This window comes from Lytechinus variegatus, chromosome 6 (genome assembly GCF_018143015.1).
Source record: "Lytechinus variegatus isolate NC3 chromosome 6, Lvar_3.0, whole genome shotgun sequence".
NCBI classification, from domain to species: domain Eukaryota; kingdom Metazoa; phylum Echinodermata; class Echinoidea; order Temnopleuroida; family Toxopneustidae; genus Lytechinus; species Lytechinus variegatus.
Window position 1 is genome coordinate 22892074 of NC_054745.1, and position 144179 is coordinate 23036252.

The 144179-nt window shown below is 36.1% G+C and overlaps 2 protein-coding genes and 1 long non-coding RNA gene across 4 annotated transcripts in view; 1 reads left to right on the plus strand and 2 right to left on the minus strand.

Moving 5' to 3' along the window:
• LOC121416563 overlaps positions 1-50 on the minus strand; it is a 20258-nt gene extending 20208 nt beyond the window's left edge. The window contains exon 1 of the long non-coding RNA XR_005970200.1: positions 1-50. This exon is cut by the window's left edge and continues 33 nt beyond it. This is a non-coding gene — a long non-coding RNA (uncharacterized LOC121416563).
• Positions 51-55946: 55896 nt separating this feature from the next.
• LOC121417231 (uromodulin-like) lies at positions 55947-89735 on the minus strand. Of its 2 annotated transcripts, XM_041610859.1 has the most exons (10): positions 89566-89735; positions 87612-87751; positions 83657-83956; positions 82420-82695; positions 78005-78100; positions 77023-77198; positions 67145-67539; positions 64784-64889; positions 59461-59638; positions 55947-56632 (listed from the first exon to the last, which is right to left on the minus strand). In XM_041610859.1, the coding sequence occupies exons 1-10, from the start codon at positions 89697-89699 to the stop codon at positions 56478-56480; spliced, it is 1956 nt and encodes a 651-aa protein (XP_041466793.1). In that variant the 5' UTR covers positions 89700-89735; the 3' UTR covers positions 55947-56477. The 2 variants fall into 2 exon arrangements, with proteins under 2 accessions (XP_041466793.1, XP_041466794.1); XM_041610860.1 differs by lacking the exon at positions 83657-83956 and having other exon boundaries at positions 64775-64889.
• Positions 89736-92120: 2385 nt separating this feature from the next.
• On the plus strand, positions 92121-96821 carry LOC121416564. Its single transcript, XM_041610058.1, has 3 exons — positions 92121-92402; positions 95916-96103; positions 96526-96821. The coding sequence occupies exons 1-3, from the start codon at positions 92122-92124 to the stop codon at positions 96711-96713; spliced, it is 657 nt and encodes a 218-aa protein (XP_041465992.1). The 5' UTR covers position 92121; the 3' UTR covers positions 96714-96821.
• The last annotated feature ends 47358 nt before the right edge of the window (positions 96822-144179 follow it).

Below are 144179 nucleotides of genomic sequence, written 5' to 3' on the forward strand. Positions count from 1 at the left end.
ATTAAAGAAATTTAACAACTACTACGGACAAGCGACAAGCTTCCCTTGACTGGACAAAAGGCAATACGCCCTCAATCGGTAAATCAAAATCTAAATAAAAATCGATTTACAAGATGAAACAAAAAACAGTATCAAAACAGAGTAGAAATTACAAAAACTTCATCCTGTACACGACAAAATACATCATTTAAAATTGAAATAAAACTTTTATTTTGGACGAGAGGACGTTACATTTTGGGTGATTACCCTTTTTTGTCAATTTTTCTAATTCCCGGTCTCCCATATACCTTAGGAGCGAGATTTCCACCCTTGAGGCTAGAGAAGGTATGACATTCTTTCTCATGTTTTTTTTTTTTGAAAGTTTCTTGTCAATTCCATGAAGCCGACTCCAAATTTAAATGATGCCACTAGCCTAACGTCAAATATTTTTCCGAAAATTGGCAAAATCCAGCAATGTGCGGCAAATTGTGGAGCGTTGTGGCCCAGTGGATTAGTCTTCGGACTTTGAAACAGAGGGTCGTGGGTTCGAATCCCAGCCATGGCGTAATTTCCTTCAGCAAGAAACTGATCCACGATGTGCTGCACTCGACCCAGGTGAGGTAAATGGGAACCGGTAGGAAGTAATTCCTTAAGAAGCTGTGTGCGCTATGAACGCCTAGCTTAGCCGGGTAATATAGGAGCGCCTTGAGCACCTAACAAAGTGGAAATGTGCGCAATATAAATATCCTATATTATTATTATTATAAATTATGCGAATCCCAACAAATTAAATTGCACGCGCATTGGCTATAAAGAGCCTAGATTTGCTACCCAATAGTGAAATGATATCTGAACACACGATTTTTACAAAAAAATGATTTACTTGATATTCAAATTGGCTGCATTAGACCACTGTATACTCTGTTATGTACAATACATGGATGAATGGGCAAAAAGATAATTTTCGCAAGAGTGAGAACTAAAATACTAAAATTGTATTTGTGATCTATAAGTAAAGTATGCTTACTGTCTGGGAGCATGGTTGCTAACGAAATATATAATTATGTCATGTAGGTGATAAATGCTTTAGTTTTATATTCCACATGGCTGCCAGTCGTCCCTATTATGTTTATAAACAATTTTTAGAGGGGCATGTATTGACAAAATTCGATTTTGCTTGACTAAAAAATGCCCTAAATTGTGACGTAAGAGTGAAATACCCTGTCTTGTAACATGATTTTCAACGATATATATATATATATATATATATATATATATATATATATATATATATATATATATATATATATATATGTGTGTGTGTGTGTGTGTGTGTGTGAAGAGTAGAGTAGAATCAAGGATGAAGCAAAGTATACACTATGTTGTAAAGCTTTCGGCCCTGGCCTTCTTCAGTTTTTATTTGCTAAACAAAACAAATAAAGCAAATCATAGAATAAGCAACAGAACAAACAAAATGTAAATAATAGCAAATTGAATCAAAACCAAAACAAAAGAATAAGAGAAATCAAATGGTAATACACGGAATAACAAACTAAGGATCATACTCGACAGAAATGAAAAGTAAAGTGAAAAGTACCTGACATGGGTCATAGCAAATTCTCCTGAACTAGGGTGGTGTTGTGTACCGTGCGTGTGTTATTTACAAAGTAAAACGTATTAAAGGCGAAGAGGGCGTACTCAGAAAAATGTGTGTATTTGAGCAGAACTAATGAGCAATAAAGGTTGGAAAGGAGTGACTTTCCGTGCGACATATAGGATATAAGGTAAAAAAATACTCTCTATTCATATTTAATTATATTTACAAAATGGCGTAGAAATACATGTATGAACTACATGGACGGCAAAAAACAAAATGTATGTACTCATTCCAAGTATATAAAAAAACAAAAATACAATTAAGGTTCCGACCAGATGAATGAAAGACAAACATCGGAAGAAGATGAAGAGCAAGAGGAAGTGGGAAAAGAAGAAGGAGAAGTATGATCCTTAGTTTGTTATTCCGTGTATTACCATTTGATTTCTCTTATTCTTTTGTTTTGGTTTTGATTCAATTTGCTATTATTTACATTTTGTTTGTTCTGTTGCTTATTCTATGATTTGCTTTATTTGTTTTGTTTAGCAAATAAAAACTGAAGAAGGCCAGGGCCGAAAGCTTTACAACATAGTGTATACTTTGCTTCATCCTTGATTCTACTCTACTCTTCACACATATATTATAAACAATGATCAAAGCGATTGGTACATATATCCACGCCCCTCTCATTATATATATATATATATATATATATATATATATATATATATATATATATATATATATATATATATATACATATATATATATATATGTATTTCGCCATATAGGTGATAAATCTGTGTATTGAAATGGAAATTAACCGCCATTGGCCCTAACTGTATAATCATGATACTGTTAGGGCCTTGATAGATTGACTACACAATTAAAATGAATCCTACAACACACAGTGACACAACGGAATCTATGCAGTATAGTGAAGTATTATAACAGGTCATTGCGTTTCATAAAGGGCTTTTTCACACGTGAATCTTGCATCATCACTGTATTGACGATTGCAATTCGTCTTTAAAATCATCGAACCTTTCACACGCTCACTCGAAAACTGTAATTTTAGTGAAACTAACTGGAATTCACCTCTGGAGTAGAATTTGAATTCGTGATTGTGATTAGCATCGTGATTCTAATCACGTTCTGGTTTGGTTTCACACATGCTAAAAAAAAAATCGGCGTTAGGCCTTATTCTCATTGAAATCATCATAAAAATTACGAATTTATTTTGCCGTGTGAAAGGGTGGTAAATCTCATCTCATTTTATTTCCTCTTCAAAATCAAATGCCTAAACAGAGTTCATGCCTGCACCTTTGATTTTTTTTCTTTGATTTTTTTTCCTGTTTCATTGGTTCTTTTTTAGAAATGAGAGTTGCAAAAGATTCAATAGCGTTTAAGATGAGGTGACATAGAAGAAATATAATTTATGGCCTTTGCACACGTGAATCTTGAGTCATCATTGTATTGATGATTGCAATTCGTCTTTAGAATCATCGGACCTTTCACACGCTCACCGAAAACTGTGATTTGTATTGGAATTCCCGAGCGAAGGCGGTATGTGTGCTTGGTGACTTGCCAATCAAAACACTGCATCGCAAATAAAAACTACGATGAGTGCATGGCAAAAGGTCACGTAAGCTCCGCCTCCAACAAGATGCTTTGGAGGTCAAGCCTTTCACACGCAAATTCGTACCGTAATTTGTGTGAAACTTCACCGGCCGCCCTGTAATTCACACGCTAAAAACAATCGTAATTTGAATGATGATTCCAGTGAAAATTGGGCTAACGACGAGTTTCTAGCAGAATTTCTTTAACACGTGTGAAACCAAGCAAGAATCACGAACGCAAATCACAATCACGAATGAAAAATATCTACTCCGGAGGTGAATTCCATTTAGTTTCACTCAAATTACGTTACGAATTTTTTGTGCGAAATGTCCGATGATTGTAAAGACGAATTGCAATCGTCATGAAATTATGATTCCAGATTCACGTGTAAAAAAGGCCCTGGAATTCACCTCTGGAGTAAAATTTGAATTCGTGATAGTGATTAGCGTTTGTGATTCTCATCTTGTTCTTGTTTGGCTTCACACGTGCTAAAAAAAAATCGCCATTATAATAGGCTTTTTTTTTTAATGAAATCATCATTCAAATTACGATTTTTCATTTAACCGTGTGGAAGGGCGATTATTATTGCATAAATAAAGTTGATTTACTCTTCATGAATTAAAATCCTCACACGATTGTTGTAACTCCCGACTCATGAAGGAAAAATCCTATAATCCACCAAAAATTATAAGTTTTTCTCATTGGGTCTTTATCACATCAATTGTAGATTCCTTGCCATTTCAGTGCTTATCACGTGAGCGGAAAAACATAAACCAATGGCTTCAAGACAGAAAATATTTTCTTCTATAAAAAACAGCACAAGGCACTGGACCTTCTACAACTCCCTAAGCAATTTTAAGACCCCAATCCCAATCCATAACTTCTGACTGCCCTGCCTCGACAACGGCAGGGTGAAAAAAAATCATTCCTCTAATGAAGACGGTCCAAGGGTTTATTTATTCGAAATGTTGAAGCAAAGAATGGCATTAGACTAAATGAGGGTAGACCATATAATGTGTGGACGAATTGGCAATAGACGCATTGGCAGTTTACCACTCCTGTTGAGGTAAAAGCAGGAATATGTTGGGAAGGATTATTTTTTCGCCAAGTTTCGGCCTGCTCCGACTAGGGTAGAAGCGTGGTAGACCCCAACCACCCTGACGCATCGCTATCGATTTGCAGTCTGGTGGAAAAGGTCTCCCCTTTCCCATTCCTATAATTTCTCCTTTCTGACCCCCCCCCTCCCCCTCCTTCGTTTATCCTGACGCTACATTTACTTCCCTTCTCCTTTTCTTTCCCTTCACTCTTCAACATTTTTTTCCTTCTTTCCATTCTTTCTCTCTTCTCCTTTCTCTCTCTCTCCTCTCTCCCTCTTCTTTCCCCTCTCCTTTTCCATTTTCTCCCTTCTCCTTTTCTTGTTTTATGTGTATTTCCTCTCTCCTTTTCCCTTCATTTTTCGCTTTTTACTTTTCATCTTCCCTTCTTTCTCTTTGTCTTCCCTTCCCTTTTCTCTCCTCACCTTCCACTTCTCATTTTCTCTTTCTCCCCTTCCTTAATTCCCCTCCTTCCCTTCTCTTTTTCATTCCCTTCTTTTTTCTCCTTCACCACCCCATCTTCTTTTTTCCTTTCTTCTTTCTTCCTCTCTCCCTTCCCCTTCTCTCCCTTCTCGTTTTCTCTCTTTACTTCTTTTCTAGCCTCTCTCCCTCTCATTCCCTATTTTTTTCCTCTCTCTTCTCTTTTTCTCGTTATTCCTTCCACTTTTCATTCTGTTTTCCCCCTTCTCCTTTTCTTTCCCCTACCCAATTCTTTTATTTTCCTCCACGTTTTCCCTCTCTCTTCCCCTTCCCTCTACTTCTTTCTTTTTGTTTCTCCTCGTTCCCTACCTTATATTTTCCTTCTGACCGTCCGTCCGTCTGTCTCTCTCTCTTTCTTTTATTTAGGGATGGGGGATGCATTACCATGGGAACCTTACCAGGATAAGATTTCAGTGAGTGTCTTTTAAGACGGAGCACTGAGGCTACCACTCGTGGTTGTATCGGCTCATCTCCTCCCCCCCCCCCCCCCCCCCTCTTAAAACGGTTACACTTCGTAATTCCGAAACACGTAAATTGCCTATACGTCGATGTTCGTTAATCTGGAAATGGAAAAAGGTTCGTTAATCCGAACATTTTTGGCGTTCCTCCGAAGATTCGTTATTCCGAAGGTTTGATAATCCGAAAACAAAATAAGGTTTGATGTTCCAAAGGTTCGTTTATTCGAAAACGAAATAAGGTTCGTTAGTCTGAAAACGAGATAAGCATGATAAGGTTCGTTAATCATTTCGTATTCGGACTAACGAACGTTTGGAATTACGAACCTCATTTCTTTTTCGGATTAACGAACCTTCGGAATTACGAACCTCACCTAGTTTTCGGACTAACGAACCTTCGGAATTACGAACCTCATTTCGTTTTCGGACTAACAAACCCTCGGAATTACGAACCATCGGAAATACGAACCTTCGGAATTTGATTTATTTGTTTCCACATTCCAATAACAAAAGCATATAGAAGTGTAATCGTTTTTTCTTAGCAGAACATAACAATAACCAAATGAAGTAATTAATAACTAATAATCTAATTGAAGTATATTTATACCTGATAAATTTCTTTTTTATCATTATTATTAAAACAAATAGCAGGAAAAAAATCATATACATAATGACATAATACATTTTAAATCTGGGAGACCTTCATCTTAAGCTTAGAGCTTGAAATTAATAAAGGCGTTAAAAGAAAAGGAGAGGGAGAAAGGGGAATTACGAATATATGCACTCAAACATGCAGGGGCTTGAAAAAATTGTAGGACTAAATTTCTTTGAAAAATTGTGGTTTGTGGTGATAAGGAAATAGACCGACATTACCTTACCTTACCGCTGTTCCTTCTCTTTCAAGAGGGTGAATGTCATGGTTTTCCATCTGTCACTATCCAGTGCTGTCTTGCAGCATTTGTTATCGTTCTGGCTGTCATCTCTTCAATATTTCCAAGCCAGCTTTTTCTTTTACGTCCCCTCTTTTGCCTTCAATTTTTCCCTCCATGATTTTTCTTTGACAAATATTCATGTCCTATATTATGGCCATAATATGAGATTTTACTTTCTTTTGTTGATATCAATAGTTCTATCCGTGTGAGATACGTTTCAGGACATCGTCGATTGATGAATTTCCTTTCCTTCCCTGATATCCGCACATTCTGCGATAGAACCACATTTCGAAGGCCTCTATTTTCTTTTCCATGCATGAGTTTAATGTCCATGTCTCACTGCCGTACATGAAGACGGACCACACATATTTGATGAGTCGTAATCGTGTGTTACTGCTCATATTCCGGTTGATGAGAAGGGATGAGAAATTTGCTAAGCTTTGAGAAAGTGTTCTTTGCAAGGCAGATCATTCTTCTAATTTCTTGTTCACATTTTTTATCCTCTGTTATTTGCTGACCTATAGGTATGTAAAACTGTTGACTCGTTCCACCATCGTTCCCTGGGGGTATTAAAATGTTATTGAGGGAAAGAAATTTGTAAAGTCTAACATGTCTAATGTGAACTATTTTTTCTAACAATTTGAAGAAAAAGGGCAATAATGCAATTGGTCTGTAGTTAGTGATGTCATGTTTGTCGCCCTTTTTGTAAATTGGAATGACCTCAGCTGTTTTTAGTTTGTCGGGAACAATACCATGAGAAAGTGATTCATTGAAGATGTGACAGAGAGGATTGATAATAGTGTGAATGCATTCCTTGACAACACGAGCTGCTATTGAATCAGAGCCCGGAGCAACTGACGATTTTATGGAAGAAAGAACATATTTCAGTATTCGACGTTGGATTAAAAAATAGTGATTTGGGTACATTGTTACATAAATAATCACAAAATGCGATGAAGAAGTTTGAATTTTTTCTTGAGTTAACTTTCCAATATTGATAAAATAGCTATTGAATACCTCAGCAATGGTTGATTTCTTCCAGAACTTTTCCTGATTGAAATACATATAAGATGGAGAGGTGTTTTTTTCTTTTACACAATAATTTGTTTATCCTCGACCAGGTTTTTTTCATATCACCCCTCACTTTATTAAATATTTTTTCGTAGTAAATCCTTTTGCTTCGTCGAATAACACATGTTAATAAATTCTTGTGTTCAACGTATTTTGATCGAGTCCAAGAGTCACCATTTTTTATAAACCGATAGTATAATCTTTGTTTTTTTCTTGATGGATTTCAAAATGCCATGTGTAATCCATGGTTTGTCGTTTCTTTTCTGTTTAGTTTTTACAAGGGGAAAAGATTCATTATACATTGAGCTGAACCTTTGAATAAATAAGTTATATGACATGTTAATATCTTCTTTGCTATAAATAAAATTCCAATCAGTTAAACTTAACTTTTGTTTAAATTTTGAAATATTTTCTCTTGTAATTTTCCGGATTTTGCTACTGATTGTATGGAAAGGCAAAGATATATTGTTACTCAAGCAAAATATAGGAAAATGGTCCGAGAGATCCGAATAAATAATACCGCAAGTATTGTTCTTGTGGATACAATTAGTGAATACATTATCTATTAGGGTAGGCGAATGACTTGTTACCCGAGTTGGTTTATTCATACAAGGAAATAATCCATGGGTAAACATTATATTTAGAAATTCATTTGTTTTGCGATCTATATCATGATTGACTAAATTTATATCAAAATCTCCAACTATGTATAAATCAGTATTGGAGGGATTTATATCTAATAACAGATCCGTAAGTGTTGCATTTAATGCGTTAATATCTGTATTTGGTACCCTATAGATACAACCAACCAATATTGGTTTAGATATATCTTTTAACTGTATTTCAATAAAGATATTATCACAATGATCACTACTGAGGGATAAATTAGAGCATAGATGAAAATCAACATCATCTCTTATATACAAGGCTACTCCACCGCCTTTTTTGTTAAGTCTGTCAACGTGAATGAGTGAATATCCATCAATATTAAACAAATGAACTGAGATGTTATTTCGAAACCATGTTTCGGGAATTCCAATAACAGTGAATTTGTAATTCAATGAACTAAGGAGCAGTTGCATATACTCATTCATTCATTCATTTATTCAATTTTTCCAACAAAATTAAGAAGCAATAATTACAATAAATAAAATATAACATCAGAAAATACAAATGATAAATATACAAGTAAACCAAATATATAGAATATGCACCTGATACAGAGGATAATATATCAAAAATGTTGGAAAAACGGAGTGGTCCACTGAAAAGTAAGGCTTGTAAAGTGTGGACCACTCAAGACGAAAAAAAGTACAACACAAATAACTATATATCTATACAAAATAGATAATGAAATAAAGATATAAATAATAATTATAATAAAGGAAATTAGAATTAAAAGATGAGCAGAGACAAAAGACAAAACAAACGTGAAGACACACACAAAAAACAAAACAACAAAACACAAAAGACAAGAGTAAAAATAAACAAACATTGCTGCACAATCTGCGAAAAACGAAGGAGGGATAAATGGAGAAAGAGAAAGTCAAAGATAGGAGAGGGGGAGGGGGGTAGAAGTGTAGTCAATCTGACACCAACACCGAGGGCAAAAATAAATTATAGAGGAAAAGAAATCAATGTGAAGTTTTGTAAGATTGTAACAACATAAATTTTAATTTTCTTTTGAATGAATTAAGAGAAGGGGAAAACTGGATATCAGGGTGAAGAGAGTTCCAAAATTTTGGACCCCTATATATAAATGTATTTTGGGCGAACAGTGTTCTGAGCATGAGCAAATGAAGGTCGTCGCGACCTCTAGTAGGGTAATTGTGAGAGGAGCTGTTTTTTAAGAACATGTCATGATAAATAAAAGGAAGCATATTATTATTGTATTGGTACATGAATTGGCCAAGCTGGAGTAGGTAAAGATCACTGATCTTCAAAATTTTGTTTTCGAAAAAAATAGGATCAGTGTGGGAACGTACGTGAGAAGAAAAAACAATACGAAGTGCTTTCTTTTGCAGCAATAAAATCCTGTTAAGTAAAGTTTGATGTGTGTTTCCCCATATAAGCAGACCGTAGTGAAGATATGGTAATACTAAAGAAGAGTAGAGTGTGAGTAAGGAAGTTGATGGGAGGAACATTCTTAATTTATTCATAACACCAATATACGAGACATTTTTTGCAAATACTGTCAATATGACACTTCCAAGAAAGCTTGGAAGTGTCATATAATCATAATTCCGAATAAGACTTCTTGAGTTTATATGTAATATGGAAAAAATTATCTGGAGTAGCCTTGTATATTCGTGCGAAATCATCAGAAAATAGATAATTGAACGATTCACTAGTTACATTGTCATCACTAGAGAGTGAATCCATAATTACCGGAGAATTGTTGAAATCAGTATATTTGATATTTAGATTGAAAGGGTTAACAGACAAGGAGTGGTATCTATCCTCATCGATACATCTATCTAAATGAAAGAAGGTGAGAATACATAATAAAAATGAGTCATCATCTACGTAATGGTTGAAAGGAAATATATGCGAGTTGCATTGAACACAGTATGCGTTGTCTTCAAGAGACTGGATTTTAAAACAGTTGTGGCAGATGAATTTGTCGCCCCTCATGAGAGGGAGAAAAAAGGAAAAAAGTGGAAGGGCTGTTGCAAGAGAGTACAAAGTTACAAACTACAAAAAAGTACAAGCAATCCGAATTAGAGTCTGGTATAAAACAACTGTCTTGGGAGGAAAATCCACTCTACCAAAACCACAACTTAATTAGCATGCGATTTCAAGCCTGAGTATATTCAGTGTAATAAGAGCCCTGTCATATGAAGTAAGTAGGCAATCCATTCTTTTGGTACAATCCCATTCAAGGGGGTAGGTAAGGTTTAGTCTATGATAAGAAAAATGCATTCAGATAATAGTTATAATGACAGGTTACCAAGTAAGTTACAACGACGCCGGGGAAAAACGGTTCAACCACTTTTTTTTATAATGTAAGATGTAATAGATTGAGTAATCAAAAAAAGTTTGTAAATGAATGACAATAGTGCTCCAGTGACACAAGTCTGCAATTGTGATAAACTGACAGGAAAATGTATGTTTGGCATGCAATCATTGGTATGTGGTTTATATCATGTATATAGAGCTCTTATAATGTGTGATGTAATAGCTAAAAGGCAACAATATGCAACATGCTTTTTACAATGTAGCCTTGCATAAAAATGACAGTGCATGCATACATGCATGTGTGTACATCAGTTAACCACTATTTGACTTGACTATGTCAAAAGATTTATGAAAAATATCATGTTAGAGAGAAATCACTGTAAGATTTAGAAAGTGTATTTTTTCTTTGAAATATTTAACATGACGTCAGAGGCGCTAATTGAGTTCTCGCATTATTTATCTGGGTCGATAGAGGGCGTTGGAAATTTGCCTTGCCAAGATCGACAAAGATTTAATGTTCAGCCCGTCGTGACTTTACAGTAGAATTCAAGAAAATCGGTACAAGTCCAATGTTGTAAGTAAAATGACCTTAATATTTCCTTAATGTAATGCTTAACTGAATATATGAGACCAAAATTAAATCTAGACGATAATTAATTTGTTGTTAATTTAGCTCATAACTTTGGTGAAAGTGTTTGGAGTTTACGTATAGAATACCCGTGTGATAAACGTATATTGACATTGTACATTGATAGGTAATTGGACATGCACATGAAGAGTGTTGCGTAATAGTATAGACCAATTTCACGGCCGGTTTATGTATTTGGCCCTCTATCGGCGACGCCATTGCTGCGGTGTGCAAGTGCGCTGACCGCGACTGGCTCTGTGTACAAATTCAATGAAAGATTACAGATAAGCTCTGATATTGTGTCATTAACTTCATCATAAATCAATAAAATGACGCATGGACACCTGGGTAGACGATGTAAGACAATGGCCATATCTGACTTATGAAGGTATGATGAATTTTTGCACTTTGGCTACTTTTTCCCCTTAGTTTTGTCAGTAAAAGTGAGTTGATGATGACCAAGAATCGCTGTTGGTTTTCATCAGGGAGCTCACTTCTTGTTGCTAGTAAATTGTGTTAGAGTAGTGGGAGAGTGAACGAGACATAGAGTGAGAGAGAGAGAGAGAGAGGATGAGAGTATGTGTGAGAGGAGGGGGATAGGGAGAGGGAATAGTGAGAAGGGGGGGGGGGTAGTGAGAGAGAGAGAGAGGGACTGATATTTCCATCTAAGCATGATCAAATAAATCCCCCCTCCCTCCCCCCACAAAAAAACCACCACCACCACATTTTATGCAGGCCTATAAGTATCCAAAAGGAGGGAGGAAGGCAAGAGAATAAAACAGAGAGGAAGGAGAAAGGAGGAAGGGGAAGAGAGGGCCAGGGCCCTGATTCATAAAAAGTTGTTATGATAGCAACTCCTGCTGGAATGTTAACTACCATGGTAACAGTGAGAATGCCCATTTCATAAAAAGTTATGATAGTAACTCTTGCTGGAATGGCAACTATTATTATAAAAGCCAATCAGGAAGCAGAATTCTCACTTTTGCCATGGTAGTTACCATTCCAGCAGGAGTTGCTATCATAATAACTTATGCAGGGAGTACGGCTTCACACACAAACAGGCTTCATGAGTCCAAGGCGAGTGAATTTCACATTCACTTTGCTTCCAATCCTGAAGCTTTCTCCAATTGTTGTGGCAATTGAACACAGCACAGCTGCGACCTGAACTTCTCCGATTAATGCTCATTGTGAATCTTACAAGAAATCTGCTCAATTGGTCAAAAAAAAAAATCGAACGAATGTACCAAATACCCTATTGACTTGTGTACTATAAAAGTTGATTCGCCCACCGCAGCATGGCGACCAGTCTGCTGCCCTCTCACGTTGTGAAATTGGTCTATAATAAGCTTGAGTTTTTGTAAAACTCCCAGAAAAATTAGTTTGGGCCAAAACGCTTATTTTCAGTCTCTGTCGAATAATAACGGCAATCAAACAAACTGATCATGCTGTTCATATCTGATTTTTTACCGAATATATTTTTGGAGATAAAAGACAATTATCGAAAAGTTTATACAAGATGAGAAAATAGTTCTCTGCAGAATTTCAATAAACCAAGCAGATCGCATTCTACACACCTATTTTGTCGAATTGATAATAGAAAATGATCGGATTTTCGGACAAAATGATTTGAAAAACCAAGCTTTTTTGTCTGAATAAACCGAGATCGATCTGGCGTTGCTCAATCATGTTATTGACTGTGGGCAAATTGATTTGATTTGATTTGATTTATTTATTTCCGTTTCACAATAGTATAATGAACATAGCAATAATACAATAAACATAACAAAACAAGGTCGAAAATACTACGAAATATAATATGTATACATAAATTGAATTTTCTGAGGATTTTATTTCTGATTTCCGTATCGAACATTAAACTATAATCTATCATTATCATCGTTATGATTATTACTATCATTATTGGGAATGTCTAGTAACTGCAGTAGTGGACCGTGACCCGGAGGAGACAAAGCATTGGGGGGGGGGGCACTGCATTGTTTGTGAACAATGCCGTGCCCCCGGCCCCCCCAATGCTTTGTCTCCTCGGGGTCACGGTCGGCCACTGAGTAACTGCATTTTAAGTTACCCCCCGATAGTTATTGGTGAAGCCCTCCCCGATGTTATCTGAGAAAAGAAATGATTGCAATTGAAGAAAATAAAAATGAATGAATCAACTTGACCAAAATGCAACAACATGTTGAATATATTAATCTCATCAATCAGGGGCCCGTTGCAGAAAGAGTTGCAATCAATCGCAACTCTAAAAATCATGCGCAACTTGATTTTCAACCAATCAACAGCGCGCATTTTGGATTGGCGACTGATTTTTTTGACTTGCGTTTAATCGCAACTCTAAAAATCATGCGAAACTTGATTTTCAACCAATCGACAGCGCGCATTTTGGAATTGCGATTGATTTTTTTGACTTACGTTTAAACGCAACTCTAAAAATCACGCGCAACTTGATATTCAACTAATCAACAGCGCGATATTGGATTTGTGATTGATTTTTTGACTTGCGTTTAAACGCAACTCTTTCTGCAACGGACCCCTGGACGTATAATTATGTGTCCTAGCATGATACGGTGATTCATATATTTCCGAATGATTATCTCTGGTGCTTAGAATGCTGAAAGTGATTACAATTCTCAATGTAATACAGGTTCATATACACATATGCCCGTATTCTGAAGTCGGGTGTAACTTATGGACAGCCAATTGTCACATAATCACTAACAGTAAAGATATCATACTTCCGCTCATTCGGTTCTCAAATCATTTACTAATTGTGTAGGAAGTATAAATAAATGATTGTCTTCATCATCGATGAATCAGGAAATAGCACAGTAAACATAAGAAACATACAATTTGATGAAAATTTGATACTTTTGGCCTTCCATACTTAAACCACAACCTGAGTTTAAGTTAAACCCGATTTCAGAATACGGACCATAGTATTCAGGGCCTTTTCACACGTGAATCTTGAATCATCATTGTAATGATGATTGCTATTGTAATCGTGACTGTGATTAGCATTCGTGATTCTGATCACGTTCTAGTTTTTTAGCCTTATCTCTCTTTTTTTTACTGCAATCATCATTCAAATTACGATTATCTTACCGCGTGAAAGGGCTGAAAGAGAAGATCGCGGGTTTGAAATGACACGTGTAACAGAAACCAAGCCAAAAGTTAAACCCGGGTGAACAAGGGCCTTTTCACACGTGAATCTTGAATCATCATTGTAACGATGATTGCTATTGTAATCTTGACTGTGATTAGCGTTCGTGCTTCCTACATTTTAAGCATTATTTATGTCAGGAATCATCATTCAAATTACCATTTACCGTGTAAAAAAGCGGCAAGTGACTGAAGCCGCTCGGTTTTGCGTTCACATGGGTTTGCTAGCTCTCTTCCTCGACCGAGAGTCTTGTTTTGGCCACTACTTGACTAAGAATATAGTGAAAAAATAATCTACCCGTCATTTTAACAGAGAATCTGTTTCTTTGTCAATGATCAGATACGCATTGGCAATCATGATTATCGCTATTGTCTGAAAACCTGTATGTTGTCGTTTAGATGCACATAACCAGGAAACGGTGGCTATATAATATCATTGCATCTAAGAAAGGTTCTGTTAAGGTGAATTTTGGCAAATTGTGCCGTATCTATGTTACGACACAGATTGCTAATTTACCCAAATGTGCAGTTGCCAAAAAGAGCCGTAACTAAGATACGACACATTTTAGTAAATGCACATTTTGGTAAATTTCCCCAGAAACGTGTTAGGAAGGATTGTATGAACGCGAGCGCAATATTCTACAGACAAAAACATCCCATAATTAACAAAGGATTGATAGTCTAGGTGGCGTGACGCAAATTTTACATTACTATGGACAGCAAAGGGAAAGACCTTATGGGATATTTCATGCCAACATACAAAGAATTGTAAAAAAAAAAAGACATTAACATTAATAAATACTTACAAAATCGACAAATCTCTGCACTTTCCGAAAGATTGCACAATTTAAGAGCTAAATCATTATGAAAGATGTATAATTATGAATTTATATATTTTGTATGATATGCGTGTTCGTGTGTGAATCGTAGATAACCAATGTTAATATTACTTCGAGTTTTGATTATTTCTGCTCACTGATACCCGTTAGGCGTGTAAACGGACTATATTAATACCTCATAAAGAGCTGGACAAGCCAAGTTTAAATCTGACTTTATTTTGTTGCTCCTAAAACCTGTAGCCAAATGGAAATGCCTGTATTGGAACAATATGCTGTTTATAACCGCAAATAACAAGAGGAACGTAGGATTAGAAAAAGTTACGCTATGCGTCGGTTAAATAGAGCGTCGTGGCCCATTGGATAAGTCTCCGGACTTTGAAACAGAGGGTTCAAATCCCAGCCATAGCGTAATTTCTTTAGAATTCATCCACAGCGTGCTGCACTCGACCCAGGTGAGGTAAATGGGTACCGGCAGGAAATAGTTCCTTAAAAAGCTGTGTGCACCTGAATAGGTAGCCTAGCTTAGCTGCGTAAAACCAATAGTAGGGCCAACAGGGAGAACCGTTTTCGGAACTGAAGTTGCTACCCTCGGTAAATATACCGCTATCAATATCATTATCATTAAATCTTTATTTTCCATTATATTTTCCCTCATGGTTATCGCCATCAAGCAGGTGTATTCGGTGGCCCAACATGTGGAACAATACCAGACATCGCCTGCCCTCAAAGCATTTCCGAGCATACCGGGGAATTAGTGCAGCCTGTTCCCAAGTATCTAACTCGTGATCATCCTGAATACGAAGTCAGAACACCTCTGGCGATGAGAGATAAAGTCAACCTATACTGCGCACATCCGGGTAAGATATAAAACCCTAGGAACGAATCAGCTTGTATGAAAATGGAAATGGAAAATCAAAGAATATGATCAACTAAAGTATGTTAATAATATTGGATAAGAATGAGAAAGTCCTGAGCATTCGAAGGTCGAAATTATCATGGAGATCCCCCTATTGCATGTATTGGCAATGCGACCAGGATTTTTGTAGTTGCAGAACTACAAATCGCCCATTTTTACACTGAAAATATACCCCAAACATACATTTTTGCCTATTTTAATGATAGCAAAAACTCCTTTGTCCATTACTGTGTTTTAATCGAACTTTTATAAAATGCCCTTCACTAAAAAAAACTATGGACAGACTTAACAAATATGCGATTGAAAAGAAATCGAGGAGTTATTTTCTTCTAATTATGACATCATTATCGTTGGTCGTACAGCAAATGGGAGCAAACCCACATCATAAGCGCTCTCAATACCTGAGTACTCATAATCTATTTTGCTAAAAATTTCTTAAACATTCATTGATTTATTTAATTTGAATTTTCTGCTTTCACATAAGCTACTTTGTCTCCAGAGTTTATTTTATCTTTTTTAACATAAATCCACGCACACGCCCCAACTCCCTCCGTTGGTAGCACTTCCTATTCCATGGGAAAACTCCATAAAAGAATCAACCCTTTTGTACATCCGACCCCATTTTTCTCGATTCTTACTTCACTTAATAGATTGACTAAGACATGATCATTATTTTGAGAGCATTGCAGACTCTCATAAAAACCAGAAATCTGAGAGAGAATATTTTAATAAAGGTCCCGAATGCATGGGGTCGGACGTGCATATTATTTTTTATGAAATTGCGCAATGGCGCAACGCATAATCATCCCCAATTCGAAAAATACCAAATTTTTCGCCTGGTTTCACTTTCAAGCACATTCTCAGAAAATTATGACCACTTTTTACATGAAAATGGGTAAAAATTAACCAGAATTCAATCTTTGTTTGCGTTCCAATTACACTCTTATAAAATCACACCTTTTTGTGATCTTAAGATCACATACAAAAACACATTTTAATTTCAAAGTAGAATTATGTTATCTGCTTAAAATCATTAATCCATTGGACACTGAATGATTTTGCTATAATACTTGTTTTTCATAGACTTCAGACAGCACGATATTTCCAACGGATTAATACATGAAGAAAACAACTAACAAAATATATCGGGCGTCAAATAACCGAAAAGTGCAGTGAACTGTCCCAATTTCAAAATATCAAAGATATTTTTTGTTTTGCTTTACAAATAACAATTCAGTAGTCATGATAATACTTTCCTTGCGTTGGAAAGTTATCTCCATGATGTGCAGCGGCATGACATCATAAGAAAAGCCGATGCACTTTATGATATAAAACATTCATACAAGAAAAGTTTAAAATAGACGTGCATTACCATCATCAAAGTACTACAGTAGCTCAAAGCGGGTTTTCCCTTCCTATTTAAAAAAATATTTTGTTCTTTTTTTGTTCTAAGTGATACAAATTAACTTTTAAGGTGTTCCAACCAATGATGCGGAAGGATTATGCACTGTAAAAACTGTGGTGTTAAAACTGACACCATGAGGATCACACCCTGAGGTGTTAAAATTAGAGCCTACAGATTGAACACAACACCAAAGAGTGTAAATGTAACAACCAAAGGTGTTGTAATAACACCTATAGGTGTAAAACTAACACCACCAATTTAACACCGGTGTAAAATAACTGGTGTGGTCCTCTATGTACGCCGGTTAACACCACAGTTTTTTGCTGTGTGTTCTCGCCCTTTTAAATGTTCATTATGTACTTTTTATGTTTATTTACTTTTACATGTAATCCATATAATCTCATACATTATGGATGTTTGTGACCTTGTGAACATGCATGGATGAATATAAATTAATAGACCAGGGGGGTGTTTCACAAAGATTTAAGTATGACTTAGAGTCGCACTTAAATACCGAGTTGCGTACGGTATGAAAGGCTTGACCGCATTGGTCAGATCGTGTCATGAGGACGCGCACTAATGCGTATCTATCAATAAGATCGCGCGTTGCATATCATGTACGCGTCGGCATTTAAGTGCGACTTAAGTCATGCTTAAATCTTTGTGAACTCCCCCAGGAATCATAAACTGAAATATACATGTATGTAGTAAAACACCTGTTAAATGCAAAAAAAAATCATAACAAACCACTAATTAAGCTTCACTGTGTGCACATGTATCCGTAAACATGATAGAAACCGGGATCCGACCGTACTTTCCAGCAAAGTTGTCCAATTCCTGGGGCAAAAGCCTCGAAAAATATTATACTGGTTTGAATTACGAGAGACATTGGTCAGTTTTCAAGGATTTCACATTTTCGCGTTAAAAAATACATCTTTAAAAAATATCGAGTGCATCGTCGAGAAATAGGACCCTTAAAAAATCTCGTTCATATTATGTTCGCGAACATGTTTATAAGATATAAACGTCCCTGGGAAAGATTTTTTGACGAGGGATGCTGATGTAAACTTAAAAAGAAGGAAAGAAAGACAAAAACAAGTTTCGCTAAAATATTATAGTCATTTTGGTTACATTTTCCATGTTAATGTTAACACGCCCCCGGCACCCCCCCTTCCAAGGACCATGTTTTTTTAACGTGAGAAGGGTAACGCATGATTCGAATTAGAAATTAAAAATTTAAAAATTCATGTAGGATATATTTATTTGAAAGATAACAAAGTGTCTTTCGTTGAATCTTGACAAACCATATGTCTGCGTATGTATGTGTGTGTGTGGATTTTTGTATGTATTTTCTTATTTACTCTCTAGATTATCATTGTATATATTCTTGCTGTAATGTTCTGTATAAGGGGCCCCTCTCACAAGCTCTGCTTCAATGTGGTCCCAAACCTATCATGTATTCTCATTTCTTGTTAAAGTATGTAATGTGTCACTTGTTTTGATTGGCTTAAATAAACTTGAACTTGATCTTGAATACTACATAACTCCATATATACACAATTTTACCGATTACCATGATTCTAATTCTTACAACATGAAACATAGAAAACATGGTCAAGAGGAAGTGCTAGCACCCACCCTCAAGCACACCCACATCTCACGAGCACACGGGGTGATTTCAAGCACATACATTCGTCATTCCGAAGCTTCGTATTTCCGAAAGTTCTTAAGTCCAAAAACGAAATTTGGTTCGTAATTCCGAGGGTTTGTTACTCCGAAAATGTATTGATTAACGAATCTTATTTCGTTTTCGGAGTAACGAACCTAATTTCGTTTTCGGATTAACGAACCTTCGGAACAACGAACCTTATTTCTTTTTCGGACTAACGAACCTTATTGTGTTTTCGGATTAATGAACCTTCGGTACAACGAACCTTTTCTTTTTCGGACTAACCAACCTTCGGAACATCGAACCTTATTTTGTTTTCGGATTATCGATCCTTCGGAATAACGCCACAAATGTTCGGATTAACGAACCCTTTTACGTTTTCGGATTAACGAACATCGAGAAATAGGCAATTTACGTGTTTCGGAATTACGAACCTTCAGAATTACGAAGTGTAACCGATTTCAAGTCTGGTGTTGGAGTTGATGTTGGTGTTGAAATTTCGATTGCTTCCCCTAGCTCCAAAATCTATTGAGTTTGTAAAACTGATCCAGATCACATTTATGACATCTCAACAACCAGCACCAGTGAGTGACTTTTCAAGACCATCTTCATTTTATGTTTGGTGTTATACTCATGTAAAAATTGAGCTAACACCAACACCAAAAGATCAACACTGATCTTAAAATCACCCAATATCCCACACACGTATGATCACACTCACATATATCCATCCCTCACACCTACACAAACAAACATAACACAACACTGTATTATTTAAGTATTTATTTCTTATATTTCCTCACCTTCAAACAAATTTAGACAATACTTTCCAGGCTGTCTTTCTACACCCTACTATCTTCCCGCCAGTTTTTTGTATTTTTCTTTTGTTTTGACCTTTATAGCGTGTCCTTACAGCAAGGCAAGTTTTACTTGATATAAGAATGGTTACACTCTAAAAATGAATGGCTTTATTTAGCAGTAAAGGACTTTACGACACCGTTATCATTACCTTCCTACATCTTGTTTAGTAGAAACTAGTTTAATGTGTAATACGAACGGTCGAAGCCATTCGGGGAACGATGTAATTCTAATTCGATTTATAAATCCACCTCGCTATTTTTAAAGTTCTCTTTTATTTGCCTCGTTAAACTGATTTTAGCGTGAGGACACAACTGTTCTTCAACATTTTCATTTATTCCGCCGCGCGAAATGTTTTGACCACGCCACTCACAGAGTTTATACTTTTATATCTCGCGCATCTTTTGAGACCAAATTGACGACACCCGGGTACGCGGTTCCGAAATTACGCAAAATTTCGTAAGTGCATGTCAGACCAAAGATTGTTCCGAAACATGATTTTGTGTACAAAGTCAATGCAAATTGAGTTTTCTCATCTTATTCATACAGGTATTATTATTTTTACTTTAAACAGCTGAAATCAATTGATTTTAGCATAATTATGCTTCAAAAAGGTTGTGCAATAAATCTGGTGAAAAACAAAGAAAAACAAAAGTTTGAAAAACATAGAAATACATAAGAAATTCATAAAACAATAAAATACATGAGAAATTGATTTCCAAAGCGAAGTTTTTTTCAATTGCGATTGTTGAGAATGCTACAAAGAATATTTTTACCAAAAAATACCATTTTAGGAGCTTTATTTAGTGAATTAGAGCAAAAAGTATGATTTATGCATAAATTAGCATAATTAATTCATGTAAAATAAAATTTCATTATTTTGGAAAATTTTACCATACAGCCTAGTAGATTAAATTGCACACTACCAGCGTTACAGTTTTTGCGGCACTCGCGAGATGGGCGGCCGGGGGTTTTCGGCTGTTCTGTCTACAAGCAACTTTACCCGGTGATGTATTCATTGTATTGTTGTTCTTGGGGTGGCTGGGCACAAACCCTGCTTACTATTTTAATTACAGTACTGCAAAAACTCTGGTGTCGATTTAACACCAGTCCGGAATATAAATATGTCCACACCACAGAAGTATTAAACAACATCAGTGACGTTTTGGTCTAACACCTGATAGGTTTTTGTACAACACCAATTAGTATTAAAACATCATCTGTTTGATTCCAAACTGGTGTTGTTGCAATAACTTCTGTAGTGTGGACATATATAGATTCCGGTCTGGTGTTAAATCAACACCGGAGTTTTTGCAGTGTATGTCAATACTGGTTATATTTCTAATATACAGATAGTGCACTGCAAAAACTCCGGTGTTGATTTAACACCAGCCTGGAATCTATACACACCAGTGAAGTATGAAGCAACACCAGTTTGGAATCAAACCGATGCTGTTTTAATACTACTTGGTGTTGTATAAAGACCTATCTGGGGCCCGTAACACAAACTTAGCAAAGATCGTAGAACATTTTTCTACGATTGATTACATTTAAAAAAATGTACAATCAATCGTAAACATCAAGCGTACGATCAATCGCTATAACCTTTGTGTCACGAGACCTGGTGTTAGACCAAAACGAAACCAGTGTTGGTTAACACTTCTCTGGTGTGGACATAATACATGTAAATAGATTCAGGTCTGGTGTTAAATAAACGCCAGAGTTTTTGCAGCTTGTGAGGCTACACACAGTGTTGGTAAATTGGCTAGTTCTCACTCCTTTCTTTACGTTCTCTTGTTTTTGAAAGCATGTCACTCCAACCCTTGCCTTAACGGAGGAACGTGTACGGAGGAACGATTTGGATATAGCTGCTTTTGTGTCGGAGAATACGCTGGGACACATTGCGAAAATCCGGGTAGGTTTATTGCAGAGATGCCTTTTGCATCATTTCGTAGTTTTTGTTCATTAACTTCTTCGTCGTTTTCTTTTTCCTCTCGTCTTCCTCCTTCTCCCATGGGCCGTGGAGTTATAGAAAAGCGCCGGTTTTATATATATATAGCGTTAAATATGCTTGAAACATAAGTAAGCAGCGGCCCCATTATTATGTCATTAGGTATGATTCCACGAATTCCTTTTTTTAACAGTTCCAGATGACCGAAAAATGTCCATTCAGAAGCGAGTAGGAATTGAAGCATCCGATGATATAACAATTGCCAAAGCGAAATCAATCTCGATTTCCTGAAAAAATGTACTTAATATTCGAATCACATGGCCAGTTTTTGATCTGCTCACCTGTCATTTAACATAATAAACTTGATGAAATACAATGTATCAAGGTCGTTGATTGGTTTTATTCATATCTTTATGAAATTTTTCCCTTTTTATTCATGTCTACACCTACTGCAATTTGTTAATTTGTATTTTTTTCTCAGTAAATGTATAATCAAATGCCTGCTAAATAACGCAGAATAAGTAAAATGTCTATCAAAAATGGTAAACAAGAACTGCAGTACATGTATTTAACATACATATATCAATAATATCAAAGCAATAGCTTTGATCCAGCTGTGGCATGGCGGTTTGTCATTGTTCAAAACCCACCTCCACCCTACAAAGGAAATTATATTTGGTATAGTGTCGAAAATCAGTCTGTCTGACGGTCAATCGGATCGGGGTCGCCCAAGCTAAACCGTCTCTTTGGTCTAGTGGTTAAGGAACCGGCGTTCAAAGCTGGGGGCCCCGGTTCGATTCCCGGCAGAAACATTTTTTTTCGGCATTACCAACTTTTCCAAAGGGTAGATAGCTCTGGGGAACCTTGATTTAAGCTACGCCTACCATTGTTCTCTTCATCCATTTCTTTCACACAATATTTAAATAAAAGAGTTGCCAAAGCTGTTGTACATGTATAATATCACATACATTATACATACATACATATACATACATTATATATACAGTGCGTCCCCTAAAATACTATACACTTTTAAAATGGCTGCCAAATAAAAAATATAGCACTTTGGGGAAAAACACGAATATGGAAGCCAAATAAGTCAACTTTCAAATGACACCAACAAGTTGGAAAATTATATATGCTTGAGCGAGCACTGCCCACTGAAATAAAGGGTATGAAAATTAGGGTGGGCTGGAATTAGCCTTCCAATTCATGTCAGTTTTTGAGAGGCAAATCCTTTGGAACTTGCAAAGTTAAGGGCGTTGTGATAAAGATAATAATCAACCATGACCAGTTTTGGTTGTTTAACCATTTTAATTAATTAGTAAATTGAACTTTAATGCATGAGTTAACACAAATTACACTTTTTGGGCAGCATTTCAACTTTATCATTTGGATATCTTTTTTGGGCAACATTTCAACATGTGGACCTCAGCAATGTGTTAATGGGAGTCAGGAGTATAGGAGGTGAGATAGGACTTAAGTGGGAGAAGTAGCTTGATGGAATAAGGGTCAACAGAACATTCAGCCTCCGCCCCCTTCCTCTTTCCCGCCCTCCCCTCCTGTTGAGAGACTGATGGATATTGTCATGTACGCGTGAAGTCCAGAGCAGAATGTTGATTTAATGATAAATTATAAATTGGGGCATCAACTTTTTCCTATCATTTAATCAACAATTTATCAGTAAATCAACTTATTCATTGTGTATTGTGATCAATCAAACATTCATTTTTTTTTTCAATAAATTATTTCATTAATTATCATAATCAGTTAACTTCTTGGTAATCATTCAATGAAAAAAATTGACCATCAGCCACCGGTCACTTGGCAGTTAAGTTTTGAATAGCCTATAATCTAGGAAGTGAGACAGAGAGAAGGGGGGAGGGGAAGGGTACACATGACTTAAAATTTGTAAAAGGACAAAAAGAAGAGGAATGCCCTTTTAACAAAGTCTTAGCATATCTCGCCCTTTTGCTTGGAACAGGTACCATCACATTACTCTGACTCTCACGTACACACTTCTGAAGTCAACATGATGAATATGCTACACTAAAATTACAGTTTTTGTTCACTCATGCATTAGATTTAAATTTAGTAACTCATAAAATTTGCCTAAGAAACCCAAACTTATCTCATTCATTAATTTAGCTTAACACCCTTAGCTTTGATTTGAAAGTTCCAAAGGACTAACCGCTAATAAAAACTGTAAGGCTAATTCCTTCCCGGCTTAGCCGAGTTTAGTCTTTTAGGAGGAGAGAAGTGGAAAGGGGAGGGGTTGCTAAATGCTCTGTTGACCTTCAATCCATCAACGTTCTTCCCCTATCTAAGCCATATTAACCCCCCTTCTCCTGACTCTCATGAACACATTGCTGAGATCCACATGGTAAAGTCAAAATGTTGCACTAAAAATTGCAATTCATGATCACCCATGCATTAAATTTCAATTCAATAACGCATGAAAATTTCACAAACAACCAAAGTAATCACAACTGATCATTAATTCCCCAATTAACCCTAAATTTTGCATGTACCAAAAAAAACTGACATAAATTGGAAGGCTAATTCCGGCCACCCTAATTTTCATACCCTTTGTTTCAGTGGGCAGTGCTCGCTCAAGCATTAATAGCTTTCCAACTTTTTGGTGTCATTTAAAAGCTGACTTTATTGGCTTTCCATATGTAGAAATTTTTCCCCCCAAAGTGATATGTTGTTTATTTGGCAGCAATTTCAAAAGTGTGTATATATATATATATTTTTTTTTTTTGGGGGGGGCGCACTGTGTATATATACCTACCAATGGAAAGCTGAGAATCTTCTCTTTCATCCAAACTAAGTTTGATTATTCATTATTCATGCATGAGTGGGCAACTACATTTTGAACAAAGGATACCAAAAAGTCTTTTGGCCGGGTATATGAATTTCAAAAGGAATATCACATTCCTAAAAAGTTAAAAATATCTGCTCTTTTATTTGATACCTTATTCACAGAAAATGGTCAGGAAATAAAAAAGTTTTTTTCCCTCGAAAAAATGCTTGTATTTCCATAATTTCATTAAATAAACGTGTTTTCACACGTTTCCCATCACAGAAGCTATCGCATGGTTAACAAAAGACTGAATTAATGACATTGAATTTTAATGAAATTTCAAGGCTCAAAATCATCAATACCAAGGCCTAGGTTTGAAAGTTGAGGGCCAAGGCTTTGAAAAAGTAGGCCTTAAGGCTGAGTATTACAACACTGCAAGTAGACGCAGGGAAATCACAAAATGCGCTGTCCACTGAAATCAATTAATGACCAATATATATATATAACTATATATATATATATATATACAACGTTTAGGTTGTGGGAATAAAACTAATCGGAAAACCCCAGGAATTAGTCATGCTGAAACGTAGGTCATATTGGATTCTCAAACCAAAGACACTTGCACCAAATACGAGCATTCGCTTGCAGTAAACACGGAAGCTCAAGCAAAGATGATTTTCTGCGTCATTCTTTGATTTGACTAGCTACCAGCACAGAGTGCGATTATCTAATTTCAAGAGCGTCTGAAAAGATAAACTATCTCTCACGATAAAAAGGGCTGTACGGATATATTCTCCCTGTTCGCAAATTGGTAAGGCTTAAAGGCCACCGCACACCTAACGACTATTCGCGATCCGATTTTGGAACAGATCGCAATTTGCTCATTTTCTGAAAATATGAATGGAACATAACATTTTATTTGAGGTTGAAGTTAATTGAAAAAATACTAACACAACCATTTAAAAAAATGCAAGCCTTTATTTTGGAGTAAAGGCCAAATTAGTTTCAAATTGTAGCCAATCGTATGACTGATATGACGTCATTACGACTAGATATTGAATCCGCTTTTATTCTAAAGAAGGATGATAGCATAGTCACTTATATGAACATAGGTATTTGTACGATGATTTAGAACATTACACGGTAAAGATGTTCCATGTTTCAATATTAGCATGAAATTTTTACTACGTTTTATTCCAAATTTGATTCGCAGACCAATCGTAAGGTGTGCGGTCGCCGTAAAGTGTCTTTTTTTCTATTGATAGTATGCCCTGAAGGGTGGCTGTACGCGACGACAAAGTGTTTCCAGGTACGTTATACAGCAGACACACAATCTTACGACAGCGTTCGTGACATCTGTGCTTCTCTCCCGCTTGTCACCTGGGGTAATGGGAAGACGGCCGGTCCTTCCATGATTAGCATTGAGAGCATCGAAGAGTTCGACAAAATAAGACCTCTCCTGGACGGGTATTTCCTCTGGAATAACTGCAAAAGAGAGAATGGAGAGTGGAAATGCTACAGAAATCGACAAGGGGCCCAAAGTTTCTACCGAAGTAAGCTTTTACTATACTGATAATAATGAGGATACTTATATAGTATTGACTAGCCTTGAGGGGAACATAAAATATGTCGCCCGCAACAGAATCATATTGGCCCGAGTCTTTAGACGAGGGCAAATTATTGTTCTTTTAAGGGCGACATATTTGACGTTTCCCGAAAGAAGAGCCAGTCAATATTATCATTATTACCTAAAGCTGTACAATGTGTAATTCAAGCTACTATTCGGAACAATTTATATGCCTGTTTGCTTATCACTACTTCTGATTTCAGGTTATTCACGACTATAACGAAGTAACCTTTAACAAGCAATTGTAACGTAATTGTTACCTCGCAGTCGCGCATCATGCATGGCGCGCACATACACTCAACGCGTAGAATTCTTGCGCTTGGGTTACGTTTTTGTTTGTGTATGCACTGGCCTCGCCGCGCATTGTCTACAATGCGTTGTATATTCATGAACTGGTTCCAGCCAGGTGGGTGTTTTGTATAGCTGTTAGTAAGTTATAGTCCGGCAGCCCAGGAGGTTTATTCAACCGAAAGCCGGACAAGCAAATGACCCCATAGTTGGATGGCATGGACCTTGAAGTTTACAAAAATGCATTGCTGCCGGGTTCTATGCGTGGTCTTCCCTCCGAAATGACGTAATATATGACGTCCCTACAAAATGGCCCTATTTCACCATTTTGCAGACATTCTACACATAGCATGAAGTAAAGGGAGAATATCTCAGCCAAATCATGCGTGTTTTGTATGAAACTTTCAAAATATATTGTTCAAGTAGTGCACAAGAGATATGCAAAATTTCACGAACACAAATTATTGTTTACATATGGAAATTACGTAATGAAATTTGCATATCATTAGTTTTGGAGATTTCTTGCATAAAAAATTGTCGAAAATCGATTCAGAAATTTATTTTCTTTTTTAGTGTACTTTATTTGATATTTTTCCTCTCAAGCATAATATCATTGTCTTTATCTATATCTCTACTTTAAGAAAATATATGTCCGTAATTGGAAATGACATTATAGACTGTGATTTCAGCCCCCTTTCCAATATGGTGCGCACGTAGAAATCGTGCGTTTTTTACCTATTTTCACCATCTAGCTGAGGTGGGCGACCGATATGCCTACTTTATTAGTGCTTCTTGCATTTTGCATGATATTTAATCTTCCAAACAACATATTTTCATCTTCATTTTGACTCTGGTGATACATCAATGATTTCAGCACAGATTGATTGCCCGTTTGGCAGTCTATAGGCTACATTTTCAGCCTGGTTTTCAACAACGAACCTATACCATGTAAGACTGCATCGTTGTAGTCGAGTCGGATAAGAGGTTCCTGTGTACCATCAAAATATTTTTCACTCAATTTTTCACTCAGCGTTTTGGTATTTTTCTAAAGTGTCTCGTTAATGAATCTTGATGTTCCCTTCCCAAAATCGTGTCCAACGGGGTTCAAAATTGATATCTTTGGCGGCCCTCTTGGACTTCTTTAAAATGAAAATCAATTATTTTTTTATATTTTATTGCACAGAGTCTGACAATGGGACAATCTCTTAATCAATACGCATTTCTCTATGATTGGGATAGTAGAAATCAATTTAATTCGTTTTCTGATGATATATTTTGAAATAAAATTTATCCCGAAATGGGCATGATTTTGGTCAAAAATTTGCATGTGCATTGATATCTATCTGTTCAATCATTAACATCAACAACTATTTCAAAGTATCAGCATTCGACACGAAAGAGGATATAATATACCGATAATACTGTAACGCTTCATGACAGTATGTATGTCTTTATTTGCTTAGTTAAAGGGCAAATACCATTATTACCCATTTATTGGAAAATATGCCACTTTGGAGCCCATATTAAGGCAAAAAACGTTTCTGATATGGAATAATCAAAGCCACTTTCATTCTTTTTAAACTACATGGGGATACGAAGGGTACAGTTTCCTCTATCTGCTACTAGCATACTGAAGCATACCCCCTTCAGGGAGCGTCGAAACCACCCACCCTTTTTCATATTTTATCTATTTGTGGGAAAATATGCTTTTTCACGCCCCCATTGAGGCAAAAAGTGTTGCTGCTATGTAGTACGGCCACTTTCATTGTTTTTAAACTATGTGGAGACAAGATTAGAGTTTCCTCTATCTGCTACAAAAAAGGTGTGCTGGTACAGCAAAGCCTACCCCCTCTGAGAACTGCTGAAGTTACCCGATTATTTACGTATTTTGCCCATTATTGGGAAAATATGCTATTTTCGAGCCCCCATTGGGGCAAAAAGTGCTTCTGCTATTTAGTAAAACCACGTTTATTATTTTCAAACTATATGGAGACGAAACAGTAGAGTTTCCTCTATCTGCTACATATAAAGAGGTGTTGGCATATTGGAACATACCCCCTTAGGGGGTCTCCGAAATCACTTACCCTTTTTCCATATTTTACCTATTTATGGGAAAATATGCTATTTTCGAGCCCCCATTGAGGCAAAAGTGTTTCTGCTATGTAGTAAGGCCACCTTTACTAGTTTCAAACTATATGGAGACGAAAGAGTAGACTTTCCTCTATCTGCTACAAATAAAGTAGTGCTGGTACAGTAAAGCCTATCACCTTTGGGAACTGCCAAAGTTACCCGCCCCTTTTACGTAATTTGCAAATTCATGGGAAAATGTGCTATTTTCGAGCCCCATTGAGGCAAAAGGTTTTTCTGCTATGTAGTAAAACTACACTTATTGCTTTTAAACTATATGGAGACGAAAGAGTAGAGTTTCCTCTATCTGCTACATATAAAGTGGTGTTGGCATATTGGAACATACCCACTTTGGGGGTCACCAAAATCACCTACCCTATTTCATATTTTAATTATTTATGGGAAAATATGCTATTTTCGAGCCCCCATTGAGGCAAAAGATGTTTCTGCTATGTAGTAAAACTACTCTTACTGCTTTTAAACTATACGGAGACGAAAGAGTAGAGCTTCCTTTATCTGCTACATATACAGAGGTGTTGGCATATTGGAACCTACCCCCTTTGGGGGTCACCAAAATCACCTACCCTATTTCATATTTTAATTATTTATGGGAAAATATGCTATTTTCGAGCCCCCATTGAGGCAAAAGGTGTTTCTGCTATGTGGTAAAACTACTCTTATTGCTTTTAAACTATATGGAGACAAAAAAGTATAGTTTCCTCTATCTGCTACATATAAGGAGGTGTTGGCATATTGGAACATACCCCCCTTGGGGATCGCCAAATTCACCTACCCTATTTCATATTTTAACTATTTATGGGAAAATATGCTATTTTCAAGCCCCCATTGAGGCAAAAGGTGTTTCTGCTATGCGGTAAAACTACTCTTATTGCTTTTAAACTATATGGAGACGAAAAAGTAGAGTTTCCTCTATATGTTACATATAAAGAGGTGTTGGCATATTGGAACATACCCCCTTGGGGGGTCGCCAAATTCACCTACCCTATTTCATATTTTAACTATTTATGGGAAAATATGCTATTTTCGAGCCCCCATTGAGGCAAAATGTGTTTCTGCTACGTAGTAAAACTACTCTTATTGCTTTAAGCTATATGGAGACGAAAGAGTAGAGTTTCCTCTATCTGCTACATACAAAGAGATGTTGGTATATTGGAACATACCCCCCTTGGGGGTCGCCAAATTCACCTAACCTTTTCCATATTTACCTATTTATGGGAAAATATGCTATTTTCGAGCCCCCATTGAGGCAAAAGGTGCTTCTGCTATATAGTAAAACTACTGTTATTGCTTTTAAACTATACGGAGACAAAAAAGTAGACTTTCCTCTATCTGCTACATATAAAGAAGTGCTGGTACAGTAAAGCCTATCCCCTTTGGGAACTGCCAAAGTTACCCTCCCCTTTTACGTAATTTGCAAGATCATGGGAAAATGTGCTATTTTCGAGCCCCCATTGAGGCAAAAGGTGTTTCTGCTATGTAGTAAAACTACTCTTATTGCTTTTAAACTATATGGAGACGAAAAAGTAGAGTTTCCTCTATCTGCTACATATAAAGAGGTGTTGGCATATTGGAACATACCCCCCTTATGGGGTCACCGAAATCACCTACCCTTTTCCATACTTTACCTGATTATGGGAAAATGTGCTATTTTCGAGCCCCCATTCAGGCTAAAAGCTTTTCTGCTATATGGTGAAGCCAGTTTCATTCTTTTGAAACTACATGGAATTAAAGGAGTAGACTTTCTTCAATCTGCTGCTAATAAGTGGTTGCAAAGCAAAGTCTATCCCCTCCTGGGGTTCCGAAAGTCACCCACCCCTTTTCCATATTTTTTTCCAATATGGGGAAAATCTGCCAATCTTGGAGCCTCTGAAGAAGGTAGCAGTCGATGTGCCAGCACTTTTTTTTTACATGTAGCTGATAGAAAAAATGCCTCTTTTTTTTATTTCCAAGTAGTTTCCAAAATCAAAGCTAGCTTTACTATATAGCAGAAATGCCCTTTTGTCTGAATGGGGGCTCAAATATTGCATTTTTTTTCAATAAAGAATGAAAATAGACATATGTAACTGATAAAGAAGATCCTACTTTGTCATCTTTATGTGGTTACAAAACAAAAACAAGGGCTTTACCGCAAGGCAGAAACACTGTTTGCCTCAAAATGACTAATTTTCCGAGAAACTGGCAAGATACAAAAAAAAAGATTGGGTGACTTTGGCAGAACCCTGAGGGGTAGGCTTTGCTATGCCCCAATTTCTTTATATGTAGCTGATAGAGAAAAGTGATTTAAAGGGAAAAAAATACAAACTCAAAACAAAATTTTACCAGATTGGGGGCTCCGAAAAGCACGATATCATAAAGTCAAGCTATGGATAATGGTATGGTACTGTATGTAACATTTTACTGGTTCTTGTGGGACTATGCTTTAAGGTGCCCGAGAGTAATTGCATGCAAAATGAAAATGCAGAGCAGTGCTTCGAACTTCTATCTTTTTCAAGAGATTTAATTATCATAAAAATTGTTTTGTGTAGAAAATGCCTTTTACCTTCATACGCAGTCATGATACAAGTAATACATACCTTTCTATCGATCGCTAAGTACGTTATTTTCTGCATGTTAGGCACATCAACAAAGGCGATCGGATGCAAGATGAAACAGGTAGATGTCCGAATGCACATGAACATTTTGGTTCAAAATTTTTGATGAATTCTTTTTTTTAATATATTAACCGGACTATTTAGAAAACAATTTCAACCGATTTCTACTATCCAAATCCTAGTGAAATGCGTATTGATTTAAATTTTCCCATTGTCAGACTTTGTGCAATAAAACATGAAAATAATTGATTTTCATTAAAAAAAGTCCAAGAGGGCCGCCAAAGATATCAATATTGAACTCCGTTGGACACGATTTTGGGAAGGGAAAATCAAAATTCATTAACTAGATACTTTAGGCAAATACAAAAACATTCAGTGAAAAATATTTTGATGGTACATAGAAACCCCCTTATCCGACTCGGCTACAACGATGCAGTCATACATGGTATAGGTTCGTTGTTGAAAACTAGGCTGAAAACGTAGACTATAGACTGCCCAGTGGGCAAACAATTTTTGCTGAAATCATTGATTGATCACCAGAGACATAATGAAGAGGAAAATATGTTGTTTGGAAGTTTTAATATCATGCAAAAATGCAGGAAACATCAATAAAGTAGGCATATCGTTCGCACATCTCAGCCATATGGTGAAAATAGGCCAAAAACGCAGGATTTCTACGTGTGCACCATATTGGAAAGGGGGCTGAAATCCCAGTCTATAATGTCTTTTTCAATTACTGTTATATATTTTCTTAAAGTATAGATATAGATGAAGACAATGATATTATGCTTGAGAGAAAAAATATCAAATAAAGTACACTAAAAAAGAAAATAAATTTCTGAATCGATTTTTGACCTATTTTTATGCGAGAAATCTCCAAAACTAATGATATGCAAATTTAATTACGTAATTTGCATATGTAAACAATATTTTCTGTTGGTGAAATTTTGGATATATCTTGTGCACTACTTGAACAATATATTTTGAAAGTTTCATACAAAACACGCATGATTTGGCTGAGATATTCTCCCTTGACTTCATGCTATGTGTATAATGTCTGCAAAATGGTGAAATAGGGCCATTTTGTAGTGACGTCATATATTACGTCATTTCGGAGGGAAGACCACGCATAGAACCCGGCAGCAATGCATTTTTGTAAACTTCAAGGTCCATGCCATCCAACTATGGGGTCATTTGCTTGTCCGGCTTTCGGTTGAATAAACCTCCTGGGCTGCCGGACTATTAAGAGCGACTTTAATAACGACTGGTGATCCCTTCTTGCGGTAAGTTGTATATTGAATTGGCGATGGTTTAGCGCGTAAAAAAGGATCACCAGTCGTTCTTAAAGTCGCTCTTAATTTACGAACAGCTTTATGAAACGGCCCCCAGATTTCTGAAATACTAAAACTAGAGATCAAAATCGGCTCCTACTGCGCAAGCGCTTTAGCAGAAATATGGCCAATATTGCCCTCTGTTTTGTACGTACAGGATTCCTATGGGCACAGCCCTGGGAGGGCAACATGGCAAATGTTCCTCTCGTTGGTCTCGGATTGAAAATAGGGAGCGAAATATGACTTATTTATTTGCTAAAATGCCTTGTATAGGTAATAAAATTTACTACTACTACTACTACTACTACTACTAGTAGTAGTTCTATTACTTCTACTGCTACTACCCTTCTACTACAACTGCTACTTCTATTACTACTACCCTTCTTCTACTACTACCACTACTACTAATACTAATACCACTACTACTACTACTACCCTTCTACTACTACTACTACTATACTACTAATACCACTGCTACTACTACTACTACTACTACTACTACTACTACTACTACTACTACTACTACTAGTAGTAGTTCTATTACTTCTACTGCTACTACTGCTTCTACTACTACTACTACTACTACTACTACTACTACCCTTCTACTACAACTGCTACTTCTATTACTACTACCCTTCTACTACTACCACTACTACTAATACTAATACTAATACCACTACTACTACTACCCTTCTACTACTACTACTACTATACTACTACTACTACTACTACTACTACTACTACTACTACTACTAGTAGTAGTAGTAGTTCTATTACTTCTACTGCTACTACTGCTTCTACTACTACTACTACTACTACTACTACTACTACTACTACTACTACCCTTCTACTACAACTGCTACTTCTATTACTACTACCCTTCTACTACTACCACTACTACTAATACTAATACTAATACCACTACTACTACTACCCTTCTACTACTACTACTATACTACTACTAATACTAATACCACCACTACTACTACCCTTCTACTTCTACTACTACTACTACTACTACTACTACTACTACTACTACTATACTACTACTACTACTACTACTACTACTACTACTACTACTACTACTACTACTTCTAGTAGTTCTATTACTTCTACTACTACTACTACTACTACTACTACTACTACCCTTCTACTACAACTGTTACTACTATTACTACTACCCTTCTACTACTACTACTACTACTACTACTACTACTACTACTACTACTACTACTACTAATACTAATACCACTACTACTACTACCCTTCTACTATTACTACTACTACTATACTACTACTACTACTTCTACTACCACTACTACTACTACTACTACTACTTCTACTACTGTCACTACTTCTACTACTACTACTACTACTTCTACTACTACTACTAACACTACTACTCCCCTTCTACTACTACTACTACCACTACTACTACTCCTATTACCACTACTACTACTACTACAACTACTACTACTACTACTACTACTACTACTACTACCACTACAATTACTACTACTACTACTATTAATAATAATAATAATGATAATTTACTAGAAATAATAACAATATTAAAAATAATTAATAGAATTAATATTGTGGCATTTACTGAGGATGACAAATAATAAATTTCAAAGAGTATTATTGGGAAGATATTATTTTCTATCCTATTAACTGTGAGCGAATCCCTTGAGAGCGGGATTGTGTTCTATGATTTGGGAGTCGAATATGTTCTACCACCTAGGATAGGTGTTGATCTAACAGAATGATTTTCCAACAGTATTTTCTTTTTGATCCGTGAAGGCTGTACCATGCTTCGGCTATGCATGATGTCATCGGTACAAGTTAGGTGTCAATACACAGATAAGGGGTTGGTCCATTGTAATATGGTAAATGGAAATTGAAACGTACATACTTTCATATAAGTCTATATGGTGCGTTTTCGGCCTTAAAGACAACCAAAATATATCACTGGGAAAGGCTCAGCTGATTGGTTTGTAGACATAAGTAAAACGTTATTTTTTCCACAATCACGAAATTTACTTTTTTTTGGTAATCTGTCGCTCGCTTTACTGCAAGTTTCGACAGACCTTAGCCATAGCTGTCGTAGCTGGCGCTGCGTATTGCCGATGCAGCACAGCGGAGTAACCTCCCTCCATAAAGCAATTTATCGTCAATGTTGAAGACAGGCTTAATCACGACGGAAATTTAAAGAAGAGAACTAACCTATCCGTCACTGGCATCGTAAGGGTCCTGCATTTCATCCTGACCACCACTTATATGTTTGATGGTGCTATATATCGACAATGTTGGCGCTGCTATGGGTAGTGTCACCGATTGTGGCTTACATCGTTATGGATTTTCTACATCAGGAAGCCGTCGCCACTGCTCCAGATGCCCAGGAGGGCCACTTACATTGACGAGTGGGTACCATGCGCGACCCCCAAAACACCTAAAAAGGCTGTCTCTTTCAAGATAGGGCGTTGCGTACGTAACGTAATAAGAATGTCAAAATCACTAAAATAATGAAAAAAGTATCTATTTCGCTAGGAAAAGTTATACGTGTTTAGGGCAAAATTAGCGTGAGTATAAACTATTAAGACTATTTTTTTTTTTATAAATGACGTACTTTTTGCCCCTACAGTCAAGACTACGTGTTTATCAGTACGAATTGTGGGAGGTGGGGGCAAACCAAATGATGTACTAAAGAGAAAAACCGACGACCGAATTAGTCCGTGACATAACAATTAAGATATCTCTGTCCTTGTTTAGGGGTCAAATTCAGGGAATACTTGCAAAGAGAATCGTTTTGATTTCGTTAAGCATGCTAAGGGTAGGTTTCACACACCAATACTTGTTAAGGGGTGCATTTTCAGAATATGGAAAGTAGTTGTTTTGGGTGCTTTTCGAGACCCTATGGTCGCGCATGGTATCCACTCGTCAATGAAAGTGCCCCTCCACCGGTCCAGATGACATCAAACCTCTACTCGGGAAGCGTTATGTAGTATGGATAGATTACATCTCAACCAAGTTAGACGACAACGGCAAAATTCACACACGAAGTCGAACAGGAAAATCCATCCCATTCTTAGAAACTAGAATTCACCGAATGGTACTACCAAACTCGTCGGTTAAAACCACGGAAATTATAACAATGAACATAGTCTTTGAAAGTACATTTATGTGGTCTCTTGCAGACTGGGGCTCGAACCAACCTGAAAATCTTCCTGACGAGGATTGTGTTCTCATCGACATATCACAAGGCATGATGCATGACTACCCCTGTAGTGAGCCAGCAGCCGCTGTGTGTCAAATCATCGTATAGTGGATAAAGGAGCTACAGTCCTATCCATGCAGGCACGCCGGACACCTGGAAGCTTTCGGGAAGTGACGCAAAGCAAATTAGAAAAACGTAGTAAATGTATTGAAAATATATATAAGTTACAATCAACAGTTGGGAGGTCATTGTCGAAAATTGGTGAGTGTTGTCGTTAGTTTCGGACAACGAACGTAGAGGGCAGCAACACTTTGCAGGTTTGATGTGTGTTGCTGCCCTCTACGTTCGTTGGTTTCGGAGCTAATGAAAAATAACAAAATGTCGTTTATCCAGAGTCCAGGTTGAAACTGCCGTTTTGAGTCACCAATGTTCGATAAAGACCTCTTGGTTGCTCTTTGTACTGGAATTGTATATATAAAATTTATTTCTTGCTTGTCATATTTTGAGGAGCCCACAACAAGCGTTGCTATTTAGTGGGATCCTCCATTTTTACAAATCATAAAACAAAAATCCTTTACACATGATTATTTTGTATGTAAATTTCTTATAAGATGTCTTTTTCAAGTTGATTTTATGACCTTGTTATATATTTTTTTTATGATGTTCACTTGTAATGATTGAATTTATTTGATTTGTATTTTGTTGAAAATGAAATAATTCAGGAGTATCTTGTTCGGAGGAAGATCTTGGTAACTCCGTCCAGACGGGCACTACTCTGGCCTCTGTTTTTCGACTGGGATTCATCCAACCCTTCCTCCGACCATAAACCGTCTACGTTTGGGTCTTGATAAGACAACTATGATTTGAAATTTTAATTAATTCACAATAGAATTTTACTCCGACATGGATTCCACGTCTTATCGAGGGGGTACTGTTAAAGGGTTGCTCCTGGCTGAACAAAACATATATAAATAAATTAACAAAGTGTAATCTAAACATTTGATCAAAATCTGACTAGAGATAACGAAGATATCGAATTCTAAAGTTTAACCATATATTGTAAAACAGTTAAAGGGATGGTCCGGGCAGAAAGTATTTATATTTAAATAAATAGAGTAGAAATCCACTAAGCGAAATACCGAAAATTTCATCAAAATTGGATAACAAATACAAAGTTATTGAATTTTAGATTTTAGCAATATTTTGTGAAAACAGTCGTCATGAATATTCATTAGGTGGGCTGATGATGTCACATCTCCACTTGTTCTTTTGTATTTTATTATATGAAAATAGGTTCATTCATTTTTTTTCTTCCAGAACTAGACAAATTTGAATGACATCTGATTTAGTGCATTAGATATTTATTGCTGCAACTTATTTCATTAAAAGGGAGACATACTATTCACACAAGTATGAAATAATGAAAAAAAATATTTGATGTAATAATATAACGTGGTAATAAACGGAAACTGGAGATGTGACATCATCAGTCCACCTAATGTATAATAATAATAGCCAATTTTGATAAAGCGCTTTTCCCAGAATGACCCAAAGCGCGTTACAGCATATTATTACCCCGGTCATTTGAGTCATTTCAATCCCGCACGAAAAGTGCACAATTTCCACTCCCTGGGGAGCATTCCTTGCATTCATCGCAGCCTCTTATAGCGCTGGCAAATTCAAACATACACTATTTTTCGCATCCTACTGGGTACCCATTTAACACCTGGGTCGAGAGTGGCAAAGTGTGGATTAACGCCTTGTCAAAGGCCGCTAGACCGAGATGGGATTCAAGCGAGAGTCAGAACCACTACACCACTGCTCTTCCACCGATTGAGAACAACACATCAGTTGTATCAGTATTTAGAGAGGGCCGTTTCTCAAATTTTACATATAAGCATTGGTAGGGACATAACAACACATAAACTTTGAATTTTTAAGCTCTGAAATGAAAGAAAAATGCGTTGAATTGACATCACACAGTTAAAACCGATGTAAAATGTAAGGGATGTTCCTCTGTATAATTCTCTGTATGGTGCAGTTTTTACTACCATACTGAACTGTACAACTGTATGTCTCTCTACACGAGGTCGTGAAGAGCAAATAAATTTGTCAATTTTAATTTTTAGTGTTACTCCACAGTATCCCTTGAAATAATTCGAATGGGAATCTCATACAAAGTGGCTGTAAATTATATATCAAAATAATTAATGTTTCAATAATTCTAATGTACGATGACCATGATTACTTAATTTCTGAATATGCTCATAAGTTAAGAATAACATGCTAAAAGTCCTCATAATTTAATTTTTTTATTTTATTTATTACTTATCTATTTATTCATTTTATTTTATTTTTTATTTTTGGAGGGGGGGGGGGTTCCGTAATCCAAGATGGCGTTCAAAATGGACGCCATTCACAGAAAATGGACATAACAACTCATTTTTCGCACTAGACATCAGATTTTGGTAATTATTTCATGGTTTCAAGGGGTAAAAAGATACAGGTTTGAGTGAACATATGCAGACCAGGGTACCTGAAAATTCAAGGTGGCGTCCAAAATGGCTGCCAAAGTCTACAAAACCTCACAGTTTATATATTAGATACTGTCTGTTTGATAGTTTTAATGGCAGAGTAATGCACAGGGACAAGTGGGGGGGGGGGGGTCAGTGGTCAAGTATGTCCGAAAATCCGAAATGGCTTCTGAAAATTGAGTCTAAAATGCTGTTTTACCTACAAATGTACGTAGTTTATTTAATATTTGCATGGGAGATAAGATTTCGGTGTCCAAGCCATGAGTTGAAGGGCCAAAAAGAACATTTGGACAAGTTAAGAGGACAGTCAGTGGACTACTAGGAGTATATCCATAAATCCAAGATGGCTTCCATAAAATGGAATCTAAATTTATTGCTGGCACTTAGAAAATACATACTTTATTTAATATCTGCCTGTGAGGTATGATTTTGGATTTTAACCCATGATCTAAAGAGCCATATGATGCAATGGGACAACTTACAGGGACAGTCAGTGGTCCAGTATGTCCCAAAATCCAAGATTACTTTAAAAAAATGGAGTCTAAAATGGATACATTTTTTTTCTAAAACAACAATAATAAGATAATATTTGGCCGTCTAGCTTAACTCTAATCACTGAAAAATGATCATTCACCTCTGAGAAATTGATATTGTTTCTGCACTATGGTTCGAAATGTCAGATATATATTAAGAACAAGAAGCAAGCATGTTCAGTTTTTCATTATATGTGCAATTTGGTTCTAAAATTGAGCAAAAATGCCTACTGTAACCTACTCTCAAATCCACAAGATTACATTTTCTCCGAATGTATTTAAGCGTAGACACCACTGTGGACATTTTATGAATTTTGATCATTTTTAAATGATTGGAGTCATTTTCACGCCATTTTTTAAAACCGTTTTGGATTTCTAGGCAAAATGGAATATTTTGATTTTTTAACAGACTCAAAATATAAGTCATAATTATATCTCAAGCAGGTTTTAAATGAACTATGTCCATTTATAAGTCTCAGTAGTTAACAATCCAATTTTTGGAAATTATCTTGGATTTCGGAACATACTGGACCACTTGCTGCCCTTGTAACTTGTCCCAAATTATCATTCGACCCTTTAAACCATGGTTTGGACACCAAAAGCATATTTTACAAACTGTCGATCTTTTAATATCAATAACCAATTACTTAGACCCCATTTTGGAAGCCATCATGCAGTTTTGGCATTATTGACCACTGACTTTCCTTTTAACTACTCCAAATGTATTATTTGACCATACTAACCCTGATTTAGTCACCGAAATCTTATCTCCCATGCAAAACTTAATGTCAATTTGTATGTAACAGCTGCCATTTTAGACTCCGTTTTAGAAACCGTCTTCGATTTTTGGACATACTGAACTTCTGATTATCCTTTTTATTTGTGCTAATACATTAGCACATTACATTATTCGACCCTTTAAGCCATTGTTTAGACTCCAAAATTATATCTTCCAGGTCAATTTCTTAATGAAGTATGTCAATTTTGAGTAAAATCACTCAATTTTGACTCCATTTTTTTTATTATTACACCTGACCACTGAATGTCCTTTTAACACGTACAAACGTATTATTTACCTTTCAAACTATGGTTTAGACACCAAAATCATACATCTCAGGCAGATATCAAATTAAATATGTCAATTTGTAAGTAAAAACAGCCATTTTAGACTTCTTCTTGGAAGCCATCCTGGATTTTTTGACATAGTTGAACACCGACTGTCCTGGTACCTTGTCCCAATTTATTCTCTACTTGACCATTAAAACCATTGAATAGAAGCAACATTAAAGACATTAAAGTAAGTAATAGGTTATTAGTGGATTTGTAGGCTTTGGCAGCCATTTTGGTCACCATCTTGCATTTTTAGGTACCCTGGTCTGCTTATTTCCACTCTAACTTGCCTCACTAGATCTTTTTACCCCTTAAAACCGTGAAATATGCACCGAAATTTGATGTTTTCTGTGAATAGTGAGTTATGTTTATTTTCTGTGAATTGTGGCTATTTTGGACTTGGAATACGGAACCCCCCCCCCAAGAGGATTTATGAGGACTTTTAGTATGTTATTCTAGAATTTTCCTGGACCTATCCTGAAAAAAAATCAGCTTGTTAACAGAAATTTTATTCCATTCCATAATTTTTTTTCTGCAGAAATTTTGCCCATTTCCTTGGTAAATAAAAATAATCACACTGACTTATCAAGAGAATGATGAATGTATGCATATACATCACAGCTGGAATATATTTTGAACACGATTGTATTAAGATGTTGACGTTGCTGGCCGTCCATAGTTATGGTTGATCAGATCAATCGTAACTCTTTGTAAGACGGGGCCTAGATATGTGGGAAGACGGTGTACTTAGAGGACAAGTCCACCCCAACGGAAATTGATTTTATCAAAAAGAGAAAAATCCAACAATCATAACACTGAAAATTTCATCAGAATTGGATGTAAAATAAGAAAGTTATGACGTTTTAAAGTTTCGCTTTATTTCACAAAACAGTTATATGGACATCCTAGTTGGTATGCAAATGAGGGAACTGATGACGTCATCCACTCACTCTTTCTTTTGTATTTTATTATATGAAATATTCTAATTTTCTCCCCATTGTCAAGTGAAACAGTGATTAATTCCTCCTTATACATGTGGAATTACAGTCAAGTCGGTCCCTATGGTCATATCTGTAAAAAATGAAATGTGGTATAATTCAAACAATGAAAAACAAGAGAAATAGTGAGTGATGGACATCATTGACTGACTCATTTGAATGTCACTGAGTTGTACATATCAAATAAGCGAAAATGCCATATTTTTTTTATCTTACGTCCGATTTTGATGAAATTTTCAGCGTTGTGCTAGTTTGATTTTTCTCTGTTTAATAATAATTAGACTTGTTTATATAGCGCTTAATACTTACTTTGTCAGAAGTCTCTAAGCGCTCTACAGTATATGCAGCATAATTATCCTGGCTTTAGCAGTGCAGCTGTTACGCGCGCTGCGTTACAAGGAATAAATTCCTGTCAGGTACCCATTTACCTCACCTGGGTTGAGTGCAGCATATTGTTGATCAATTTCTAGTTGAAATTCAAATCAACATTTTGCTGAGGTGGACTAGACCTTTAAAAGTATGGAAAATGCTCCAAAGCGTCCACATCCAAGCACTTCTATCTGTCAGACGTTCGTGAAGCAAGTCGTAACAATAACGAATAGATATGCACCGACAAAACTCTGGTGTTGATTTAACACCAGCCATGAATCTATATATGTCCACACCAGAGAAGAATTAAACAACACCAGTTTCCTTTTGGTCTAACACCAGATAGGTGTTTACACCAAGTAGTATCAAAACAGCATCGGTTGATTCCAAACTAGCGTTGTTTCAATACTTGTCTGGTGTGAACATGTATACTTGTAGATTCCGGGCTGGTGTTAAATCAACACCGGAGGTGTTGCAGTGTGCATGGGATTCTCATCTTCCATCCTTTGCTGAAAGATTTGAAACGCAACAAATACATCTTTAAGAGAGACTTTCCCTATTTTGTTATATGCATTTTATATTGAGTGTAATTGGTATTCTATACTGTTTAACGCTGAATTTCATTTTTTCTACATGTGTCAAACATCGGTCACATTTGCTCTACGGCGCGCTGCGGCGGCAGTACGGCGAGTCGAAAACAGCCGTTTTAATAATTTTTATTCAAACCACCTATATGTATCTGGTACAAAAATGTTAAAACGGCTGTTTTCGACTCGCAGTACGGCCGCCGCAGAGCAAACGTGACCGAGGTACTAGCAATTAGTTCATTTGTAGTAACATGAATTCACTGTAGCTAGCAAATGTTATTGCACAAATTGTATTTTTTTATGTCTTACAATTATTTAAATATTTTTGTTTCAAATATGAAATTAATCGTGGGGAAGCTAAATTGTAAATTTGATTCTTTCCTGTCTAACGTTGTAGCTTAAAGTCTAGTTAGTGTGATGTATTTTTTATGCTTAATTCCAGTTACACATGGTGTATTTGCATTTACAAAATATAATGTCCATGGTCGATAACGTATGTTAATGGTCTATTGCTTTGTCTTCGTACTCTTTTCCCTTTCGGACAATAGCCAGTTGTTAGAAGGTCTGATTTCTCCTCTTTGTTCATAAGCCAATTATTTCAGGCCATTGTAGGGGTATCACTTATGCTGAATTCAGGTAGCCCTTTAGAGATTGATGTGTACTTGGTGTGCTGTTGCACTTCTTTTGTTAAAGGGGTGGTCCAGGCTGAAAGTATTTTTAGCTTAATAAATAGAGTAGAATTCACTAAGCAAAATGCCGAAGATTTCGTCAAAATCGGACAACAAATAGCAAAGTTATTGAATTTCAAAGTTTAGTAATATTTTGTAAAATCAGTCGTCATGAATATTCGTTAGGTGGGCTGATGATGTCACGTCTCCACTTGTTCTTTTGTATTTTATTATATGAAATTAGGTTTATTCAAATTTTTGACAACTAATTTAGTGCATGAGATATTTATTGCTGAAACTTATTTCATTATAAGGGAGACATTTTATTCACGCAAGTATGAAATAATGAAAAATATATGATTTTATGCAATAACGTAAGAAAACGGAAAGTGGAGATGTGAGATCATCAGCTCGCCTAATGAATATTCATGACGACTGTTTTCACAAAATGTTGCTAAACTTTAAACTTCAATAACTTTATTATTTGTTATCCGATTTGAAAAAAAATTTCAGCGTTTTGCTCAGTAAGTTCTACTCTGTGTATTAAGTTATAAATATTTTCAGACTGGACCACCCCTTTAATAGCTAGGTAGAGTTTCCAGTTCAAATTGGCAACTGTGTAAGTAAATTATGACAAGGGACAAGAACAACTTTCACATTGGCCATGTACTTTATTATACGAATTTGTGGTTTTCTCCTAAGTACCCATTCCCCTGGGGCAGCAATCTAAAATATAACCGAGGTAGTATATTGGTTTGTGTCCTCATGAAAGAAAAATACAATTTCAAGTAAAACGTTTGAAAAAAAAAACAGACATTTTATCTATTGAAGTACATGAAAGAGTAGCCCTCGCCTTATCACCATGACCAAACTTGAAATATCGAATTAGTCGGTAACACTACTAACCCGCTTGTTTTTGGCATTAGATAAAGGCAGTTTATAAAAACGAATTTAAAATTTGGGAAATTTTTCTTTAAAGAAAACATGTGGCTATAACGGTCAGAAAATAATGATAAAAAACTAAGAAGTTACCGAACATGCTAAATCCTTTATTCTCATTTGATATTTATCTATTTGCTTATTTTGTAAAATTATTTTTCTTGCTTCATTGTGAAGGTTGGAGAGATGTAAAAATGTTAAACATTATTATACGAATATAGGAATACAATAACAGTTTAATGATAAAGAGTATAACAATATTTGAAAAATACCAGGCCTATTTTGAAAACATTACTGAGGACTATTATAAATTCTACTAGCTAGGATGTTCTAAGTGTAATATACATTTTTTGTTTGTTTGCTCATTCACATTTTCACGCCGTAAGTACAGGCTTTGCATCCAAAGGCATTGAAATAATTATTAACATCAAGAAAAATTCTACAAATTCAAATCATCAGTTCGATCAGTTAAGATAGAACTTACAGCTTCAGCTTGGCCTTCCCCCACTTTTCAATTTTTAGTTAATTTTTAATGAACTTCGTTTAATATAAATTGAGAGCGTTGGATTTTTCTTGATGAAGATAATGAAAATTGTTGGATTGGTGTCTGTTGAGATGCTAAACGAAAAAAAAATTCACGGTAAGAAATTTACTAAAATAATTAAATAATATTGACTGGCCTTGAGGGAGATACCAAATATATTTCCCAAACTAGTCTCATATTGCCCCGAGTCGAAGACGAGGGCAATATGGGTTTAGTGATGGAAATATTTTTGGTATCTCCCGAAAGTAACGCCAGTCAGTATTATTATTATTACCTGTTACCTCTTTCTGGTACATTAAACTAACATTAATAGATTATATAACTAAATTGTTATATTGGTCAAGCCTCTAGTGTCAATTTTACACTTTACCATTATGACGTACTTACAAGCGCTCGGATCCAGCGTTGTCTTTATTATGACGTATATTGTTGGTGCGCGGATCCTTATGAAGCGCATTTCTTTATACGCATCCACAAATGCGCTGGGGATTGATGAGCTCGGAATACGGATATTATGGACCGCTAATTATTGTACGTAGGTGCAGTAGGAAAATTACTCTTTTCGGGGAGGAGGGGTGTACGAATATTATGGTCACTCGTCATTCAGCTGATCGCTGACCGAGCCATTGTGACGTAGTTTATGTTGAGTTAATCAGTTAGACAGACAAAATACGCGTTTATAATATAAATATATATTATCATGTCTCCAAAATGCCTCATTCAGGAAATAAATCAAAATAGAGATTATAGCCTATAAATGAACAGCAAATAGAATCAGAAGATTGTCATATTGAGTTTAGTGTACCTGTATTAAGGACTAAATTGGATAGTCGAGAGGATTTTTTTTTAAATTTTAAACTGTAGAGTATGTCATGATAAAGCAATAAATAAGTATCGACTTCATAACTTTGAAAATGTATAACAAGTTCTTGATATATTCTTGAAGTGTATGGTTTTATAAAGTTCCATAACATTATGAACTTTATTGCCAATGTTTATTATCATAGCCATCTTAGCATTGTTTATATACATTAGTAGGCCCTATTATTTCTATTGCCTAAGTATTTACTTACACTTTTTTAACCACTTGAAATATTTTCCCTGTCCTCGATTAATTTTAATGCAAACTTATGTATACTCTAACATTCATTCACTTTTGTATTTCCCGCGTTATGCCTGACGAATAAAATAGGTAAATTCTATTCACCACACGCAGACTTTTATATTTTCCTTTTTATAGTCTCATATATTCCCGAATGTTGAATTCGTTTACTCCATTCAGACCTTATTATTACCTCAATAAATAACATTTTAAGCATGATTTGCAAAGTTCTTATATCAAGTAATATTTGATAACAATTCAAAATATTAAAATAATATAAATCTTGAAACTTTTCAGTAACTTTAACATTTATTCTCGGACAAGGGTCTCTTTCGTTGAAGTATAGATTAAATGACATCTTGTTCTACACTGTAAAAACTGTGGTGTTAAAACTGACACCAATTGGTGTTAATAGAGGACCACACCTTGAGGTGTTAAAATAACACCCTAGAGATTGAACATAACACCAAAGAGTGTAAATGTAGTAACTATAGGTGTTGTAATAACACATATAGGCGTAAAACTAACACCACCAATTTAACACCGGTGTAAAATAACTGGTGTGGTCCTCTATGTACACCGGATAACACCCCAGTTTTTGCTGTGTACACAAGGAAAATAATAGAACCCCCTTCTTCCCTCCGATGAAAATGTTTAGTTTTGTAAATTACTGTTTTAGTCAAAACAAAAGAATAAAAGTGATCATAAACATGTTCCAGCATTTGTTGGAGGATTCATCAAGTGGGATAAACAAAACCACCCTAGCAAATGTGAACAAGTTGAATGGAATGAACAATTACAAAGAATGCAAGCTTTACAACAAAATTTGGATCAATCGCATGTAACATGTAACTCTGGCATTTCGACTAAACGTAAAAACTTGATGTTTTTAGTTTTACTAAATTTTCCCTGGTAGTAATGTGCATAGACATATATACGTTTTGCGTATTTATCCTCATTTTATCTCTTCGCATAACAATATGTTTGCCGATTGGCAAGGAATTGAGTTCACAAATTTACAAGCGTGAGTGCATGGTCTGGTATACATCGGGCCTTATGTTTCCGTGATCATTTCGTGATGCTTCTTGGTTTTAAATCTTATGTCTTTGGAAATATACGCATTGTAGAGTGATCTGAATGAAGTCGCACTTTGTCGGTTAATCCGATTTCATTCAATGACAGTTCAAATCAAAACTTTTTACCTGTTATTGCGCAATTACCGGATGTTCATGCACAATTTTTTATGATGTAATTTGTAAACACATCTCCTATCATGTTGACGCCTGAGTGAGTCCAACCCTCTGAGCTTGAGAAACTGATTTATCAGTGCGTATCTAAACAAATAAAATAGCACAAGTTTCTGACTAGACGCACTCATATTTATTTATAATCGTAATTTCCGGAGATGCTACCTTGGATGTCATATCAATATATTTACATTTATTAATATTCATCCTGAAGTTTGAGTAATTCTTTTATATCGGAATTCTACGGTTGTGCTGGTTGAATGCAGTTAGTCAATATTGTACACCTGGATTATCCACGTTCGGCGTTTTCGCCTAACTTAACTACCTTTTTCTTTTCTTTTTTTTATACTTTGTTTCAGGGAGCCACTTCATAAGGCTGTCCGTGGGCTGCCTGCGGCTGCGCGCGCGACTGGTGGCACTATCTTCACGTTTTTTTTTTGTTTTTTTTTTATATTCCCACCGGGTAACTCTACGGATATACCCCTCATTATTTATTATTTATTCATTTATACCCCTCATAATTGCTGATTTTCTCAACAAAGGGTTGCCAGTCGTGCGTATATAGGCCGTTCGTAGCTCCGGCTACCCTTCTGAAACACCCAGCTGTTTGCATTCAGAATCATATTGTTTTCTTGAATAAGTATCTTGAAGTAATGTATTTTTTCTGTATCGACCCGGCTTACGCAACCTCACACCGTCAGTTCGAGTAACGGAATCGTGTTATTTATATTGTTTTAAAAAGTATGGTTTGCAAATGAAAAAAATCGGCTCGATATTACTCTTACTGTTTTTATATTAAATTCGTGGCAAAACATGCTGATCTTGCTTTAAGCATCTAACATTGGTAATCAATAATTTCTTGGTCGAAGTTCACATGACTTCTACTACTGTTAATCTTCTCGTGTACTACGTTTATTCAAGCGTAAGTGAAACATATGTTTTACGAGGCTCCGATGCACCATGTGTCTTTGCCGACATGCAAATATCTTTTAAGTATTTTAAACAAATATTTTCCAGCATAGAAGGCCTATTTTACGATTTTGGATAATATGATATTTCCACATATGAAACAAGATGACTTCACTATTATAGATAATAAATAAATAAATATATAAAAAAGTGCAGTCAATCTATATATGTATCGTGTTTAAAAGAACTAAATAATTTGATACAACATTTCATGCAATGAAGCATGTCTTTCGTCAACATGGCGGTGCATACGGCTATTGGTCCCTCGTCCTCGTTTTCTCTCTTCGCTTGAATTGACCGTGTATCTCTTTTGATTGTAACGTGACTCCATTCATGCGCAGTGTCTTTTCTGTACATTTTAAATTTGTTTCCAAGACTTTTCCAATCGATTATCTTCGGTATTTATTTTTTTATATATAAAATTTACAGTATAGAGACCCCGATATCTGTAGTCTCGGTCCGCTTGATGGTTGATCTCTTTTGCTTTCTTCCGATCATTTAGGCTTATATCTTGTATTTGGTTACTAGTATACGGTTTTCTTATTTGTACTTATGTATCCTCACTTGATTTAATTATGTCATATTTTACAGGAGAGACGGATACAGGATGAAGATTTGTTGTCTATATTATTTTCTTGTTTTGTTCACTTACGTTTTGCTTCCTTTCTTTCTTGCTTTTTTTCACAATTTTTTGTTTGTTTGTTTTTTCTTGTTTTTTTTTGTTTTGTTTGTTTTTTTTTTTGTTTTTTTTTGTAAACTATTTAAAGGTAGTTAAGTATATGGCATAGTGTATTCGATTCGTTAGGTACTATTGTTTAATTCCTCCCATTTTAATGACCGACTTGACTAAGTTTCCATTTAGTTTCTTGAACAATGATGACTTGTTGTCTCTCTCGGCGCAACGTGGCACTTCTCAAACATTAGATAATCATGAAAATTCCAAATACGATACATACATACGAAATTTTATGAATAACAATACCGCTAATCTTAATTACAATTTCGATTCCAATGATCAATGCGGGCAGCTCGTTACATCACAGTATTTCACAGAACAACATTTCAAATCATTCGTTACGTCACATAAAGCGGAGGACAACCCCTTTCTTCTCCATATAAACATTCGCAGTGCAAGCAGAAATTTTGATAAACTTAAGTTATTTCTAGATAACAACCAGTTTCCGCAATCGTCATTCATTGGTTTAACTGAAACGTGGTTCTCGGACAATCCATGTTCCCTTTTTTCACTCCCCAATTCTAATTTGATTGTTAATAATAGAACAAGAAGACCAGGGGGTGGTGTCGCACTTTACATACCGCAACAATACGATTTTACTCCTATAGCTAACATGACAATATCTAACGATATTTTAGAAACACTTTTTGTTGAAATCATAAATCCGATGGGTAAAAACTTTATGCTAGGTGTATTTTATAGACCTCCACATTCAAATGCAAATGCTTTTTTAGAAAAACTGAATGAAATTCTACTAAATCCTCTTTTGAAAAATAAAGATTGTTTTTTTATGGGTGACTTCAATATCAACTTAGTAAATTGCAACTCTAATAGCACCTCGCAAGAGTTTCTTGAAATGTTTCTATCGCATTCCTTTTTGCCCCTTATAACTAAGCCGACAAGAGTGGCGAATAACTCGGCCACTATAATTGACAACATTTTCAGTAATACAATTCGACAAAATCATAAAGCTGGTATCATTCTTAGTGATATCTCCGACCACTTTCCAATTTTTGCCAAATTATCTACTAATAAAAGTCTCCATAAAGAAACATTTAATCCTTCATTCCGAAAGATAACTGACGACAACATAACCAATTTGATTAATGATTTAAACATAACAGACTGGTCTACTGTATATGACTCCTCGGACGCTGACGATGCATACAACTGTTTTATTACCTTACTAACATCTTCTCTAGATACACATGTTCCCTTTACAACTAACAGAAGATCAAATTATAAAAAGATCCCTATCCACCCTTGGATTACTAAATCACTCTTAAGATCCATCAACCGCAAGAACAATTTATATTACAAATACATAACTAAACCAAGTGATACATCTCGCCACAAGTACACTTCATATAAAAACACTCTTACATCTTTACTTCGTATTGCGAAAAAAGAATATTACACTTCTCAACTCGATCTATACAAAAATGATATGAAGAACACATGGAAAATCATCAATGGGGCATTAAGCAATAAAAAGAGGAGTTCTACAATTACAAAAATAAAATCAAACAATACAATCACTGATGACAATAACATAATAGCAAGAGAGTTTAATTCATATTTTTCACAAGTTGGCAACAAATTAGCAAGCAAAATTCCTCAAACTAACAAATCTTACAATAATTTTCTCGACAACCCAAACCCAAACTCCATATTTTTTAATCCCACAAGTTCAAGAGAAATTATAAATATTGTTAACAGTCTGCAGTCCAAAAAGTGCCCGGGATTTGACGGTATTTCCAACTTCCTACTTAAGAAAATTATTTTGGCTATCGTCGATCCTTTGGTGCATGTTTTTAATATTTCTTTGAACACAGGAAGGGTACCCAATCTTATGAAAATCGCAAAAGTAGTCCCTCTTTTTAAAAAAGGAGATAATCAGCTCGTCTCCAACTACCGTCCCATATCATTGCTCACCTCGTTATCAAAAATTCTTGAAAAACTTGTCCATACACGAACCAGTACGTTCTTTAAAATAAACAATATCTTTTCGGACTTTCAGTTTGGGTTTCGCGAAAATCACAGCACCTCGCATGCAATTTTATCTTTCATTAACAAAATCACTACTTCCACTGATAAAGGTTGTCATACTGTCGGTATTTTCTTGGACTTCTCCAAGGCCTTCGACACCATTAACCACGAAATCCTTTTGCATAAACTATCTCATTACGGTATTAGGGGGAAGGCCTTGGAGTGGTTCAAGAGCTACCTTACAGATAGGACTCAGTTTGTATCAATAAATAATCACAATTCATCCAACCTTCCAATTACATGCGGGGTACCACAGGGTAGCTTACTAGGCCCTCTTCTTTTTATCACATACATCAATGACATCCACAAAACTTCAAATTTACTTTCATTCATACTCTTTGCCGATGATTCCAACATTTTCTTTTCTCACGATAACATAAACCGACTTATTAGGATCGTTAACTCTGAACTCATGCATGTGACTGAATGGATCAAGGCAAATAAACTCTCACTTAACTTACAAAAGACCAATTACATGTTATTTAGTAATAGAGTAAATAGTTTGCCTGGCAATCTCATCTTTGAAAACACTGTCCTTGAAAATGTTTCTGAAACAAAATTCTTGGGTGTACTTATTGATAATAAATTGTCATGGAAACCACACATCGATAATATATGCAAAACAATTTCAAGAAATATTGGAATTATCAACAAGCTCAAATTTTTCCTTCCATCTCGTACACTACTTACATTATATCACACCTTAATATTACCATACATTAATTACGGTATTTTGGCATGGGGTTGTGCAATTCAAACACAATTACATAGGATACTTTTGTTACAGAAAAAAGCACTTAGGATAATATTTCATACACATTTCAGATGTCACACAGATAAATTATTTTTTGAAAACAAAATCCTTAAAGTTAATGATATATATCTGTTCCAACTCGGCCAATTTATGTACAAACTAAATAAAGATGATCTCCCCGCAATTTTTTCAATTATGTTCTGCAAAAACTCCTCTGTACACGATTATCCTACACGACAACAAAACTCTTATCACCTACCTCCAACCCGAACTTTACTTGCAAAAAATTCTTTTGTTTTTTCTGGTCCTGTATATTGGAATTCCTTGCCCAACGCCTTTAAGGAATCCCCAAGCATCACAATTTTTAAACATAACCTTAAAAAGATGCTTATTTGCCAATACTTTACACAAACAAGTCAATCTACCACATAACCAAAACCATATACAATTTTTTTTTTCCTCCCACCATACAACTTGCCTGCTACCTGTTTCCGCACCTGCCATGCTCTTCTTTGCACCTCCAATTGTACCTGCACCCCCTCTCTCCCTATATTTGCCTCTGTTCTTCCCTCATAATCACAATTATTGTAACCATGTTGTTATTTTTTATTATTTTTTTTTTGTTATTACTATTATCATTTATTCTAATTTGGTTCACTCTTTCGTTGTTACCTTCGATATTTTGTACAGCCTCCTTTTAAACTGTCTTCCGTCTCTCCTTTATACTATAGTTTTGTAATATACGTATTGAAACTAAGTTACGGGGGCTTGCCTCCCATACAAGCTTCGCTTTTCTTGGCAAGCCCCTCCGTTCTGTTTTATATAGTTATTATAGTCAAAGTTACTTTAGTTTGCAGTTTGCATTAATTCTCATTGTTTATACCTTATTTCGATTGATGTTGTACTTTAAATTTGACTATGTATTGTTTGATTTTGTTGTGCTTTGTGAACGGAAAATGAATAAAATCTAAAATCTAAAAAAATCTAACATTTGAAAATTCTGATATCTGAAAGTATACTCATTATGGGTAGAACGCAGATGCCCCCTTTCTCCCCCCAAAATATCGAAAAATATAATAAAGAATAAAAAAGCTTTGGCGACGGGTCTGACTACAGTACGTTTAAAAGGAGTTTACAAGTATTAATGTTGTAAAATAAACCCTTTTCCACATTTACACAGATCTCTTTAAGCATGTTAAGAAAATGACGATATAAGTAAAGAAAAAAAATCTGCTTGAGTGAGTACCACTTACTTTAGAAAAGTTCGTTAGAATGATTTCCGCAAAACTTGGAAATAGTTATGTTAATCAAATGAGAGGTTAATCATGAAGAGCACATGAACTTTGGCTTGGAAGTTTGATTAGAAGATATCCTTTACCTTTTTAGCTTGTTTCCTTGCCTAAAACACTTTATACAGCGCCATTGCACCCCTTCTCACACACCAAGGCCATCGTAATGATATCTGCTTTACAGGGAGCTGTGATTCACATGGAATGGCTTAGGCTTGATTTTAGGCTTGTAATTATTACCAAGCTTGGAAAATGTGTGAATAAACATTAAATGAAGTATGTAAGCTGGTCCAACTTAAGATGTAGTGAAAGCATGCTCGAGATGTATGACATAATCTTTTATCATTCAGTTGTGTTCTCTGGTCCAGCTAGCTCAGAAAGAGTAAAGGTTGTGCTAACCCAGGGTTAAAATGTCAATTTGGAGGGCATAGTTGTTACAAAATATTCAAATGTGTCTGTTTTAACGGTAATGTGCGGGGAAAATGTACTAAACGGTTAGTTTGTTTCGCCCGTTTTCCTCGACAAAGGGTGGAATGAGCGTTTGTGCGAAAAGAGATTTCTGCGAACTTTACAAAAATGGACAGCCCTTACTTTTTTCAATTTTTTTCTTTTCATTATATGAGACACAAACCCAAGAATATATGTGACATTTTTTTTATGCCCATGCTGTATATTTTTCAAGGTGTAAACTTCGTATTGATACGTACTGTATAAGCAAGCGAAATGTTGGAAAATACTCATAACAGATTAATTTCAGGAAATATAATACGGAAATTGTTTTGTGATGGGAGAAAAATACATATACGATGAAACAACTATTCAATACAAAAAAATATTTTGTACACACCAAGAACTGATCAGTCTCTTCAAGAATACTTCTATTGTGGTATACTTTATTTGATTATGAGTAATGTAAATACAAAGAAGTTAATGATTAATTACTTTCTAAGATTTGAAATAAGTTACGAATGCTTAATTGTCTACTTCTTTTATGATATACTTTATTTGATTATGAGTAATGTAAATACAAAGAAGTTGATGATTGATTACTTTCTAAGATTTGAAATAAGTTACGAATGCTTAATTGTCTACTTCTTTTATGATATACTTTATTTGATTATGAGTAATGTAAATACAAAGAAGTTGATGATTGATTACTTTCTAAGATTTGAAATAAGTCACGAATGCTTAATGGTCTACTTCTATTATGATATACTTTATTTGATTATGAGTAATGTAAATACAAAGAAGTTGATGATTAATTACATTCTAAGATTTGAAATAAGTCACGAATGCTTAATTGTCCTAATCGAAAATGAAATGTGAAATTAAATTGAAACGACTAAATGTATTTGTAAATTACACATGATTAATTTGGGGTTAGCTCTGACTTCTACAAGGTAAATTTCTAGCATTGAAGAGAATACATGGCAATTTTTCATTATCATTTTAATAATGCAGTAGTAGTAGAAGCTGGTCGAAAGAAGAACATTTCGTTTATCGAAGAATTAAAAAATGGCAAAAGCAACTTGCAATCGAAGAATTGGTCATTACAAATATTATTTGAACTCTGATACTTATGGTGAACAAGTAACATATATATATCATCGTTCCCTTATCCCTTTATTTCAGTAGAAGTCCTAACAATTTATGTCTGTTTTTCATAACCCCAAAATGCGCCAAGAACAAAATAACATATTGCGTTTATCTGCTAATTTTAATATTACTTATGCAGTCCGTCTTGAACATAATTCAGGTTCAAACTGGGTGATTTGTTTGCATTAAAACCAAGTTGTTGATAATTTTCGTTTTTGACTTATGTCCCTTGAATTTTGCTCTAGATATCGGAATAGAAAATGACCGAATTCGGGGAAGTTAAAAACTGAGTTAGCTGGACTATTTCATAAGAAGGTAGTGGAAAAGAAATATGTCTTCGTTATCACGTTGGTTTGGATTATAATGAGATCAATCTGAATAAATAATTATTACAGTGTTATTTCTACTTAGATACTATGCAATTGCAAAACAACCGATCTCAATCGAGTCACTATTCCTCTCGGAGTGACCAATACCTTGGAGTGACTTACAATGTCACCTCCTTCTGGGGTTAACTGTGCTGGCTTTCTAGACATTTTCAATTAAAATAGATGTGAATTCCACTCTTAAAAGATGCATATATCACTTCAAAGAAGTGATTTTCTCACACCGAGATAAATGTCCTTAGGGACTTGCGTTTGTTTTACAAAGACTTAAGGGTAACTTAAAGTTCTGTTTAAATGGCGTTGCAAACGTGGTATTTAACGCGCACTCCTTAATACACAGTGGCATACAGCGGCGAGCGTCCGCTTAGCCTGATTTGAAAAATGCGGTGATGCGTTTCATAACTCGTGCAGCTAGAAAGTTCGACTCTAAGGCCCGTATTCTGAAGTCCGTGTCAAACTCTGGTTTTTGTGGATTTAACTATGGAAAGCCAGTTGTTATAAATCTCTGACAGTAGAGGTTCAATGTAATTATAATAATAATAGCTGGATTTATAAACCGCTTTTTTGCCTGAGGATACAAAGCGCTGCTACTATTACCCCGGCTATAGCTCGAGCTACCATCAACGGCGCTCAGTGCATTCAAGGAAATAATCCTGCCGGGTACCCATGCATTCACCTCACCTGGGTCGAGTGCAGCACAGTGTGGATACACTTCTAGCTAAAAAAACACACCATGGCTAGGACTCGAACCCACGACCTTCTGTTTGAAAGGCGAGAATCAGAACCACTACACCACGACACGCCCACTACATATCAGCTCACTTGGCTCCAAAAACATAATTAACTGCCTGGGAAGGATATGTAAGACAAAGTTGTCTTCACCATTTAGTAATTAGTAAAGAGTACAATTAACCTGAGAATCACTCTCTGTATTTTTTAAACATTTGGCTTCCCATGATTTTAGCACAGAGTTTATTAGACCATATTCTAAGTTAAACCCGACTTCGGAATACGGGACTAAGCCACACTTAAATCTTTGTGAAACGCCCCCTAAACTCTTAAAACAAATCAGTCAAATTGACTAGACCAGTCGTCAGCTGAGAGCAACTGATATGGCAATCACTGATATTCACAGTTCTGACATATATTCTAGTCAGAAATAACTCAGTTCTAGTAAAATATGACTAGAAAATAGTCAAATATGACTAGAATAACAGTTGCACCCAGCTGACCCTATTAACAAGTCATTTTTGACTGATTTGTTTTTAGAGGTTTAGGTCCATTCAATTTAGAGAGCAGTCTTGCCTAAACGTATATTAAAACAAAATTCAAAACATAAGAATAAACTTTTCACCAGAAGTGGAGTAAAATAAGAAGAAATATTAAATTGAATCACAATTACTGTTAGAATTGAATAATATTTGCTTTCCAATGGCTCCTTTAATGCAAAATTGTAAACAAAGAAAGTATTGAAGAATTTTAAGACTTGAATTGTTGCCCGAATTTGTAATGGGAGAGAATTATGTCAGCGGATTTTTATTTTTATTTATTTTTGAATCATTATTCTCTTTTTTCATTTTTCTTCATGAGCATCAAATATATAATATTGATTATGATGAGTACAGACATTTCTTAATAGAATAATACATACAGTTTGAATTATTCTTAGAATGAAATTACTACTTACTTATAAACTTACATTAAAACATACGCAAAAATAGGCCCTCAACCAACTACAGTAAAATGAAATAAAGTAAACACTTAATTAAATCACAGTTATCGTTACAGTTGAATATTCGCTTTTCTTATAAATCTAGCAGAGTATTTTAGTCATTGATGATTCCAGAGTGGTATTTGACAGAAGACAAGAATGATGTCAGTTATTATTTTTTCTTTAATTTTTGGAATAAAGGAATCATTATTTCCTGTTCTTTTTGTCCCAGAGCGTCAACTAATCTTGATTAACATGAGTGCACAAATCTGAATATAGATGATACGATAAAGTTTGAATCAATTCTTTCAACGATATGAATACTTACTTAGTCTTTCGTAAACTTACTTTAAAATACAATGAAAAAAAAGCCTTCACCAAAAGTAAATTAAATCAACAAGATATACAATTATCGTTATAGTAAAATGATTAGTGCTCGTCTATATCTCTTCAAAAGCATATAATACGTCAGGATTTTCGTATTACCAGAGTGGTATATAAGGAGAATGGCATCAGTGGACTTTTTTTTCAATCATTATTTTCTGTGGTTGTTGTCTATACTAGGGAAGTTAGACAGATTTGAACTTTTCTAATTTGATTGAGGTAATTGTGTAACGTTACTGCTTGACCTTTGACCTCGCGCACATGGCTGTCAAGTAGCGCGTTAATCTACGTGACGTCACTCCGAATATGAATTCCACTCTGGTCATAAATCGCTTCTACATCTCTTCCATGGAAGCAGTTGGGACTCTCTTGTAGCTGATGCCGGTTGAACGACCAATTAGCTTGACCACGCCCATCAGGGTTGCTACGGCAACCACGGTTGCGACCATTCCAATGAGGAACATCCCAAAAGAATTGTAGGCAGACAGATCTATGGTATAGAAATTAAAACAAATGATGGCATACTCATCTGATATTGTTAATATAGCCTAGACTCGAATACAGCACATAATGAAAATTCCTAAACGAACACAAATTTTCTTTGCTCTGTCCTGAGCAACTCACCAGCAAAAACCACATGTGTGTTCATGAGAATAATGGAGACAAACGTCATCTAGCGGTCAGAGGTCATATGAGGTCATGTCCATCTCTCAAATTTTGTTGGTTCAACTTGCGCTTATTCATTAATTCTGCATCAATTGTGATTACACTTGTTAGAAATGATTATTAGGCAATACCACCTATGCATGTGTTCATCACAATGGTAAGGTCGAAGGTCATCTAGGGATCAAAATATCATATTGCATAATCTATTGATCTCGAATTAAGCGAGATTCGTGAATCACTCTCTATTTTTCTGATGGTGGGGGAAGGTAGGGGTTCACATACAGTGAGCCAAAACAATTTATGCGACACTTACACTTCTTCTTAATGCCGACTTATGCATTGGAGTAAACCTAATATTACCTAATTATTCACCTCCAATCGAGACGAAATTTTCATGTCCTAAAACCATACGGAAACCCTTGGCTTCTACATGTATGTTGTGAGTCAAAATTGCTTGCTCAACTGCAATATGATGCAATTTACTCTAGAAATTCTGTGAATATAACAATTATGTGCATGTATAGGGGAAGGCGGGGTAAGTTGAGCAAAGGGGCAAGTTGAGCCACCAGCCCCAGGCCAATAATGAATGAGTCAGACATTGTGGTGGTGTCATGTATTGATGACCCATAGCATAACCCCTAACCCCACCACATTGTTTTCAACTTTGAAACAAAAAGTAGTTTTTTAGAGGGAAAATATGAATTTCAGCCAAAAAAGTAAAAAAGAGTTGAAATAGATAAGTGCTTTATAAACATACACGTCTTTAAATATAATAAAGACATGATAACAACATTATTAGTCCAGGTATGGATCTTCATTCTTGTCATAGTCTTTTATATGATGGATGCATAATAAATGTGTGGATACAAAATTATCGCACTAAGTTCGGACTGGGGTAAGTTGAGCCAAACAGCATGGGGCAAGTTGAGCCATGGTAATTCATATGGTAATGTATCTTTAAAAAACAAACAAACCATAAAAATCGATTGAAATGCTGGCTGAAAGGAGCACATTTACATGACTACTCTTTTCCTTTTAAAGAATGTTAGTATTTATAGAGAATTAGCAAGTGAAAAGAATTTAAACAAAAAATTGACATGCTGGTTCTCCCCTCATACATTTTGTACATAGTTTTTGTGGCTCAACTTACCCAAGAAGGTGGCTCAAACTTACCCCATATATGGGGCAAGTTGAGCCATTTGACATCGTTTTTTTTCAAAGGTCACGATGGCTTTCAGTGTAGGGATAGAAAGTTATATATAGGTGGAAAATATTTCAGAAGAGTTAAATTTCAAGGCAAGGTACTTATTTCGACAAGATTATTAATCATATCAATTCTAACATGCAAAAAGCAAAAACTGTCACAACTTACCCCGCCTTCCCCTACGGATTTATTTTGGATGATTGTTTTTTCACAGGCAACTGTCAAGCAAGTGCAATTAACTTTGGTATGCGTTTCAGTGATACGGACAGTGCTTATGAATATTTTTCGAGGTCTCATTAACATGATTAAGGAAAACATTCTATTCAGTTCGTCACAAAGAATGGTCATTCACGGTTTTAACTGAAACCTGAATTTAAGTATTATATTCACTCGCACGACTTGAACAATACTGTCATGTAAGGGTGCGGGGACTGTTCGTTCCACCCCCCCCCCCCCCTTCGGATGAGAAGGTGTTAGAGCTTACTCATGTGTTCATCCCACTTTATTTTTAAAGGGGAAGTTTATTCTGACAAAGTGTTTATTGTACCTGTATCTGTCCGTTGACGTACAATCACCAGCACCTGGTTGTTGCGTTAGTTTGGGTTTAGGGGGTCAAGCGCTAAACACAGTTAATTTTGGTATAACGTTTTTGAGACAAGGGTATTAATGCCCAAACTTTCAAGTTTGAGTTTGAATACCCCTACGTCTCCAAAATTTCTGACATCCTCAACAAGAAGGTTCCGTTTTATGTTAGCATAGTAAAAAGTACATATTGCCGAAGGTTGAGAAAACTCTATCAAAGAATAAAAAAGTTATCTTGCAAGAAAGTTTTCATCCCCTTTAAGCGAGTCCGGGAAGGGGGGGGGGGAGACTTACATCTACGAGTGGATACCATGCGCGACCCCCTAAAACAGTAAGAAGATGTATTTTCCAGATAGGGCACGTTAATTACGTGACGTAATAAGGGTGGCAAAAACACAAAAATTATGAAAAAAGGGTTTCTATTTCGCAGAGAAAGCTACGTTTTTATGGTCAAATATGTGAGGGTATAAAACGACTAAAATGTTTTATAAAAGATGTACTTTCCGCCCCAACAGTAAACACTACGTTTTTAGAGTCCGATTGCGCGATGTGTGGAAGGGGGGTCTTAATACTAAACCCAATGATAGGATGTAGGTAAAGGTAAAACTTACGACCGACGTCCGTGGCGACAGTAAAGTTATCGCTGAACTTGTTTAGAAGTTCAATTCAAGGAATACCTGCCAAGGGTATCGTATTGTTTCCAATACTTGTTAAGGGCAGGGTTTTCACTGCCAATGCTTGTTAAAAGGTGTATTTTCAGAATATGAAAAAGAAACTTGTTTAGGGTGCTTTCCGAGACCCCATGTTCGCGCATGGTATCCACTCGGCAATGGAAGTGCCCCCGGAAGCAAGTGTTTTTTTTTTACCATTAGTAGCCATGCCGTTGGTTGAGCGGCGGACACGAATCGGCGCACTACTGATCGTTTGAGTGGAAATGAAGGAAGAAGATCGACGTTTGCGTCCCAAATCAGAAGTGGAGGAGCACTCTCGATACACATGGGCCTCGTCATCCATACACACCCTCACTTGACAATGAACGTACACCTGTAAGATGAATTAACTCTAGAGTGACTTGAAAGGTATACTCAGTGATGTATCTTAGGGAGTGGCGGGGAAACGTTACCTTGGCAACCTTCGGGGAAAGGAGGGGGGGGGGGAGAGATTAGCAAACAGGAGAATGAAGAAATATAGAAAAAAAGTCTGTCTTTAAAATTGTGCCCCCATTAGAAACTGAAGTTAATGCGTCCAAAATAGTCGTAAAATGCTGATATATGACAGAATTATTTTAAAGCTCGATCGCTTTCATTGCACACATGATTCTTCTCAGAATGATATAATTTCGCGTCAATTTTATACCTGAGAGATACTGATGAAGCAGAAATATTACGAACCACTGGTTTTCATTAACTATTGCCACCAACTTTTGGCATGCAACAGGCCCTCTTCAGATAGATGAAAAAAATACTATGAAACAAAAAAAAAATCATTTTTGATCACATATATTTAGACAATAATATATCAATAAACCAACTTAACAAAATTGTAGGGACTTCCATTTGAGAGATGTCGACGGTACCTGAGAAGGGTATTATATTTCCTCTTTCATCATATATTATTGATACAGACGTGAGCACTCAGATTTCCGTTCCAAGGCATAGCAATTTTGTCTTATTGAGAAAAAGAACGAAGAAAGCCGCCCCAAAGCATAGCATCTTCTTCTTATCGAGAAAGAAGAAGAAAGAAATCAACTTCCAAAGCTTCGCATATTTTCCGTTACGCCGTTCCATCCGCATTGATCTGCTACAATAAGCCGCATTTTTGGTGAAAAAGGGCCGCTTGCAGAGCGCTGTCCGACCATTGCCTCTGCGCTGGCGCACCCGGGCGCCCATGCCGCCGTGCTAGCTGCACGCACGTTCCATAGGGATGCATACGCACTCACACACAAGTGACCTATTCCAAGGACCCTCGTTTTACAAACATTTGTAGTTCCGAAGCCCGTTCTGAGGACCCTCCTTTTTGCAATATGCCCGCTCAAAGCCCCCCGTTTTTTGTCTGGCCCGCAGCCAACCCCAACACTTTTTTGGTCGAGTGCCCTCCCCCTGGTGCAAATTCTCCCGTTTATAAGGTCTCCAAATGGACACTCAGTGCGATCTAACATCCAGGCACATACACCATCCTTAGTGCCAGGTAAAACCGCAAAGTTAAAAATGGCAGACGTAAAAATTGCAAAGGCAAAAATGGCAGAGGTAGAAACGGCAGAGGTAAAAATATGGCAAAGGAAAACATGACACAGGTAAAATTGGCAGAGGTAAATGGCAGAGGCCAAAAAAAATAACAGAGGTAATAACTTTAAAGGTAAAGACAACATGGTACATCGACGAGGAAAAGAGAGAGCATTTGCCGCCAAAATGAGTCACAAATGTTGACCTTGAATGGGCTATAGTCGACGAAATAGAACACTACCTTGAGAGATTCAATTCTTTTGAAGTCTTCACCTGCAGGTCTTCCCGTTGAGCTCCATAAAATGATGTCCGTTTTCTGATGAGTTTGGTCAGATGAATGTCATCAATGTGTTGTACAGTTATACGAGTAGACCACAGTGCCAGATGCAGCTGTGAAGTTGGTTAGTTACCTTCGTAACCGTATTCAGTGAACAAAGTCAGGGTGAGAACCTAGCCTTTACAGTTTTTCTATTGGCGAAAACCTGCCTGTTTAGGAATAGAATATTGTTCTGTAATGGGACCATCTTTTGCTCTGGATGAGATGCTCAAGTAGCTTGTAGAGATGGGGCAATTGGCCTTTAGCATTTAGGCACATTTGGATCTCTTCCAGGTTTGAGGATAGCAATTACTCTAGCCTTAGTCCAAATTGTTGGGACGATATAGCACATTGGCTGACAAGCATTTCTAAAGCAATGCGACCAAAATATCTCATTTTCTCTGAGGGATGTTACCAAGGCCTACTGCCTTGCCTTTAGTTGTTCCTCTTAATTTGAATATAAACACTCTAAAAAAATGAAATGTTAACTAATCATTTGAAAGGTTGGAGGAGTGAAAGCATTTTCTAAATGTTGCATTTACTACTTTAAAATGGTTCTACCCAGCACTTAAAATGTTGGAAACAGCTTTTACAAGGTTGGATGTAACATTTAGAAAAGGTTGTCACTCCTTCAACCTTTCAAATGTTGATTTAACATTCGAATTTTTAGAATGAAGGTGAAGTCCATGGGAAAAGTCCTCATTTGACTGTGGCTTGAACTGGGTTGTTCATACAGCAGAAGGTGGAAAATAAACTAGTTAAGTTTAATATTTTAAATTCAGTGACCTTTGAAGCCCTCGGGGTTAAAGGTCAAAACTTTCAATTCTTGAAAATTTTCTCTTATATATCAAAGGACCTTACAAGTTAAAATTAACCTTTTTCGCAAGCTAACAACGTTTATAATAACTAATGATGCAACATCGATTTTCTCATATTAAGAGGGCAATGATCGTTTAGTTTATTGCCTCTAGAGTTCAGCAGAGGTCAATTTTTACTTACATTGCAATTTTAAATGGAATCTTATGACAAATTATAACACTGGTGAAAGTTTAATGCTTTAATCATAATTTTAGTTTCAATGATCAGAGCAGTGTTTTTTCCTACTACGATTAAACACGAAATTCTTACTTATTACCATCTTTATCATTAACAAATAATGCAAAACACAATTTTTCTGATATTTAGAGTTCGTTGACCTTAGGGCCATTGAGCTCTAGAGGTCAACAATGGTCAAATCTGGCTTACATCCTAAATTCAAAATGAAGCCTATGGTAAGATATAACAATGGTGAAAGTTTAATGCTTTAATGGTAATTTTTGAAAGTGCTTTGACCGGACCAGTTTGTACGACAACCAATCTTGAAAAATTTTCATGATTGCCGCCATTTTGGATTTATGCAAATTAGACGTCTTTTCACCTCTTGGATTTTTTGGAGATTCAGTATGTCGTTTTGGAGACTTTATGGAAATGCATTGTGCTCATATAAATTGTATTGCAATTTGTACACGAGAGGCTTGTTTATCATAAATCAGTGATGCTCAGCGTAAATATTCTAAAATGTTAAGGTCATTGACCTATGCCAGCTCTCCAGGGTCAAAGTTCAAAACTCATATTGCACAAATTCTCTCTAGAATATTAGGATACCTTGATAGCCATTATTTGATAAACTTTTTTTTTTATTTTAATCATATTTATCATGAATGAATGTTGCAAAACATCAATTTTCTGATATTTCGAGGTCGTTGACCTTAGGATCATTGACCTCTTGAGGTCAGCAAAGGTCAAAACTGGCTTACATTTTAATTTCAGAATGAAGCCTATGGTTAAGATACAACGTGAAAGTTTAATGAATTGATCAGAATTTTCGAAAGTGCTATGATCAGACTAACAATACCCATGATAAATTTTCACGATAGCCGCTATTTGTGATTATGCAAATTAGACGTTTTTCCACTGCATGGAATTTTCTGGACTTTAAAGGTATTGTTTAACTTTGTGATCAGCCGATTTAAAAAATTATCAAACCAAGATGAAACATGTGTACAAGTACATGTATTAGAACTAAAAAACCCTGAAAACAACCATTATTGAGAATGAAAAGCTAAAACTACAAGGCGAACCCCAATTTTGTGAATAGGCGTCTTATAGACGCCTAAATAATACACATAAGTGTATGGGATGAAATTAAGATGGTGTTTCCGGTCACCTTATATTGAAGCACTAAATAATTATTTTCAAACGCAATTTTTTTTCTCGGCTTCATTTTTGTAACATATCACAGGCACAGGTGACAAGTGTGACCTTCTAGCTCAGATTTTTGAAAAGTCAAACCAATGTTAACCAATCACTTTAAGTATGTCCTTGTGGGGACTTCATGGAAATGCATTGCGGTTAAATAATTATATTGCAATTTGTTTGCTGTCAAACATTATTATTCCTGGACTAAAAGTTGTCGATCGTTGGGGTCATATGAACTGTCCCATACGTTGTGCACGACAGTGCGTATCAACAAAATTACACTTAGACAAATCCTGTAAAATCCTGAAGATTTTTGCACATTTTTAACATTGGTACAGATCCATTTAAGCAAATGATATAACTGTCGAAAAATATTTCCGCTTGAGTGAGCACCACTTACTTTTGAAAAGTTCGTGAAAAATTATTTGCACAGAACTTTGAAATAAAAGTGGACCTTAATCATGAAGAACACGTAGAATTTAGCTAGTAAAATTGATTTGAAAACATCTTTTACCTTTTTAAACTTGTTTCATTTAGTAAGGCCGTTAGTTCAGAAAATAAAATACGGTATGCCAATCCAAGGGTTACCAATTTGGTGCAGACAATCTATTCTTTAACAAAATATCCTTTCCATTAGGTTCAACATAGTTTTAATTGCCTTCTCAGAACCTTATTTAATCTATGTCCGCATATGCAGGGATTTAGTCTGATATTTTTGACGCATGTGTGCTTAAGACTGTTAATTCATTAATCTGCCATTTCTTCCTTTGTCATTTTTACCCATGCCATTGTTATCTTTGCAATTTTTTTACCTGCGCCATTTTACCTCTGCAATTTTTGCCACTGCCTTTTTACTTTCGCCATTTTTACCTCTGCCATTTTTTTACCGTAGCCAGTTTTACCTCTGCCATTTTGCATTGCCATAGTAATAGCAGGGCCCGCTGGCAGAACAGCTTTTGGAAATGAAGCGGCTACCTGGGTAAATATACCTTTATTATTACTATCATTATTATTATCATTTTACTTCTGCCATATTTACCTCTGCCATTTTACTTCTGCCATAGTAATAGCAGGGCCCGCTGGGAGAACAGTTTTCGGAACTGAAGCGGCTACCCGGGTAAATATACCTTAATTATTACTATCATTATTATTATCATTTTACTTCTGCCATTTTACTTTTGTGATAGTAATAGCAGGGCCCGCTGGGAGCTAGAACAGTTTTCGGAACTGAAACGGCTACCCGGGTAAATATACCTTTATTATTACTATCATTATTAGTATTATTTTTACCTCTACCATTGTTACCTTTGCCATTTTTACATCTGCCATTTTTGCCTCTGCCAACTTAACACCGAACCACCACCTTCGCCCTAACCATGCTAACAAAACTATTCTCAGTCATACTTGAATTACCATGTCCAGACGTCCAACAAAGGTAAATGCATCAAACTTAAATCCTTCTCGATCCGTATCGTTCGGAAAAAAGACTTGAACAGTTCCATCAATATTGGAAGGACATCTATTGAATGAAAAGAAGGGGGTTTATTTTAATTTATCTATTTATTTATTCATTTCAAAATAAACATGAATAATATTACATTGATACTTATAATATTACACGTTATGGGAGGGGGGGGTCAATGTTTAAGCGAAACTGCTTGTCAAGAGATATTCCGTTGTAAAAAGACAAAAAACTATGCTCCTTGCAATAAGAATTGTCCACTTCATATCGTACAAACATATAGCAAAACAACAATACCCACCCAAAAAAGAAGAAGAAGAAGAAGAAAATGAGATTAATAGCAGTTTTACAAGTAAATAAGTGAAATATATGAGTTGGCGACTACATTAAAATTTTTGAACATATGTATACATATTTTGCGTATTTCTCTTAAATTGATTTTAAAGATTTTCTATGGCTTATGTAATCAGGTACAGGATTCCATAATCATTCATCTTCATAAAATATAGATTATTTAGTGGCCTGTTTCCACATTAAATGTGGATGATATTTATCATTATTAAGAGTATTGTAGGTAAGTACATCTTTATTACGTAAGCAAAAAAAATATAACGATTTGAATGCTCCAGGAAGATTATTGTAACAGTGATACATAGCAATGTTGTACTAGATATTTCATGAATCCGTACATATATATATATAGATATATATATATATATATATATATATATATATATATACATATATATATATATATATATACATATTTTATTGATAAGCCTTTGTATAAGACAAATAATCAGAATGAGTAATTATATGAATATCCTAACATATATGTAAGGCTTAAACTGGTTTTACGAGCAAATCCCCACACCAAATTAATGTAAGATAAAAATAATGCTATTAATGAGTGATACAAGACCTTAGCGACATCCTGTGACAGAAATCTAACTTTACCGAGTATTCCTATGCATTTTGCAAGTTTGTTAATTGTGGGATGTGAGTATTTTGTTTGATCGATCGTAACACCTAAAATCAAATTCGTTGACATCAAGGAAACTGTTTTTAGATAATAGTGGCCTATTGTTATATACAATTTTGGAGTTGCTACCAAATATAATGTATTCTGTTTTTCAACATTCAAAATCATATTGTTTGCTTTCATTCATATATCAATATTTTGATATTGTGTATTCATGGAAGATAGAAGAATGTCAGTATAATTTCCTGTTAGATAAATAAAAGTATCATCTGTAAATAGTATATACGTATTTCAACTTAACGGAATTTAAGTTGATGTAATTTATGTAAATTAAAAAGCAGCGGGTCAAGTACTGTTCCTTTAGGCACTCCACATCCTAACGTTATTTGGAGTAATGTTTTGGTATTTAAATATTCATACTGTTGCCGAAAAATATGTATGTAATGAATAAACCAGTGTAACGAAATTTTTCGAATTTCGTAGTGAGACAATACGCAAATTAAAATTTTATGTTTAAAAATATCAAATCTTTTTGTCAAGTCTATAAATACACATTTTTTCGTCAATATTCAGAATGAATTGTGATATAGCTTAGGATTGTCCGCTTCTATATCCGTACTGACTTTTAGTATAAAGAACTTTATTCTTTTATACAAGATATATGTCTGTTGTAAACGTACCTTTCAACAATTTTGCATAAACAGGGAGTACTGAAATTGGTTGATAATTATTTATATTTGTCGCCCTTTTTATATACACGAGTAAGTTTCGATATTTTCATATTACTTGGACGTAAACCCTGCTTAATTTCCATTTCAATTTATGCTCTATATTATACTGTTTTATGTTTGTTTTACGAATTAAGAATGCCCTTCTGTAAAATTGTACTTGATTTGTATTACTTTATATTACTTTGTATTATGTTTTGAATGGAAATGAAATAAATAATTGAATTGAATAGTACCATTAATTATATCATATAATGAAGATACAATGGTATTTATTGCTCGTTTGAGTTCTTCCACTGTGATATAATCAAGGCCACGAATCGTATCGTTTTTACATTTGTTTTACAATTTCAATAATTTCATGATATATTATATTAGTAATTGGTTTGAAGAATACAGAAGTTGGGATTCTTCAAGTATGCAGTAAAGCCAATATTATGACCATAATTTGATTTGTTCAGTTATTAACTTTCTACCATCATTAAAAAATAATCTTCATATCTATTCGCCGAGAGAAGAGGACCCCTGTTTTCACGGCCAGGATAAAATTTACAAGCATGCTACATGTAGCTACAAAGAAAATAGTAAAAAGGTATACTAACCTGTCGGTAAAAAGATCATAGCTTGGAGTTGAATCATGTTCTTGGCCGGCTGTCGCCCAGCATCGTTCGATAAACATACCAACTTCTTCTACCGACTCAAGTTTGACTTCAAAGTAGAGCGCCTGGTTTAGCCAGACCTCGGCGTGGGCATCTTCGGGCTCATCAAAGGACTCGTTCTTGAACCTTGTCATGTACAGCTGGAAGTGACCGGAACCCTTGTCACTAAACTTTATTTCACCGACCATTGGTTTGAAAGACTGCCCAACCTGTGAGGTCTTGTCCAGGGAACACGAAATCTCAATCTGCCTCTGATTTTCACGAGTAATATCAGTACCAGGTATAGGCTCAAGTTTGTAAGCGATGACATTCGAGAATGTAATGGTTGTGGCATTTTCCTGAAGGGAAAATTGGAAAAGATGACGTGGAATGTAAATTAATATTAATAAACGAATAAAAACAGCTACCCTCATACCCCCCACAACTTTACAACAACAACAACAAACATGACTTTGGGTAAGAATGTTGGTGATAATGTAATCGATTCGGAATAATTATGTTGAACGCAACAAGTTCATCCGGACCTTTTGCATCCAAAACAACGGGAACATTAGGTCTGCGGTTCATGTGTTAATTTCTTGTTGGTACTATGTTAACAGCGACATCTCCGGGTTGGGACGATTTTTTGCAACCGTCGAGAGCCACATAGAAGATCGAGAGCGCCTGTGTAACATGGAAGCAACAGCCAGTCAGGTCGCCTGTAGATATTCTTACACTCGTTTTGGTTGGGCACTCTGCACCCAAACCGAAAATCGGGGGCTCTTGAACTAAATTTTGGTCTTAAGATGGCGGGGGGGGGGGGGGTGTCTCCGGAACTGATTTAGTATCAACATTTGCTAATTGTTTCGGAGCGTTATATAAATATGCATGATATTGGTCATGGCGTTCTTGTGCGATGAACCAATCAGCGGCCTCCAAGTCACTGTGCAGAATTTTGGCTATCGTTGAACGCAGTCAAGTGTGGAGGTGCCGTTGCCGAATGGTCTAAGGCGCCTGGCTATACATGGAAAGTCCGGGGTTCGATCCCCGGGCGCGGCACCTATGTCCGTGAGCAAGACATTTAATCTACAATGCTCTTTTATCCTGCTTTCAAATAAATGGAAGTGCTATATCCATTATTGGTAACTAGGTGTGCGCTGAGTATGAATGGAACGAGAAACCACAAATCTGAGGGTCTCCGGAACGGGAGAACAATTGGAATTTCTATGGCATTCTAATTGGTGATGCTCTGGAATGAAAATTTGGGCGAATCTGGGGGTCTCTACCGCGTAACATACGTATCATACATTTATACTAAGTATCCCCGCGGTCCCATGCCGAAAATGAATTTTCGATTTTCCTATTAAAACAATTTTTTTTCATAAAAATCCAGGCCTACATACATTGATTCAGGTCTTGAAAATAAATAGAATCTTGTGATCAACACCACTTTGGTACGATTTCTAACAAATGAATGAAAAAAAAATCAATTTAATCGCCGATTGTGGGGGGGGGGGTCGGATAAACCATTAAGCTCACGGGAGGTATGTGTGGGAGATCGCTTGCTTTTTTGGAGGAGCCAGAGTACAAGAGAGAGAAAAAAAAAATCCAGACAGATTTCAGACTGATTTAAGTTATGTCGACGTGTCAATATATGGTTTGACCCGGAAAAATGCCAACAAAAGTTTTTTTCAATTGTTTCTAGCAGTACTTGACTCAAGGTATAACATATTAAAATCTATCAAAATCAACATCCGGGGAAAGTATTTATTTTCAAGATGGCGTCCAAGATGGCCGCCATTTACTGGAAAATGGATATAACTCACTCATTATCAACCCTAGAATCCTATTTCGGTTCATATTCTATGGCCTAAGGGTTAAAATAATATGCTGGTAGAAGTATGAGTGAATTCATCACTCAAGGGTACCTGGAAAATAAAAGATGGCGCGCAAAATGGCTGCCGTAGGCTAAAAATACACAAGTCATCTTTAATTTCATTTCTATTGAATGGTTGTAAGGGGTGGGCTAGTGCATCAGGACAACCAGTGGTCTGTGTCCATGATTTAAGATGGCTTCCAAAAATGGAGTTCAAAATGGCTGTTGATACTTAAAATGAACCTAGCTCATTACATATCTACCTAGGACATATGATTTTGGTGTCTAGACCATGGTTTCATTGGTCAAATATTACATTAGGACGATATCATGGATTCGGTGGAAGAGATGAGAGCAGAAGGTAAATGTATGCACGGTTCCGGGGGGGGGGGGGAGTTAAATATATTACTGTACACACGCGTGACGAAAAAAATGCGTTTAAAAGGGTGTTTTTCAGTTTTGGACGCGGGCCACGCGTGCACTCGTTAAGGGTATCAAAAACATCGATTTTTCAAAAGAAGGGTAGTGTTGAAAGACTGGTCAATGCTCAATCGCAGGGTCAAACGTATTTAGGGGATTTTTTTCCAAAGACTTTTTTAAGACTAGACAGGGTATGTTTTTTTCCCCCAAGCTTTTTCCCCTGGGTCATATTCAGGCGACTTGTTTAGGGGGCAAAATGTGTAAATAAAGCTTGCGAAAAACTTGTTTGGAAATAATTTAGCCATACATTTGACCCCCCGGGCACGGATAGCAACCAAGGCAGACAGAGGAGTTTGCTGGACCATGAAGTGTGGTATTGGCTGGAAGGAGGGATTTTAAGAGAACGAAAATGAATAGTCCAGGATAGGCCCCACAGAAAATTGACCAAACCTTGTTTTTTATATATACAATATTTTTTTATGGTTTCTTGTCAATTCGAGGGTGCTGATTCCGAATCTGAATGATGCCACTCGTGTAACCTTGAGCATTTTCCGCAAATTGGCAAAATCCATTATGGCCGCCAAAATATGCAAATTACCCATTAAACACCCCTTAAATTGTCCGCACATAGGCTGTTAAATGCATGAATTTTATGGCAGGAGTAAAATACAATCTTAAAAAACAATTTTTGACAAAAAATATATTTTCCTGATATTCAAAATGGCCGCCATAGGCCATTGTATACACTATCATGTACAATACGAATAGGTAAAACTAATTTTCACAAAAATGAGCACTAAACTGCAAAAATCTCGATGTATGAACGAAGTAATATATGCAAATCATCATTACTAATGAGATATATTATTTATTATGTCAAATATGGGAACATTGCTGCATTTTGGTATCTACAATAGCCGCCATTGGCCCAAAGAGTATTATGTACAATGGCAATGGCCGGGGCCAAAACAATGACAAGATTGAGCCTTAAAATGCATATTATTAAGATAAACGAGTGGAATACTGACTAAAAACATAATTGTTAATATGCCATTTATGTGATAAATGCTTTATTTTGAAATCCAAAATGGCCGCCATAGCCCCTATATTCATCATGTACAATGCAAATTGAGAAACTAATTTTCACACGTGTAAGAAACATAAAATACATGTAATTGTGATATATGAGTAAAATATTGTCTGACAACATGTTTTATAAGCAAGACATATCATTTCTTTTGTCATGCATGAGATAAATACTGTATTATGAAATTCAAAATGGCCCCTATAGGCCCTAACAGTATTATCTACAGTGTGAATTGGGACATAAAATTTTGTAAGAATTTGGATTTGCTTGACCATTACATCCATATCACCCTGTTGTATGAGTAAAACGTTATTTGAAAACATTTTTTTTAATCATCGCATTTCTTATTCCATATAGGTGATAAATACTGTACATGACATTCAAAATAACCTTTACAAGCCCTAACTAAATTATGTAACATGCAAACAGGGAAACTAATATTCACAAGAGTGAGAATCATAAAATGCATATAACTGTGATGCACGAGTAAAGATATTGTCTTAAACATTATTTCTAACTAAATACATCACATATTGGCAGTGGACATAGTGGAGGTAATAAATGCTGTACTTTGAAATCCAAAACGGCTGCCATAGGTCCTAAAAGTATTGTGTACATTGTAACATGGAACGTATAACTTTGACAGAATTTGGCTTTTCTTGTCTCGAAATATTGCATATAATTGTGAATTGTGATGTAAGGGTGAATTGTTGTCTAAAACCATGGTTTCTAACGAGATATATCATAATGTTGTATAATTAAGATGATAAATGCTGCATTTTTAAATTGAAAATGGCCACCATTGGCACATATCGTATAATAAACAATTTGGATGGAGACAAATAATGTTCACAAAAAGGGCATATGGCAGCCATTTTGAATGTTGAAATACAGTATTTATCACCTAAATTACATAAGATATGATATATTTTGTTATAAATCATGTTTTCAGACTACATTCCACTCATACATCACCATTTGACCAAGCAAAGCCAAATTATGTTGAAATGATTTGTTCCCATTTATATTGTACATAATACCGTAAGGGACTGTAGTGGCCATTTTGACTTTAAAATAACCGTATTTATCACCTAAATGGCAGAATAAATGATATATCTTAATAGAAATTATGCTTTCAGACATTATTTTACTCATAGATCACTATTACGTGCATTTATGGTGCTCACTCCTGTGAATATTGGTTTCCCACTCTGCAGTATATATGATACAGTTAATTTCGATGGCGGCCATTTTGAAAGTCGAAATGCAGTTTTTCACACAAACTTGAAACCTGAATGATATATTTCGTTAGAAAATACGTTTTAGACAGTATTTAATTTATAATTTATGACATATATGTGCATTTTAAGCGCTCACTCTTTGTGATTTCTTTTCTCCCATTTCTCATTGTGCATAATACTTTTAGGGCCTTTGGCAGCCATTTTGAATATCAAAATACAACATTCACCACATACATGGTATATCAATAATATATTTCGTTAATAATTATGTTTATAGTCAGTATTCCACCTGTTTAATCTTCATAATAAGCATTTTAGTGATCACTCTTGTGATTTTTTTGGCCCCTATTGCCATTGTACTCAAGGGCGCCGGAAGCGGGGGAGCAGGGGGGGCACTTGCCCCCCCAAATAAAATTTTTGGGGGGCAAAACGAGATTTTGCCCCCCCAACGTGCCCCCTGAAAGATGAAAAATGATAAATTATTTTAGGACAAAAGTAAATGAAGGCACTTTTCTGCCTGAAAATTGTCATTTCCATTGTCAAAAATGAAAAAATTTTGCCCCTGACGGGGCAAATACATTATCATAGTAAGCCTCGCGTCTTTTGACAAACAGTTCCTCTGTGAAACATAGCTTTGATAAGCCCCTTTTCCATCTTATTACAGTGTGATAACGTTTAACCTTTTAATGAATACATTTTAGACTAAAAGCGAATGGCAAATTGATAGTGGTCCACCAATGATTAGGTTTATAATTCTGTGTCGTCTAACAAACGCGCGGTCGCCCAGAAACGCTCAGACCGGACCCGATATAACTAACGCGCGTGAACACTAGTTACTCGAGTAAGATATGGAATCTATGTCATAGCTGTCAAGCCCAGAAACCATAACATCTCGAGAAACTTGTTTCAATTATTTCATTTTCAACTAAATATAAATTGAGTTAATACAGTGATAACAAGAGAGTGGTGTTGGCTCAGTCGGTAACGCGTCTGCCCGTCGAAGTCGAACCAAAGATCGTAGGTTCGAGTCCACCCTTGGCGGATGACTGAAGTCAGTGCGTTGTGTGTAAACGTCTCTCCCATGTTTCATAGATGCAGGCTTTGTTACAATGGAAAACACTCCGTCCCTCGGAAAGGACGTTAAATGGAGGCCCCGTGTAGAGGAGAGTCACCACCTTGGCACGTTAAGAACCCACTGCACTATTCGTATAAGAGTAGGGTGTCGAGGTCCACCTGCATCCTCCCCCCATCAGTTATATCGGGAGGAGAGACCTGTGGATCATAGTGATTCAGTTCACTTTTCGCCTCCCAGGCACAGGTGACGCCAAACAAATAATAATAACAATTCAGTGCCCTAAAGAAAATACCAAGGTCATTTCAACTCAATATAGACATGTTATCAGAAAATTACACTCAGAATAATCATGTGTAGAGGATTATAATTTGTAAAAATGGTGAATCCCACTCGAAAGCAACTTAGAGATAATGTTTAGACATGAAAAAATAAAATCATCTGTGAAAGTGTCTTCTTGACCGGAACATATTATCCGAGATATGAATAAAAATGTAAAGAATATAAAAGAAAAAAATAAGCGTTACAGTACTGCTCTACTATAAAAAAATCTTAAAGAGGGTGTATAGCTTTGGTATAGGGTCAATAATGTGATTGATAATCGAATATCATCTAATATGACAGTCTTAATGAAGCGTAGAGACCGTTAGATATTTTTCCAACTGCACTTCTCTGAGAAAATTTCAAATATTAAAATCTTGGATATATAGCGCCCTCTGTCGGCGATGCTTGTTTTAAATTTAAAAAATGGGCATTTAGGCACTTATCTTATAAATTTAGTGATTAGATATCCAAAATTTACAGACTAAGAACATATCTTGAAAGTTTCAGCCCATTCCATGATTTGGAATAGGATTTAATTGAAAGACAAGAACACACAGATATTTTAATTTGATCGGGTGACCCGATCAAGTTAAATTTCCATGTAAAATCGCAAAATTTATCCTGTAAAACACATTTTCATTTCATATCCTCCACATCATAACTGTTATAGGGCATATCCATTCATATTAGGTAGCAATGAATTGGAATAGTGATAGGTGCATTTTGGTGGATTTACCAAAACTATACACAAGCTTTAAGATATTTTCACAGCCCCGTATTTCCTCTATTCCTTTTCATTGGCATGATTGGAAGGCGTTTTGTCTGATACTATTTCAGCTCATATATAGCACTTATGTATTTTAGATTCCAAAACTTCTTCCCATTACCTGTTACTAATCAGATCGAGATGGCAGCTATGTTCTCTGGTTCATCCCAGCTTTTGTTATTCATGGACGTTTGCAAAATAAAAAAAAAGCATCCCGGGAGTGGGTGGGGCTGCAAGACCTAAATTTTCGAAGAAACGTAAGAGCGAGGGGATTTGTGATGGGAGAGCTTTTGCATTTTCTAGAATGAAATTGAAGGATTTCGTGCACACTTTTGGTGAATTTTGCCCTCTCGATCGGCGGCCCCCGGCTGCGTACGGTCATGTTTGTCATCTTAAACATGTTAAAGTCTTTAAAAGGCCTATATTACACTGGTTTGAAACAATTTCGTTTGCAATAAGGCTCGCAATTTGCTGGAACTGCGACCCTGGTCATGAAGAAACACCAGGCTGGGTCAGAAGGGAGGAAACAGAAGGAGCAAAAAGAACTCCAAGACTGTTTAATTCTCAAGAAATTTATTTTTGAATGCACTTAGAAACGCAACTTTTATACTCCATTTTACACAAAATCCTTACCGTTATCCTTACAAAATCCTTACCGAAATCGTTTGATTCTCGGGAGAGGAAGACCCTTCCACATTTGGTCTTAACTCAGAGTGTGAGGGTGTGGTTCTCGTAGGCCATTACTTTGGGTGTATGTTGCAGGCTGTGTAGTGCAGGCACAGCGGAGTCTTAATCCCCATCGTTGGCAGGCTGGATCCAGGCAGCACAGGCCAGGTAAAGCCACCACATCTGCCCTCATCTCACCAGGCACGACTGTTCCAAAGAACTGGACGAGCTGGGCTCGTACTTCATCTTGAACTCAGAGTTCGTGACTTGTGATTCATCGTAGCAATCTTCGTACTGTGGCTCTCAGCCCTCATCATTTCGTCCGCGAATCTGGACTGGCTTTTCGTCGAGAGTTCGCTCGCTTTACTTCGCGCCGTCGAAGCCACCGCAGTTTGCTCTTAGACGACTATATTCATCGGACCAACGATAGTCATTGACGATGTCGAAGGGGTCCTTATTCTGAACTATTTAAATTATAACCAGATTAGATATACTACGGTCCAGTGTAGGTATTCATCCAAGTATAAACCCTCTTTTGATGAAACTTAATTGGTGGAATTAATAACCAAGAATATTGTCACGTTTGGATGCCGAATTATTAGGCCTTGATTAAATATAAATAAATCACTCTCATTAGATACCTATTGCAACATATTCAGTATAGGTTAATTCATGCTGATGTTAACTGCTGAATACAGTTTGATGTTATGTTGATATGCATGTGATTCATGATTTAATTCTGATTATTCAATTTCTTTAATTATATGTACATTTATAGAGCTGGTCGCTCTGAATTAAATTTATGCTACATATAGATATTGAATGATTGTGTGATTATTGCAAGTGGTAACTACTTTCGTTTCAAGCAGAACCAAATCTATTACCAGACTGGGAATTTCAGTCCCAAGATCTGACATTTTGGCCTATATTACACTGGTTTGAAACAATTTCGTTTGCAATAAGGCTCGCAATTTGCTGGAACTGCGACCCTGGTCATGAAGAAACACCAGGCTGGGTCAGAAGGGAGGAAACAGAAGGAGCAAAAAGAACTCCAAGACTGTTTAATTCTCAAGAAATTTATTTTTGAATGCACTTAGAAACGCAACTTTTATACTCCATTTTACACAAAATCCTTACCGGGGGGGGGGGGGGGTCCCATAGCCTCTCCCGCTCGATCGTTTCGGTATCTCACGCTGTCAAAAATATTGTGCCCCTTTCGCGATTTTGCCCCCCCAAAACTGAGTGTTCCGGCGCGCCTGATTGTACTCAATGATGTTTGGGCCAGTGGCGGCTATTTTAGATATCAAAATACAGCAATGTTCCCATATTTGACATAATAAATAGTATATCTCATTAGTAAACATGATTTGCATATATTACTTAGTTCATATATCGCGATTTTTCAGTTTAGTGCTCATTTTTGTGAAAATTAGTTTTACCTATTCGTATTGTACATGATAGTGTATACCATGGCCTTTGGCGGCCATTTTGAATATCAGGAAAATAATTTTTTTGTCAAAAATTATTTTTTAAGATTGTATTTCACTCCTGCCATACAATTTCATGCATTTCACAGCCAATGTGCGGACAATTTTATGAGTTTCATGGGTAATTTACATATTTTGGCGGCCATATTGGATTTTGCCAATTTGCGGAAAATGCTCAAGGTTACACGAGTGGCATCATTCAGATTCGTAATCAGCACCCTCGAATTGACAAGAATCCATCAAAAAATATTGTATATATAAAAAACAAGGTTATGCCTCTTCTATCCTAGACTATAAAGTATGTAAGTTGCTGTTCAGTGCAGTGATCAACTAGCCGTTTGTTGTCGTTTTCTCTCCCTTTTCAGATCCGCTGTTGAGCCGTTATGTATGCTTTTTTGGAAAAAAAAGCCCAGTAAGAAAAAGTCAAATTTTGTCCTTTAAGACTTCTCCATAGACATTATTACATGAAATGATATATCATTATTTCATTATCATTGATATTTGATCTTGAATCGTATTGGAGAATATGCATTCTAAGAGCTTAATTTTACTTTATTATTTTCTTGCAAGAATCTGTGCATTTTGACACCAAGATCACTTACCTGCAATATTTTACCTCGGAGATACAATTACAAGGTATATAAAAGAGGGCACAGAACCTTGCAAAAAAATCCACTTTCCCCAGCCTATATTCCTCCTAACTCTTTTTTTAAGTAAATGTTGACATTCATACCTACTCATATCAATTGAAAAACCATTTCCAATCACTTTATTCCAGTTTGACTATAATGTGGTCTAATTTCGGGTTACTGCGTGTTCATTGCAGAGTAGAACCTTATTCATAGTCAGAGTAAATTCAGTACTTCTGACACCCCCACCAAAAAAAAAATAAAAAAAAATTACCGTTCTGGTGGTACGACACTCATCGTAGTTGGTAGAAAGGGTCATATGAGTAAGAGTGCTACTTGTAGCTGGGCAGGAACTGTCACGAAAATAAACATCTTCCGGGCCAATACCAACGAAAAGGTCATTACTTATGATGACGGTCATCGAGTCACTGTCACACGTTACTGATGTAACTGCAGAAACATAAACAGGAAACACAACTGCATTTTGATCCGGACGTCTAAAATCGCCCATAATGAAGACGATGATGATAATGAAGACGGTGATGATGATGTTTGTAATGACATAATGATAATGATAATAACAATAGTATTATAGGGCTGATAATAATAAGTGTGAAACCACTAGACCGCAACACTCTGATGGGTCCAAGTCAAGTAGGCACTTCGGCACAACTCGTCCCCGGCTAAAGATTAGTTGTCAATCTTAAAACCTAACCATAACCGAAGATACATAAAGACACAAATGATATGAAATCATAGTAATCAATTTGTGTTTATAAGTCAGTATAAACATTTGTCATAAAAAGTGCGATCCGCTATTGTACAGCTCGGCACCTGAGTTTATAGCATGGTCAAGTTGGCCGGCACTCCACTTTGACATACTGTGTGTTTAAGATATTTTTTCGATTCTTCTTGTCATAATAATAGTAATAATAATAATAATATAGGATTTGTATAGCGCACGTGTCCACCCTGCTAGGTGCTCAAGGCGCTCCTATATTACCCCGGCTAATCAAGTCTACCGATTCTGGTGCGCCCAGATTTTTGAGGAATCACTTCCTGCCGGTACCCATTTACCTCAGCTGGGTCGAGTGCAGCACAGTGTGGACAGTGAAGGAAAACACGCCATGGCTAGGATTCGAACCCACGACCCTCTGTTTGTAAGGCCAGAGTCAGAAACACTAGACCACGACGCGCCCAGAAGAAGATACGTAAAACAAAACAATAGCAAAACAACAACAACAAAAAACACTTACGCTTCTCCTCACATGCAGTACCTCCAAATCCTTCTCTGCAAATGCAAGTGCCTTCCACACAAGTCCCTCCATTCATGCACGGGTCAGAACAAGGTTCTGAAATAATAATGATAAAAAACATGTGAACGGTACCATGATGAGGTAAACGAAATTTTGTACATGTTACCTGCCACCCTAAAACCAACAATAAGCCACTAAAAATGTTCGTTGACCTAGAAAAAATACTTCCTAAGTTTTTAGATATTAATGAAAACAATACTTGAATATAGAAGAAATTCTGTGACAGGTCTAGGGATTAAGGAGAAACAATGGTTACATTCGGGTTTTACTCAAGCATGAGATAGGCACACTGCGGAATTTTGGTGAAATTTTCAAGTACGGTAGTCCAAACAAAAAAGTGGTGTCGAAGAAACTCTCTCAGCCGATTATTCATCTTCTCGACTTCAAAGCTTGGCAGTACGAACAGAAGAAGAAGAAAAACTATTGAACTTTTGTATAGCGCTGGATGCGACTACCCCGACATTATCTCGGCTACGCTTGAACATTCGTGATAGGATGTGAATCAAACCCCAGACCTTCTGGTTCAAAGTTCTGCCGACTGAACCACTACACCTCTACGAGAGGAACCTTTTTTTTCAAATATAAAGCGAATGTCTCTTTTTTGTACTTGTTGAAGAACAAAATTTAGATTATTTCAAAACGGCAAAAAAAAACGCCAGTGTTAATTTAATACCAGCCTGGTATCTATATCGGAACACACCAGAAAAGACCTAAGACAAAATCTGTTTGGCGTTAGGCTAACACCAGACAGGCATTAAAGCAACACCAACTAGTATTGAAACAATATCGGTTTGATTTTAGCTTTCATCAATAGGAAAGGGGCTGGGGAGAAATATTATCTTTCGCTTCCGTTCAGCCGCCTAACTCGTTTTTTTGTTGTTGCTTTGTGTCTTAGTTTCTTTGTTTGTTATTTCTACATAGTAAAAACTGTGGTATTAACCAGTGTACATAGAGGACCACACCAGTTATTTTTCACCGGTGTTTAATTGGTGGTGTTAGTTTTACACCTATAGGTGTTATTAAAACACCTTTTGTTGTTACATTTACGCTATTTTGTGCTATGTTTAATCTCTAGGGTGTAATTTCAACACTACAGGGTGTGGTCCTCTATTAACACCAATTGGTGTCAGTTTTAACACCACAGTAATGCGCCAAATCCAATAGTGGTAGATTCAGGAACAGAGTAGGAATATACCATCCCAGTAACACAAGTCTGGTTATATATATCTTCATTGAATTCTTATATCCAATCACTATATTAATCTGAAAACGAACCACATTCATGCTTTCATAATACTTAAATTCCAAATTCCAGTTACACAATCACCCCTGTTTAAACGGTGGTGTTTTTCAGTTTTGGACGGGGGCCTCGCGTGCATCAAAAACATCGATTTTTTTTAAAAAGGGGAAGTTTTGAAAGACTGGTCAATGGTCGATCGCAGGGCCAAACGTGTTTAGGGTTTGTTTTTTCCCCAAACTATTTCCCCGGGGTTATACTCTGGCGACAACTTGTTTAGGGGCCAAAATGTGTTTAAGGGTAATTTTGCACACAGAGGGGGTGTTTGAAAAAAAAATTGGCCAAGCTTGTGCATACAGCACTACATTTGACTACCCCCCCCCCCCCCCCCCCGTTCTGATGGAGAATCTCTTTATATTGCTATATTTGTTTGCTTTTTCAAGCCCAACAGCACTGTCAATTCTTAAGAATGTGTAAAAGATAAAAAAAAATCAATAACAAACATTGCAAACTTAAGAAGTCCCATTTATTCCAACTAGTGGTCATATTCATCATAATTTGCAGCACTGCAGAGTAATTATTTTATTGTAGAGGTATTTAAAAAAAGGTCCATGGAATAATTCCAGTTTATTAGCTTCATAAAATCACACATCGGATCTGCAGGTAGAGTGCAGATAATGAAGAAATTATATCATAACTTCAGCTGATCAATCACCTGTTCATCAATTATTTTGACGTCAGCGCGCAGAGTGTAAATATGGACAGATCATGATGCGCACAAACATTACTGTGGAATCCCTACAAATAGTCCGTGAAATATTCATTTTGCATGTCATTTTTTCAAAAGTTTTAGCGCCTGCATCGCCACCGAATTAACTATTCAGTAAGGTTACCTTAATTACTTGACTTAGTTTATGTAAAAAAATAGGCACGCGTTTTGCGCTTGCAAAATGTATAATTGTCATACGTATCCTCTTCGTGATTTTCTTACAACGTTCTTAAAACATGTACGTTCCTCTTTTGGTCAATATAGGCCTATATGAATTTCTTGCTCGTGTTTCACACTCGCATTATTTGATTGGTGAGATATATGTATCCTCTTCATGAATCAATGCAAATAGTCCTTAACAGGTGCCACTTTTCAGAATAGTAGGCCTGTACTTAAAAATTCAACTCGCGAATCGCGCTCGCGTTCTTGTTTAGTTAGATACCTATTCTGTACATAATAAAAGTGCTAGAATATTCCGTTTTCAGGTCGAAATGTAAAAAACACTCACTTTACATTATCTGTTTGAAGAGACATTTATCCTCTTCATGGGTCACTGTTAACAGTCCTTAACTGGTCCATTTTAAATTTCAGTATATCAACATTTTCAGCTCGCGCATCGCGCGGGCACTCATTCCCGACCTTTCGTTTGAGGCGCGAACGCTTATTTACAACGGTCGTTGACTTTGGAAGGGACTTTTTGGGCCCGTCATCATGGTCGTAAAATCAGTCCTGCAATGCAAATTGTGTGACATGAGATTTTTTTTTCGTTTCGCATCTGCGACGGAAACATTCAATATGCGTTTCGTGTGCAAAATTCTGGTTGCTACTACGGTAACAGCGATTTATCCGATTGAGGGCGACTTTCCAAAGCCACATTTGACTCCTCCTAGAGCTCGAGAGGCCGCCCGGGGGGCCCACTTCCATTGATTAGTGGATACGAGTAGCGACCACCCGTAAAAGGGGACAGAGTGGGCAGGTACGTTACGTATATAGGCCTATGTAACGTTATAAGGGTGTCAAAACGATGTTTAAAATGCTGAAATAAGGGATATATATTCAATACTTGTAGGGTTTCACAAGCCAAATACTTGTTAAGAGATGCATTTTCATAATCTGGAAAAGAATTGCTTCCCTTGTTTAACATGTTTAGGGTACTTTTCGAAACCCCATGGTCGTGCCTGGTATCCACTCATCAATGGAAGTGGTCCCCCCGTAATTTGAATCTAATCCCATTTCTGGGGAATGTAAAACATAATGCCCCTCACATCGTGTGCGAGAGGCATATCGTTTGTGTATAAGGAGTAAACAAAAGAAACAAAGAAACAAAAGAAACAAAAGGAAACGAATTCAAAGGTATCGCATATGATGTGTACATATCAACGCATGCGAAATGTTCGGCTGGAGAGGTTGATCTTATCCATGAAATCAATTGCCAGTGATCCACCAATAATCCACATTAAATGTAATATCGATTCGATGGACTGTAATGATCTATATTTAAGCCTTCATTCAGTAAGTTTTTTCTCACTCAATATGTTCTCGATTTGTTTGAAAAACCACTTTCTTCTCCATGTCATAAATCTATTTTAAGTTCTGCATTTTGAATATCTCCAGCCATCAGTCGTAATATACATGCATGCATGCGGTACGGGTGTCGCGGAAAGGGATTTTGCACACGAAAAGCAGATTTGTAGGGCCTGTAACCCCCCTGTTACACAAAGCTTAGCATTGATCGTAGAGCAGTTTTCTACGTTTGATTCTATTGACTGTAATGCACAATCAATCTTAAAAATCAAAGTTTATGATTAAGCGTTAACTTTTGTGTTAGGGGACCCTAATACTAGCGTCCGTGATGATTGCGAAAGGTCCCAATTGTTTAGTAAGGTACGCATTTTGTGTGTGATAACAAAGTGTGCCGGGAATGTTCGACTTTCAAGTCAAAATTTATTAAATGCCCCTTCCCCCCGGAAAAAATAGATTTGCAATCGAATCTTTGCACCCCCATTGATCTATGTGTTTTTGGACTCTGCATGGACAGAATATACACAAGGTGTGAAGATTTTTTTTATCATAGCATAATTTTTGTATAATAATGTGTTGCAAGCTACTGAGAGAGCCTTCCAATTCATAGTATCCAGCCACCTTTAAGCTCACAAAACGACTTGTAGTGACAACACGCCGTGCACGAGAACTCTTTTCAATCGAATGTTCATTCCCGTATTGATCCTGACTACTGAATTTACTATCGTTTTTACTTGAATTAGTAATAACGTGAGGTTAATGCCGGGTTAATGTAGTTATAACAACATCAAGAACGGCAATGAATAGGATGTGGGAAGTGAAACTCACCTTGGGCTCTTCGAACCGTCACTTTAAATGAGCATCTATCGGTGTTTCCTGCAGCATCTCTGGCTTGGTAAGACACCTCAGTTACGCCAATAGGGTAGTCCCCGCCATTGCTTCCTGGTCCTTTGAAATCCATTATGGGACAACTGGAGAAGCTGTTTAAAACAGGTTCAGTCCAGTTTACTGACGATGTGTTAACGGTGTTTGTGGCGTTGTCGTCAATCACAGCTACGATGTTCTCAGGACATCCTTCTATGGCAACGGGTTCGTCATACGAAACTATTAATAAAGAGAAAGATATCCAATGCTATATTATAATACACATTAGTATGACTCGTCTGGCTGGGAGTTTTATCTACGTGAACTTTTAAGAATCATGGATCTTTACAGACCTACTCTGCATATGAAAAAACGATTCTACAAGCAACAAAACCTCGTTGAATCTGTGGTTGACTTTCCGATTATATGGTTTAAGGTCATTTTAACACGACTGCCTTGTAGCCTTTCCGATCCACCGTTCAAGATTTAGTTCATCTTTGTCTAAGAACATAAGTGATTACTCACTGTAAATTACAATTTTAATCTAAATCTAAATTAAAATTTAAATCTAAAAAAAAGAACTCGGACTTTACTATTAGGCCTATCATGAAGTACATTTGTGATGAGCCCTTATTCCTTGCAGGAATGAACACAATGCCCCGTATGTTAAAAAATATGTATACTTCTTCACAATTCTAACTTTGATCATTTTGTGAATAGGCCTACAATGTGAGCACTCACACTGCCAAAGTTTCCATGGATTACAAATGATACTCACACTGTTTAATATCAGTACTTTAACAGCGTGGACGAGATCTCTAACGGCATGACTTACTATGTGAACACACTTTGTAGCACTTAGTTATTTCCAGGTACCACCTCGCCGCCTCCTCCAGCTCTACCCCTGCATCCAGCAGCGTAATGCTCCAAACATTTTAAGGGAACTAGACATTTCGTATGGGGCATAGTTTTTAAGCAGCTAAGCGAGCGAGCGGACCGAAAGAGCAAAACAATTTACCCCTAGAATATAATCTAAATGTGATAGATTTTGACTATGATTTTGATCTTGAGATTTTTTGTTTAATTTCTGATTTTATTTATTTATCATTGTTATTATTTTTTTCGGGGGGGGGGATCCATGGCCGCAAACCCCACCCCTCCTCCATGTACGCCACCGTTGTGAACAAACTATTGATCTTACTATTTGAAATTATCCTCATTGCGACTGGGTTCTCGATGGTGTACTTGCTGCCGTTATTCAGTATCACTGTCTTGTTGAGGGAACTAATAGTAGAGAACTTGAGATCGTACTCATAAATGCGTTTTACATAGTAAGTGTTAGAGACCAATTCATAACCAATCCAGAGCAGCTTGCTCCCATGCTTGCTGATTTGTGAGTGGCCCGAATACGGTTTAGAGATGACCTTGATTGTCGTATCCCCTCTCCCGTCAGAATTGATAACGCCCAATCTATGGTTGTTCGTGTAGTAAAACAAACGGGCTGAAAAAAAATGGCAACGAATCTACAAATGAAAATTGTGCATATATATTTTACATGAAAGCTTGACAATGAAAGGTGTGCTCCTGGCTGAGAAAAATACGATTTGATCACAAATAAGAAAATAAGACAAATACTGGAAAAAATAGATCAAAATCATGAAGGGAAGGATTAAGGAACACCAACGTTATCAAGATTTTCATATCAGTGAAACGACGTGTATTAAATGAGCTAACCGATGATGTATCCATGCTTGTTCTTTTGTATTTTATTACATATGTTTGGAATGGCAACTGATTTAATACATTAGATATTCATTGCTTCAACTGACTTTATCTTTAAAGGACAAGTCCACCCTTACAAAAACTTGATTTGAATGAAAAGAGAAAAATTAACAAGCATAAAACTGAAAATTTTATCAAAATCGGATGTAAAATAAGAAAGTTATGGCATTTTAAAGTTTCGCTTATTTTCAACAAAATAGTTATATGAACGAGCCAGTTACATCCAAATGAGAGATTTGATGACATCACTCACTCACTCATTCACTATTTCTTTTGTATTTCATTATACAAAATAGGAAATATTCTTATTTTCTCGTCATTGTCATGTGAAATGAAGTTTCATTTCTCCTTGAACACGTGGAATTCCATTATTTTAACATATTGTGCTTCAGGCAATGAGGTCCTATTCATTAAATTCGTAAAAATTGAAATATTGTATAATTCAAACAATAAAAAAACAAAAGAAATAGTGAGTGAGTGACGTCATCGAATCTCTCATTTGGATGCAACTGGCTCGTTCATATAACTATTTTGTTGAAAATAAGCAAAACTTTGAAATGTCATAACTTTCTTATTTTACATCCGATTTTAATGAAATTTTCAGCATTGTGCTTGTCTGATTTTTCTGTATTGAATCAAAGCAACATTTTTCTGAGGTGGACTTGACCTTTAAGGGGTTACATCATGAAAACATGAATAATCAGGATTTCATGTGACCCGGGGGGTGGGAGGCCCACTTACATTAATGAGTGAATACCATACGCGACCAAAAAACACGTAAAAAGAATGTCTTTTCAAGATAGGGCACGTTACGTACGTAACGTGAAAAGGGTGTCAAAAACACAAAAAAAAATAATGAAAAAGGGGTATCTAGGAAAGATACGTGTTTAGAACCCTGTGATTACGCTTGGGCTTGGCACCGCCTAATGAAATGGTTTCAAACGCCAATACTTGTTCACTCGTCAATGGAAGTGGCCCCCCGGGCATGTGACAACATAAGAAAAAGGAAGTGGTGTGTGAAATCGTGACGCTTGGCACCAATTGATACCTTGGATGTTGCCTTGAAGAACCCTGTGATTACGCTTGGCACCACCTAATGAAATATTCATGACCACGTGCAGATAATGCTGTGATGTATGGATAGGAGAACAGATGTAAATTACGGTATCCTTAATTTACAATACCCTCAATTTAGAGGCATCATACGTTTGTAATCAGGGCCGTAGCCAGGTGAGGGGGGTTCCATTGATTCCGCGGAACCCCGCCACTTGCCAACAGCCAAAAAAAAAGAGCAAAGAAAAAGAGGAAAAAGTAAAAGAGGAGAAGAGGTAGGAAAGGTATAAAAAGGTGGTAAAATGTATCCCGTTTTCTAGTCAATTTAAGCAGATTATTATGCTAACGATTCGATATTGGTAGCTGTGTTCCAACGAGATACGTACTTACACATCCTGTTCATGATCTGTAGCGGGACAGCTTTTTGAGACGACCGGCGGCAGCCCACCGTCTTGCGCTGCCCACGTACAAAGAAAGATGATACAGAGACCTAACAATTTTCTAAAACGTTGAAATTTATTTATGGGGTAGATATACTGTCAGACACATCCCTTCAACTCCATCATTTACAAAAAGAGAACATACTCATTCAAGTTAAAAAAAAAACAGATCTATCGAATTTATATTACGTGATATTTTTGGGAGCTACTCGCACTATGACGTCACAAATAAAAAAAAAACTCCTTCACCCACTCCCTCAAAAGTACAACCGCCCCATCTACCCCATCACCACCGAATTCCCTGTTATCGATCTTTTATGCAGTCTGCAATCAGATCAAGAATTCAGCACAAAATAAATATTTGCTGAAAAGGGTTGAATATATAGACTTAACTTCCGAAATGGTTCCGATAAACATTTCCGAGTAGTACTGTAATACAAATACCGATCCCCAGCTGCATGGAAGTATAGAACCCTCATTGCTTCCCAAGATCATGAAGATATAGGTAATTTCCATTACATTGGTATGACCAACGTAAAAAATTCATAAGCATCCACCCCAACACACACAAAAAAGTTCTAGTCTAGAAGCAAACTTAGGGCTTTGCAGTTTTAAGGGGCAAATTTCCTAATCATGGTGATGATCTTTCAACCTTTTCTCTTTTTTTAATTTTTGTTGTGGGTGGGGGGGGGGGTGGGGTTGCATCTTTAAGGGATCCCTCCCTCCCAAAGCTATACCATTTCTCTTGTGTATTTCCTCTCCCATCTTACCACCTCAACCTTCCTGTCCAACATCCCCACCCCAATCATTAGCCCCTTTCTGCATCTGCATGCAGAAGTTTGGGCATTGGGTGCATCAGAGTTTCAGCACAAACACAATTTTAAGAATCTGAATTTTGAGACTAAACATACGGATATATTCCTTTACTATTTGACTTGTGCATTACGCTAATGTAACGGTTAGACCCCTTCAGATTTCTATTTTTTGTTTGTTGCGTATGGCGGCTACTGGCATCCACGAAAGATGTCTGGCAATATTTTTCAATGACCCCGAAAATAAGTAAGACAATTTCATGAGGTTTCTTTTTGAGCTACACAGCAAAAACTGTGGTGTTAACCGGTGTACATAGAGGACTACACCAGTTATTTTACACCGGTGTTAAATTGGTGGTGTTAGTTTTACACCTTATTACAACACCTTTTGTTGATAAATTTACACTCTTTGGTATGTTAAATCTCTAGGGTGTAATTTGTACACATCAGGGTGTGGTCCTCCATTAACACCAATTGGTGTCAGTTTTAACACCGCAGTTCTTAAAGTGTAGGCTAGCCTAATTTTAGGAGTCCTTCTCTAGGCCCTCCTGACCACACCTACCACTAACGACCAACCAGACGCACATTTCCTTACTAAGGGTCATACATAAATGCTATAAAGATGAAAATTGGTAACCTTCCCAGTTAGGCAGATGCCGCTGGCACCCGTATTGTTTGTCATGGAACATTTTGCTAAAATTCAAGTTGCGCTTGACTTTTTCTACTTGTTCCTGTTTTCAAGGAATGGGTTCCAATCCCAGCAATGGCGAGCTATCCTTCAGCAAGAAATTTACCCACTAGACCCATTTAGGGTGAATGGATACCCGATAAGATTTATGTTGACGCATTATCGCCGATATGGCGGCTCACCTCCGGTCAGGAAAATGATATATCAGGCATCAAAGAGCATTTAAGTATATGTTCATAGTAACTGCGCTGCATACCATTATTATTATTGTTGTTTTTGTTGTTATTATTATCATTATAAATACTGATTATTTTTTTTTAATATTAGTATTGTTATTATTGAAATTATCATTATTACAATCATCTTTTGGTTGTTACTTACTGGTATCATCAGCGCATCGCTCTAGGCCCAGTGCACTTGCGTCTTGACGTTTTACAGTGTTCTTGGCTCTGGAATTCACATCTAATCTAGCAATTTCGCTGTTCCCCCCTCCCGTGTCGCTGAATTGCCAAAAGAGATTCCTTAAGAAGGAAAAAGAAATAATGAAGATGGCAATTATTCATGAGAATGAACATGGGTGTATATCAGCGCAGTGGCGTAACTACGGGGGGCATGGGGGTACGTTTCCTCCCTCCCTCCCCCCCCCCCATCGGCTGACAAAAAAAAACGGGGTAAAGAAGAAAAAGAGGGAGGAAGGAAGATAAACATAGTGGGAAAGAAGAAAGTATTGTTCATTGCAATGTTATATTACTTTTAAAAGAAACTTGTTTCACTGTAAAGAAAATAGACTGAAATAAGTCAATTTTAAAGTTATATCGAATTCGTTGCCAGTAAGAAAGAATTTGTTTAAATGGAATGCTATAACAGATGGGAGATGCCCGCATTGTTACGTGGACGAAGATAATGTACATGATTTCGTTAAGTGTAAACTAAATAAGAGATTATTTTTCATATTTGACAACAGTAGCTAAGTTTGAATACAATGTCGACCTTCAAATAACAGAATTGTATTTACTTACACACAAAGAAACCGGACTAGATTCTTTTCTTACAATTGCTTTTTGGTGCATTTATAAATATATACTCATTAGAAAAAAAACAGGAAAATTTCGTCGAGAATTTAATTTGGAACATTTGTTTGAAAAGAAATATGTTTAACATGTGATGTGATTTTGAATGTTCAGTTGTGTATATAATAAATGCCCATGGTGGGTTTGAAAAAATGATGTTATATTATAATTATGTCATGTTGTATCACATCAGAATTTTTTCATAACTTTATGAAACATAATTTGCTCAGGGCTTGTGTTCATTGTTCGTGGTACTCGCATTGTCTGTTTAAAAAATTTAACAAGATATATAATCATGTTGTACTAAAACTTTCCGTTTTTAAATCAATATACACCAAATAAACTCCTCAAAAAAGTTTGGAAATCTCATTTTCATCGATAATGCCTTCTCCGTTTTAGTAAATATCAATGTGTAATTAATATCAATGAATAGATCATTTAATTTTCTTTAAGATGATACCCTACATGATATGATTATGGTTCACATGAGGTACAGTACCTTGAAATGTGGGGAAAGGTCAACATTCAAAAGCTGGAAAATGACACAATATTGTTTTTGTTTCCGTGGTAATGAGTTTCTCAGTGGTTTTGTTTTTACTTTGACCGATAATTCCTCATTGATTTTAGTAAATATCAATGTGTAATTAATAATAATTAATAATTATAAGAAACCTATCCTCTTTGGAAATTCTTACCAAAATTTGTCAAAATACTTCTTTATTATGTCAGTATATAAAAAAAATCAACGTCGTGTTTCGCGCTCGCATTGTTTGTTTGTGAACACACAACTTGTTTTTTATTCAAATAAAAACGCGCTTCTAAAGACTGTCCAATTCTCACGGTCGGAATATCAAAAATTTTGAGCTCGCGCTTCGCACTCTCATTATTTAATTGGTGATACTTAGCCCTAATTGAATCCCTTTTCACATAACTATAATAAAATTTCCAGCTAACTAGTTTGGCAAGTTTTTTTTACATCTCGGTGAATTTCACCAAATTAATACCAGACAATCCCCAAGAGGCGACCTAATTCTCCTTGGCTAAGAGTCCTTCACTTGTACTTACTCATGTATTTATGCCTATGTTATCTGATGTTATTATGTAAACTTTGTTGTGCTATGTTCATCGTCACAGGGCCCCATGGGAGACCAACATACATGTATTGTTAAATGGGATTCCCTGTTTAAAAAATAAAGAAATAAGATAATGCTAACTGAACCTTCGCGATCAGTATGACACAGTTCGAAATATGATTTTCTACTTACTCAGAGAACGGATCAAACAGGAGCGGAGTTAGTTTCGTACTAATCCCTGTAGAATAGGCAAAGACACTGACAACAGAGGAACCGTTTAAATTGGCTTCTCTAATAACAGGTAAAATATTCGAAGTCCAGTACATTTTCCCTTTCTCAAGATCAAGAGCCAAGGAAATGGGATCTGAAAAAGATAAAGCAGACGTCTTTTTCAGATAACGTAGCTTTGCATGCAATCATTCTATATTAAACGTTTACTAAAGCAGATTTGCTCAACAAAAATTAATGTACCAATGCTTATTTCGTAAAAAGACTCTCCACTATTACGTAATTGTTTTTCCGATATGTGCCTCTTGCATGTCTTGAGAGCGTTTCATTAAATATGTTATCTGAACATATCTAACATCCGACAGTTTTGTGGGTTGAGATTACCCGGGAAGCACTTTTAATTTGGTAATAATTATCAATAAATGACAACACTCCTGAAACTGTCCCCCTGAGACCAGTGGCGTACCTAGGATTCCACAGGGAGGGCAAATACGTCCGCCAAAAAAAATGACAAGCAAAAATAAAAAAATTGTCTTCAAGCTCGTCAGGGGGGGGGGGTGCAAAAAAGGTCTTTCAAGCTCGTCAGGGGACAGGATACGTCCTTTGCATGGGTTGTGGCTCGTCAGGTACCACAACAATGGAAGCCGTTTCCCAAAACCGTCATAAGTCTAAAGTCTTGACTAAATCGAAGATAGTGAGCTACAAGTGACTGTCCGCATTGCCAAGATCACGGACGAGAACCTAGCTAAATGTTTTTGACACCTCCGATCGTGTGATAATACAGTGCGTATAAAAAAAAAGTTTACACTTTGAAAAAGCCCTGGGAATTAAAAAAAATACACAAAAAATTTGGGTTATTTTTTCACATATAATCTTGGGTTTGGCTCTCATCTATCCAATGAAAGTAAAACTTTTGTCAGAATGTTACACTTGAGTGAGCACCGTCCATTTTTGTAAAGCTCGCAGAAATCTGTCAGCGCAGAAATGCTCGTTTTCACGATGTGTCAAAGGGAAAGGGCGAAATCAAACTTACCCTGCGAAACATTTCTCATATATTTCCCTTGCACTTTTAGTCAATTGAAATAAAACGGATACATTCAAGCATTTTGTAACAATTTTGCCACCCAAACTGACATTTTAACACTTAGTAAGCAGAACCTTTACCCTTTTTGTGCCAGCTGCATGGATCTGAGGACATACCTGAATCTGAACAAAAGTTTATATTAGACGTCTCGAACATTTTTTCACTAAGTTTTATCATTTAAAGTGGGTTACATTTCATTTTTCATGTAATACTTGTTTATCCACACTTTTCCGAAGCTTGAGAATCATTAACAAGATGAAAATCAAGCCTACGCCATTTCATGTAAAATCACAGCTCAGTGTAAAGCAAATATCGTCACGATGGCCTCAGTGTGTGGGGTAGTGGGACGCGGCGCAATGCACTCTTCGAAGTGTTTTGGACAGGGAAACAAGTTAAAAAAGGTAAAAATGTGTCTTCAAATCAATTTACTAGCTAAATTAAACGTGTTCTTCATGATTTAGGTCTACTTTTATTCGCATAACTATTTCAAAGTTCTGGGCAAATCATTTTTCACTAGCTTTTCAAAAGTAAGTGGTGCTCGCTCAATCGGAAATATTTTTTGACAGTTATATCGTCATTTGCTTTAAAGGATCTGTAACAGTGTTAAAATGTGATAAAATCTTCAGGATATTACAAATATATAGTTTTACAGGATTTTTTCGAAGTGTCATTTTTTGTTATGCGCACTGTATAGCGAAAGTAAACTTGATAATATAACGAAACATGTTCCATAAAACTGAAGATGATAAAAATAGGCATGTTCTATGAAAAAAGGATAACTGCGAGGTATTTTTTAATGACATTTTATGTTTGACTCTTAAACATAGCCAGTCAGATGGCATCTTAAAGGCTAGGGTTAATTAACCGGGTAATAAGCGATTTCGTAATTAGACCATGGGGTGTCGGCAAGTCACCTGACTTGACTGGGTCACGGGATCATTTTCTACGAAAAATTCTCGATTTCGAACTCGCTGCGTGTATTATGTATGCGTGCATGCTTTGTATTCAATTTACGTGTTTGTTTACATCTAGTTTTTAGAGTGCAAACTTTCGAAACTTCAATCGTATGATCGCCCATTCTGTTGTCCAATTCACTGCTTTTTGATTCGTATTCATAATGGAAGAAGACCATACAGTGGTGTCTATAGATGACATCAAATTGTGGACAGTTCCTGCCCTCAAAGATTTTCTTCACAAAAGGAAGTTGAAAGTCATCAGGCGAAAGGAGGAGTTAATAGCGCTTGTGTTTGCTGCGAAGATGATGCCGGAGCTGTCGCCGCCAGCCACCTCAGCCGGTTTAGCAGAGCAGCAGAAGAAGGAACATTACGGAGACCTGTTGAAGATCCCAACAGGCAGTTTGCCGGACCCTGATGGACTTGTAAAAAGATGGGAGTCTGAGGCAACAGCCTGGAGCCATCACTAAGTGGCCGCCGACAATGGCGTTTGAGATAGGTTCCTATCTTCAAAATATTGATGACATCCCTCTTCGAAAGAGACTGATTTCTGATAATAAAGAGCAAAAGGCCTACAGCTATTTTGCATCCGGCTGGATGAAGGAAGTAGAATTCCATCAGATCACCCCAGACAGCAAGTTGTGCTTTCTTCGCACGAAGTGCAGACCATCTCAACGTAAACATGACATGCCTTGGAGTTTGTGGGCTGCTGTTGAGAAACAGAGTGGAGTCGTGCATAGTGCTTTTTGCCAGTGTTTTGCTGGGTGAGTTAGCGTCTGTTATTTTTGCATACATTCGTAATTCCGAAGCTTCGTAATTCCGAAGGTTCGGTTATTCCGAAGGTTCGTATTTCCGAAGGTTCGTAATTCCGAAGGTTCGTAATTCCGAAGGTTCGTAATTCCGAAGGTTCGTTAATCCGAAAACGAAATGAGGTTCGTTAATCCGAAAACGAAATAAGGTTCGTTAATCCGAAAATTAAATAAGGTTCGTATTTCCGAAAATGAAAATAATTCATTTGGTAACAAAAACGATGTTGTCATTACAAGATTAAACGATATTATGCAATGATAGTAATAACGATCGATGATACATGCGTGTGTTGGGGCAAAAGCATGTATTTCATTAAGAATATAGGCGCCCTGATCAAGCATAGGCTAATTTCGATTTTATCTGAGCAATTGCTGCCTAAGCAAATGGTTTAATTAAAGATGCAGGGGATCAAGTGTGTTGGAAGCGTGCGAGCAACCTCTAGATAATAGGATTTGTATTGGAGGGGATGTCATTTTTAATAACAGCTTCTGCTGGTAATAAAAATAAAAATAATACGAGAAATGATCCTTGTGAGATGTTGAAAGCGCGAATCGCAAGCTCAAACTAGTAGACATTTCATGTATATGCGAAGTGAGCATTCGGAGCATTTTTTTGTAATCGTGAGAAAGATGTGTATCTTTCTAAAAGAATTAATGCGAGGGCGAACTGTAATTTGTTTATATACTGACCTGGGGCCCGTTGCATGAAACTTTTTACCTGAGAAAACTCAGGTTGTTTTTACAGGAGTTGTGCTGTTTTTACAGGAGCTGTGCTAAAGTCAATGGCGGAAATCAGACTAACCTTAGTTTTCAGTTTTTACCAGAGTTTTCTCAGGTAAAAGGTTTTATGCAACAGGCTTCAGAAAGTAATCTTTTAAGGACTACATTTAGTGACTCATGAATAGAATATATATCTCACAAACTAAATAATGAGAGCGCGAACCGCAGGCTTAAAATTTGTGATATTCAAACCTGAAAACTTGACATACTTCTTACTTCTTTTTTGTAACCAGGAATAGAATGAGTTCCTCAATAAACAATAATTGATGCGAGCGAGAAACGTGAGCCAAATTTTTCCAATTTTCCAACCTCAAAACTGGACATTCTAAGCGTTCTTGTAAAAAAAATAATAATAGCTGGGAGAATAGTTTTCAGAACTGAAGTGGCTTCCCTGGGCAAATAATATCTATATCAATATTATCATTCTGGGCCCACATGAAATTTCCAAAAGTTTGAGCACGTGATTCGCTCGCAACATCTCACAAGGATGCCCTTTTAACAGTAATTGACCAAAAAGGTGAATTTTACATCTTCAGATTTGACTTTTTCCCCCAAACCGCTTGCTCTCTAGTCTACGCTCGCAGAAATGAAACGTAAATATATAACTTTAGTGATCACTGAAAAAAATTGTACTCAATTTAGTTACTACAAGACAACCTCTTCACACAGATGATAATCTAATGGTGAAAATATCCGTTTGCACCAAATTGCCCCTATTGGCCCCTTTTTTTGCTTTGCCTCCCCCCCCAAAAAAAAACGTTCCGCCGCCATTGGTTAAAACACGCATCGTCTTCATGGCTAACTGCAAAAAGTTCTTAAAATGTCCCCTTAGATCAGGTCAGAGCTTATATATTTAAAAATTCTGTTCGCGCTTCTTGCTAGCAGTTATTATCTAAATTTAGTTACATAGGCATCTCGCTTTGAAGATCACAAACACATTGCCCATCATATTAAAAAAATATATAGCTTGCGCTCGCATTATTTAAAAAGGGTTTATCATGTTATTACATATTTACTTTATTTTATAAGGATAAAGCAAATTATTGACTGTTAGGACTACTCTTTCTAAGAAACAAACAAAAATCAACTTTAAACTGCCGATCAAGGAAAATATGGCTAAAAAATTGCCCCCCCCCCTCTATTTGACGAAAGTTGGATCCGCCGGGAGGGAGGTAGGGAGCATCAAAAATGAAATAAAAAACAGGGGAATTAATGTTTTCCAAAATGGGAAAGTTCCTTTTTCAAAAATAAATATGCCGTTTTTCATGTTTTTTTTTCGAAATAAAACTATTTTTAAAGTATACAAGTTAAGTTAAGTTTTCAGGCTGGAATATTTAAAATTTTCAGCTTGCGCTTCGCACTCTCATTCGATTGGTGAAATATGCATCCTAAAGAGGTCACTAAATGGTTTCTTTAACAGGTTCCTTTTCTGGTCAGTATGTTTAAGCTTGCGTTTTGCGCTCGAGTTAATTCTTTAGTTAGATGCACATCTTTTTAATGACAGCAGAAATCTGCTCGGATTTTTAAAAACTAATTTTCATTTTTTATTGAAATAACCTAAAGTTTTAGCTTGTGATTCACGCTCGCAACACCTCGCAATAATTCCATTTTAAGAATAATTGACCACAAAAAGCGTTATACAACTTCACCTTTGAATTTGTTTTACTAAGCCGCTCGCTCATTATACTCTCTCCCGAAAAATAAAGCCTAAATATACATTTTGCCATAATAAGAAGTCACTTCAAAAAAAGTTTTTCTCTACTTAATCACTATCAAACACACAATGACTTCAAGCAGATGAAAATATCACCAAAGTGTCCATTTTGACGTATGAGTTTCATTTTTTGGCTTTACCCCCAACGAAAATTCGTTCGGCCGCCCTTGCCTTCCCATCCTCATAATAATTGAACGGCAACAGTGTCCCCCTCCCCCCTCCCCTCTGCTTTCCCGGTTTTCATTTTTCGGATTAACGAACCTTATTTTGTTTTCGGATTAACGAACCTTATTTTGTTTTCGGATTAACGAACCCTTATTTCGTTTTCGGATTAACGAACCTTCGGAAAAACGAACCTTATTTCGTTTTCGGATTAACGAACCTTCGGAAAAACGAACCTTATTTCGTTTTCGGATCAACGAACCTTTTTTCGTTTTCGGATTAACGAACCTTCGGAACAACGAACCTTATTTCGTTTTCGGATTAACGAACCTTCGGAACAACGAACCTTATTTCGTTTTCGGATTATCGAACCTTCGGAATAACGAATCGTCGGAATAACTCCACAAATGTTCGGATTAACGAACCTTTTTTCGTTTTCGGATTAACGAACATCGAGGTATAGTCAATTTACGTGTTTCGGAATTACGAACCTTCGGAATTACGAAGTGTAACCGTTATTTTAACCATAGTAATCGCTAATTTGCTCCTTGAAGTGCGCTGCCCGGACCAAATTTTTTGTTGGAGCAGGGCATGTTGAGGAGGGGGGGGGGGGTTTAGCGAACCACATTTTTGTTAAGCTTTAAAAAACTATAGAAATTGTATGTGAATTACAACCCATTAATCACATGTACGTACTGTCATTACACTGCAGGTACCAGATTTGACGCAAAGCCAATAGAGAGGGGTTTTTTTTAAGTTGGGCAATAACATTTCATGAATTAATTTGGCTTTTAATGTATTATTGATTACAGGTACAGCTCAACATGCAACCACGTAGCTGCTTTGCTCTTCAAGATTGACTTTGCGTGGCGTCATGGGCTCACTAATCCAGCCTGCACTTCAAGGGAGTGTGAATGGTCAGCATTTGCAGGCAAGAATGCGGTAGACTGTGCACGGTTTCAAGACCTGACCTGGAGCAAGCATCAGTTTTCGAGACAAGGTATTTTCATGACCAATGCTAATTTTTTTTTTTTTTGGATAACCCAAAATAAATAAAATCGAGACACATGGTGTATTGTGTCTGCATGTACAATCATTTTCATATGTATTTTTAAACAGTTTTAAATTTATGGTATATTAGACAGACAATGATTATTTGTTGGATTTTCATATCTATTCAATACATGTCAAATTATGGTATCATTATAGTAATATTTGTTTTATCACAATGGTGTGTGTATAAAAAAAATAACATCAATCTTTGAAATACAGAGTATTTATAAATTCAAATTTGTATTATGTTAAACAATAATTTGCCAATGAAGAAAAACATAGGTTTGTGAGATATCCAGAGAACCATTTGATGAGTACCTAAAAATTCATTCTTATCTCTAAAAAATTTTTTTTCTTTTTCTTTTCCAGCTTCATCTCCCAGAGCTGAAGGAAGCAACACCACCACACGTCGCCTCTTTGCGCCATTGAGCAGCAGATCGATGACAGGGAAGTCCACTCTGAAGTCCTTGACGGAAGAATTCAGCTCAACCTTCCCAAAAGCCAGCTGCTTCCAGTTCGTCAACGTTACCGACGACAAGCAGCATAAAAGTTCCTGAGGTCGCAGCTGAAGAGGAGGTTTCTTCGCTAAACCTACCTCTACCACTCCCAGTGTACGCTTCACATTTCTCCTCAGGGGAAGATTTCCTCAAGGAACTGCCTGTCTACACAACAGACAAGGCAAGAAACAAGGAAAATGTCTACTGCAGAATGAACATAAAGCTTAATTGGCAATGAATTAGAAAAAAAAACTTATGAAGGGTTAAAAACAATAATATAACCAGAGGAAATGACTTGAAAAGATATTGACTTTTCGGTGTCGATATCTTACAAACAAAAACTGCAAGGTTCTCAGCTTACACAAATGAACATATATAAATAAAACTACATTATTCTATGAAATAAACAAATAAGTATGCACTTAACAAGATTTTTAATTTACCTTTTTTCATTCATAAGTCTTGTGAATTTCCCAAGTCCAGTGCTAAGTTACATGTACATGCATAGCAAATGTGTAAGGGCATAAGATTTTTTTACTACGATAACACAAGCCATTTGGGTCATTCCATCGTGTTGGGTCCATTTTTGTGACATACCAGAACCAGGAAACCATGTCTCATTTAAACAAGGAAAATGTCTACCAATGATCACTTCAGTAAAGAAATTGGTGTCCCACTAAGGTTTACTAATCAAACATCATGATGTATTGCAATTGCAGACCTGAGAGTCTATTGCCAATGATATATATATATATGTGATGTCCATGTAACGTTAAAAAGGTTAATTTGAACTACAACAAATCCAAGATTTCAAGATCAAACATGAATTACTATGGTAGGAGACCTTCCTCACATTGACACATCAAATCTTAGCCACATCTGATTTGATCTTCCTGTGAAATAGAATAGTTGATCAGTACGTTGCATGGATATCTTGTAATTTTTAGACCCATCTCGATGGAATTACCCATTTACTCAACCAGTTGGTCGCGTAAATTACTTAGAGCAGCACATACAATGACAATGTCATCAAGCAAAGGGCATAATGTAATGGACAAAGTTTCTTTCAAGATAGCGAACCACTTAATCCTTCCAATTGCACGCTCAACGTGGATTCTCGCATTAGCAATCTTTTTTGTCTTTGCCACACACTCAGGCGCCTGTTGCTCTTTGCCTTTACTAGAGGGAGGAATTTCTAGCTTAGCTCCTCGAAGCAAAAGGTCTTCTTTGATAGTGAACCCTCTATCAGCAAGGACAACATCCCCTGGATCTAGCAAGTTATAAAATTCAGACTCCTTTGTAATTTGCACATCTGAAGTCCTCCCTCCCCAGACCTTGGACAGAAAAGTTATCATGCCGTTTGGTGCAATGGCAACAAGAAACTTTCCAGTATTGTGCTTTTTATAATCGGACCAGGTACGAGCCTGAGTACGCAAGTCCCTCGGACGTTCAATGAAGATCTCGGTGCAATCAATCGTACACCTAAGGTGTTTGTATTTGCTTTTCAGGGACTTTGGCATCAACACACTGTTAGAAAAAATAAAAGAAGTTCCTGCAGCAGAGTCTCGAGAACACCTGTTATCTTACCGAATTGCGTAATAATCATTCTGTAAATTCATAAAACAAGAATTTTTCTGCAATTTAACAGAACAGGTCTGTTTAAAAAGGGGAAAAGGGTGTTTTATTCAAGGAAATTTGTAACATTCCATACATCAAATACCAATTTCCTGTAAGATTACGCAATTCGGTAAGATTACAGGTATTCTCCAGACTCTGCTGCAGGAACTTCTTTTATTTTTTCAAACAGTGCAAAAACGTTGACATTTGATCTGGCCAGAAAATGAATGGTCTAATACCCCTTTCAGTAACTCGCTGGCCCGGGCCAGGCCCGGGCTAAGAGAGTCGTAAAATTTTGAGTTTATGAATGGCGCGGGCCAAACTAGCCCGCGCCAGGCCCGGGCTATTTTGGTGCTGCTTTTATCAGCGCCAGGCCAGCGCCAGGCCCGCACCAGGCGCCGACCAAAGAGTTTATGAACGGATAGCAGCACCAGGCCCCGGCCAAAATTCCTCGCACGGTCAAAGGTCACACAATTCTGGCCGTGCCTCCGCATCGCGTGTACATAAAACTTACCGCGCGAATATTCAGCGAATACGGAGCACTTCCGCTCTGTATATGGCGTGTTCAGTTACCATGACAGTTTGCCCTTACGTGCCCGAGTTTTGAATGGGTGATCGTAAAAGTGTCGCGGCTCTGCTATAGTTACTGACAGCATTTTTTATCGCTTGGTGCGGACTATTTTAGCGCGGGCCTGGTACGGACCCAAAAATCATGAGTTACTGAAAGCGGTATAGTTCTTCTGCCAGATACTTAATCCACGTGTTAAAAATCTGAGACACTGCACTGGGTGTGACATCAAATAATACCCCTTTCAGTAACTCATGATTTTTTGGTCCGCACCAGGCCCGCGCTAAAATAGTCCGCACCAAGCGATAAAAACGAGGAAACATGCTACTATGATCTTGCGGGGGTACTTTGAAGGACAGATACAGGAATCACATCAAATCAATGAAGCATGAAAAATACAAAAATGAAACTCAACTCTCTAAGTGTATAATTATGGAAACTAAAGGAAGCAAACGCCAAATGGGAATTAACGTGGGGATAGTGAAGAAGTCTAACACTAACCTTAGAAAGATAGGGCTCTGCAATCTTTGCCTAGAATAGAAGTATGTAATTATCACCAACAACAAAGATTGCCTCAACAAAAGGTCAGAAATAATCTAAAAGTGTCGCCACAGACATCGGCAAAGACCCCCCAGACCCATCGCAGCACGCACAACCAGCAAGTCGTCAAATCATCAGTCTGCCTGAAGATCCCCGAAAGCGTGAAACCGACGGTAGTAGACCGAACTGACCAAGATATGAAAATATAAACATTTTGTTATGTTTTTTGGTGCACCACATGTCAACCTGATTTATGCCATCGTCTGCTCTCGCTGTGACTTGATCTATATCTGGGAAACCAAGCGTAGGATGGCCGACAGAGCTACTGAACACCTGAGATCCACTAGATTCAGCACTTCACTTCAATTTGCCAGGATACACCATAGATGATTTGAATATCTTCGGAATTCTCTCTTGCAGTGGAAGTGAAAGCTTTTGGAGAAGATTATCCATCGCCTTGGATGTCTCCAACCCAATGGACTCAATGTTTCTTTCCACTCATTTCGTCTGACGTAGCTATTTCTTTCCTTCTTTTTCTTTTCCTTGTCTCTCTTTACTTTTTTCTTTCCTTTTCTTTTTTATTCTCTTTTTTTCTTTCTTACTTTCATTCTCTCACGTTCTCTATGTATCTCCCGCTTTCTCTTTCTTCCTTTCTTTCTTTATTTCTTTCTTTCTTCCTTACTTTCATTCTCTCACGTTCTCTCTCTCTCTTCGTCACTTTCTCATTCTCTCTATCTATCTTTCCTACTGTCTTTCTTTTGTCTTTCTTTTGTGACCCCTTTATGACGTATCCTTTTCGTCATCCTTTGTGCGCTTTTGCTCAAGGTTTTGGCTACGCGCATCTTTATGATGCATTATTTTGACGCAATTTAATAAATTTGTCATAACTTGACAATGCCCTATGTGCAAAAATTCGTTGAAATATTATTGTCCACGGAGTTTTTATACTTTTGTTTGTTTGAACCTATATATACATATATATATATATATATATATATATATATGTTTGTGTGTGTGTGTATATATATATATATATATATATATATATATATATATATCCATAAATGTGGAGATGCCGATGATTGTGCAAAGTGCTCAATGCTAAATAAAGCAGAGCTTATATTCATAACTATCAAAGGTCTGCTACCGGCGGTTTCACGCCCGGAATTGAGGCGATCTTCAGGCAGACTGACGTTATTGGCTATTTGTGTGGTGCGGCGGGTCAATTTGACGAGACCAAACCGGAAACCAACGAAGCGTCAAATTGACCTGCCGCACCACACAAATATCCAATAACGTCAGTCTGCCTCAAGATCGCCTCAAGTCGGGGCGTGAAACCGCCGGTAGCAGACCTTTGATAGGTATGTATGTATATATATATATATATATATATATATATACATATATATATATATATATATATATATATATATATGTATATATATATATATATATAATATAGCACTCTAACATGAGTACTGTGTCTTGTATCAAATACTTAGGTAAACAAAATGACAAGACGATTTGACGTTGCTGATTTAACCAAAATTTAATCCGAAATTTCGGCATTAGGCCTTCTTCATGGTTTCTGGGTCTTTGGGGTCTTTCGGGCTGACTCGGAGGCGTGCAGTACCGTGTGTTCGGTTTCTGGTGTGATCCAGAAACTTGTTCAGTGTCTATTTCACATGAAAAGGACCCGCTTAAAAGAGGTTCCTGCAGCACAGTTCTCGATAACACATGTAATTTTACCAGATAGCGTAATCTTACAGGAAATTGGTATTTGGTGTATGGAACCTTTCAAATTTCCTAAAGAAACACCCTTTCCCCCTTTTTAATTAGACCTGTTCTGTTAGATTGCAGACAGAAAAGTAACTGTTTTATGAATTTACAGAATGGTTTTATTATTGCTTTCTCCAAATATTATTTTTTTTTGCTGTAAAATCAGGGTTTTTTTAACAGTGTAGGGGAAGGAGGGATAAGTTGTGACAGTTTTTGCTTTTTGCATGTTAGAATTGATATGATTAATAATCTTGTCGAAATAAGTACCTTGCCTTGAAATTTATTTCTTCTGAAATATTTTCCACCTACATATAACTTTCTATCCCCACACTGAAAGTCATCGTGACCTTTGAAAAAAACGATGTCAAATGGCTCAACTTGCCCCATATATGGGGTAAGTTTGAGCCACAAAAACTATGTACAAAATGTATGAGGGGAGAACCAGCATGTCATTTTTTTTTCTTTCCACTTGCTAATTCTCTATAAATACTAACATTTTTTAAAAGGAAAAGAGCAGTCATGTAAATTTGCTCCTTTCAGCCAGCATTTCAATCGATTTTTATGGTTTGTTTGTTTTTTAAGATACATTACCATAGGAATTACCATGGCTCAACTTGCCCCATGCTGTTTGGCTCAACTTACTCCAGTCCAAACTTAGTGCGATAATTTTGTATCCACACATTTATTATGCATCCATTATATAAAAGACTATATGACAAGAATGAAGATCCATACCTGGACTAATAATGTTGTTATCATGTCTTTATTATAATTAAAGACGTGTGTGTTTATAATGCACTTATCTATTTCACACTCTTTTTTACTTTTTTGGCTGAAATTCATATTTTTCCCTCTAAAAACTACTTTTTGTTGAAAACAATGTGGTGGGGTTAGGGGTTATGCTATGGGTCATCAATACATGACACCACAACAATGTCTGACTCATTCATTATTGGCCTGGGGCTGGTGGCTCAACTTGCCCCTATGCTCAACTTACCCAGCCTTCCCCTACATGTGTGTTCACGAGTAGGGGAAGGCGGGGTAAGTTGTGACAGTTTTTGCTTTTTGCATGTTAGAATTGATATGATTAATAGTCTTGTCGAAATAAGTACCTTGCCTTGAAATTTAATTCTTCTGAAGTAATTTCCACCTATATATAACTTTCTATCCCCACACTGAAAGTCATCGTGACCTTTGAAAAAAACGATGTCAAATGGCTCAACTTGCCCCATATATGGGCAAAGTTTGAGCCACCTTCCTGGGTTAGTTGAGCCACAAAAACTATGTACAAAATGTATGAGGGGAGAACCAGCATGTCAATTTTTTGTTTAAAGTCTTTTCACTTGCTAATTCTCTATAAATACTAACATCCTTTAAAAGGAAAAGAGCAATCATGTAAATTTGCTCCTTTCAGCCAGCATTTCAATCTATTTTTTGTGTGTATATATATATATATATATATATATATATATATATATATATATATATCCATAAATGTGGAGATGCCGATGATTGTGCAAAGTGCTCAATGCTAAATAAAGCAGAGCTTATATTCATAACTATCAAAGGTCTGCTACCGGCGGTTTCACGCCCGGAATTGAGGCGATCTTCAGGCAGACTGACGTTATTGGCTATTTGTGTGGTGCGGCGGGTCAATTTGACGAGACCAAACCGGAAACCAACGAAGCGTCAAATTGACCTGCCGCACCACACAAATATCCAATAACGTCAGTCTGCCTCAAGATCGCCTCAAGTCGGGGCGTGAAACCGCCGGTAGCAGACCTTTGATAGGTATGTATGTATATATATATATATATATATACATATATATATATATATATATATATATATATATATATATGTATATATATATATATATATAATATAGCACTCTAACATGAGTACTGTGTCTTGTATCAAATACTTAGGTAAACAAAATGACAAGACGATTTGACGTTGCTGATTTAAACAAAATTTAATCGGAAATTTCGGCATTAGGCCTTCTTCATGGTTTCTGGATCTTTCGGGTCTTTCGGGCTGACTCGGAGGCGTGCAGTACCGTGTGTTCGGTTTCTGGTGTGATCCAGAAACTTGTTCAGTGTCTATTTCACATGAAAAGGACCCGCTTAAAAGAGGTTCCTGCAGCACAGTTCTCGATAACACATGTAATTTTACCAGATAGCGTAATCTTACAGGAAATTGGTATTTGGTGTATGGAACCTTTCAAATTTCCTAAAGAAACACCCTTTCCCCCTTTTTAATTAGACCTGTTCTGTTAGATTGCAGACAGAAAAGTAACTGTTTTATGAATTTACAGAATGGTTTTATTATTGCTTTCTCCAAATATTATTTTTTTTGCTGTAAAATCAGGGTTTTTTTAACAGTGTAGGGGAAGGAGGGATAAGTTGTGACAGTTTTTGCTTTTTGCATGTTAGAATTGATATGATTAATAATCTTGTCGAAATAAGTACCTTGCCTTGAAATTTATTTCTTCTGAAATATTTTCCAGAAACATATAACTTTCTATCCCCACACTGAAAGTCATCGTGACCTTTGAAAAAAACGATGTCAAATGGCTCAACTTGCCCCATATATGGGGTAAGTTTGAGCCACAAAAACTATGTACAAAATGTATGAGGGGAGAACCAGCATGTCATTTTTTTTCTTTCCACTTGCTAATTCTCTATAAATACTAACATTTTTTAAAAGGAAAAGAGCAGTCATGTAAATTTGCTCCTTTCAGCCAGCATTTCAATCGATTTTTATGGTTTGTTTGTTTTTTAAGATACATTACCATAGGAATTACCATGGCTCAACTTGCCCCATGCTGTTTGGCTCAACTTACTCCAGTCCAAACTTAGTGCGATAATTTTGTATCCACACATTTATTATGCATCCATTATATAAAAGACTATATGACAAGAATGAAGATCCATACCTGGACTAATAATGTTGTTATCATGTCTTTATTATATTTAAAGACGTGTGTGTTTATAATGCACTTATCTATTTCACACTCTTTTTTACTTTTTTGGCTGAAATTCATATTTTTCCCTCTAAAAACTACTTTTTGTTGAAAACAATGTGGTGGGGTTAGGGGTTATGCTATGGGTCATCAATACATGACACCACAACAATGTCTGACTCATTCATTATTGGCCTGGGGCTGGTGGCTCAACTTGCCCCTATGCTCAACTTACCCAGCCTTCCCCTACATGTGTGTTCACGAGTAGGGGAAGGCGGGGTAAGTTGTGACAGTTTTTGCTTTTTGCATGTTAGAATTGATATGATTAATAGTCTTGTCGAAATAAGTACCTTGCCTTGAAATTTAATTCTTCTGAAGTAATTTCCACCTATATATAACTTTCTATCCCCACACTGAAAGTCATCGTGACCTTTGAAAAAAACGATGTCAAATGGCTCAACTTGCCCCATATATGGGCAAAGTTTGAGCCACCTTCCTGGGTTAGTTGAGCCACAAAAACTATGTACAAAATGTATGAGGGGAGAACCAGCATGTCAATTTTTTGTTTAAAGTCTTTTCACTTGCTAATTCTCTATAAATACTAACATCCTTTAAAAGGAAAAGAGCAATCATGTAAATTTGCTCCTTTCAGCCAGCATTTCAATCTATTTTTATGGTTTGTTTGTTTTTTAAGATACATTACCATAGGAATTACCATGGCTCAACTTGCCCCATGCTGTTTGGCTCAACTTACTCCAGTCCGAACTTAGTGCGATAATTTTGTATCCACACATTTATTATGCATCCATTATATAAAAGACTATATGACAAGAATGAAGATCCATACCTGGACTAATAATGTTGTTATTATGTCTTTATTATAATTAAAGACGTGTGTGTTTATAAAGCACTTATCTATTTCACACTTTTTTTTTACCTTTTTGGCTGAAATTCATATTTTTCCCTCTAAAAAACTACTTTTTGTTTCAAAGTTGAAAACAATGTGGTGGGGTTAGGGGTTATGCTCTGGGTCATCAATACATGACACCACCACAATGTCTGACTCATTCATTATTGTCCTGGGGCTGGTGGCTCAACTTGCCCCTATGCTCAACTTACCCCGCCTTAATTCCGCTACCCTGTGTCCCTAAGCATTTGCCTTATCATGTGTCCTTTTCTTAATATTAGATAAGTTATATTATTGTTATTACTTATCATTTGTACTACACTTTCCCATTAGTCCCAAAGCGCTTACAATGAATTAATTAAATGTAATATTAAAAAACTACAAAGTACGAAAGAGATTAGTTTTTAATGACTTTTTTGAAAATTGCTAATGTTGGAGACTAATTATTAGCGGCAGGTCGTTCCAGGATTTTGAAGCCGACACCGTAAAAGTTCTGTCACCAGCTAAATATACTAGTTAATGAATATGTGAGGCGAAGGTGATCACTGGCCGACCTAAGTGCTCTAGTTGGCATGAGTTGGTGTACATACAGATTCAAGCAGTTACTTAAATACTGTGGAGCCTGTTTATTCAGTGTTTTGTAGACAAGAGTAATTTTAACGGAATTCTCCGTTTAAAAGGAAGCCAATAAAGAGAATCAAAGAGTGGTTGGGAAGGATTCGATCTCGGGAAACCTGTAAAATTAATCGTGCTACCCAATTTTGTAGTCGTTGACTACCGATGTATTGATTAGAGGGAATTGTAGAAAGGAGCCCATTGCAATAATCGATACGAGACAGAACCAAGAACGAACAGCATTGTGACAGGCAGACTGGTCAATGAACCTTCTGATTCTAAAAATGTTCCTTAAATAAAAAGTGAATGTGCTACAGATATCAGAGATATGGTACGACATTGACATGCGGGAATCAAATATAACACCAAGGTTCGTATTTTTTCTGATGGTCTTATGAGCATGATGAGTGTACCATAAACATCAAGTTAAAAATTTGGAAGATTGCGCAAGTTATAAGTAGAGGCGCAACAAAAAAGGTCATTTTTTTTTGGGGGGGGGTCATTTACTTTTAGCTTAATCACTATCATCCACTGTCTTATAGGCTATCTGATACACAATTCTGGAGTTTAACCAGTGCGTTTTTGAGAGCTCGATATCCAGGAGTTTTCGGATTAAAAGAAACAAATAATTGTATGTCGTCAGCATATAAAGGATAATTGATACAGTGATTTCGGATGATATCACCATAGAGCTATTAGCTCCATGATATCACCAACTGGAAGAGTATATAATGAGTAGCCTATGGGTCCCACTATCTATGGGTCCGACTATTTATGCCTGAGGGAGTCCAAATTCTAGAGTTGTGGGATTTGATATTGTGCCATCAATATCAACTTGCGAAGTCCATCCAGACAGGTATGATTGGAACCAGGATAAGACTGTGGACCTAATGAATAACCGGAATATGAAAATGTTATAATCTATTGTATCAAACAGGCTGCCAACCTTTGAGAAGAGTTTGGAGTGAGACATTGCGAGGGAGCGAAGCGACCAAGCCCCAGGGCGCGGAGCGCCCGAGGGGGGGATGGTGTGGAAGGGGGGTGTGGCCCCTTCCACGGTAGGGAGCTTTTACAATTTTGCAATTTAAATGGTGCAATCTGGCACATACTTTTAACTCTGATTCCATAAATACACAAGGCAGGATTCAAATAGGTTAATTGATTATTTTTAATGAATTTCACTTACCTTGAAAAAAAATCCACATTTTAAGTGCATTATTCCATATCAACTCTCTTTATAATAGCAGTGAAACCTCAACCTGTGAATATCTGCTGCTCCCCAAGACGATACTAGAACAAGTGGTCATTATGATGGCTGTCCATACTGGGTGTCAATTAGCAAAGCCATTTCCCTACCTCTCATCCAGTTAAATTATTCTAATGGGCTTTGTTGTAACTGGAGGTGCTCTCCACCGTCGATCTAAGTTAGGTCGGCGCTCGTGTAGTGGTACAGAGACAGTCAGTGTCACCCTCAATCACACTCGTTTTAGAGAAAAATTTAATCAAAATTTCGTTCTCAATAGAATACACACAACATAGTTTATAGCACTATATCAATTTATACAAGCATCCTTCCAAAGTCATTCTTACTATCATAATAATGGCATATAAAGGATCTGATCAGATCAAAACATATTTTCAAGACAAGACAAGAGACAACTTACCTACCGGCTGAAATCTGAAGTAGAAGTATACTGCGCCAGTATGTTGTATTAGTATAATAATGATGATTCGATGTTGCAACCGCTAAGTGTAAGCGCGCCACCTTGTGTTGGTCTCTTGGCCATGTTCATTAAAGACAGTCCCACGTAACTTCAAAGTTGTCTAGTTTATTTCCTTAAGTCTTACTTTATTAACCCTTGGCGTGGTGGCAGCTGTATTCTATCCACCCATCGATTATGAATAAGCCTTCCTAAGTTGAATTTAACCCTGTAAATAGGGGCTAGGCACGCCGTGTTTTATATTAACGGTGGTAGACAAGGGATGGGTTTTACTTCCCGAAGTCGGAAGATAAATTCGTGTAGTCCTACATATATACCATGGCTAGGGCCACGTTGACCGCCGCGGCAGCCGTTCACGATGCGGCTAGCAGGTCGTCGCAACCATCAGGGTTGCGTCAGTTTTCTGCTAACAGGCAGATGTTGCATAAACCTTGTTTTTGTGCCCGTACAATTGATAATTCGTGGATTAATGTGGAATTGAAGAGTATATCACAGCTCAATTTAATCACTGAATCTGTAGCAGATGATATTGGTGTCGAGATTCTAATTGATGATTTCGGTTTTGATGATTACTTTGTTGGTGATGTTTCCATTTTTAGTCTCGTCGATCAGACCCACATTGTGGGTGTGACTCAGTTCACATTATTCTATGATGGTTGTGGTTGGTTGATGGTGTGGTAGTCCATGATGACTACTTGCGTGGTTCTCGCAGTATTGTCGCCGGGGCTCCATTTATGGAGCAGAACGACATTTCGGTTCGCCCCTCCAAGCAGTTGATCATGTTTGGAGACAGTGCTACTTTTTGCTATGCTTCGTCATCTCAAGCGGATCTGCCATGTTTTCGTGAAGTTGATCTCGCTGGCCTCCATCACCTAACTATTGATGGTACTGGGACATTTGTTACTTGAGCCCAGTTCTGCTCGGCTAGCTTTCCCAAGCATTTACAGGTCCTCTGTGTCGGATAGTGACCATTAGGGATGTGGACAATATGTTTTTATTTTGATTTGACTTCCAATTTTTCCATGTGATCATGAGGAATGGACTAACAGGAGTTTAATCGCTTGATTCGGATTTGCCTTTTGGGTTATCAACTGATGCCTAATTGATTTTATATACCAATTACCGTGATGATTTGTTATGTTTGTATATTTGCTGCGATCAACTGGCTTTAAAATGCCTTCTTTATATCATTAATAATGTATATTTTTATGATTTTATGCTGGTGATGATTATCTGAAATTTGCTAATATAATCCTTTCATATATACAGTATTTATGTGCCTACAGTGATATTTGAGAAAATGATATCTGCTTCGTTCTGATATTTGTGTACTTTTGTTTTACGTAATGATTTATATGCCTTGTTTTCAGGCTTTGTATCTTTATGTGTATCATGTACTGTTGAACAGTCATAAATTGTGGGTAAGTGGCTGTTTTTTGTATTTGATCCATTTCCCCTTTTGCGAGCAATTTTGATCGAATTGAGATGGTATGAGACTGCTTATAATTTATTATTTTTTGGTCTTGTTGTGCTATCCTTTTTGATGATCATTACAAAATAATGTTATTGCTATTAGGGTAAGACTGTCGAACTGTGCATTAATTGTTATGTGGACTTGTTGCACTGAGGTCACTATATTGCTTTTGTCTCATTATTTGAACTATTTGCCGATATGTATGGGGTTTTTATGCAAATTTATGGTTGTTCAATTTGTGTCAAATAGGTTTTTGTTGCAGAGCATTAATTGAGCCTTGTGTTTTGGACTAGATTAGGGTCGAATTTTTGCTTTTGATAATCTGATGCCTAGATAGGGATAATGATTTATCATTTACTCCTTTTTAAGCCAACGAATTTGGTTTTCCCATTCTTGATGATGGAGAGAGATGGGAAGTGGTGATGCCGTTTGATGTTATTTGAATTGTGACCTTTGTTGTATTAATATGTTAGTTTAGTTTTCAACTCGTTATGATACATTGGTGTCTAGATTTATCAGAGTCTTACACTAACGGAGATCTAACTCTTATTCAATAGTGAGCTAGTTACGAATCATCATGATTTTGTTATACAGATTATATTGTAAAGGGGAGAGAAAAGTAAAAGGCAGTCACCCCAGTATGTTGTATTAGTATAATAATGATGATTCGATGTTGCAACCGCTAAGTGTAAGCGCGCCACCTTGTGTTGGTCTCTTGGCCATGGTCATTAAAGACAGTCACACGTAACCTCAGAGGTGTTTAGTTTATTTACTTAAGTCTTACTCTATTAACCCTTGGCGCTGAGTTGCGCGGGCGCCGGTGCGGCGCGGCATCTCAGCGCCGTGCCGGTGCCGGCCGGGCCGGCGGGCTATCGCATGGCATGGCTGCTGGCATCGCATTGACACTCGATCTCTCGGTGTGCCTCGTGCGCACAAAACCCCTGCTTCATAGTAAAATTTCGACGCCACCCGCACTCACACGCGGAATACAGTAAGCCAATCGCAACTCAATATCTTGTCTTTGCGCGGCAAACCGAAACCAACTTGCATTGATGGTATATTAGCTTTGCGCTTGTGTGGTTAAAAACTTTGAAACTTTCGCCTGGCCGGATTATAATGTTATTGAATATCCGATATAGGCTAATAAACTTTTTTTCTCTCTATTTTCGGGGTTCAGCGTGAGAATTCCTATGATCAGCGTGAGAGTGTGAGAATCGGGTGAATGTGTGAGGCTCACGCAGATTGCATGAGAGTTGGCAGCCCTGAACACGGCAGATTAATCTAACAGCACCATAAAAACTACATTATTTGAGTGGAGAGAAAACATGTCATTTTTTTACTTTGATCAGAGCTGTCTCGGTGCTGTGACCTGGGGCCGTATTCTAAGGTCATTTTATCTTTAAAATATTCTATTCTATCTCTTAAAATGAAATTGGTATTCTGAGATGACATTTTATCTCTCAGATAAAATTTTAAATTGTATCTACCGTATGCGTATATACGCAACAGAGCAGTGGCTGCGTAGAAATACCCATCGCGTATCTGGCCATTGCAACGCGGGTGATGTACTTTCGCCCGAGTTACTTTGAAGAAAAAATAAAATAAACTTAAAAGAGGGTAGGGGCTATTTTATCTCTGCGACGTTGATTTCGTCAGTATTTCTAGGTGAATTAACTTCAAATGTTGGCATGAAAATTAATATAATTAAAATTATATATTCATTGAGAACTACACCTTAAAGTTATATCTGTACAATCAGGAAGCATTTCATGAGACTTTTCTTGACTAATATTGTCTTTGAAATGATGCTTGAAAAGATGCGATACAGACTTCGAAATAAAGATGAGAGTATTGTTATATTTCTTTACAAAGAAATATTTGTAAAGACGCGCAAGCGTATAGTGCAGGCGTATTGAGGTCAATAAATTGACGCAATCTCACTCCTTCGCCACACCTCCTAGCGAAATGGATTTCCATTGGTTGAGTGATATGTGAGAGCTATGAAAGCGCGTTTCTAATTGGATATTTATTAAAAAATAGGTTTGTCTTACAGAGATAAAATGAAGATAAAAATTGTTCTCAGAATACCGATTCGTACAGATTTTAAAGGGTATTTTATCTCACTGATTTTAACGGAGATAAAATATTCCATTTTATCTGAGATAAAATGGATATCAGAATACCACCCCTGCATGGCCTATAGGCAGATTGGAAAGGATCAAAAATATGATTAGATTCAATTTGATCAGCAAGTTGAGTACATGCCGCCTTCTCAATGAGTCTCCCTAGAAATGTTAAGAGTGACACCGACGAACGTAGAGGGCAGCAACGCACGGCAGTGTTGCTTTTAGGAAGGTCCACTCCGCTCAGATTTTGTGACCACTTAAGCTCCGCCCCTCACTCAGCGAACTTTTTGGGTAGATTGTAGAGTTGATTTTTTCGTTTGTTCGATTTCAGTATTTTTTAATGACACTTAAAACTCCACGAAATAATGCTTAATATTATTTTATATATAATCATTTATTTTTTGAAAAAAGTAAGACAAAACGTAATCAAAGTTCTTTTAGTTTGTACGTCAATAGAAATACATAGTCCGATGAACTCGTATAACCCCTCTTCTGCTTAATTTCGCTGCCCCTACCAAGCTACGTCAGGGCCAATACCTTGATCTTCTGGCATGGCCGCGCCGAAACTTCCCGGGACACATCGGTGCGCGTACTGCGCGAAAGCAGTGCTGGCCCATAGAGATATATACTTAATAATTAGTATACATCTCTATGTGCTGGCCGCACTACGCAGGACTGGCAGGATATCTCGACGCTACTCGACTTAGCCAGACATGGACCTGAACGATATGGACTTGATCTGTCATTGATGTTGCATTAACTGCCAGTTGCAACTATATATGTTCAAGGTTAGAATCCTAATTTTCCCTTACAGTGCATGTGGATCGGAGCATGAAAATATAAAATAATTATGTGATATCCACAAATCCGACCAAACTTTTTTGCAACTCATCAGGCAGAGATCGAATACGGATACCAGCCAAGCTCAAGCCCAGGTAAGTCCTAGTCTAAAGTTAGACCAAATTAACAGACCAAAATTACATGGTCCAGTATCGAGTCGTATATGTTTTGACGCGCCTTGACTTGTGAACTATCAAGAGGCGGAGGTTTATGTCACAGCTGCTTTTTTCATTCTACAATCCATCAAAATTTATAGCATGCACAAAATTTACCAGCCAATCGTATCTTACCTCCGCACCGACCGGCAGGCCGGGGCGCGCCGGCGCGTTCAGCCATGGCGCTAACACTCAAGCTATGGCACTGCCGCTGGATAGTGTAGGTACATTAATGTGGTGCAGCGAAATTGAAATGAAAAATGTTCAACCTCACGTATATTTGTTTTCATATTGATATGCGAAAGTCATAAATTTGTTTTCACCATGTAATATTTTAGGAAAAATGAAGAAATAAATTTTGAATATTTTTAAGCGTGATACTTGCTGTAAAATTCTTTCAAATAAAAAAAAAAGAAAATGAGGAAATGAAAAAAAATTAACTCTACAATCTACTAAAAAAATGAAATGAAATGTGGTATATTTTTTGTCATTCATTTTCATATTTTTGTATTTCTATTACTGGAATTTAGCCTTGTCACAATCTGTTAGTTTACCTCTATTTTGCTATTAATCTTTGAATGTATTTCATCAGTTCATGGCAACGAACGTAGAGGGCAGCAACACACAAGCGTGTTGCTCTAAGGAAGGTCAACTCCGCTCGAATTTTGTGACCACTCTAAAAAATAAGGTGGACTTTTCGGAAATTTATCGAGTTGATTTTTTTTTCATTTTTAATTTTAAATATTTTTAATGAACAATTAGATCGGTTATTCTGGGTAGAAATATTCAAAATATTACTTTTATTTTTAAAGTTATTATGATTATCATGATTATTTAGCTTAAATAATCATGATTTTGACATTTTTCCTCATTTTGGAATATTAAGTCTATGACGAGGATACCTCTTATCTCTTATTTTCCTCTGCTGAATTTCGCTGCACCACTAATAAATGCATAAAAAACCACCGTAATAATCGAGGTCATTTTTCTGGCCTGGGTGTTTTCTAGACCTGGAAAAGGCGTATGATTCGTTATGGAAAGGAGGTCTCTTGAAAAAGTTGTCAATGTTGGATATTAGTGGAAAATTATTTTTCTTTATTAGAGCTTTCTTAAGAAATAGATTTTGTAACGTGAAAGTTAACAATAGTATGTCAGAAAAGTATGTATTAGAGCATGGAATCCCGCAAGGGAGCTCATTAAGTCCTGTCATTTTTACATTGATGTTAAATGACTTAAAGGTTAAAGAAATTAGAGCAAAACTATCATGTTATGCAGATGATATCGCGATTTGGTTTACTAGCTCAAACTTAGATCTGGTTCGCCATAAGCTCTAAGAAGCCCTCAATGAAATCAAAATCTGGTGCTGCAGATGGAAATTAAATATTTCTCACACTAAGTCTGTAGTTTTAGTTTTTACCAATAAACAAAAGAAGATATTACTTTGAAAATAAATGGGCATGTTTTGCCTCATTGTGAGCGGTTCAAATTTCTTGGTATGTGGTTAGACTCGAAACTAACTTGGTCTAGCCACGTTAATGCGATTATTGATAAAATGTAAGAAAAGATTAAATTTATTACGTTGCGTTTCTGGTACGTCCTGGGGGAATAGGTATGAAATTCTAATGATGATATAAAAAGGTCTTATTTTATCTGTTTTAGACTATGGAAGTGAAATGAATATTTCTGCTAGTACATCTCTGAAGAAAAAGCTTGACTCTATACAATATCTGAATATAGAGCTTTGAAAATCATTACAGGAACGATATACAATGTATCATTAAAGTCTCTACAAGTTTTGACCGGTGAATTACCGTTGTATCTTCGGAGAAAACTGTTTAATTAAGATATTATTTGTTGTTTAGTACTTTATGTCATCCAAGTAGAGAAATTCTCATTGAACATACGAACAGACACGAATGGAAGGAAGGGGAAAAACCTTTCAATCTTCGAGCCTGTAGTGATGAGGTACTTGTAGAGAAGCAAGACAACCTATTAACAAAAATCCCGGAATGGCGTTTGTCCCGCCCTCCTGTGTCGTTTTATGCATATCGTATAATTAGAAAAAGGGATACGCTAACGGCCGAGATGAAATCGATCGTTCTAGAAAGAATTGGAATTGTGTGGAATGGTTATTTACATATATATATATATATATATACATACTGATGGATCCAAACATGATAATTTTAGAACTGGGGCAGCATTTTATGTTCCGCAATATAAAATAAAAAAGTATTTCAGGTTATCTAATATAAGAGCTGAACTCATGGCCATTTTAATGGCACTTGAGTGGTTAGACTCCTTTGATAAACCATGTTTCGTTGTAATTTTTTGCGACTCTTTGTCGGCACTGAATATGATCGATTCATATTTCATAAAATACACTATTGTTAATGAAATTTTATTCAAAATTCATAAAATTAGTTTGAAAGATATCTGTATTAATTTTGAATGGATTCCCTCACATTGTAATGTTAACGGCAATGAGATCGTCGATAAAGCTGCCAAGAAAGGAGCCGCGAAAAATTTTATAGACATCGTTTTACCAAATACTGTAAATAATAATAATAATAATAATAATGGTGGCTTCTTATATAGCGCACAGGTCCACCTTTCGGTGCTCATGGCGCTTCAAGGAAAATAAACAGAAAGCGCAACAGTAATAGAAAACAAACAAGAATAGAATTTCAATTTTTCTGAAAAAAAAAACACAATACTAAACTGTTAATGGGAGATTAAATAAGTGAATAAATGAACTTACATGTTCACGTATGACATTTTATAAAGGTTGATTGAATGAAGGTTGTAAATATAATCATGGACCTATTGCCTGTATGTGATGGGTCCATGATTTCATGAATGAATGTGTAGAAAATGAACTGTCTTTATATCTTTTTGGATAACCAAATTGCTGAAAAGAATCTATGGAATCGTGCCTCAAAATGTTTTGTTTTAGAATTGAAAACTATATCATCAATCCTTCAATAAAACTGAACTGATGACAAAGCCTCTTGTATCACAAATGAAATAAACAAAATAGTACAAATACACACAGGATGTTTTATACATCACTGTCTTTACAGCAGATTAAAAACATGAAAAGAGGAAATAAATACCCTTTCTGTAACTTGACAATGACAATTGATACTAAATGAGAATCTTCATGAAATCTTCATTGTTTTTCTAGTATTGTAACATATTAATTTCAAGGTTAGTGAGGCTATGTAGGTAGAGTATTAGGACTGTTGTATTTCCGTTTCATGTAATGGAATAATCAGTTTATATTGACTGAAAGTTGTGAATATTATCACGGACCCATTACCTTTGTATGATGGGTCCATGATTTAATAATGAATGTGTAGAAAAGGAAGGGTCTTATACCCTTTTGGAGAACCGAATTGCTGAAAAGAATCTTTGGAATCGTGCCTCAAAATGTTTTGTTTTAGAACTGAAAAATATATTATCAATCCTGTAATAAAACTGAACTGATGACAAAGCCTCTTGTGTCACAAAATGACATAACAAAAATAATACAAATTCACCCAAAATGTTATATGTATCACTATCGTTATAACATATTAAATCATGAAAAGGAAATCCCTTGCTGTAACCCTGAGTATTCATTGATACTACAATTTCGTTATGATTGTTTTATGAATCTTCTCTATGTATGATACCAGTGGCGGATCCAGAGGGGGGCGCCCCGGGCGCCCCCCCCCCCCCCCTATTTTCGCCGGATTCTTTTTTTTTTTTTTCGATGGTTATATTTACTGGATTGGTACAATGCAGTCAATTTCAAGGGCTAGATCTAGTCAAAACTATATTTTAACTAACGCTCATGGCCTTTGTGTTCGCACAAATGCACCTCTGTCATACTGTATTGCAATATGTAAATTCCGGAATTCCAGGGCGCGCAAGTCGATTGGTTGGAAAGTTGCACCACTTGTAATCGGGAGTTGCAGTGCAGTGACCAGTGTGAAGATGTTGGATTGGATATCATTTTTTCCCGAAATTTTGTGTTTTTTGTAACATGCGTTTGTCCGTCTTTATGGCAAATACATGTAAATTGTAAGTAACAGATCGCGAGAGAAAGTGTCAACGATGCGAATGATAATGCCCGGGGGGGGGGGGGCCACTTACATTGACGAGTGGATACCATGCGCGACCAAAAAAACACGTAAAAAGGATGTCCTTTTCACGATAGGGCACGTTACGTACGTAACGTGATAAGGGTGTCACAAACACAAAAATAATGAAAAAAAGGGTATCTATTTCGCTAGGAAAATTACGTGTTTAGGGTCGAATTTGCGGGGATGATAAAACAAAATTAAAATGTTTTATAAAGGATGTCTTTTTTGCCCCAACACTACGTGTTTAGAGTCCTACTGCGAGAGGTGTAGAAGGTGGGGTCGCACTAAACCAAAGTAAGGTAAAGCCGATCGACGACCGAAGGATCCGTAACAATAAAACATTCCTGTACTTGTTTAGGGGTTCATTTCAGGGAATATTTGCCAAGAGTATCGTTTTGTTTCCAATACTTGTTAAGGGTAGGGTTTCACACGCCAATACTTGTTAAGGGGGGCATTTTCAGAATATGGAAATTACGTGTTTAGGGTGCTTTTCGAGACCCCATGGTCGCGCATGGTATCCACTCGTGAATGGAAGTGGCCCCCCGGGGTGATAATGTCCATCCCCGAGATTATTCTTCACTCAAAGATGAAGCCCTATATCGGGCGCCACGTGCGCAGCATTATCATTCTGCCTTGGTCATGTACGTTTTCACTGAAATGTATAGGTCAGACATATTTGTATTTAATGTAAACTAACTTTTACACTTTCAGGTAGATTCAGAGGCATATTATCCAGGGCGCCCCAACTAAGTTTCGCCGAAGCAATCATTCCAACGAATTATCAAGGAGCAAAAATTGTATATTCTCAATCACCAGTCGACCCCACTCCGCGTTTGCTGTGTATAGGCAGCTATATGTCAGCGTAAGGAGAGAAGATTTTATGTGACGGGGGGGGGGGTGGTGGGGGTGGGGGGGGGATAAAAATGCCTTCGTGCTGGGGGAAAACGTCCCGAGGACACATTGTGTATTGTTAAAAAGTAGAAATTGTGACATTAACCCCCCCCCCCTTACCCCATTTTTAATGTTTGATAATCTATAGGTTTGCTGAATACAATATATCTTTAAAAAAAATTGCCAGCAAAATCGAAAACGTAAACAATAAAAATGATGAGAATCCCCTTAAGAAGCATTATATTACTTTGAGGTTGTGCAGAATGACTGGATTATTGATTTGAAAATAATACGTTTTATGCATGTTGCCGTACGACTAAACAATTCTCGTTTGAAACACACCGTAATGTAAATACACAAATGACAATAAACAGAATGGATTATTCGGAACTTATCGATTACAAGTCTCAGTTTCGTATCATTTAAACGTTTAAACGTTTCAATCACACGATGCAAGCAAGTGAAGAGCCTTTGCCAAATGGATGTTTTGAATGACCGCTTATACGGTGTGTGACTGGAAACCAGCTCCTAAATGAGTCAGTATGTGTCTGTTATTCATGAAGTTACAGTGATTTAAGTGTGCATTTTTCTTCTGAAGGTGCTCTCAAAATACGACTTTTGGACATGATTTTTTGAAAAAGTCCTTGCCGTGGGAGGGGGTATCCCCCTCCCACACCCTCCCCCCGCTCGGTCGCTTCGCTCCTTCGCCGCTGGCGCCCCCCTATTTCATAATCCTGGATCCGCCCCTGGATACTATCATGGTTTTGTTGGTTTGGAAACTTATTAATATTCATGTTAGTGAGGCCATGTTACCAAATAGACTACAATGACTGTGATTATACAAAATATCATTAATGTGTGGAGGATAAATGATGTGTTTTATAGGTCTTCTAAGATTGAAGACAATTTTTTTTAAACAAGCATTTATTTTCGTCTTTTTTATGGATAAAACAAGCCAAATAATAAAAAAAACAGGACTAATGTAATTTATCATAATTTATGCAGTAAACCATGAGCTTAATACCTGCCATCTCAGTTGACAAAGCATACTGTGAATAAGGTATTAATGAAATAAGGAAAATACATGTTAATACATTCAATTAATGGTCATTTTGTTCCTTAATCATTTTTATTGGAGTTGCTTAGCTGACCAGGAACTGATTATACACGTCAGCTTTACGATATGTTTGAGGTAGATGATAAACAAAGTGTATACAAACATTATTTTTCTTTCTTAAAAGCTCATTTGTACCATACGCAAAATAGTCTTAAGAAAACTTGAGTTATTTTATAAATACGTGCAGCCTCCATACTTTTTTGCATTCGAATCATTATTACATGTATTCCTTTAAGGAAGGTGGTGTGCAGAAACACCAAAATGGCCGAAAGTTATCTTTTTTGTGTCTGTTTTTAAAACTGACATTAATCTCATAAATTAACAAAATTTACAACATATGACACTGTATGAGAGAATATAATCCTACATCAGAGAAAGAGGGGTTAACACTGAATTTAACACTCGTACGATACAATATTACTGTATCCAATATCTTACCACTCATTTCAAACAGCAAATACAATGTAAAATTTATTTCAATGATGGATCTGACTAAAACATTTATGATATGAATACATTAACATTCGCACAATTTTCAGACTAAGACTATAATAATGACACATTCAAAACAACAGTCATAAGCTACTGTAGCCCTTCAGTCGGATTGGCTCATAATACATTTGTTACACGGAAATTTTGTGTTTGTTATTGTGTCAGGTCTTTGAAAAAAAATGGACGTAGGATTACTTAATAAAATGAATTAATGGAGAATTTGCATTAATAAGGAACTCCTGTCTTTATTTATGAAATTCATGTATTACCCTTTTTTATATATATAGTCCGAAGTGAACATAGATTATATTCCCTTTTGCAATCTTCGAGAATGAAAAAGAAATATAGGCCTTTATATTCTTTCCAATCTTAAGCCCTCTTATAGGATCGAGTCAACCGCGTAGCCAGGACTTCATTTTTGAGGGGGCGGTAAATGCACGCGAAACGTGCCTGCCAACACTTATAGAGCGCGCTAAGCGCGCTCCCTAGGGGGTGGGTGCAGGGAGGGGGAGTCCGCGCGAAGCGCGAAACTTTTGGTGTTTTATAAATTGAAATGAAAAGAAGCCGTCTCTCTTGTCTCTAGTACCTCTATCAGCTCCAATTCACTATATTATGATTTTGAACCTTGTTTTTATGAAACTTGTTTTCAAAAGTGATGGTGAACGCACAAAAAGGAACACAATGGAGGAAATTAAAATGATAATAACCCCGCGCGGAAGCTAAAGCGTTTTATCATTTTTTTTGCCATGAAAGGGTCCGAGAAAAGAGTATTCTTAAAGATATATTGAATACTTCCCTTGGAAAGATCAGATTTGATTACAAACAATATTAAGCAACAGTGCATATCTTTAACTCGCAAAACAGAGAAGTGTAGATGCCAGGAGGAACTTATTCCTCCCCGCGCAGATCAATGAAACTCAGAAATTTCAAAGGGTGGACGTTTCATCAAATGCAGATATCTCTAATGCCCCATCGGCTCTAATTCAATTGATTTTTAAAGATTATTGAACTTCATTGCAATTAAAATAGTACACAAAAAGTTGAAACTTCTGTGATTTATTGTAATTATATAAAAAGGATGCCTAATTTCTTTGACTTATCCTGAAGCGCTTCGTTTTGAATTATAATAGTGTCATTCAAAATTTCAAACTGAGGGCGCAAAACAGGACAGGAGATGAATGTGCAGGGAAATAAAATGAAGTTTAATAGAATTTGATAAAAATATTGTATATTTCTTATTTAATACGACACTAATTTTATACCTTTCTCTTTTTGATTTAGGAACCTGTTTCCCCCAAAAAAAATTATGGGTGTTTAGTAATGAGCTGGAAAGCGGGAAAGTTGACTTTATGGAGGTGACGGCAAAAATTGAAATAAGGATCTCACTCACCCGTAGCCGACCCGACCAAAAGTTGCGCGATCAAGTAAAAAAAAAGATAAATTCCTATACTAATGTATACATTTGAACTTTAACTGATAAGAAATACATATAGCTGAGGTGGAAAAACAGGGCTAGAGAAAGGGTGGGGGAACAATGGAGATCTTCAATATTGTCATTTAACCGCGCGCAGAGCGGAAGCAAAATTCATATATAAATTTAGAGCAAGAGCCGAAGAGTGAAGGAGTTTCTCTAATGAGAAAAAAAATAAGAATAAAAAGGGAAAAAAAACACAAAGCTACCTTTCTTCCCTTTCCTCCCTTCCCTTTTCCTTTTCTCCTCTCTTTTTTTCTTCTTTTTTTTTCTTTTTGGGGACGTTTTGGGGGGCGACCGCCCCCACCGCCCCCCCCCCCACTGGCTACGCGCCTGGATCGAGTCCATAGGTAGTAGTGATCTTATTTTGGGGCTTTTCTTTTTTTTTACGGATTCATCTAATAAACTGATCAGGAAAAGGAGGTGGATTGGCTGCTCGCGTCACCCGGCTCCATGCGTCGTAGGGCGTCCATCTGTCTATGTGTTTTGTCATGTGTAAATGTGTTTGTCATGTTTTTGTCGTATTGTGTTTGTATCGTTGTTGTTTGTGTACAAAAAAAATAAATCTTCCACAGGTGTTTCCTCTTCACTATTACTATCTTACTATGCATATGACGCAGGGTAATGTCACTTTTATTTCCATGAACTGTCGCGGTCTAAGAGATAACCGCAAAAGGCAAGATGTTTTATTTTACTTGAAATCCAAGAAATGTGATATTTGTTGTATTCAAGATACACATTTTGTTCCTGAAATAGAGAATGAAATCCGTAAGGAATGGGAAGGTAAATGCTTCTTTTCTTTCAATACTTCCAACTCCAGAGGGGTAGCTATTCTTTTTAAGAAAACCCTCCCTGTTGATATAAATAGATTTAAAGTAGATAACATAGGCAACTATGTGGTTTTAAATATGTTACTGTATGAACATAATATTACTCTTGCATCGTTGTATGGCCCTAATTTAGATAACCCGGTATTTTTTTCAGAGATCCAACAAAACATAATAGACTTCGATAATCCACATACGGTAATTTGTGGAGACTGGAATTTAGTTCAAGATTTTACATTTGATACCTATAACTACTTGCATGTAAATAACCCACGAGCAAAAGAGCAAGTAGACTACATGAAAACTGATTTGGATTTATGCGACCCTTGGAGAGTTAGATTTCCAGATAAAAGAGATTATACATGGCGACAATCCACCCCCTTTAAACAGAGTAGATTAGACTTCTTTTTGATTTCCTCTGAACTCCTTTCACTTGTTCAGAAAGTTGGCATTTTCTCCGGTTATCGCACAGATCATTCTTTAGTTTGTCTAAGTCTCAACTTGAATAAGATTAAAAGAGGTCCTGGTTTTTGGAAATTCAACAATTCACTATTGAAAAATGATGACTTTGTTTCTAACATTAAAAAGGTAATAAAAGATACGATTGTGTTTTATGCGAAAGACGAAGTAAATTTTGATGCAAATAATCGACATGATCGAATAGTAGGTGAGTGTGAATTCACTATAAACGATCAGTTATTTTTCGAAACTTTAATGATAATACGGGGAGAAGCAATATCACATGCCTCCTTTGTAAAAAAAACAAAATATAAACAGAGAAAAAGACTTAGAAAAAAAAATTGAAGAGCTGGAAAGAAAACTGGTGATTCACGATGATAAGATATCTATTTTGGATCATATTAAAAAAGCTAAATCAGAACTAGAAACATTCCGATTAAAAACTAATGAAGGGGTTGCGATTCGATCTCGGATTAAGTGGATGGAGTATGGTGAAAAGCCTTCTAAATTCTTTTTAAATTTAGAAAAACAAAATTACATTAAGAAAGAAATTCGTCAGTTATCCACTGAAAATGGTGATAGTTTAGAAATGCAAAGTGACATAATCAATGAAATATTCAACTTTTACTCTAATCTTTATGCGGAAAAAGAAACCAAAGCTAGCAACTTGGAATTATTGTTAAATTTTCCTGGCATTCCAAAGTTGTCCCCTCAAATGTCGTCCTTATTGGAGGGTCCTTTATATGTTAATGAGGTCTTTTCTGTTTTAAAGCTCATGAAAGTAGTAAATCGCCCGGTCATGATGGTTTTACAGTAGAATTTTATCGTTATTTTTGGGAAGACATTAAACTTTTTTTGGTAAGATCATTGAATTATGCGTATTTTTCAGGACATATGTCTAATTCACAAAAGATGGGAATAATTACTTTAATCCCGAAAGGAAATAAACCCAGACACTTGTTACGAAATTGGCGACCTATCTCCCTATCAAATGTTGTCTATAAAATAGCATCCAGTTATATAGCAAACAGACCCAAAGGTGTTCTGTCTTTTTTAATACATCAAAACCAAACAGGGTTTTTGAATGGTCGCTTCATAGGAGAAAACATTCGTTTATTGTATGACACATTACTTTACAGTGAATTACATGATATAGCTGGCATGCTTCTCGTTGTTTATTTTGAAAAAGCTTTCGATTCTGTATCACATAATTTTCTTTTCAATGTTCTGGATTTTTTCCGCTTTGGTCCTTCGATTAAAAGGTGGATAAAACTATTCTATACAGACGCAACCTCTTGTGTATCAGTTAACGGGCATTGTACAAATAGATTTAATATAGGAAGAGGGTGTCGTCAAGGAGATCCTTTATCTCCCTATCTTTTTTTGTTAGTGAAATTCTTGGTATTTTAATTCGACACTCAGACAGACTGGAGGGAATGCATATTAATGGAAAACACTTAAAGTGTTACAATATGCAGATGATACCCTTTTGACACTCAATGGCTCAGAACAGGATTTAAAATGTGCCCTTAATACACTTGATGACATTGAAAAAATATCCAACCTTAAAATAAACATTACTAAAACCCAGGTGATATGGATAGGGAAGAATAGAACTTAAAAAAAGAGATTTTACACGAGTACAAACTGAACTGGATTTCGGAAGGGGATTTTAGGTACCTAGGTATAGACTTTTCTGTTGAACTATCAAAAATGGTTGATTACAATTATCAGGAAAAGTTTAAAGAAATAAAACGTCAGATGGCGGTATGGCGAAAAAGATCTTTGACTTCCTTGGGGCGGGTAACCATTGTTAAATAATATATCTGTAAAGCGCTTAGAAACGTCGTTCCGATGGATTAAGCGCTATATAAAAGCGGATTATTATTATTATTATTAAATCTATATTAATACCGAAATTAAATTACTTGTTTTCATCTTTTCCAGAACCAAAAATAGAAATTATGAATGATTTTCCCCGATGTTTTTACGACATTATATGTGAAGGCAAACCCGATAAAATAAGTAGGAAACAAATGTGTCCATCGTATAGTGAGGGTGGTGTTAGGATGACTGATATTTTTATCCATTCCAAGTCATTAAAAATTTCATGGATAAGAAGGTTTATTTCTTGTTCTGAAAATTTTACTTTTCATATGTTTCAGTCATTTTTGCCTACAGCACATACATCTTTTCAATTATTCATGGGGGCTGAGCCATATAAATCACTTGCCATATCAATGAATAACACATTTTGGGCACATGTATTGTTGGCCTTTTCAGATCTCACCCGCCTTCTTGTTGATGACGTTGCATGTCAAGCCCTTTGGAATAATCCAAAAATTAAAATAATAATGTAATATTTTTCAGGTCTTGGTGTGTTAATGGGGTGCGTTTTGTTAATGATATTTTATGAACTGATGGAAAATTTCTCTCATATTTTGATTTTCAACGCAAATACAATATACAAGTTTATTTTCTTCAATATTATGACCTATGCAACGCCATTAGATACCGTTTCAATAAACATGTAATACCAAAAGCTATGGAACCTATTATTCCAGAAGCACTGCTTTTGATAATAAGTTAAAAAAAGGTTGTGCTCACATTTACAATATTTTTTTGAAGTATAAGTTGAAAGATTGCAAAAGTCTCATAAAATGGAAACAGACGTTTGACTTTGACAACAGTATATGGAGGTTTTACTATCAATTACCCTTTTATTCTACTGCAGATGTCAACATGAGGTGGTTTCAGTTCAAAATAGTGAATAGAATTATTTATATGAAAGATGCTCTGTTACGATTTAAATTAGTTACAGATAACTTATGCACTTTTTGTAATAATAATGAAGAAACTATTATGCATATTTTTTGTTTTTGTGCCCACACAGACGAAATATGGTCTCAACTCGAAATCTTGTTTTCTCGTAACAATTTGCACATCAAAATTTTAAATCAGAATAAATTATTCGGTTTTTACGGAAACAATAATGGAGCTCTTAATTGTATTTTTATAATCGTTAGAAAAGAAATTTTTGCAGCAAAATGCAAACACTGTCTTCCAGTTTTCGACCATATTTTGTCTGAAATAAAATCTTATTATAGTATGAAAAAGTATATATATAAAACAAATCTGAAAGAGAAGAAATTCATAAAAAGGTGGTCATCTTTCATTTTATTACATTGAATCTCTCAGATAGCATTCTAAAACACACACACGCACATATATATATATGTGTGTGTGCATGGTGTGTGGGTATATATCTTGTATGAATTTTTTTCTTTCATTTAGCATTTAGATTTTTCGTTTTTTATACAAATATTACGACAATTTCATGGAATATTGTATTGTACATATTTAACATGTGTGTCATATACTGTGTTAATCATTCAATTATGTATTGTTTGAAAATATGTATTATAGTGATTTCAATAAAGGAACAATGTGGAAGGGTTAAAAAGAAAAAAAATATAAAGGTGTCTGGCAAGCAGATTGGAATGCGTCTAGAAATGGTAGATTTTTATATGCTATTCACGATAATGTCTTTAAGCAGGCTTATAGAAAAGGTTTTTCTCGGAGAGAGGAATGCCTCCATCAAATCACAATAGGTAAGTGCAAATTAAACTATTATATGTTTCAAATTAAACAGCACTCTTCAGGCCTCTGTAAGGTGTGCAATTTATTTAAGACTATTGAACATTATATTGTATTTTGTTCAACATATGTAAAGGAGAGACGCATCATGTTTAATAAACTTAAGATGAATGACCCGAATCTAAAACAATTGTTGATTAATCCCGATTATACGCGGGAACTATTATGTTTTATATATGCTACTAACCGTTTTGACAGTTAGGTGTGTGTCATTTTCTTCAAACACTAGACATGAAAGAAGGATTGATATTTCCTATTAATAAGAAAAGACAAAACAAAAGAATAAGAATAACGTGAAATTGTATGTGATGTCACAATTGAATTGTTATTTAACTAAGATTTTAAGAAATTATCTTTAACTAGTCATGCTAGTAGCCGATTGGTTAGCTGTTGTGCCCTTTTTCACGAACAATCTTTTAGCACGCGCGATATTTAATTTCTCTATTTGTATTAATATGTTTATTCCTCGAAGATTTTTTAATTTTGTAGGACCTACTAATATAATAGGTGGTTGGGTGATTAATCTATATTAACACTTAATATAATCGTCACCAATGGTTTGACGTCGTATGGATCCCCTTTGCCGACGACGTCCTACTTACGAAAGCGACTGGCGCGTATAATCTGGAGAGATTGAAGAGCGACATCATATTCAACATCAATCAATCAATATAATTACTGATGTCATTTACATCCAACCCTGATTTCTTCAAAAAAATGTTTGATGATTGCCGAATGTGCTTGATCAGGGAAAATGCTTCTAGAAAGAGATTGATTGATTACATTTGTAAGCAATGGTAATAAATGAACGATGTTTTCTTTCAAAACGGGGTCAAGACGAGAGGATTTATAGCAGCCGAAAACATAATGATTCTGTATACATTTGAATGAGGAATCACCTGAAATTCTGCGAAAAGTGGAATATTTTTATTTTCAGTATCACTAAACTGAATGTTAACAGGTACATGCATCAAGTTCAGCTCTTATTTCTAAGTTTTACTTTTTGTAATTTATTTATTGATTGTATTAGCAGTAATTAGATTTCTTTAGTATAGCCCCTATTACGTACTATGTTTTGTCAGTACTTATTATTATTTTTTGTTTGTTTACACGGCCCCTTCGTAACACAGCCTTGTAGTTTAATATGGATTTTACCGTTAATTAAAATGAATGAATCAATTAACAAATAATAATACAGAAAAGTATCAACCAACTATTGACCAACAGCATAAAATAAAAATAAATAAATAAAAAATAAGCTCCGATTTTAATAGGGTTTAATGAAAGGTTTTAAACAATGGTTATGAATGAAAAATGCCAAATGACCTCCATGCAGACATGCAGATGTCTTGAGAAAACAATCGTTTTCTTTTATACTCACAGTTTGTCTGTATAAGGACTTCTTGGGAACTCTCTCCATCAATTGGGATTCGACATATTTTACCAGCAAAATAATCGCACCAGTACACCAATCTATTCCCCGGGTCGTAGTCGATTTCGGTTACTTTACTACCCTCAGAAAGACGAATCACACTGAAGCGCGATTCTAGGATGTTGATGTCATCGCCTGGTTCCGGCAGGGGAGCATAGAGAATGGCGGATATAGTACTATCACTGATAAATATTTTACCAACGTCTGCATCAAGATAAAATAAAATAAAAAAAAAGATTTAAAAAATAACCCTATTGATTAAAAATAAAAATATACTTTTGTAATAGATCTCAACATCATTTTAAAGAAAATATTCCATCATTCTACTTTGCTTTTTTTTCTTTTCCTATGAAAGTTCCAACCGTTTGTGGTCGTAGAACTTTTCTGGGGGCAACTGCCCAAAGCCACCGTTTACACACCAATTATTACATTCATAAGCGACATGACACTAAGCAAAAAAAAAGAAATAATAAAATTATATATATTCATTTTCCTCTTATGAATAATCATAAGAGTTTTAGATAACGACTGACAAATTTGTGATCACGTGAGAAAGTAATGAAAAAAAACACCAAAAAAAACACTGCTGCAAATAGCCCCGTATACTTTTCGTATAGGTCCGTATACTATCCAATATATTCTCATTGAAAGAAACGCGCATGCTCCACATGATACGTTTTCTCAACGGAGAATTGCGCATGCTCCCCAACTTGACCGGATCCAAATCAATTCCGTATATCGGCAAAAAAAATGGCAAGTGCAGCTTGGAATTGGTTCTAGTTTAATGATTTATCATGAAATACAATTCTTTTTTTTATTGAGTAGTTTTTATTGACAACTTCAATTCATATACAAAATAAGATATATAGGCCTATATAACAAAAAGAACTTTGATGTCTTTACAAATACCTAGACAACTTATAAATTTAACATCATTTTTTTTCATGAATGTTACAATAAAACACAATGTCAGACATCTTCCACTACATAATTATAAATAACATTGATGATAATTATATGCATCAAGAAGAAACTTCTACAGTAAATTCAACATATTGAATTTTTTTTTCAGTGTCAAATAAAAAACATAAAAGAGAGATTTTTCAAATTCCAAAAATAAAAAATAAATAAATCATTAATAAAACCTAAACAAATTGAAGCCATCAGCATATATATATTTTATTAAACCCATCACCTCGGCCTCTTCACCCAAATAAATTCAAACTCAACTACAAACTCAGCCCTGGTCCCCCCCCCCCCCCCCCCGACCCTCCCGTAGACACCCACATCCCCTATCCGGTGGAGAAGTGGCTCTGGGCTCCAATACATGGTCTAATATTTAAGTTTTCCCATTTAGAGAAATGGATTGTAAGAGTCCCCCTCTTTGTTGCTAATTTCTTTTCTTGTCTTTGATCCCCCCCCCCTAATACTATTTTTGTTTCAATCAATGAAGGAGGTTTTTTTAATTCTCGGTTTTTGTAAATAAAAAAAAATAAACTAGAATTTAATTCGTCATGCGGACGAATTAGGTGGTCTGTCATGATTTGTTCAGTGTCGGCTGATGTATGAAATAAATCATTTAGATATCATTGATAATCTTGATCGTAGACATCCTAAGAATAAGTTTTGACCATTGCTAAATGTGATTCTTGATGTGGTGATGACAATCGTCAGACATTCATCTTCAAACAGATACATACAAGATAGATGATTATATATATAGATGGATGGAGTGATGGATGGAGCGATGGATGGATCAAGTGATCGATGGAGAGATAAATGATAGGTGGTTATATTAATAAAACATAGATAGACAGACAGACACATAGATAAATAGATAGATAGATAGATAGAGACAAATAGATTGATATAGATAGATAGATAGCCAGACAGACATACATATAGAAAGATAGAGACAGGCAGATAGATTGATGGATATATAGAACGATATATAGATATACATATCTAAACAGATAGATATGTTATATTAGACAGAGAGAGAGAGAGAGATAGATAGACAGATACATATACAGAGTAGGTAGATAGACAGATAGACATATATATGGATAGATAGATTTATAACAGATAGCGGATGGACGGATATGATTAGATAGATATAATACGAAAAAAAGTAATCATAATCTGTCTTATTTTGCAATATTTTAGCTATTAATTATTAGAATTGTTATAATTGATCGTGCGCAAGATATTAAAACAAAAAAAAAAAATCATGTCCAACCGCGGACTCGAACCCCTGCCTGCATGATTGAATGAGATGCAAGTCTGACGCCTAACCGATTGAGCTAGCATATTTCCCATAGACTTTACACGTAAGGAAATTTGAGAATTAAAATTCCAATTTTGCAAGCGAAATACGGGCATGATCCCGGCATCTGATCAAAAAATAGAGGACACACTAACGAAAGCTCAGAATCTCAGCTACAACATACTAAAAGCTCAGGGAAACCCGACAAGAAAAAATGGAGATATGGCTCACGAAATAGAGGAATGTCGAATCTAGTTTCTTCACCCAAATAAATTCAAACTCAACTACAAACTCAGCCCTGGTCCCTCCCGTAGACACCCACATCCCCTATCCGGTGGAGAAGTGGCTCTGGGCTCCAATACATGGTCTAATATTTAAGTTTTCCCATTTAGAGAAATGGATTGTAAGAGTCCCCCTCTTTGTTGCTAATTTCTTTTCTTGTCTTTGATCCCCCCCCTAATACTATTTTTGTTTCAATCAATGAAGGAGGTTTTTTTTAATTCTCGGTTTTTGTAAATAAAAAAAAAATAAACTAGAATTTAATTCGTCATGCGGACGAATTAGGTGGTCTGTCATGATTTGTTCAGTGTCGGCTGATGTATGAAATAAATCATTTAGATATCATTGATAATCTTGATCGTAGACATCCTAAGAATAAGTTTTGACCATTGCTAAATGTGATTCTTGATGTGGTGATGACAATCGTCAGACATTCATCTTCAAACAGATACATACAAGATAGATGATTATATATATAGATGGATGGAGTGATGGATGGAGCGATGGATGGATCAAGTGATCGATTGAGAGATAAATGATAGGTGGTTATATTAATAAAACATAGATAGACAGACAGACACATAGATAAATAGATAGATAGATAGATAGAGACAAATAGATTGATATAGATAGATAGATAGCCAGACAGACATACATATAGAAAGATAGAGACAGGCAGATAGATTGATGGATATATAGAACGATATATAGATATACATATCTAAACAGATAGATATGTTATATTAGACAGAGAGAGAGAGATAGATAGACAGATACATATACAGAGTAGGTAGATAGACAGATAGACATATATATGGATAGATAGATTTATAACAGATAGCGGATGGACGGATATGATTAGATAGATATAATACGAAAAAAGTAATCATAATCTGTTTTATTTTGCAATATTTTAGCTATTAATTATTAGAATTGTTATAATTGATCGTGCGCAAGATATTAAAAAAAAAAAAAAAAATCATGTCCAACCGCGGACTCGAACCCCTGCCTGCATGATTGAATGAGATGCAAGTCTGACGCCTAACCGATTGAGCTAGCATATTTCCCATAGACTTTACACGTAAGGAAATTTGAGAATTAAAATTCCAATTTTGCAAGCGAAATACGGGCATGATCCCGGCATCTGATCAAAAAATGGAGGACACGTTAACGAAAGCTCAGAATCTCAGCTACAACATACTAAAAGCTCAGGGAAACCCGACAAGAAAAAATGGAGATATGGCTCACGAAATAGAGGAATGTCGAATCTAGTTTTGAGAAAAAGTCATGTCCCATAGAGATTACACGCAAAATGAGGAAAAATGACATGCCTCTTTTCATCGCTGTTTTACGCAATGATGCGTTTCTCAAAACGAAAATTCATGTCTACTGAGCAGAAAGAGTACATTCTAAACTACAACATATTGAAATTTGGGCGAAAAACGATCTATATTCGAGAAGTTACAACCAAATTTGCATAAATTTGATGCCGTCATTTTTGAAAAAATGAAATTTTTAGTTTAGGAGCCATTTTGATGACGTCATGATCAAATTGAGGGACAATGGTGACATGAAATCAAATTTAAAACTAATATAGTACTCTATCGATATATGAAAAAAAATGGGGGTCAACGGACTATTTAAAGAGCTACAGTGAATTTGCAATAGGCATGTTTTTGCCCATATATGGCCTATAGTGAGAGCTCGCGCGCACACGTGCTGCAAACTTTAACGGGTGTTAATTTCGTTATTAATGGTTGTAGAAGGTTGATAAAGGTATCAAATTGTTCAGAATCTTATTATGAATGCAATGATTAAAAAAAACGGTTTTTCTGCGTTGCGTTAAGGTGTAACGCGCGGAAACGCGCGCGCGTACGTGCGCGCGCGCAAATTTTTGAAATGCTTAAAATGACCTGAAACGTACCCAAAAAAATTTATAGGCCATTTGGAGAATGACCTTTACATGACCTTTGATGACATTGACAGTTGGCATTTGACCTGAAGTTAATGTCATGTAAATATTGTTAATTTTTGATAATTGATAATGAAGATATGATCAAATGAAGAATTTTACAAAATGGCGCGTAGATGACGTCATCATGACCATATGACCTTGAAAAGCTTAGTTTGCCGTCTCTATGATAGATTCTATATATGACGAAAAAATCAGCAAAATTGATTCAGCCAATTTCGAGAAAAGTTGGCGACAAACATAGGTGCTAAGAATAAATAAATAATAAATAATAAAGAAAATTCTGACGAAATTAAGAGGTGATCTGTCAAAGACAGACCACCTAAAAATAAAAAAAATGGTAGCAGACTAAGTGACAAGTGTTGGTAGACCTCTCCTCAAGATTTGTTCTTCCCCGCCCTAGATATTGATATCTAAAGTTATTTCAAGTTCATTTTAACAACAGTATTTAACAAACTTCAAGTTTGGACAGAAAAGTGATCAATATGAGTGCCAGAATCGGAAAGAAAAGTGAAAAATATACCTCAAGGAAAACACGCTCAAACTACAAACTGTTGAACGATGAACTAGAGGACAATACTACCGTCCCTGCAGGCGTGGAGGTCTCTCCTCAGCCTGCTGGAAATACAGGTACAGAACTGGCAGGCCTTCTTAAAGAGGCAACCAGTAACTTTGAAAAGATGATGGACAAGGCGGTGAAGACATTAGTCGATAGTGTCAAGAAAGTGGAGAGGGCCCTTGAGTTTGAGGGACTTCGAATAAATGACTTAGAACAGAAAAATGCCGAACTAGAGGGTCGCCTGGAGAAGATGGAGAAGGCATATGAAACTTTAGTTCAAAAGGATCGATCTAGTGAAAATAACAAGGCAGATCGTCTTTCACGAAAAAATAATTTTCGAGTTGTGGGAGTTAAGGAAGCAAAAGATGAAGAGGATTGCCTGAAAATCGTCGAGGACATGCTGAAAACAAAATTTCATATGACAGTCAAGGTGGAGAAAGCCACCAGGACTGGCAAAAGGGGAGATAAGCCACGCCACATCATAGTGAAAACAAATTCCTACGACGATAAGGTTAACATACTAAAGAAATCTAGAGAAGCTCTCAAGACAGAGAAATATTACCTGACCAACGATCTCACAAGGATGGACTTAGAGGTGAAAAGAAAGCACCGAAAGGAGGTGGAGGAGTTGTATCAGAAGGGGACAAAACTGCGTTACTATGCTGGGCAGTGGAGAAACGAGAAAGGAGTCCCTTACTTTACTTCTTAAGTTACCACAAGTAGTGCAGCTTTAAACCAATTCAATTCAATTCATCTTTATTTCACAAGCCAACCAATTCAATTCATCTTTATTTCACAAACCAATTAAAAAGGCTCTTTTTAAAAACAACATACATACAGTATAAACAGTTCAAAGATAAAAATATAACAATGAAAAGTAGCTCATCGCAGGACATATAAATGTTCCATAAGGCATTGTGGTAAAATACAATACATGTTGACTAATTATTAAAATATAAGGACGTGTTCAGAAAATAAAGGCTTGTGAGGCACACCTAAAAGGCCTAGAGGCCTGCAGGCAAGGTAGCCTGAATAGGAAAAATTAGCTATTAATAAAAGAAGAGAACACATAGTTGGAGCAGGAAGCTTAGAAAAAAAAGAAGAAGAAGAAAGGGGGTACAAAACAACAGAAGAGATAAGAGAAGGGGGTAGATGTGGAAAGAAATAAGAAAAGAGGAGAAGTGAAAAAAAAAGTGAGCTCCAAAGTAGGGAAGATGAGCAGGAGAGATTGGATAGAGATATGCAAGTATATAATAAAGAGTAGACATTCCTTTAGACCAGACAAACCCAGCACAAAAACAAAAATACCTTGATGTAATGTACATATGCTATTATTCGATGTGAGCTTGTAGAAAAGACTTGTAATATTGTTTGAAAGTATTTAATGAAGGTGAGTTCTTTAAGTAGGATGGCGTATTATTCCACAGCTTTGAACCATTCACTGTGATCGAATTTGAAGAAAGTACGTTTGATTTCATGAATGGGGTGCGGAGATGTTTGTTATGTCTTGTGTAGTAAGAATGAAGGGAGTCTGCAGTTGAGAACATGTCAAAAATATGGGGTAAAAGTTGCTTGTGGTATTTATACATGAATAAAGCCGTTTGGTATTTAACAATGTCTGGAAGTCGTAGGATATTCAATTGCTTATATAGAGGGGGTGTGTGAGCACGGAAATCTGCATGCGTGAGGATGCGAATGACCTTCTTTTGGAGGATCAGTGTACGGTTCAAAGCTGTGGGAGATGCTCTGCCCCATAATATGTTACCATAATTTAAGTATGGCAAAAACAAAGTATTATACAGTACATGAAGTGTTTTTAAAGGTAATACATGCGACAATTTATAGATTATATCACAATTTCTTGACAAGATTTGATTAAGACTGTCTATGTGACTTTTCCAATTTAAGTTTTGGTCAATAATCACACCAAGAAATTTAATACAATTGACTCTCTCAATAGTATTCGAATTAAGAGTTATATCATTATTTTTTATCAATTGTTGATGAAAGCCAAAATTCATGAATTTTGTTTTTTGAACATTAATAGAGAGTTTGTTAGCTTGAAGCCATTCTAATAAATTGGCAAGATTATTGTTAATATCCTCTGTGAGTTTTGCAGAATCTTTGTTACTAAATATTAAGTTTGTGTCATCTGCATATAAAACAGTGTCACAATGCGTTAAGGAATTATTAATATCGTTCACTTATAAAAGAAAAAACAATGGGCCAAGAATTGACCCTTGCGGAATTCCGCACTTAACAGATAACAGAGGGGAGGAATAAGTATCGACACAAGTGAATTGTCTCCGCCCTTTAAGATAACTTTCTATAAGATCCAGGGCGATACCTCGAATACCATAGTAATACAATTTTTTCAACATGATATCAAAGTCTAGGGTGTCGAATGCCTTGGAGAGATCAATAAAAATGCTTGTACAAAGTTCTTTTTTGTTCAAGGCATCCGACACCCTATTTATGAAATATAAAAGTGCATGTTCAATGGAATGATTTTTACGAAAACCGAATTGGCTTGGATATAATAACTGATTTTTTTCAATATAGAGTGATAATCTTTTATAAATAATTTTTTCAAGTATTTTGGAAAAGAATGGCAGGACAGAAACAGGTCTGTAGTTATTCACTTCATGCTTATCACCCTTTTTGAAAATTGGAATAATTTTAGAGACTTTTAATTTATCTGGAAAAATACCTTTCTTTAAGCAGTGATTGAAAATATAACATAACGGATCGGCTATGGAAAAAATTACATGCTTTATGACTTTTGACAATATACCATCAAAACCACTGGAATTGCTATTCTTCATGCTTTTCACATGTTGAATTATTTCACTGGGGCTAGTAGGGGAGAGGAATATTGAGTTGGGAAAATTTGTGGTCAAATAATCGTTATAACATTTTTTTGGAATTGGAATATTTTTATTGAGTTCTGGACCAATATTCTGAAAGTGTACGTTGAATAAGTCAGAAATTTTTTGTTTATCCTGGGTTACATCACCATTACATTGAAACCTTTAGTTATGCCAGTTCTGAATTACTTTGCCTTGGACATGTTGGAGAGGATGATTTATTTACCCAAGGGATTAAAACCACACAGCAGATTTAAGCACATTATCATCTTCTAGGAAAACCAGCTCAAGAAATGAACCATTGTTCTCATCAGAGAAACTCTCCAACTCCCTCTCTCCAACTCTCTCCCTCTCTCTATTCCTCTTTCCCTCCCTCCCCCCTTTCCCCTCTCTCTCTCTCTTCCTCTCTCTCCAGTCTCTCTCTCTCTCTCTCTCACACACACACACACACACAGCTATATTGATACTTGTCACAGGAGAGGTTGCCATAATCTTCCTCTTTTTCATTTATTTATTCCTGTTGTAACTGAACTTTGTTGCAGGAGTGGGCATGGCCTCGTGTCTATCGTTTGCCATGTTCTTCACTTTAAACTTAGTTGTATATATGTTAATAAGTAGACAGTTTTTCTTGTTTTACATTTATGTCATTTGTTATATCATGTCTGTACTTGAGTCCATTAGCATTGCTAAGCCTATACAGTGTGAGGTGTTGACTACTATTTCCTTGTTTAAATGATGTTGGATGATTATCATTTACAACAAGATATTGATTGTAGGTACTATATTCCAAATGAGTTTAACCCACCTACTGGGAAGCAACAATCTCATTACTTAAGCTTCTTGCACTGCAATGCAAGAAGTCTCTCTAAAAGCTTTGAAAACCTAAATATGTTGCTATCATCTCTAAAATTTAATTGCTCTATAATAGGTGTTACAGAGACGTGATTGAGTGCTCATTCACCACCATTATTTCTGATTGATGGTTACCAGATAGTAAGGAAAGATAGATCAATTGGCCGTGGTGGGGGTATTCTCTTTTATGTGTCTAATAAGATCTCTTTCAAACTCAGGGAAGATCTTTCCCTCCAAAATCAAAGTGCTGAAATCTTGTGTATTGAAGTAAACTTACCCTCTAATAAGAACATGATTGTATGTATAGTGTATAGACCCCCTCAAACTGATATTGATAATTTTCTCACAGGTATTGAGTTATTATTGACTGATATAAATGCATCTGGTAAATCAGTTTGCATTATGGGTGACTTCAATGTTGATCTATTGACAGAAAATGCAAACACTCCGTTTCCAAAATATTCTCGAGTCTAATGCTCTTTGTGCAATGATTAACAAGCCAACAAGAATAACTGACAGGTCATCAACACTTCTTGATAACATTTTCGTGAAAACTACCAAAGGTTATTCCCAATCAGGTTTATTTTTTAGTGAGATTTCTGATCATCTTCCAATCTTCTGCATGCTTTATGATATTCATTCCAACAAATACATTAAGGCCAAAGTTATAATAAAGCGCAAATTTACTGAAAGCAATATTTCTAGCTTGAGGGATGCTTGTCAGGAAGATAATTGGGAGGATGTATTGGAATGTCATGATGTTGAACAGGCTTAAGAATCATTTAGTAAAGTTTTTCATCACCATTTGGACAAGACTATTCCACTTGTTAGAATAAATAATAGAAGTACAGGAAAACGGCCATGGATTACAAAAGGTATACTACAATCTATCAAAAGAAGAAATGTCTTATATAAAAAGAGTGTAAAGAAACCTTCACAATTTAGGCAAACACCACTAAGCCACTATAGCTTTACAATTATCCAACATGATTATATTATATACCACTAGGCACATACTACTAAGACACCATATTGATACCAATCATACCATTATAGAGGCACATACTACTGAGACACCATTGAATACCACTGAGACACCATTGTATACCACTGAGACACCATTGGGTATATAATGGTATACCATGCAGTCATACCATTAGAGGCACATACTACTCAGCACCATTTGACACCACTGAGACACCATTGGGTATATGGTATACAATTCATCATACCAGTCATACCATTATAGAGACACATACTACTGAGACACCATTGAATACCACTGAGACACCATTGTATACCACTAAGACACCATTGGTGCATGGTATACCATTCATTATACCAGTCATACCATTAGAGGCATATACTACTGAGACACTATTGAATACCACTGAGATACCATTGTATACCACTGAGACACCATTGGATGTATGGTATACTATTCATCATACCAATCATACCATTACAAGCACATACCACTGAGACACCATTGAATACCACTGAGACACCGTTGTATACCACTGAGACACCATTGGGTATATCATGGTATACCATGCAGTCATACCATCAAAGACACATACTACTGAGACACCATTGAATACCACTGAGACACCATTGTATACCACTGAGACACCATTGGTGCATGGTATACCATTCATTATACCAGTCATACCTTTAGAGGCATATACTACTGAGCACCATTGTATACCACTGAGACACCATTGGTGTATGGTATACCATTGATCATACCAATCATACCATTACAGGCACATACTACTGAGACACCATTGAATACCACTGAGACACCATTGTACACCACTGAGACACCATTGGATGTATGGTATACTATTCATCATACCAATCATACCATTACAAGCACATACCACTGAGACACCATTGAATACCACTGAGACACCATTGGGTAAATGGTATACCATTCATCATACCAACCATATCATTAGTCACATACCACTGAAACACCATTCGGTATATGGTATACCATTTACCATTAAATAAACTACCAATTACCATTAAGAACTTACCATTGAAACACCACTTAAATACCATTCACGTACCATTTACCATTCAGATTACCATTCAACTACCATTCGGCACCATTCAAATACCATTGGCGATTTTTATAAGGGAAGAGCACGTTGAAAAATACAAAAAGTACCGAAATAAGCTTACTTCTATTATACGGTCATCACGGAGTTTGCACTATTCTAGACAGTTTGAGAATGCTCGAGGTAACATGCCCTTGACATGGAATGTTGTTAGAGATATATTATGTAAGCGAAATAAGTCAGAACCTGCCACAAAATTTGTCCATAAGGATAAAGAGTTTACTTCTGATAATGACATTGCAAATGGATTCAACAGCTACTTTGTGAACATTGGGCCTGACCAAGCAAAGAAAATAACTCCCGTAGAAGTTAATTACAAAGAATATTTACAAGACAGGTCCGAATCATCTATATTCCTTAAGCCAGCTGATCATCTTGAGATATTAAACATTGTTAAGTCTCTTAAAAATAGTAGGTCATCTGGGCATGATGAAATAAGTTCAGAATTGTTAAAACAAATAATTGGCTCAGTCCTAACTCCTTTACTGCATATCTGTAATCTGTCCATTTTAACTGGTGTATTCCCTTCCTCTCTTAAACTATCCAAGGTTATTCCTGTTCATAAAAAGGAAAGCATGACCGTTATAAGCAATTATAGACCAATCTCAATTTTGCCTAGTTGCTCAAAAATACTAGAAAGAATTGTTTATAATAGACTGATTGCCTTTCTTGACAAAAACCACCTACTTAATCCCAACCAATTTGGATTTCGCAGGTCTCACTCAACAGACCTTGCGTTGTTGAAATTTTATGACTATGTATCTAGTTCTCTGGCTAATCGTGAGCACGTTATTGGTGTATTTATGGACCTGAGCAAGGCATTTGACACCCTTGACCACTCAATACTGCTTTATAAACTCCAACATATGGGAGTAAGGGGCGTTGCCCTAAATTGGTTTACTAGTTATCTTTCAAATAGAAGACAATACACATGCTATAACTATTCTAATTCTGGTATATCAGTTCTGAGGTGCGGTGTGCCGCAAGGTTCTATATTGGGTCCATTATTATTTCTGATTTATATTAATGATATTTGTTTGGTATCAAACACATTGAATTATATATTATTTGCTGATGACACAAGTGTTTTCCTATCACACCGTGATATTGATATCTTAGAAAACACCATTAATGTCGAACTTCCGAAATTATCTAATTGGTTTCGAAGTAATATGTTATCACTGAATGTTAGAAAGACTAGTTATGTACACTTTAAAGGCAGAAAGTCATGTGCTGATCATGATTTAAGATTGAAACTTGACAATGCTTTGCTGGAAAGACAGACATCTACGAGGTTCCTTGGGGTCTATATCAATGATCAACTTAACTGGAATGATCACATGAAACACATCAGTAAACCAATTTCTCGAAATATAGGTATACTGTATAAAGTTAAGTACCTTGTACCTTATAAAATACTTTACATGTTGTACAATACTCTTATTCTACCTTATGTGTCATATTGCAATATTCTTTGGGCAACATCAACGAGTGTCACAAACCCAATTCTTTTGTTGCAAAAGAAAGCAATTCGCATTTGTGCTGGAGTTGGTTACCGTGATCATACACGCCCTCTCTTTATAAAGCTGCAATGTCTTACTGTTGATGATGTCCATTTTCTTCAAACTTCCCTTTTTATGTATCGGTTTAATGCCAAAATGTTACCTACCTGCTTTTCCAATATGTTTCAACAAAATAATACTATCCATACCTACCATACAAGACAAGTATCTAATATGCATTTGTATAACCCTCGCACACTGTTGGCTCACAAATCTGTCAGACATTATGGACCTGATGTTTGGAATTCGATACCTACTAGTATTAGGAATATATTATCAGTGCATTCCTTCAAAAATGCGGTAAAACGCATACTTGTCTCTAAGATGTAATTTCTTTAGCAAGACACATTTTGTTGCACTGTACATTTTAAACTTAAGGATTTATATAATTTCAAGTATTATTACGCCTCATACACTCCTTGTAAATATTTGTAAATAGTTGTGGAACATAATAATTTGTTTATTTAGTTTTCTTTGTTTTGTTTTTCTTTTTCTTTCCCTTCTTTGAGTAATCATTAGTTTTGACTTTTCAGTATTGTTTTTATATTTATGTATGCATTTCATATATTCAAAGGTCTGACAACAGCTCAAGCATCTGCTTATTTTGTCATACCACTGCATGTCTGCAACCTTGTTATAATCAGTTATGTTAATGTTATGTTAATCATCATAATTATACATTATTATTATGTAAAATTCGATGTAATCAATTTTGTGATGGTTACACTATGTAAATTATCATGACATGCAGAAAAAAATAAATAAATAAAATAAATAAGATATTTAACTAAAATCAAGACATGATTAATTAATTGATATTCACATTTACTTTTCTCCTGCTTCCCGAAAAGAATTTCCTGCCAACTAAATTTATTTATTTCAAAATTCAAACTTCTTGCACACAGATCCCCAAGTGATTTTGAAAATCCACAAGTATAAAATAAATGTTTATATATTTCTTCTTCCTTTTCACAAAATGAGCGTAACTTGGTCGAAATAAGACCAAAACGGAAAAGGTGGTGGTTAGTCTATATAATATTATGCAAGAGTTTATACTGGAACTCTCTTAATCGACTATTCAGCGTGCAATATCTTAGTCTTAAAAATATACTTTCTATTTACTTATTGGTAAGATCATAATTCGCTCTAATTCTGTCAAAAATAGAAGGTTTAATTTCATTTTTTTACAACAGCTGTTCGTATATTTCTTTTGATTTTAAAAACATTAAATTAGTCGTTTTCTTATCCAAATTGAAATCGATTGTCATCGAATCATTCGGGAACTTCATAGAGGATAATTACATTGTGAATGAGCATACCTAACAAGCTAAGTTTCAGATTTATTTAAAGATCCACTCTTTGTAAACAAAGACGTCTTTATAATGGGAGACTTTAATATTGATATTTTGAAAGCATGAAAATAATAATACATCCTATGAATTCCTCGATGTATTCTTGACTGCCTCATGCTTGGCTTTGATATCGAAACCCACTCGTATGGCGACTCATTCCGCCACACTCATAGATAATATTTTTTGTAACACTCTGCCTTCGCCGGATTCTTCTGTCGTCATATCCGACATAACCGATCTTTTTTCCAATTATGTCACATTTCACCCATAGGCGCCCACTGAACAATCTACATCGGCCATCAAGGCGAAGACCAACTCATGATAACATAGCCCGACTTGACGCTTGTGTAGAATCTTCTGACTGGTCGCGTGTCTACAACAGAGATGATTTTAATGGATCACTTTAACACTTCCTTGATATATTTTGTAATAAATTAGATACGTAATTCCAAAAGTAAAAGACCCAAGAAACGGTGTACAAAAACACCAAGACTTCCATGGATTTCCAAATCAATTTTACGTTCTATAAACAGAAAAAAATTATTTGTACTATAAATTCAAGATAAAAGGTACTGAGCAAACTGAAATCAAGTATTCCAGATACAAAAATATTTTGACTAAAACAATACGACTAGCAAAGAAAAAATACTTCACGAAACAATTACAGTTAATAGAACGACATGCAAGGTACATGGAAGATTTTAAAACAAGCCATGAATTTATCAAATTACAAAACAAGCATAACTAAAATAAAGGATAATGATGAAGTTGAGACTCTGAAATTATTGCCAATATTTTTAACAAGTATTTTTTCCTCTATAGGGCGTAAACTTGGCTCATGAAAGTCCCTTTTTCAAACAAGCATTTTTCCGATTATCTGGGCATATCTAATACAAATTCTATATTTTTTACCACTGTTGTTGAACAAGAAATTATCGATTAAGCGAGTTCACCTTTTTTAAGGAGGGGCAATATTGGTGATATTCTAAGTCCATGTTGCATTTCAACAAGGCCTTGAAACCATCGATACTCAAGGGTTTATTCTGAAATTAACAGATTACATGTAATGTTTAACAGCAGAGAGGCCAATATTTAAGTTAAAAACTTCTAACGTAGTATACCAAACATTTTCAAAAAATTATTTCATCCCAAATCGGTTTCACTTGAGGGCATGCCCCCCCCCCCTCCTTCAATAAAGAAACATGTAAGGCCGTTACAGAGTCTTTGTTACAAAAGACACAAAGGGGAATCTTTTCTCTTGATTGTGAATAAAAAAAAATTAAAAAGCACTTTTCCTATCAAATATCGTAAAGTAACATGCATCTAAGAAAGTATCAATGGTACATTTAAAGTTGATTGATTTTTCAGTCCACATCATCTTTTTTAAAATTTATTCATTTAAAACGGTTTATTTCAACAACAGTCTGTAGCGGCTGAAATGCCGAATTGCATAACCCTTTACAATCATTTACATAGAAATACAATCAATATCAAATAAAAAAAACTCAATTTACACAAATTCTACATCATAAGAAATATAAAAAGCACAAAGAAAGGCTGTTTGCTATGTTGGGGTGCATGTATCATCTGATACTTTTATTGCAAAGTTTTTACCACGAGAAGTTTGATGAAACGGGCACCGTAACTTACCAGAACTAGGCGGTCCAGTATCTTGGGCAGCAACCATGCCAATAGCATAACAGCAAAGAACCAGTCTCAGAACGGAAGTCATCTTTGAAGGAAACAAGACTACCGTCCTCGTTCGAAACAAGCAGACAATTGATTAGAAATTGATATTGCGGACTACCATACCCAAATCTGAATAGTAATGGAGTTGGTGATATCAACACTAGGAATACTGACGTTCGTGGTGAAAATAATAGGAGCAGTTGTCACGCCCATACAAGACCTGAATGGGTGTGGCCAGTGAAGACAAATGGCAGAGATTTGGCTCGCGTTCAAAATATCAAGACAGATGATACCGAGCAAACCGAATTATGATTATATCGTTGTAGAAATTGATTAGAATAATTAATACAAAGTGGGTGGTAACAATAATTTATTTAAGGAGGAAAAGGCCGATTTTTTTTTAAGCTGCTTTGATATAATTTTCATGCTGTAGCTCAAATGTCTCACGTTCATCTACACTGGCCACACCTATCCAGCTCTTGCATGGCTGGTGACAACAATTTATTAAAGGGAAAAAACAACTTTTGCTTGTTTGTTTTTGCAATACCTGGATGAACTTTGTCTTTATCACGTGAACAACAAACCTCTGGCGTCGTCTCTACTGGCCACACCCATTCAATGTCCCACATGGGCGTAACACATTATAGATTAAAGTTAGAGAGCTGACTTCAGGCAAATCTCGTGCCGACCCTGGAGATCGTCCGCCATTACCAAACCGGGCAACTGTACATGCCCTGCCATATCATATATTATACAGCTCCCAGTCGTTTTTCAAAATTTCTATAATTTCTTTAGAATCTGATTTTTTTTCGCTTTATCCCCTTGTGTATATACCTCTAAAATTGTCGATTTGATTTTAAAGAACAATATTCATGAATGCATAAAGTATATCCTATAAAGAGTGTCTTTACTACGATATCTGTCTACGCTTGTGTAAGCCTTAGTTAGTGTTTGCTGTTAATCTATTTGTGCACAAATTCAGTAATGAATCCAGATTTTAATAAAATCATACTTATAAAAGTGTTTAAGTTAAAGTCATTGCATTTTTTCTTAATAAACATAAGAAATGTTTTCGAAACACATTTTTAGTATATCAATTCGCATGTTAATTCAAATAAAATTGTTGGTCAGTGATACTTGAATATCCTTATTTCAAGGGTCCATGATATATACTTCTGAAGTTAAGATGACATTATAAATAGAAACCTAAAATTATACCCCAACATGATCATAGGTCATTGACCCTAACCAGTGGCGTAACAACGGGGGGCAGAGGGGGGATCACGTGCCCCCCCCCCATCGGCTGGCCAAAAAAAACGGGTGAAAAGGCGAAAAAGGGAGGGCGTAATAGAGGAAGAAGAAACTAGGGTATATTCTATCATATTAAGTTATATACATATTACATTGTATCGTATTATATTATAATATATTATATTTTATTAATATTTTTGTCGTAAATTTATGAAACATATTTTGCTGATGGCCTATGTGTTCATCATTCCTGGTGCTTGCAAATTCTGTTTAATGAAATATATAATCCTGTTGTACTAATACATCCCGTTTTCAAGTAAATATACACCAAATATGTTTTATAATATATATATATATATATATAGTTTTTAATTTCTCCCAAAAAATCCGGCGAAAGCTAAAATATGAACATAGTGAGCCTGACTATAACGTGCATTGCAGAATGACAGCATTTTTTTTCCAACCCCTCAAAGAGGCTTAGAGAGAAAATAAAAATTGTACAGACCTAGACTAGACTAGAGTGCAACCTGCATATATCTCCTGTTTTTAGTTTGGAAAACAACTAAATATGTCTGTATCCAAACAAATATACATGATAAACGGGCAGAATGATCATTGTTTGGTTTTCTAAACTGTCAGCATTTTTTAGTCGATGTAGCAGATGTTCCGGAAAAAAACAAAAGAAAGAAAACTATTTTTCCATCAAAATACTTCAATTTTATTGATTTATTGCTTTTGCTCTTCCCAGGTAGAGTTAAATATGAATTCTGTTCAATTTTACAAATCCGAATCCTATCTAATTGCCTGATTTTTTTTTCAATGTGACTCGATCATGGCAATGAATTTCGTATTATCATGGTATATAATAATTATAGAAACTGTTTTTTTACCAATTGTATTCATGAGATCATAATCTTTATCCATTTTATCCACCTAAGAATATCTGCTTGGAAGCAGGTAGTGGTCTA

Excerpts from the sequence above, each read along its gene's own strand:
- LOC121417231 (XM_041610859.1), bottom strand. The coding sequence starts at position 89,699 with ATGTACTGGACTTCGAATATTTTACCTGTTATTAGAGAAGCCAATTTA. Across the intron at positions 87,752-89,565 it reads CTGTTTGATCCGTTCTCTGA|GAATCTCTTTTGGCAATTCA; the intron begins GTAAGTAGAAAA and ends TTCCTTCTTAAG. Across the intron at positions 67,540-77,022 it reads AGTGTCGTACCACCAGAACG|GAAAATGCCACAACCATTAC; the intron begins GTAATTTTTTTT and ends TTTTCCCTTCAG.
- LOC121416564 (XM_041610058.1), top strand. The coding sequence starts at position 92,122 with ATGGCGTTTGAGATAGGTTCCTATCTTCAAAATATTGATGACATCCCT. Across the intron at positions 92,403-95,915 it reads TTTTGCCAGTGTTTTGCTGG|GTACAGCTCAACATGCAACC; the intron begins GTGAGTTAGCGT and ends TATTGATTACAG. Across the intron at positions 96,104-96,525 it reads GCATCAGTTTTCGAGACAAG|CTTCATCTCCCAGAGCTGAA; the intron begins GTATTTTCATGA and ends TTTCTTTTCCAG.